At 45.0% G+C, this 144,179-nt stretch overlaps 1 protein-coding gene across 3 annotated transcripts; it reads right to left on the reverse strand.

Annotated features, from left to right (window-relative positions):
• Nucleotides 1-25,479: 25,479 nt before the first annotated feature.
• Nucleotides 25,480-107,811, reverse strand: LOC138258777 (galectin-3-like). Of its 3 annotated transcripts, XM_069206024.1 has the most exons (7): nt 107,668-107,811; nt 93,749-93,803; nt 90,649-90,670; nt 83,797-83,873; nt 79,572-79,743; nt 48,625-48,698; nt 25,480-25,864 (listed from the first exon to the last, which is right to left on the reverse strand). In XM_069206024.1, the coding sequence occupies exons 2-6, from the start codon at nt 93,787-93,789 to the stop codon at nt 48,669-48,671; spliced, it is 342 nt and encodes a 113-aa protein (XP_069062125.1). In that variant the 5' UTR covers nt 93,790-93,803; nt 107,668-107,811; the 3' UTR covers nt 25,480-25,864; nt 48,625-48,668. The 3 variants fall into 3 exon arrangements, with proteins under 3 accessions (XP_069062125.1, XP_069062123.1, XP_069062124.1); XM_069206022.1 differs by lacking the exon at nt 48,625-48,698 and having other exon boundaries at nt 107,668-107,808; XM_069206023.1 differs by lacking the exons at nt 48,625-48,698; nt 90,649-90,670 and having other exon boundaries at nt 107,668-107,809.
• Between the last annotated feature and the right edge of the window lie 36,368 nt (nt 107,812-144,179).

Genomic DNA, 144,179 nt, shown 5'->3' on the forward strand with positions numbered 1-144,179 from the left:
TTGGTTCTGTTCCAAAGAACACTATGGCCCTCATTTAGACCCTAGTGGTCATTTGACCGCCAGGGTTAATGTGGCGGTATCACTGCCAACAGGCTGGCGGTGTATATGGCCACATTATGAGTGGGGTGGGTTGGCCGCTGCCAACCTGCCATATGTCCACTCATACCGCCATGGCGGTATTAACCGCAGGGCCAGAGATGTTTATCTCGGACCTGGTAGTCCACACAAGACCATAGGCAGTACAATGAGCCGGCCTAGCACCATGGTTTCCTCAGCTGTAGCATCCCCACAAAAACCATGGCGGTAGGGCTACCAGCGAGAGAGAATTCCTTCCCTGTCACCGGTAGATGGCTCCCCCACCCTCCCAGCAATCACCTAACACCCCCCAACCCCTGGCCCCACCCCACCTAGAGTCACAGCACCCCTAACCCCCACCCCCTAGAGTCACAGCACCCCCAAACCCCACCCTTCTCCCCGCATACATGCATATACACGCACCACACCTCCACTTCCATACACGCATTCACTCACACTCATCCATACACACATTCACTTACACTCATCCATACAAGTGTTCACTCACACATACTCACACGCATTCAGGGGTGCATTCACACTTACATGCTCACAAGCGTATACACTGACATGCACACATGCACTCACTGTAACATTCATACACACATTCACCCACATGCATACAACCATGCATACACCACAACACTCACAGATGCATTCACACACGTACACACACATTCATACACACACGCAGATACCACACACTCACACACAACACCCCCATCCTCTTCCCTTGTTGGACGCCCAACTTACCTTGTCCAGCAGGGAGGTCATCCGGCAGGAAAAAAACAGGAAGGGGTGTTGCTACCACCTGCACCGCCCAGCCAGCAGGACACCACCAGGCCGTATAATTGGTCATAATATGGCTGGTGGAGTCCTTCTGGCGGGGCGGTGCAGGTGATGCAGGACCGCCAGCATGGCTACTGCCGGATTCCCACCCAAGTTGTGGCTGAAATCCGGCAGTATCCATCATATGGCGGTCGGAAGTCCACCAGCACCCAATTTGGTGCTTCAGCACATTTAACAGCAGTGTTTGCAATGAGGGTCGCCTGGTAGAGGCCATTCCACCTTGCCTCTAGACAAGACTTCCTTACATGCCTTTTAATCAGCACCCAATGCCTGGGGCTGAGGTCATGACACTGATCTCAATGTGAATTTGTAGTGACGTCTTCAACCTGCCGAGAAACAGAATGCACCATATCAGGCAATCCTTTGCAGTCATGAAGTATCACGTAATCTGTGATGTTCACCAGTGCCTTCACAGGCACATCAGGCAATTTCATGGCATGCCCCACCACAAATTCATGTGGTGGCAATCCTTTCTTCCTGTCAGGTGTACTCCACAGACTCACCAAAGGCAAAGCATCAGGCCATTTAGTGAAGTAGATGCACAGATTTTCACCAACCGAGACTTCATAGTTCCAGTCAACTGTTCCACTATTCCAGATGCTTCAGGACAGTAGCTACAATGAAGCCTCTGATCCACATGCAATGCTTCACACAACATCATAAGGACATCATGATTGAAATTATTGCCTTGATCTGACTCTTGAGAAAATGGCATTCCGTACCATGGCACTAATTCTCTCAACAACAATGTCACCACAGTGAGACTAGCATTTCCCTGTGTTGAGTCTGCTTCCACCCATCGAGAGAAAATGCACACTATGACTATGACGTATCTCAGCCCATCACAAACAGGCATCTCAATAAAGTCCATCTGCATCCTGTTAAAGTGACCACCTGAGCTCCCTACAAGGCTTAGTGTAACTGGAGTTCTTCTACTTACATTCATATTACACAGCAGTGGCACAATTCTTCTGTGAGCATCCTGAATCTGAGATTAAACCAATTCTGCATAAAAAGGAAATGTTATGTCATGGGAGGCACTAGACTTTCTAGCAAAACCCAGTTTCCATCTGCTGAAATCCAAATGTAATTTTCAAATTTCTTACAACCCGCTCTGACCCTACCCTGCTTTTCTACTTGTGTAACATCTTCCTGCAATCTTTTGAGCTCCTCCCAAATATCAACTACAGACAACAACACTGAAAAGACAGTGTCCTCTTCAGATTTGTCTATGTCCCATTAATTGTGCACAATAAGGTACAAACTCAACAGATATCTGTTTCCAACGGTTATATATCCATTGTCACTCCTATGAGATGCACATTTAACAACAGCAATTTCAGTTGGCAGATGTCATGCTTCTGGCAATCTCTTCACATGTTTGCTGTTTCTGATAGGTGAGCCAGATGAAGTCATGAAATCTTCTTGTGACCATAACTGCCCAAAGTCATGGACTACACCAAAGCCATACTGACTTTATAGTCACTCTCAAATCAGTTGACAGACTGCAAGCTCTTGTGAGAACAATCAGTTCTGCAACTTTTGCCTAGGCAACAACTCGAAGCCATGAAGCTTCTATATTCTCTTAAAATCGCAGAGATAGCATAAGTTGCTCTCAGAATACCTTCATGGGTTTTCAGACTTGAGCCATCCACAAAGATCGCATAATCAGGCTCAGTCAAAGGTTCCTTTTTAATGTCTGGTTTTGTCTTGGTCATAAATATGTGGCATCATGTTCAAATTCACCAGCATTTCCAGGTGGCTGCATAAAAACCTGACAATGTTTAAAAATTACATTTTCAGAAGCAACAATTTAAAGAGCATATTTTGCAAGCCTGGAATTTGTCATATGCTGCATTTTAATTCTGGTAAGCACAATCTCAACTTGAGTGTGGGACCATAGCAGTTAAAGGATATCCCATCACTATGCTTTCATATCTCTCAGTGCTGAAACCAACGGCCACAACTGATTTAAGACAACCAGGCAGCTACAGCATCAAGGGTAATTCAAAAGTATGCCACACATCTTCTGGAGCCCCTGTGCATTTGAGAGAGCACAGCCCTCCCTCTCACTACAAAATAGCTTAAACATTTTACTGTAATCTGGCATTTCTTGTGCCAGGATATGACAGAGACTTTCTCTCAGCTCTAGGAAGGTTTTCAAACATTTGTTGTCCCATGGAAGTGGATCAGGCACATTTTTTGTCAGCCTCAGTAAAGGTCTAGTCGTTAGTGAAACGTTCAATAGCCACTGTCTACAGTAGGGAACCATTCCCAGAGGAATGGGGAGGCTACCCCTCCAAAGTCTGTAACACCTATTCCCAAAGGGAGAGGGTGTAACACCCCTCTCTCAAAGGAAATCATTTGTTCTGCCTTCCTGGGCTTGAGCTGTTCAAGCAACAGGAGGGCAGAAACCTATCTGAGAGGTGACAGCAACTAGGGTTGCCTGGAAAACCTCAGAAGGCTGGAATGGCAATACTGGGGGTCCTCTAAGTAGCCCCCAGGGTGCACGGAATCATACAACCTATGCGTGCCTATGTTCAGAGTTACCATTATGTAGCTGGACATAGGTAGTGACCTATGTCCAGTACATGCATAAAATGGCATCCCGCACTCACGAAGCCTGGGAAAATGGTTGTGGAGGTCACAGGGTCCTCATACATAGGTACCCTGCACCCTGCCCTCAAGGCTGGAGGGCCTGCTATAGGGGTGACTTATAAGTGACCCGGTGCAGTGTAAATGGCAGTGAAAGGGTGCTTGCACCTTTTCACATAGGCTGCAATGGCAGTCCTGTAGAAGCCTTTGCATGGGCTCCCTATGGGTGGCAAAAGATATGCTGCAGCCCATAGGATTCCCTGGAGCCTCAAAGCCCTGGGTACCTAAGTATCATATACTGGGGACTTATAAGGGGGCACCAGTATGCCAATTGTGGTTGAAATACTGGACTACCAGTATGCAATAACCATAATTTAAGTGGGAGAGCATAACTACAGGTGTCCTGGTTAGCAGGATCCCAGTAGACACAGTCAAACACACTGACAAACAGGCCAAAAGTGGGGGTAACCAAGCTAGAAAGAGGCTACTTCCCTACACTCATTATGGCCAAAGTCCCGCATCGGGATGACCACCTATGCGGCTGTCCCTCAGCAGGCTCTATTATGAGTTTCTACCCGCCGGCCCAGTGGGAAACTCACCACACAATTGACGTTGGCTCGTAATCGACCCCCATGCAATGTTGCGGTGCATCGGGTACTGTCCATGGGGGCCCCTGCACTGCCCATGCCAAAGTGCATGGGCAGTGCAGGGGTCCCCATGGGGACCCCAATGCCCCCTTTCCGCCAGCCTTTGCATGGCATTCCGACTGCCATGCAAAGGCTGGCGGAAAGGAGACTCGTAATCTGAAGGGCAGCACTGCAAAGTGGTGGACTACAACCTTCGAGACCACCAGGCTGTCGATTGGCAGCAACCTGCCCGTACCGGCGACTGGACCATGGCAGCTCCGCCATGTTCGTAATGTGGCGGTCGGACCGCTACTATGGCGGCGGTCCCCCCACCACACTCGCAATGAGGGCATTAATGTCCATTCTCAGCCAAATGATTAGGCAAAGCAATGGTATTCTGTTTACAAGCTTCTTTTGTGCTCAATGTCATAAGTAAGTCATCAATAAACAGCACAAGAAATTAATTACAAGGCATCTGCAGAGATTTATGATTCTTTTTCAGAATTTAATTAAAATGGAAGGACTCTCTATATTCTCTGTGGAACTCAGCATCCTGCCAAAACTCTCCCGCGAAATATGAAAGAGAACAAATATGGGCCATCTTCATGCAATGAGATAGAGGAAAATGCCCGTCAAAGGTCCACAACTGTGAAACATTCTGCTGTGCATGGAATTTGGAAAGTCTGGTGGCTGGATTCGGTACCTCTGAACAACATGGGACAACAATATCATTTGTTTTTTGAAGATCTTGGACAATCCTAAACTTCCCCTTTGGTTTCTGAAACCCCATAATTGGAGAGTTACAAGGACTCCCAATGTTTTCCCACAGGATACCTTTCCACAACATGTCCTTAATCAATGGTCTGAGTCCTGAAACTGTTTCTGGTGTTAAAATATATGTGGTGTTCTCTGAAAAATTGCATTAGGCTTCACTGTGATACGGACTGGTACTACACCTTTGATTAGTCCGATTTCTTTATCTGTGAAGTCCTATACTTCTGGTCTCACAGTTTATCTCAAATCAGGAGGTAATCCCTCCACTGTCTTCACCACATACAATCCTGTAGCTTCTTGTTAAATTAATTTGAAGTCTACATCATCATTATGGGACTGGAATTCGACCCCATCTGGTGTACAATAGATTGTGCAACTTAACTAACACAACAGATCTCTCCCTAACAAGTTTACAGGACTTGAATCACATACCATTAACTAGTGTTTTTTCTTCAAATGAACCTACTTTTACGGGGACTCTTCAGAAACTGTTTATTTGTAACACCTACGACTTGATTTTTTTTTCCTGAGAGGGGTAGGTTAGGGACTTCCTCTGTTCTAACAGTGGAACGGGTAGCCCTAGTGTCAATAGGAAATGACACATGGTGGCCACTTACCTCTCTGTCTACAAATGCTCCACCCTGGCCTACCTCTAGGACTCTGCCAAGTACACAATCTTTCTCCCTCCTCAGGCACCATCATTGTGAATTATCAGAGCCAAAACTGTCACTACCAAACATAGGAAATTGCTGAAACAAGTTTTGATTCTGATTTTGACTCTGAAATTGATTGTGTTTACAGTTAACAGTTAGTTCAAGTTACGTTTGGGATTACCTATATTTAGCCAAGACATTGGGGCTTGCAAGACTTGCATCCTTGGAACCTGCATCTGCATCAGCACTTGCATTTGTTGACCAGGCACATTTTGCATTTGCATCTGATTTTCTCTATGCATTTGATTATTTCCATTTACTCTATCTGGATTCAGCCTACACTCCCTCTTCCAATGCCTAATTGTGTTACAAAAATGACAAGGAGTTGTTATTTTCATTGTTGCAACATCTACACCAGAATTCAGATCAATCAGAACTCCTCAACCTCTACCCTGGGGACCAACCATACCCTCTTTGAACACTTTGTATTCCATCCTAAAATCCAATACCTTGCATTGCACCGTAACTGACTGATTAAAAAAACTCTCTGTGCCAATTTTGTCAAGGCTAACATATATTTCTCCTTGAGCTTCTTTGCCCTATATCCTGTTCATCAATGCAATATTTTACATATTTCAGAACTTCATCCAAAGACTTTGTCTGCCAACAAATCTCTCTGTTGTATACCCTGACTATATTCTGGTCTCAACCCAATTACAAACTGGGAGATAAAGAATCCCATATAATTAGGCTCAAGATGCTGAAACGCCTTCAACAATCACTCATAACTGTCATGCACTGACTCTTTCACTTCTAATGAATTCTATTTAGCCTCACATAATCCAAATCCTTAGGGGGATATCTGCCTTTCAAGAACGTAATCACCTCATTGTATTTCTCCATTACTATAGGATATGGTGCATTAATGTGTGCCTCTGAATTTGGACAGTGTACAGCAATTTTGCATTCAGCCCCCAACCATTTGGAACAACAATATCAAAGAATGTGTTCAAATCAGTCCATAGCACTTTTGAAATTTTAACAAACCTTTCAGCTTGTGTGTACCACTGCACTGGATGTTCTCTCAAATTAGGGAAATTGCTTGTAAATGCTGCAAGATCCCCTTTACTCTATGTTAGGTGCACATACCCTCCACCTCGTCTTTCCCTCAATGGATAAGCTGAAGCTTCTCCATCCCTCGGGAATCTGGCCCCTTCCTTTCTATCTCATCAAATGATTTATTTTTCTTTTCTTTTTTTCTTTAACCATTTGTTTTTGTGTTTCTCAAATTCACTCCATTTGCAAATGCACTTAACTAGTTCTATAATGTGTAATCACATCCCTGAACAACGCATTCTTTCAATGGCTTCATCATCGAACTGTATCTTGAAACTTAGTTGCAATGGAATACTCTGTGAAAGAGCAACTTCACATTTTCTAATCAAATCTTCTAAGTTCTCATAAATGGTGGCTGCTCATCTAGTAATTTATTTGCTATGGTAAATGAGTTATTTTTCTTGAAATTGACTCACATGTTCTAAGTCCAAAAAAAACCTAATTATTTCTTCCAACTCAACTTTAGATCTAAAGACATCTAAAGGCCTTTTATTTCCTGAACGCGGACTGAGATCTTGATTATCTGTGTAGCAGCTTTCTCAAACCATGGGGGAAGTGCCGCGTCTTCTAATATTTTCATCTTGCTTTGCTCTGTTAATGCCACAAATACATCCCTTTACCATTCCCTTAATTATTGTAGAGTGTATAGCAGAGTTCATGCAATACTTTGTGAAAGCTCCTCCAACAGCTCCTTTAATTACACATTTTGGGTGTTATTCATCATAGCAGTTGCTGTACAAACCTCTACTGGCTATACTCTCACTAGTCTAGCAACAGTGGCTGGTACAGTCACAATGAAGGCAGTAACACCTGGAGGCATCACAGCTGGGGCAGTCTCAATCCATGTAGGCAAACGACTAGGCATAACATGTTGTACAGCAGGCTGTGTCATTTCTAATGGTCTCACAATTAGCATTGTATTCAGTTTAATAGGGGCAGTAGGGACAGTAGGTATTGTCACATTATTAGTTATTGTTGCTTCGGTATTTGACACAGGAGTCACATAAGGTGGTGGGCGTGCAACCAAAAATGTGTCCAATATTTAGGGGGTGATTCTGACCCCGGCGGTACAAGACCGCCGGGGCCAGGGTCGGCGGGAGCACCGCTGACAGGCCGGCGGTGCCCCGCAGGGCATTCTGACCGCGGCGGTTCGGCCGCGGTCAGAAGAGGCAAACCGGCGGTCTCCCGCCGGTTTACCGCTGCCCTTAGAATCCCCCATGGCGGCGCAGCTTGCTGCGCCGCCATGGGGGATTCTGACACCCCCTACCGCCATCCTGTTCCTGGCGGTTCGCCCGCCAGGAACAGGATGGCGGTAGGGGGTGCCGCGGGGCCCCTGGGGGCCCCTGCCGTGCCCATGCCAATGGCATGGGCACGGCAGGGGCCCCCGTAAGAGGGCCCCGCAAAGTATTTCAGTGTCTGCTAAGCAGACACTGAAATACGCGACGGGTGCAACTGCACCCGTCGCACCCCTGCAACTCCGCCGGCTCAATTCTGAGCCGGCGTCCTCGTTGCAGGGGCATTTCCTCTGGGCCGGCGGGCGCTCTTTTGGAGAGCGCCCGCCGGCCCAGAGGAAATGTCTAAATGGCTGCCGCGGTCTTTTGACCGCGGTGCGGTCATTCAGCGGCGGTACCTTGGCGGACAGCCTCCGCCGTCCGCCAGGGTCATAATCAGGCCCTTAATCTCCTGAATCACTATCAGTGTCAAATTTCATTTCATCTTTGTCTCCCTTAACTTTTAACTTCTACAGTTTTTCAGGTATCTCAGATTTCTCATAAATAATAGCTGGAAATTATCCAGTTCTTTCCACTATACCTTTCCTCCATTCTGCTGTTGCTCATCCCATAATGCATCTGCATATTTTTCCAAGCTTGTCTCTGGGATTTCTCTCTCTCTCTCTGGTGTGCGCCATCTTTTTCCAAGCACTTAGTGCTTCAAATTGTGTAGGTCTAGTATTTTCTCTTAATCTGTCAATAATCTCAAATTTAAAGTACCCCATCTAGGAAAATCTCAATGGACCCTCTTTTTTAGTGATCTTGCACCATTGATGAAGCCATACATATGTTTGCAACCCATCTTTAATCATCATATGATAAGCAGGCGTACCCTCAGATTGCGCTTCTACACCCTCCTGTGCTGCAATTTTCTCATCACATCTCATCAAATCTCTAATAGCTTTAAAAAATGTCATGTTTTCAAGTTAAATCAATAAATTGCAGACAATGCAAGTCAAATTCTTCAATGTTTTTTTTCTGTTCCATACATGTCAAAATTTTCGTAAGCCTATCTACCAATCTCAGCGCAACTCTTCACACCAACCGACCAAGCACTGCGTGGTGTTTCACTCTAAACACCCAATCCCCGTGCAGTGCAATATGACGCAACAATCTGCTCCTTGCAGCGGGTCACCCTCCTTTGCAATTTCTCCATGTACACACAGAGCTAGAATTCTACTACTCTGTGCAATATGAAATAACAATTTCTGCCTGCTCCTCTAAAGAAAACAAAAGAGCAATTACATAATTGGTTTTTACACCCTCCAACTTTCTCATTCAACAAAGAAGTTCACATATACAAATGAAATCTCGACCAGCAGGAAATCACCCTAAGCAATGAAACGTCACCTTTGTGCATTAGGTTCCACTAATATTAATCAATATTAATACATTCACAACAATTCGTTACAATCCCTATCTCAATTGTGCAGACAAGAAAACCATAAATCAGCTTTATTTATCTATCCCTGGATCTTGGACTACTTCTTAGTCCTATACCCTCTTCAACTTCTTTATGATAAGTGTATAACCAACTCCTATTCATTCAACATTCACATATCAATGCTTAAACAAAACCACAATTTCCAAACAATTGTGATGCATAACCTTATTGATACTTACACCTCCAGTTCTGCAATCTCTTTCAGAACCGCACTCGATCAGTCTATAAATTCAAGCTTTGGGCTATGGGACATGGGCAACTCCCTATCTTGGGGCAATTAATTACAGCTTCTGTTTCCCACACTGTAAACTGACCTTTGCTGCTGTGTTGTTTGCCAGCACAGGGAGACCTTGATTTACATGGGTTTACAAGATATACCTTACACAATCATCAGAGAGGAATCCCTGTATCATTTAGGGTCAATTGTACCTTGGACATTGTTAAGATTAAATAGAAGCCTTACCACAATCAGAGTGATCAATTATTGATTTTCTTTTTTAGACAATGAGAGTTGATGTACGTTTTAAAGCTTTATTTATGAGTTATTTTAACATCCCATCTTTATTGAAAATTAGCATATGTTGTCATTAGTATAGATCATCAATCGGGAGTTCACAAATAACAATCAATAAATCAGCATGAATGCATCAAACATGTTTGATAAAGAAATGGATCACTATTCTATGATTAGGACTAATTGGAAGAGGAAACAAGTAATTAAGGTGTCAGATAGAACTCAGAAAGAATTCTAAATAGAGATGTTAAAACATAAATCTTCAGAGTCAAATATCAAATATCAATTAGCAGAACTTCCAATAAAGAGAGGTTCAAGAAACTCAGTTGAGTCTCAGAGCAGCACAGCTAAGAGCAATGGCAAAGAAGGAATCTTGGGAAAATCTTCTTCTACTCTAGGAACAAGCACTAGTATAAAATAGCAATTTCTAAACTTTGCAACATATATCTTCTACTTTTCTTCAGCCAATCAGCAAGCAGTCTCTTCATGAGAACAGGAACATGTTGTCATCATCTTACTAAGAAAACAATATTCCTCAGACAGCAATGTCTTAGTGAATTATTTTATCAAAATGTAACTACATGGGTGAGAGTTCTCACCATTTACTTTACTTAAAAAAACTGAGTTCATGGTTAGGCTTTTAAATGATTATATTAAAATGACAAGCTACTTATTTATTTTTATTTTTATACGAAGCTATTGTGTTCTTTAAACATTTTGCATAGTTAAACTAAAACATTTTAATACAAATAATGCAGCTATGTCAAATATTGCCTATGAGAAGAAAATTTCTTAAACATTAAGGTGCTCAATAAGTTTTTGGTGGGATGCCCCGCCGCCAACCGTGCCGGCAGTCAATGAAAGACCACCAGTGTTGGCGGACAACATTCCGCCAAATAATGATGCATGGAGGCTCACCGCCATTGAGGGTCGCCATGCGCCATGCTGGTTGTCGGTGGCGGGGGTGGATGCTGTTCCACCCTTACTGCCACGTCATACCATACACCGCCATGCCTATATTGAAGCAGTTATAGGCGTGGCGGTGTATGGAGAGGTGGCAATGGCGGCGGAGCAGCATCCAGGGAGCCTGTTCCCTCCCGGAGCAGTGCGACGGAAGAGGTAAGTGCTGTCTGAGAAGGCAGGGAGTGCGTGTGTGAGTGCATGGGGTGTGCATGAGTGTATGTGAGGGGGATGTGTGTCTGAGTGCATGTATGAGTAAGTGAATGGGTGCATGTGGATTTGGGGGGGTTGGGGTTTGGGGGGCCTGTATGTAGGGCTGGGGGGTGGGGGATATTGAGGGTCGGTATGAGGGGATCTACATGGGGTTTTGGGGTGGAGGGTCAGTTTTAGGGATTCGGGGGGTGGGGGTAGTTCTAGGGGCTTGGGTAGGTGTTGTGAGACGGGGGAGGGGCCTGGCGTGTCACATACAGGTGACAAGAATGATTATTCCTGTCACCCATATGCTTTTCGCCAGGAATTACCTGGCGGGGTAACTCGCCAACGGAAACGGGATCATTCTCCCATCGCCTGTCCAGCCTCCACCACCGGGTTGAATGTGCCCACAGTCGGCCCGGCAGTCGAATCTGGCCTGGCGGTGGGTGGTAGTGAACTGGCTGCTTTGCAGCCAGTTCACTACTGTGTTCAGAATATGGCGGTCTGGACCGCCATGCCATTGCTGGTAATGACCGCCACCGCCGGCGTGGCGGTCCAGGCTGCCATGTTCATAATGACCACTTAAGTCATGGGTTGAGGCCTACAAGTTAATTCTACAATTTACTTGCATTAGTTTTCTCAATATTTTTCAAAGAATGCATCTTTGTGATTCTGAAACAACTTGCAAATATGTGAGGTTATTTCTGAGAATGGTTGGCTTCTGTTGTTAGTAGATTCCAAGCTTTTCCCTGATTGCAAAGTCTTTACAAAGGTTTAGTCACAGTGATGTGAGCTAGATAATACCATGGAACAATACATGTACGAATGACTGCCTAGAACTCAGACATAGAGACTGACTTAGAACTCATTGGACGGGTTACTCTGTCATAAAGATGATGGACATCCCATCTCCCGAAATCTAAATCCCGTAGAATATAATGGGATCTAGATTTTGACAGGCAAGATATCCATCACCATTGTGATGGAGTAATCCGTCCGCCGAGTTCTAAATCAGGCTCATAGACTATGTAATACAGCCACTCTTGGAATACATACTTATGAAAAATATTTGTATTTATTTTGTGATAAGAGAGAAGGGTTCTAACTTTCCATATTCACTCAGCAACACAGAGGAGCAAAGTGACTAACAGCCTACTTTTCAGCTACGTTAGATCCAGCAGCCTTTAAACTTTTGGGTTGCCTGTGGAGCATTGCTGCAACTTGTCTTGCCATTCAGCAAAGTGAAGGGATTGTGATGGGTTATACACATATTGTTTTAGTGCCTCATTAAGTTGAGGTTTTGCAGACTCAACCTCAACTCAGCATCTGACAAGCAGCTGTCTGACTAAGCATCAGCAAGTTATTCTTGCAGCAGAAAATATTTAAAATAAACGTTGCAATATCCTGAATCTGGCCAAAGTTCTGCCAGTGCCTGATGAAGAAGATATTGATGATTGGGACAACAGTTGATATCATGGCTGTATTGATGTGACAGACTTGTGTGCTGAGAGAGATACAACCTAGACTTAGAATTCCGAGAAGAGGTCAGAGATATTTTTTTTAATCTAAAACCAGATTAAGGGGGTCATTACAACATTGGCGGTATAAGGCGCTTACCGCCGTGCAGAAGACCGCCAATACACTGCGGCGGCGAAGGTAGACCGCCACAGCTATTATGACACACATCACTGAATCCGTCGAAATTCAGACACCCACACAATACCGCCACACCAAAGGTCAGCGATAAACATGCGGAAACAAATCCTCCACGCCAACAGAAACATGCCCATGCCATTACGACCCACTAATCCACGCGGCGGTCTTTCAACCGCGGTATACCATTGGCGGTACACACTGCTGCGCTCAAAATACACACACATCTACAAAACACCGCCACATTGGACAATTACAAATACATACACCTGATACACATACACACACCACTCCCACATAACCAACACAATATAAAACACACACCCACATCACCCACAAACCCCTACAACCAAAAATTCTGAGAAGGCCAGAGAGAGAGCACAGAATAGACAACCCCATCACACAGAGGCACACAACACCATCACCCACACAACATCCAAGCACAAAACCCCACATACCACTACACTCACCACACTCATCATCATATACACCACCCCACACATCACCTACATCACCCCATGGCACGCCAAAGACAACCCCGCTTCTCCGAGGAGGAGCTCAGGGTCATGGTGGAGGAAATCCTATGGGTAGAGCCACATCTATTTGGCTCACAGGTACAGCACACATCCATAGCCAGGAAGATGGAGCTATGGCAAAGAATAGTGGACAGGGTCAACGCAGTGGGACAACACCCAAGAAATAGGGAGGACATCAGGAAGAGGTGGAACGACCTACGGGGGAAGGTGCGTTCCACGGTATCCAGGCACCACATTGCGGTACAGCGGACTGGCGGCGGACCCCCACCTCCTCCCCCTCAACTAACAACATGGGAGGAGCAAGTCTTGACCATCTTGCATCCTGAGGGCCTCGGAGGAGTCGTTGGAGGAACGGACACTGGTAAGTCAAATCTTAACTATCACATCCCCCACCCTACCTGCATGCTATCACACACCCCCACCCTCACACCCTCCCCTATCACCCCAAATCCTCAATAATCTACCCATGACACCAACCACCCATCCCAACACCAAGACCTGCATGACACAACTAAGCATGGACACCCATCACTAAAGCATGCCCACTGCACAGACCCAGAACACCCCCCAACCATCACCACACAAGCCCCCACACAGGAATGCTTGCACTGGGGTTCACGCACACCCAACCATTGCACACCATGAAACACACACATGCAATAATCATGTACTTATACCCCCGCAGGAACCCGAAGGAACGTCACCACACCAGAGGGTCCAGACAACACCAGTCCACCCCCAGAAGAGGCCCACAGTGACGAGAGCAGCTCTGCCCTACTGGATCTTGATGACCAGCCCGGACCATCGTGGGCCTCAGGATAGTCGGTTCCCCTTGCCCAGCCACAGCCCAACACCGAACTTCCACCCTCTGGTAACACCAGCACAGCACCCACCCAGCAGGCCCAAACCTCCCTACCCAGGACAGGTCAATCAGCAGTGTGTCCACCACTACAGGGCACCCAGGCTAACCCACCACCCCAACAACAACAGGGACCTGGGGGCAGTGGTAGAGGGCACACGGTCCAGGGGACGGAGGCACAGGAACACCGGGGAACTGGGAGGGCTGCTGTGCGACAGAGGGAGGACAGGCCAAGGGAACCAACTCTCCACGATGCCCTCTCCTCCATCATGGGAGCATACCACCACTCCCAGGAGACGATGGCGACGGTCCGGGACAAGTTGCAGGAGACCCTGCGTCTACAGGAGGAACAATATTTGGGGTTCAGGGAGGAGCTCAGGACCATCGGCTCCGCCCTGGGAACCATCGTAGGGGTGCTGACGGACATTCAAAAGACCTTAAGAGACACCGTGGCACTCCAAGGGGCCCCTGACACTAGCCACGATGATGAACTGCCCACCACCTCCGCCGGCGCTAGTGGACAGGACGCCCCGCCACAGGACCACCACACCAGCACCTCATCCCCTGCAGATGGACAACCACCACACAAGCGGGCCCTGAGATCCAGGAACAGGACAGAGCAAGATGGCAAGTCCCCCGCCAGGAAATAAGACCACCCTGATTGTCCCCCCACTGTCCCACTTTGTTACCCTGTCCAAATCGGAACTGCCCCAGCTCCACTTCCAATGCCCAGATGTGCAATGTACCTGTGAGACTAATAGACTGGACTCTGTCATGGACATTCCTCCAACATCCCCCATCACCATTTTACAACCCCCCTTCATTTTTTAGCACTTAAATAAACACCCTTGAAACACTAAAAAAAACTGGAGTCAGTCTATGATTTGTAATTTTGTATTATCAATTACAGTTTCATAATGGGTTACCCATTGGAAGGCTAACATACCTATGTCACACATCACAAGCCCTTCAAGGATGCAAACAGTTGACACGTAGGTTACCACATTTGTGAAACTGAAATGGAAGGGGACAACTCAGTTAACAAATAGTGAGTGAAATGTCAGTACAGGATAGAGGTAGATGTGTGAAAGTTAATGTAATGGTAAAAATGAAAATGTTCTCACCTGTGTGTCACTGGAAATATTGCTGTATGACTGACTCCCTGTTGTCGTTTTCTTCTTCCTCAGCTTCATCCACATCACTGTCCACAGGCTCCACAGCTGCTACAACACCGTCATCTGGATCATCCTCCTGCAGAAAAGGCAGCTGGCGTCGCAATGCCAAATTATGGAGCATGGAGCAGGCGATGATGATGTCGCACACCTTCTTCGGTGAGTAGAATAGGGACCCACCTGTCATATGTAGGCACCTGAACCTGGCCTTAAGGAGGCTGAAGGTGCGTTCGATAACCCTCCTAGTCCGCCCACGTGCCTCATTGTAGCGTTCCTCTGCCCTGGTCCTGGGATTCCTCACTGGGGTCAATAGCCAGGAAAGGTTGGAGTAAACAGAGTCCCCCAATAGCAATACACGGTGCCTCTGGAGTTGACCCATCATATCAGGGATGCTGCTATTCCGCAGGATGTAGGCGTCATGCACAGAGCCAGGGAACACAGCATTTACCTGCGAGATGTACTGGTCTGCCAAACAGACCATCTGGACATTCATTGAATGATAACTCTTCATGTTCCTGTACACCTGTTCACTCCTGCGGGGGGGACCAGAGCTACATGGGTCCCATCAATGGCACCTATGACGTTGGGGATATGTCCAAGGGCATAGAAGTCACCTTTCACTGTAGGCAAATCCTCCACCTCAGGGAAAATGATGTATCTCCTTACGTGTTTCAGCAGGGCAGACAACACTCTGGACAACACGTTGGAAAACATAGGCTGGGACATCCCTGATGCCATGGCCACTGTTGTCTGAAAAGACCCACTTGCAAGGAAATGAAGCACTGACAGCACCTGCACGTCAGGGGGGATTCCAGTCAGATGGCGGATTGGTGACATCAGGTCTGGCTCCAACTGGGTACATAGTTCCTGGATTGTGGCACGGTCAAACCTGTAGGTGACAATTAAATGTCTCTCTTCCATTGTCAACAGGTCCACCAGCGGTCGGTACACAGGAGGATTCCGCCATCTTCTCACATGTCCCAGCTAACGGTGTCTAAGAAGGACAACAGCGAAGAAACAGTCACTATTCCTCCAGGTATGTACCCACAGTCACACACAAGACTACACCAGACAATAAACCCTTCCTGTATGTGTTTTGAGTGTAGGCCTCAGTATGTGTGACGCAGTTGAAAATGAATCCATGTGGGCCCCTGAAATGGTGGCTGCCTGACCTCTAAACTGGGACAGTGGGATTGTGGGGTAACCGTGCTGGCGTTGCACACCGTCGCGGTAGGCGGTCGCAGAGCGCGGCGCAATGCTGCATTGGTTAACATTGGACCCTATGGGTTCCAGGAGCCAATGAACAGGTGCGCCGGCGGTGATGATGCGCCCCGCCGCAGACGTCACCGCCGCGGACGTCACCGCCATTTTCTATCTGTTGAATCACTAGATACCTGACCTTCGACAGGAGAGGACCTACACTGCTAGTGCTGCTGTGACCTCGGTCTGGAAGCGACGATGGCTGCTGCGTCTGGGGAAAGGGCCCCTGCCTTCACTGCACAGGAGTTGGAGAAACTTGTGGATGGGGTCCTCCCCCAGTACATGCTACTCTACGGTCCTCCAGACCAACAGGTTAGTACACAGGGAGCACGTTGTAGGGGCTAGGCCTGGGTGGAAGAGGGAAGGGGGCAGAGTTCATACTACAGTAAAGCATGGGAATAAATGGGCCACATGGTCAGAGTATGGAGGGGGCCACACACATTGATGGTGCAGTTGGTAATGACTGTTCCTCTTCCCTTGTGCATGTCATGTAGGTCAGCGCCCACCAGAAGAGGGACATTTGGCGAGCCATCGCCAAGGAGGTCCGGACCCTGGGGGCCCACCAGAGACGGGGCACCCACTGCTTTAAGAGATGGGAGGACATTCGCCGCTGCAGCAAGAAGACGGCGGAGGCTCAGCTGGGGATGGCTTCCCAACGTGGGAGGGGTGCCCGTCGCACCATGACCTCCCTGATGTTCCGGATCCTGGCGGTGGCCTACCCGGAGTTGGATGGGCGCTTAAGGACATCACAGCAGACACAAGGGGGTGAGTACAACCTCATTCTGCTGATTTTGCGTGCAGTGGAGGGGTCTGGGTGGGGGAGGTTGGCTGTGTGTGTCCCTAGGCCAGGGCGAGTTAGGTAGGCAAGGCCCCTCCGTAATGTAGGCCATGTGGCACTCTACCCCACCTCAGAAGAGTGGCAAGTTGAGGTATAGTTGCCCCTGTGGCATCCATGTGCGCAGATTTCCACCATTGCCATGTAGGCCATATCCCAGAAATTGCATGTGCAGAGGCCAGGAGCACGGCGTTATGCATGGGGCTGCTGCGTCTGTCTTGTCCGCCAACGGTAGCGGTATGCCATGCACTAAAACTCTCTTTCTTCTGTCTCCCCCCCCCCTTTTCCTGCTCTCCCTGTCCTTTTGTACATCAGCATCATAAGGCGGAGGTACAGTGGCACCAGAGCACGAGGGAGCTGCATCCCACATGGCCATGGAGGGCCACACCACAGACTCTGAATGCACCAGTGGGACAGAGGGCGAGGGGAGCTTCACGTCAGCCACCGGATCACCAACCAGCGACACGGAATCGTCCGCCGATGGGAGCTCCCCTGTGGTGGCGGCACCATCTGTGCGCCCCACTTCTACAGGTACAGCCGCCACCTCCCCTACCAGCACCGCCCTCCCAGCAGCCCCTCAGCGTTCGCCCCGCGCCCGCTCACCCAGGAGGGTGGGCATCACCTTCGCCCCAGGCACCTCAGGCCCCGCCCCAGTCATCCCTGTTGCCCTCAGTGAGGAGGCCATTGACCTCCTCAGGTCACTCACTTTTGGGCAGTCTACCATTGTGAGTGCCATCCAGGGTGTAGAACGAGAGTTGCAACACGGTAATGCATTCCTGGAGGGCATTCATTCTGGTCAGGCTGTCCTTCAGCGAACCCTGCAATCTCTGGCCTCAGCACTGATGGCAGCCATTGTCCCTGTGTCCAGCCTCCCCCCTCCAACTTCCTCCACCCAGACCCAATCCCCTGTACCCCAGCCCATCCCAAGCACACCTACAGACCAGCATGCACACAAGTAGCTCAAGCAAACATAGGCACCACACACACCACAGGCACTCACACAAGCATCACACCCATACAGATACAGGAACATCCACTGTCTCCACTGTGTCCCCCTCCTCCTCTTCTCCCTCCTCCCTCCCAGTCTCGTCTACACACACACCTGCATGCACCACATCTACAGGCACTAGGACTCGCACCAGGACACCCAGCACCACAAGCCGCTTACCTGCACTCACCACATCCACTGCCATTTACACGTCCCCTGTGTCCTCTCCCAGTGTGTCTGTGACGCCCCCTCCCAAAGTACCCAAACACCGGCAATCACTCACCCAACATCCATCCACCTCACGACAGCCTCCAGTACCTGCACCCAAATCACCTAAAGTGACACCTCCTACAACCACCTCCTCTTCCTCCACTCCCAGACCCCTCCAGCTACCCATCCCAGTGTCCGTCAGAAACTGTTCCTATGGCAAATTGACCTTTTTGCCCCCACCCCACCCCTCCAATTCATCAGTCCCGTCGTAGCGCCTCAGCCAAAAAGCCTCTAGTACCAGTGGTGCGTGTTCCAGGTTTTTGGAGTTCACCGTCCACTAGGTCAGGCAGTAGGACCCGGAGCCAAGGCACTGGCAGCCCACCCCCTGTAAAGGCTCCGAAATTGGAGAGTGGACCACTTGACCGTGTCAAGACTCCTGGTGGGTCAACAAGTGAAATGGGATCGAAGACGATTGGTGAGTCAGCTGTAACTCCAAAAACGGTGGGGAAGGTCCAGAGGAAGTCTCCCCAGCCTGTTGTGAGTGTCACGGCGGAGAAGTGCGCCATCATTTCCGGCGCTCCAGACACACCCGCCAGCACCGTCGTCACTGGTCCAGACACCACCGTCAGTGCCCAGGAGTGCCCAATTATTGTCACTGGTCCAGAGACCACCGCCAGAGTCAGTGCCCAGGAGGGCCCAAGTATCGTCACTGGTCCAGAGACCACCGCCAGAGTCACAGCCCAGGAGGGCCCAAGTATCGTTACTGGTCAGGAGACCACCGCCGGAGTCAGTGCCCAGGAGGGCCAAGTATCGTCACTGGTCCAGAGACCACCGCCAGAGTCAGTGCCCAGGAGGGCCCAAGTATCGTTACTGGTCAGGAGACCACCGCCGGAGTCACAGCCCAGGAGGGCCCAAGTATCGCCACTGGTCCAGAGACCACCGCCAGAGTCACAGCCCAGGAGGGCCCAAGTATCGTCACTGGTCCAGAGACCACCGCCAGAGTCAGTGCCCAGGAGGGCCCAAGTATCGTCACTGGTCCAGAGACCACTGCCAGAGTCAGTGCCCAGGAGGGCCCAAGTATCGTCACTGGTCCAGAGACCACCGCCAGAGTCACAGCCCAGGAGGGCCCAAGTATCGTCACTGGTCCAGAGGCCACCGCCAGAGTCACATGCCCAGGAGGGCCCAAGTATCGTTACTGGTCAGGAGACCACCGCCAGAGTCACAGCCCAGGAGGGGCAAGGATGCCACAGCCCCGCTGGCCAATGATGGAACTTCATGCCACACACCAATGTCCAGTGTGGAGATCGTCATGCCACACACCAATGTCCAGTGTGGAGATCGTCATGCCACACACCAATGTCCAGTGTGGAGATCGTCATGCCACACACCAATGTCCAGTGTGGAGATCGTCATGCCACACACCAATGTCCAGTATGGAGATCGTCATGCCACACACCAATGTCCAGTGTGGAGATCGTCATGCCACACACCAATGTCAGTATCAGAACCGCCATGTCAAAGCCCCGCTGAACAGTCCTGAAACGCCATGGCAAAGCACTGCTGACCAGGGCAAAGACCGCCATGGCAAAGCACCGCTGAACAGGGCAAAGACCGCCATGGCAAAGCACCGCTGAACAGTCCTGAACCGCCATGGCAAAGCACCGCTGAACAGGGCAAAGACCGCCATGTCAAAGCACCGCTGAACAGTCCTGAACCGCCATGGCAAAGCACCGCTGAACAGGGCAAAGACCGACATGGCAAAGCACCGCTGAACAGGGCAAAAACCGCCATGGCAAAGCACCGCTGAACAGTCCTGAACCGCCATGGCAAAACACAGCTGAACAGGGCAAAGACCGCAATGGCAAAGCACCGCTGAACAGGGCAAAGACCGCCATGGCAAAGCACCGCTGAACAGTCCTGAACCGCCATGGCAAAGCACCACTGAGCAGGGCAAAGACCCCCATGGCAAAGCACCGCTGAACAGGGCAAAGACCTCCATGGCAAAGCACCGCTGAACAGTCCTGAACCGCCATGGCAAAGCACCGCTGAACAAGGCAAAGACCGCCATGGCAAAGCACCGCTGAACAGGGCAAAGACCGCCATGGCAAAGCACCGCTGAACAGGGGAAAGACCGCCATGGCAAAGCACCGCTGAACAGTCCTGAACTGCCATGGCAAAGCACCGCTGAACAGTCCTGAACCGCCATGGCAAAGCACTGCTGAACAGGGCAAAGACCGCCATGGCAAAGCACCGCTGAACAGGGAAAAGACCACCATGGTAAAGCACCGCTGAACAGTCCTGAACCGCCATGGCAAAGCACCGCTGAACAGGGCAAAGACCGTGTAGGAATGAATGTACCGCCACATCAGGCATCCTTATCCCATGTGCAGCTGGGACAGTGACAGGACAGGAAATTTCACGGGGAGACTCATCCAGTCTGGGCACCAGTTCCCCTCCAGAACCAGTGTAGACCTGCATCTACTTGAGAGACTGTGGCTTTGCACTCCCCAGGATAAAGCATTGGGCAACCCACCCACTGTAGAGACTTGAGAGACTGTGGCTTTGCAGTCCCCAGGATGGCACAGTGGGCAACCCACCCACTGTAGTGACTTGAGAGACTGTGGCTTTGCACTCCCCAGGATACATCAATGGGCAGGGAGCCCCGTCGTGGATCTGGCTTCGCATTCATGTGGCTGAGGTGCCCCCGCTTCCCTTCCCCCTGAGGTGCCTGTAGTGTTTCTATCTGATGCCCTGGCAGTGTTCTCTCTGATTTTGGTCAGGTATCTATTGTGGGCCTCGCCCATGCATTTTTGGACTGTTTGTGCACGGACATTGTTGTGTACATATCTGCACTACTTCTTGTATTGTATATTTAATTATGAGTGATTTAGAGATATATATCTGTATATTTTGTATGACATGTATATTGGCACATTACAATGTTTGACCAAAATTCGCATTGTCTTTGCATTCTTCCGGGGGGATTGTGGGTTGTTAATGTGATATTTTTGACTGCATTGGTGTGTATGTTGTACTATGCGAGGGTGGGGGTGTTTGGTGGGTGTCCCCCTAACTTTTGCCTCCCCTCCTCCCCGTGTATTAGATGCAGTACTCACCGGTATCTTCTGCGCCTACGTCGCTGTTGGTCGTAAAGGAGCAGAAAGACAAGGGCAGGTAGTATTTGGAGTTCCGGGTCCATGGAGTCGTCGTTCCTCGTGGGATGTGTTCAGGTGAGCGTTTTCCCATAGCTAAAGCTGTTTCCGCCGTGTTTTTATCCACGGTGAATCCGCCCCGGAAAAGGTGGCGGATTGGCAGGTTATAATGGTGTGGGCGGTACATTGTCTTCCGCCTGTCTGTTGGCGGTAACCGCTGCGCTGCTTGTCTGTACTGCCGTGGCGGACGGTGTGTTAAAGTGCCTGTCTTTGTTGGCGGTTTCCGCCAGGGTCATAATTCCCTTTTTTTGTCCGTCGGCCTGTTTGCGGTATTAGCGCACCTTTTACACCGTCCGCCAGGGTTGTAATGACCACCTATAATATGGAAGGGAGATCAACATTGGGTAGAACAGTTTTAATTTCATACATAAGCTTTATTCGGCCACAGACCATCAAAGCAATACAATACAATACAGTATAAATATAAAATTTAACTTCATAATATCATATCAAGATTAAAGGAATAAGGTCCATGTTTGCCCGACTTAAAACAATTTCAATCATTTTGAATAAAAAAATACGTATGCGCCATGCCGATACTAAAAACTTGCTTACTGCATAAATTGTCACATTTGAATTATGACTTTTTAAGATCCTCAAAGCTAAAACATATTTCCTTAAGTTCAGTTCCCGACAGATTTTGCGAATCCATTTAAACCTTGGGGTTGAGTAAGCGGGACAAAAAAACATGAAATGTTCTACTGTTTCGGAAGAAGTGCCACATGCAGGACAAATATTGGAGCTTAACTTGGGTCCCCATCTACTCGTCAAAGCCTTCAAAGGTAATGTTCCGAATCGAAATCTGGCATACAGACTTTTACCTAGTAAATCAGGAATTATATCTAGGTATAGTTCGAATTCTGGGTACCATTTAAAATCAATAAATAAATTAGTTAAGTGACCATTCGATTTTTGGGAAATGTAATTATTACGTATGTGGGACCAGTAAGCTCCTTTCAGTGCTTTTACATGGGACTTCACAAGTTGCTGAGGGTTCTCCCAAAAGTTCCTCAATCCCAGCGTACAAAACCAACTGGATACGTGTTTAATCCATGGGATGGACATAGAGTTAGGGCTTTTTAACAATTCTGATAGAGAAGACTTATATATGGCCAGTTCGGGGACTATCCAAAGCCTCACCCAATATAATAGAGGCCGTAAGATAATTAGGTCAGCCATTCGTTTAAGCCCAAGGTCTAAAAATAGGGGGGTTAATGGGGTGCTAATAGGGCAAGCACATAAGGCCTGTGCAAAACTATTCTCAATTTTGGTTATCCTGCTGCTATCTGACATGCCCCAGATCTCTGCGCCGTAAGCTGCAGCACCCTGTGCCCTAGCCACGTAAATCTTTACTGCTGGAGACACAACTTTAGCGACCGTATTCCTGTAAAGGCGCAATATGGATGCTGCCCGATGTTGCAAAAGCCCAGCACTCTTGCCAACTTGTTCCTCCCAGAGGAGTGAATCTGTAAGTCTCACACCCAAGTAGTCAATGGAGCTAACCTGGGCCAAAATAGCTCCCTCTAACCTAATAGTAAATTTCTTGCCAGTGCCAGAGCGAAGCACCATCAGTTTCGTTTTCTTCGAGTTGAGCTCTAGACCAAAATTCCAGCAGAATGAATTAAATCTATCCACGAGAATTTGCAAACCCATTGGGGTTTTTGAAATCAATAAAGAGTCATCCGCAAAAAGGAGAATAGGGATTTTCTGATTGACTAGGGTGGGAGCATCATTCTGGCATGTCATTAGTTCTTTGGACCACCTCGTTGATGAATAAGGAAAACAGAAGTGGTGCAAGCACACATCCCTGACGGACACCTCTTTTAATGGGGAATTTGTTTGTCAATTCACCTTGATTGCCCCATCTAACTTGCGCATATGTGCCTTCATGCATGCGTATCAATAGATGGATAATGTCGGGAGGGGCCCCTATTTTGTGTAACACTCCCCAAAGCTTATCTCTTGGGACCAAATCAAAAGCAGAACGCAGATCGACGAAAGCGACATATAAAGATTGCTTTGCCAAGACTACGTATTTCCAGTGTAGCACGGACAACCTAAAAGCCTGGTCAACCGTGCTAACTCTGGAGCGGAACCCTGCCTGAAGCGGTGAAAGGATCTGCTGCTCCGTCACCCAGTTCGATAATCTAGCTAGCAACTGTTTGGCAAAGATTTTTTGTAAGTTGTCGATTAAACTAACCGGTCTGTAATTGATTGGAAGATTTACATTACCCTTTTTGTAAATTGGGATAATTTCTGCACCCTTCCATGTCTCAGGGACCTGTCCTCCTTTTGTGATTTTATTAGACAGTAGGTTGATATACCAGGTCCATATAGATAACTCTGATTTGTAAAGGTCGCCTGGAATTTTATCGGGACCTGGGGCTTTACCTGACTTCAAAGAGTTGATAGCCTCTGCAGTTTCTTCTAAAGAAAAACAAATGTAACTCTCAGAGTTATAAGAATTCCCATCAGGTGGAGAAATGACAAGGTTAGCATTTGGTAAAATAAGGGGGCCTGATCCCACTTTATCACAATCAACAACCCCAGTGGAGGTAGTTCCTTCATAAAGGAGAGAGAAGTGCTCCACCCATGTTCCGGGTTGGATATGGTTCCTTAAATTAGACCTACCCCCTCTCTCGTGCTTAGTCAGCAGTTCCCAGAAAAGCGTGTTGTTGTCAGTTTTAATTATCTTCAAAGAGCACCTCCCAAAAATATGCAAATAGCCACTCATAAAGAGTCATGTGGACTAGGTAGATAATGTCAACACAAATAAGGTTTTGACACTGTTGGGATTCAATATGCTACCCTTCAGAAGTTGGTTCTTAGTGGGATATTTGATCATCTCAAGGGGCAAAGGTGTCATCTCATTCCCATGTCCATCATGACCACCACAATCCTACTCTAATTTAGGAAGCTAAAGACATATCTCTTAGGAGAATACTACAGCACAAGCAGGTAAGAATACACTTCCACTCTCAGAACCCACCTGCCCCTTAAATTACTAATTGACCATATTTTTGCCTTTAAACGTGTACTGCCCTCCTGTTCCTTTTGGCTTGGTTCACACTACTCATATACACGATACATGCATTAATACCTCTGCTCCTGTAATGGAGTATATGTTAAGATTTGCATGCATTTTGGTTTTTTTTCTGTAGTTTTCCTGTAGTTTCTAATGGTTTTGACTATGTAAGAGTGTACTCTTATACGTAAGCCTGTTCAATGGTGCTAAACCACAGTTTCTGAGTATAAAGTATCAGATCTGTTAGCTACAATGAGATGATTTAAGTAAGATTGAAATGGTAATAATATTAAGTTCTACATTCCATTCTAGTTTTATTTGTGATTTGTTGTTATGAGGAAGTACTTTCCAAATAAATCATTTGTAATTAGTTGATTAAGATGTTCACAGTTTGACAATATTGATTCACTTCAGCACTTTCATTTATTCACCATCGAGGGTTGAAAGACTATAGTGAATATAACTACTACTATTATTTCTGCTACTACTTTCAAGGTTAGTATTAATAATAATAATAATAATTTTAGTATTACTAATATTAGTAGTAGCAACATCAATGTTATTGTTATTATTATTGTTATTATTCTTATTGAATCCCCACTATTGTATGACAAATTAGATATTGAAAACACAACGAAGAAAATAAAAGACAACACACTCTAATGATACAGATACTTTTATTGAAGTCATATCATGTCCTTTTTGAGGCAAATGTTTTATGTTTTCGACATTTTTTGTGTTAACATGGAAAAACGTGTTGTTGTAATAAAGAAAACATCTTTTTATTTTAATATCTTAAAAAAAATAAGATCACAACTATAAAATTAAAGCTAAACAGCCACATGCATCTGCTGCTTTAGCCACCCAGTCACCACTGCTTAAATGTTTAGGATTAAATAGTGCGTATCTGAGCGTAGTCAGTTTGGGCACCCCAAATTTCCATGTATTTGACTCTATCCACAGGTTTCATGGGACTTTTAAACTTCAAGTAATAGTTGCCATCAACATACACTTCATAAGAATCTGGCTGGCATACAATGTCAATCTAAAAACAGAAAAAAGGAGAACAGTATATTACTCAAGTGTTACAATGCAGATATTTGAGTTATTTTCATTACTGGCAAGTAGTCCAGGCATGACCTTCTGATTTATTCATCTTCAACCTAGTCCTCAATAATGGGGATGTAGCAAGCGGATGATAAATGTTCCCTAAAAATCACACAAAGCCAGTCAATAAAGGAAGTGGACAAAAGTTAAGTACAGTTCAGAGAATAAAAGATCTGATTTATATATTTTCTTTCTGAAAATGGAAAAGATAATGCCCTCCCTTGCCATGGGAGTTCTCACCCATGGTGAGGTGGCATTTTTTGTTCTTTACTGCCCGGGTTTCTCTGGTGGTGACCATGGACATCAATTAGGGTTTGCCAGGGGTCGCAGCTATGCTCCTCTGCTTTCCCTTTGTGACCCCTGGGACTGTCCTTGCACCCTCTGGTTCTGAGAGTCCACTGGGCAGCACGAAGATCAGAAAACAATCTTCGCTTTCTAACAGCCATGTTTATATTCTGTAGCTCTTAGGCCCAAATCAGTTCCTTAGGTCTTCAGAAGCTTGCAGTGTGATTTTGTCTGCCTTCTGTCTGAAGCAGGTGAGTCTAATCCTGGAATTGGATAAATGTATCCATGGTTTTTGGGTCTCAACTGGGAATGCAAATACCTTCCTGTCTCAGTGAAAAGTTAGAATCAGACCAGGTATGGTCATGAAGAAAGAGAAATGTCTTTGCTCTGCGGTATGACATCCCCTACCAGACGACTAGAAAGCAGCCCACACACCAGGGTCTAATTCTGATACCCTTGATCTTTCTTGACTCACTGTGGCCCAATGACCTGGATCATCTCTCATTATCAGCACCAGAGTGGTGGCTTAATCATCTCAGTGCCTCTAAGAAGCACTACAACACTAGACCACATACACTGGCAAGGCAGTGTGAGGACAGGAAATAAATGGTACACTTTTTTTTCATTGTTTCTCGAACTCTCATTTTGCCTCACAAGAAGTTTACCTAGTATGAGTTTTAACTTTGCATTCAGGCACGTGTAGTCCTGGAGTTAGACTGGAATAATCAAAACTATAAGCAAAACAATGTGTAGATAAATGCTGGACTGGATGAGTTTCTTCTGCCTGACATTGAGCATCGTGCAATCGCTGGGTTCCCTGAATTTACCTCGGAAAACTGTATCTGCCATATGTATCCCTTCATAGGATGAGATGCATTCCAGTTGAACTAGAAATGTTTAGATTTGACTACTCATGCTAACACAATACTTTACAGCCATAAAGCTACTACAGTACATCTCTATTCTCAATTACACCATGTATCGCTATCCCGATAATAAACCTAGCATGGAGCTCCCACTACATCCCTCTCTTCAGTGAAAACAGTTGTGCTTCAACAGCAGAGTTATGTGTTGTGATCATCATTTATTTGAACCATGCCTCAGATTTTAATATTGCAAGGTCTGACCTTGAAGTTGTCAGAGGTTAAAATCCACTGGCCATGCTTCACAGCTGAGCTCACACTCCTATCAACTAAGTCTCATCTAATGTCCAAAGAGGATTCAATAAATGGAGAAATGGTGAGGCTCACTTTCAGGAAGAACAGGGAGGTGTGAATTCTATAATAAATCTAGTGTATATGTACATGCCAGTTTACTTTAGGTGCTTATTTCTTTCTTAATATGGCTTCACCTTATATGGCCCTGGTATACAGTGGTATTATGCCCACTTTGTGTTTTATTGTGAAATGTTACATAAGATAACATTGCTGCATGCTGGTTGAGTGGAATACTTGTCAGTCCAAGCAAGGTACCTTTAATGTATCCATTCAAGCGGATTAATCATCCTATTTTGGGGGTCATTCTGACCGCGGCGGACGGCGGTCGCCGCCCGCCCACGGTTCCCGCCGAAAGACCGCGGCGGTCATTCTGGCTTTCCCACTGGGCTGGCGGGCGACCGCCGAAAGTCCGCCCGCCAGCCCAGCGGGAAACACCCTTCCCACGAGGACGCCGGCTCAGAATTGAGCCGGCGGTGTGGGAAGGTGCGACGGGTGCAGTTGCACCCGTCGCGAATTTCAGTGTCTGCTAGGCAGACACTGAAATTCTTTTTGGGGCCCCCAGGGGCCCCGCGGCACCCCCTACCGCCATCCTGTTCCCGGCGGGAGAACCGCCAGGAACTGGATGGCGGTAGGGGGTGTCAGAATCCCCATGGCGGCGGAGCGCGCTCCGCCGCCATGGAGGATTCTCAAGGGCAGCGGAAAGTCGGCGGGACACCGCCGACTTTCCGTTTCTGGCCGCGGCTGAACCGCCGCGGTCAGAATGCCCAGCGGTGCACCGCCAGCCTGTTGGCGGTGCTACCGCCGACCTCCGCCATGGCGGTAATTACCGCCAGGGTCAGAATGACCCCCTTTATGTCTTAAGACATACCTACCTGGGCCATTGTGGTACTGGTATCGAAATATATGTCTAAAGGGGTTTATCCAGCATTGGAGTTGGGAACAGATAAACAGACACTTTAAGCTGAACGTCAGTGTTTCAGATCAACCTGTTGGCTGTTCGGTCTGCTGAACATCACACTAATAGCAACCACCTGTAATGTTTCAGCGACACCCTGATATTTTATTTGTGTGTGTGTATGTGAGAGTGTGTGGGTGTTTGTATGTGTGTGTTTGGTGTGTGTACAAATATATGTTTAACATAAGATTTTGACTGTGTTATAGGAATGAAATGAGTTAGCTGTTCTCAAATGGACTCACTTACTTTGATGGGTTTGAGACAGTTTGCTGCTACTGCGACTAGCCCTTAGGACCGTCACATGAAACGTGCCATAGAATACTTTCTACTGCGGGTGGGAATACATCAGTCAACCTTAGTTGCTTAGCCTAAGTGTTTGTGATACTGCTCATTCTTTATCTGTTTTGTGTGGTGGGGGGACTTGCACTTCTGCTGCCTCTGCTGTGCCCATTCTGAGAGTATGATGGAAGCCATCAGTGCTACAGTCCTTGCCTTTCCTAATATGTGTGCCTAATGCACACCTTCAGTTTAATGGTGCCTGAGCATTTGGGGGTTTGTCTAGCATCCTAATGGATATATGTGTTGTAACTGAACTAGGCTTATACCCACTTTGTGATTATTGTTATTTAACTAATTTGAATTAATTGTATTCTTATTTTAGTTTTTATTTTCTGTGACAGCACCTCCAGTGACATCATCAGGGTCTAATCTCGAATGAACCACTTCCTGTAATGCCACCAGCGCCAACATTATGTGATGTCACTTCCTGTGATGACACCAGAGGTCAAAGAGCACATGATGTCACTTCTGCTACCCCTAACATTTTGGTGAATCAACATAAATGTTGATGACAGACAGTAAATAAAACTGCTATATGTTCACCCAACTGGGGTGGACAGACATGCAGCCACTTCTGCTACGGCCCCTATCTCTGTTGGACCATCGGAGAACCTTGGCCACAACAGTGACAGAGTAGTCACGTAATGACCAAATTGCAGGTCCGCCCTCATTTAAATCTGGTGGGCGGACTAAAAAGTTGGGTGGGAAGGAACACTGTCACCATTGCAACAGAGTTCCCTCTCCTCCAAAATATAAATTAAGCCCACTAATCTAATTCAGGCACCCACGAAAATAAACTGGCTAAGCCAATTAATTGGAAGCCACACTAAATACAGCACTCCAAAAGAAGCTGAAAACCCAACAAATATCTAGTCTTAAACAAGCATGGGCACAAGCCAAAGTTGCTACCCTAGATCAGTCAGAGATGGAGAATCTCTTAAATTCCACCTAAGAGCTTGCTATCTCATCCTTGAACATCCCTAAATAAAAAAGAACTATCTCAGAAGTAGCATAGGCTGGGGCCATTTCTGAACAAATCAAACCACTAATCCTTTTACGTTTTCCCCTTTACAAAATGCTGGCAGTAGGGTGTCCTGGGTGGAGGCAAATGTTCAGCCACAAAACCTCCACTCTTTTTTGAACTTCAGAAACGCCTTCAGGCTGAGAGAGAAATCCACTTAGGTTGACACACATGCCTCAGTGTACTGGTCTTCACATCTATGACCCTCAGAGATAAGACGTTTCAAAATGCAAGACCGCTGACGTTAACATGGAATGTACCATAAGAGGGAAGGAAAGAGGCTTGGTACACTCAGACGATTGAAGTATGAATCTGTCACATGGTTGTTCATCAGAACCAGAAGGATTGTCCCGATGATCTAAACAGAAAAGGACGGCTTTTCCCTCCACAGTGTACATGGGTGTTTATTATAGGTGGCATACCAGTCTCCTAGGTGACCATAGACCTTGAGCTGAGGCAATACCTAGTATTACACCTCATCCCTTGCTGCAGGCATCTATTGTCTGGACCAAAGAACATGTTTGGACCCCCACAGGCATGGGCTTTCACCAGCCACTACCAGTGGAGTGAAATTGTCAAGGTGAAGTGACTGTCATGAAGAAGTCTGAGATGCAAGTTCTTAGTTCTCCTTTATGGACTGGACTAGAAGCCTGAAATTGAGTCTGACCAGGTCACCACAAAAGGACAGTCTGCCTTGTCTCCCATAGGATGTAGCCATTGATGGTGCAGAGCTTTCCCCAGCTGCAAAACAACCATCAGGCAAGTTCACATTTTCAGTGCCCTGTGATAGAATTATACATGCTATATTGGTATCAAACGGGGACTGACTGAAATCCTATTGATCACAAGGAAAAACACTGTATTTCTTGGAGTTCACAATCTAAGCAAAGCCCTGGGTAATTCTGAATACAAGACATGTGGGAGAAAGGGAGAGAAATAAACACTAGACTTTACTATTCCAATGAGAATTAAATGATTTCCCACTTGGCCAGAGGGTCTGCCACCCTCTTCTGCGAGGCTGCCTCTTTGACAGGGTCTTCTGGTCAATATTTTAGATTACTCACTCAACCCGGAGTCATAGTCGCCAAGTCCAGGGAGTAACATTATTGGACCATGATAATATCTAAGTATTGGGAGCACTCTAGTCCCAGACTTGAATGAATGCCAAGAGATGAACCTGTACAGGAGTAGAAACTGCTTAGGGACCAGCTTAGGAGGGCTCATGCAGTCATGAATGCTTCTGCTTCAGGTTGACAGTAAACTAACCTCTGAACATATTGAATATTTCCATCCCCTGACCGCTGATGCCAGATGGAATCTGCCCCTTTGGAAAACAGATGAGGAGACTGCCACCTCAAACTAATACCTATATAACCCAGCTAGAGGCTTCAGCCAAAAAAGCACTGATGGCTTGGAACTTTCCACTTCTTGGTAAACCATTTCCCCTACCATCTGACCATAAAGCTTCTGGCCCAAAAAAGGGAGCTTTGGCAAAAAAACTTCTCGAAAATCTCCCCATGCTATGCTTTCATCCAATTATGTCAGCGCCTAGCCACAGCTGCAAATGCTGTAAGCACCACCACTCTCTGACCATCTGATGCCACATCAGAAGCCAGCTCAGTTACTTCTCCACTTATTCTAGAATAGGATCACAATGGGTATCCTAGTACACAGACATTATTAAAGATTAGAAATCCTAAAAAGTAGATTGAGTTATATTAGCAGCATAAATTCCTGCTCTAACAAGACCATCACCAAAGAAAGAACCCACTTCGAAAAATTCCCAACCTTTTGTATCAATTGGATTAGACTCTGTAGTCCCCTTCAGTGCCTGAATGGGAAGGCAGTTCAGTTTTCAGGGTCAGGAAAAGTTTCTGATCACCCAGATTTGTCTTACACCAGTCGAATCACAAACATCTTTTGCTCTGCCCATTCCTTTAAAATCATAAACAAATGTTGGTCAGGAGAGTAAGACCAGGATCATAGACAGGCTAGTAACACCTAAAAGTACTATCCACATTCTGCATGAGATCTGTGTTAGACTGGTTGCCTGCAACCACCCTAAACTATATTTATCAGGTACAACTCAATAAAGACACTCAGTAAAGAGCAGCACACATAACTAATGCAGAATAGCTTTAATGAAAATAATTGCAAAACCGTCACACACATTAGCAATGCTGACTATATGTATAGATATATATATATATATATATATATATATATATATATATATACATACACACACACACACAGTAGTTAGTTATAGAGTTATAGTTAGGACCTAGTTTCAATGGGGTAAGCGTTGTTTTTTGCTTTGCCAATAACTTTGGCACTGGTTAATGAATCTACACCAAATTTTAAAAACTAATATGACAGTCAGTTCAGCTGCTGTGATCTGTCAAACTGGGGTTGAGAAAAAGGTGGCTCCCAAAGCGCGTTTCCCCATGCATTTTCCTATAAAGTTTTAAGACATGCCCACAGTCCGAATCGCTGGACAGAATTACACCAAATTAGGCAGGAAGCTAGATATTGGTGTGCGGAACGTGCTTTCTGTGATCTGATGTAAATCCGTTCAGTAGTTTTAAAGATATTAAAGGAAATAAAATATAGAGATATCTAGGGAAGCGGATCCTCCGCGGGTCCAGCAGTCCCCGAGCTCATACCTGATTGGCTGCCAACACTTCAACCAGGAAGTGTTAGCAGCCATTTTGGGACTCAACTTCAGGTTAGTCCCCCAAAAAATGCACAAAAAAAGAAAAAGGGGCAGGGTACGAATAGGGTACCTCTCTAGCCTTGGTCCTGGGGTCCCCCTGGGACTCTGCCAGGGCTAAAAAGAATATGTTTTAAACATTTACTACGCAATCTGCAGTGGATCAGTGGATTTTGCTAAAAATGAAAAAAAAAAAAGTGTTGTCACCCGTGCTTGTCAGTAATTTTGTCCCTGGGTATGCCAGGTTCCGGGGGCATGCCTCATTAAAAAAAATTAAGAGGGGGTCACGGGCCCCCCCTCTTAGGGCTTTTAAACACCCTGGGGACCACAACCTCCCATGGGCTACATTAAGTAAATTTATGTGGGCTACATAAAAAAAATTGTTAGGGGGCCACACGGACCCCTTCCCCAGGCCCAGGGGACTACCACCTTCCCGGGGCTACAATATACTGAAACAGGGGGTCAGTTGCACCCACCGGCTGCCAGGAACCACTACCTCCCGAGGACAAATGCTGGCAGGGAAAGAGATGAAAGTATTGCTCCCACAAGCAGAGATCTGTATTTTCAGCAGCTCCCTGAATGCCGGACCAGTGTCGCCTCTCGCAGGAGGCGGGGAGCTAACTGGGACCATGGAAGCCTTGACGCTCCCCCGTGGTCCCTGATAAGATTAAAAAACAGCAAAAATACCTACATGTTTTCTCTGCAGTTTGGGCTCGAAAAATTATGTGATGAAAATGGATGAGGAGGAATCACACTGGCAAACTTACTGCCACACAAGGCCACTGTAGACATTTCCTTTGCGCCCTCGGGTAATTATAACTCATACCCTCGCCATGCACTGCTAATTGCCCCAGATGTTACAGTACTCATGACATCTTTTATGACATCAATAAAAATATCAGTGTAACATTAGCAGTCAAATTATTGATGAGAAAACTGTGCACAGCGAGGGCGTGATTTATAGTTACCCTAGGGTGCGAGTTATAGCTACTTGAGTTAACTATAACTGCTGAATTTCTCTGATTTTGTGGGAATAAATTCATAACCTAACTATAACATGTACACACATATATATACACACACACATATATATATATGTATATATATATATATATATATATATATATATATATATATATATATATATATATATATATATATATATATATATTCAGGTCTGCATCTGCTGAATAATTTATATTTTCCACCTCTTCTGGAGTGCCCGCGTTTTCCTGCTGTGACCGTGTTGGAGTGGGCAACACTCATTAACTTAAAAGAAGAATTCATGGGCACTCAAGGGGTCCACAATTCATTGAGTTTATTTAGTCGACCAAACAAACGTGTTTTGGCTTCGCACCTTTCTCAATGTTAGTAAAACAGTCAAACAGACATGATTTCAATATCTAGCTGAAATCTCATTTGAGGCTTGTACGCTCATAACCATATAAATGAAGAGAGGACTGTGGCTATCCCACTTCATCCATGGCGACCATTTCGTAAGACCTCAAATATATTATACAGATATCACATTTCTAAAATTGATGTCATCTTCTTATTAACCTTCTGATATTACACCTTCCATGATAACAATTATAAATGGTAAAGTCACAATTTGTCGTTCAGAAAATTAAAAAAGTTAATTACACATAATCAATCCTTGTCCTCCATTAAATGGCGGCATGTCATAACTACAAATCACTCATAGTAAAATACCGTGTATTACTTCAATGCAGCCATTCACATCAATGCTGAATTAACCTTCCAAAACAAAATGAAAGAGTCATATTCACAAATTTAAACCACTTTTACAATTCCCCAAGAGAATTGGTGAGCTCATCGTGGTTGAGATTGAACCAAATGAATTACTTCCACGCCACATCCATATCCCCTCACCGGCTGCGACGGATGAACCACACGGCTCAGACCGTGTGCACATGCTATCATTGCCCAGATGCAGACTTCTACCATGTAGCCTAGGAGTGCCTGGCTCTGCAGCTCTTTTGTGAAGGGGTGGGTCATGAAATTTCAATGGTGCTCGGCCACCCAATTGATTTCAGCCCACAGATGGCTTTGCTGGGCCTTGTAGAGGAGCTGGGAGGACCACGAGCTGTAAAGATTTTTACAGGAATGGTCTGTCTAGTGACCAAAAGAGATATCACGCACCACTGAAAACAGCCTAAGTCCCATTCGCTGCCGGCCTGGTGGAAAGGAGTTGACTGGTGTGCCAACCAAGACAAAACCAATTTATAAAGCACAAGGTTGCCCCCCAAAATATAATAAAATATGGGGAAAGTGGTGTACTCTTCACGGGCTACCTACTTGATGTAAATGTATTTAATTTGCCTATTAAATCTCAAGACTGTGTTTTGGAACTATGATTGTTTTGGAACAACATCTGTTTCACAATGAATGTTGCTTGCCTTGTTAAACATAATAATCATTAGCCATGTACCTACCTGGAAGACCAGAGCAATGTAGTCAACAAGGTTATTCTGATTGGCATCATTTGAAAATTCACCCTTAATATCATCATCAAGACCTCCTTAAGAATCATCATTTTAGTTATATCGAGCCAAGCACTCCTTTGTAGCGGACAGCTTGAAAAAAGTTCTGGAGGTCCAAGCATCACTCAAATCTTTACATGTATGCAAACAACACACAGTTTATCTTTAACACCTCTTGCAATCAATAAAGCTTTCTAATTAATATTATATAGGATAATTTATAGAAATTCTTGGCTATTACCCGGTAATGGATCCTTCAAAAATAGACATTTTGATATGCCTGGAGCAAATCAATGGGATAACATTTCCTGGTCAGCTAAAATGGATCCTCACCCAAAATTAATAAGCATTAAAAGAAATCTGGAAATTTAACTAGGTGCTGTCCTAAATTAAATTGTCAAGTTACTAAAGTGCCCAGCAGCTGTTTTGCTCAGCTTAGGGGCCCGGAAGAATCTAGCATTTCTTGGATTTTCATAGTTAAATTCCTATGCTAAATGCACTAGCTCAGTCAAAACTCAGTTACAGGAACTCAGTCTACCGGGACTCTCCACTCACATTTATCCTACACAACACCTTGGAGACCCATATACTTTCCGAGTGCCCTAGGCATAATCGTATTATTCCAGTTTTGAGGTCATTTTACTGGTTATCTACGCTTATTGGAGTGACTTTCAGTACTATGGGGGTCATTCTGACCCCGGCGGTCTCAGACCGCCGGGGCCAGGGTCGGCGGGAGCACCGCCGACAGACCGGCGGTGCCCCGCAGGGCATTCTGACCGCGGCGCTTTGGCCGCGGTCAGTGCAGGAAAACCGGCGGTCTCTCGCCGGTTTTCCGCTGCCCGTCAGAATCCTCCAAGGCGGCGCAGCATGCTGCGCCGCCTTGGGGATTCTGACACCCCCTACCGCCATCCTGTTCCTGGCGGTTCGCCCGCCAGGAACAGGATGGCGGTAGGGGGTGTCGCGGGGCCCCTGGGGGCCCCTGCAGTGCCCATGCCAATGGCATGGGCACTGCAGGGGCCCCCGTAAGAGGGCCCCGCTTGTATTTCACTATCTGCATAGCAGACAGTGAAATACGCGACGGGTGCAGTAGCACCTGTCGCACCTTCCCACTCCGCCGGCTCGATTACGAGCCGGCTTCATGGTGGGAAGGTCGTTTTCCCCTGGGCTGGCGGGCGGCCTTTTAAAGGGCGCCCGCCAGCCCAGGGGAAAACTCAAAATACCCGCCGCGGTCTTCCGACCGCGGTACGGTATTTTGGCGGCTCCCGCCGGGCGCGCGGTGACCGCGCCCGGCGGGAGTCAGAATGACCCCCTATGATTTTATAACATTTTCTAACACAAATCTATCCACCAGAGAACTCCTTGCTTTTTCACCTCTCAATTCTACTAGCAGAGTCCTACAACAGCATTGTGTTCTGCTAACCTTTTCCTACTATCCATCAACAAGATCAGTTCAGTTGTGCATTGCAATAGAACTTTTTCTTTCACTGCACCCAGGCTTTGAAACTTCATGCTCCTACACAGTCATTCCAAAACCTCATTATCTGTTTAAAAAAAAAATTCAAAACATGTCTGTACGCATTAGTTTTAATTTTGCATCCATCGCCAATGTAGTTATCAGGTTTTATTAGCTTTACAGTGCCAAAAGCATCAATGTACATGCCATAAATAACGTAACATTAAATTGTCTGTGTAGAATGCAGCTAACAGAGTTGCCTTATACTTCTAAAAAAATCATAATCAATTGCCATAGTTGTTTCCTATGAAAAGCTAGAGCTTCATATGCATTGTTGGAAAATGGGTTATTGGTAGGGCAGGTAGGTACCTACACCTAGCAACAAGCCACAAACCTCCACAAAAGTACAGTTAGGTCTCAGTAAATTAATCCCAGCTCTACCCTTGGTAGCTTGGCATCGAGCGTCAAGGCTTAACTTAGGAGACAAAGTGTAAAGCATTCAAATATCACACAACAGTAATTAAATAAAACACAGGAAACTGTTTAAAAATCCAAAACCAATTTATAAAAATAGCTTATATTTTTATCTTTAAAATGACACAAAAACGATTAAAATCGGTTCAGGGGAACCGGAGATATGAATTTTTAAAGTATTATTATTTTCTAGCGCATAGAAACAAAAAGCGCCAATCGGGTCATCTGGTTGCACCAGGACCGGGGCAAAGTCAAACTTTCAGGCCGACCGCGATGGAGCCCTGCTCGGCTACAAGTCGCGGGAGGCCTCGGTTAAAAAGTTACCTTCTGACTTAGTCTCTTTTTTGATGTTTTTCTTCCCCGGGACGAACCTGCCAGTTGAATCCGACCTTCTGGAGCCCTTGTCCGGATACGCGAAGTCGGTTTCCTCGGTGGTGATTTTTACCTTCGGACTTAGTCGTTTTTTCGAGATGAAAATCCTTCGACCGGGGTAAACCTGGATCTTGATCCGACGTCCGTGGAGCCCTTCTCGGATACGATGGCTGGAAGGTCCCGGTCAACTTTTTACGTTCGGACTTAGTCTTTTTTTCAGATGTTTTTCTTGACCGGGACGAACCACGAAGTCAGGCCGGGTCGCGGTTGAGGCAAGCCGGCTAGAATTTCCGCGTCGAGTCGGTCACTTTATGGAGCTTTTTTCTAAAATTTCTCCAATCTTTTCCAAACTTCTGGGGCTTCACCCAGATGTTCTTTTAAGGTTCTTTTGGGGTCCACAGCTCACCCCAAGGGTCCAGAAGTTCTGTGATGGTCCTTGGGAAGTGCGGACTTCAACTCCCAGAGTGCACCTGGCGCAAACTCCTTTTTGGCCACTGGGCAGTGGTCAGCTGGTCACTTTTTCAGGAGTTGGTGCAGGGGACTCTGGTTAGCAATTTTTCACCTGTAGCAAACAGGGAGTCCCTCCTTGAACCAGTGGAAGCCAGGCAAAGTCCTTCTTGTGGTGAAGCCCAAGTGTGCAGCTGGTGCAGTCTTTCTGAGTGCAGGGTCCAGGTGCAGGCCAGGGGTCCAGCAGGGCAGTCCTTCTTCTCCTTGTAGTTCTTTCTTCTTGAAATTTGGTGGGGATCTGAGGCGTGGGTGCAGGTCTGCCAGTTTTATCCTTGCTCCTGGGTGAAAAGCAGGGGGGCCCTGGTCCTCCAATCAGGGACAGGGTCGTCCCCCTGTGATGACCACTTCCTGGGAAGTGTGGCAAAAATCCATCCCAGAAGGCAACAGTCTCTAAAAATCCAAAATGGATGAATCTGATTTTTGGAGGAGAGATCTGGCTGAGCCCACCCACTGGTGTGGCTAAAAATCATAAACACACCCCTCTCCTGCCCTCTCCTAATCTAATCAAGGGGGCACCTAGCTGTCTGGGGTTGCAGGATGTGGGGGTGTTGCTGGGTGCTCCAGATGTCCTTCTCTGCCTTTGAAGACCAGTTTGGCAGCCCTCCCCCTTCCTGCCTCACCATCTGCTGAGGGGAGATTCTCTCCCCCAAGCACATTCCTTTGTGTGAAGTCAGGCCACTTCACACCTCATTAAAGTAGCCTGGCAGAAGCTGCTGCAGGCTGGCCAATCAGAGCACAGCAGCAAAAACAATGCAGAGCTGAAATTGGCAACTTTTTAGGTAAAGTCTAAACTTTTTACCTGCACTAGTTATATTAAATCCAACAACTGGAAGTTGTGGGATTTATTATAACAATCAATTTGATACCAAATTCTTGGTATGTAACACTTAAGGAGACTTTAAAATTTTAAATAAAGTCTGCCCATTCTAGCCTATGAAGGCCATTTACTTCAATGAGGGAAAAACGAATTTGGCTGTTTTTACCTCACCAGGGCTTATAAATCTATTTTTATAAAATCCCTGCTTATAGTTACATGGCACCCTGCCCTAGGGGCACATAGGGCACACCTTAGGGGTGACTTATATGTAAAAATAAGGTAGTTTAAGACTTTGGAAGTACCTTTAATTCCAAAGTCGAATTTGCATATAACTTTAATTTAAAAGCAGCCAGCAAGGCAGGCTTGCTTTTAAAATGACACTGGGCACCTCAGCAATGCACCTAGGTGTGCACCACCTATGCTGTGGTCCCTAAACCTACATGCCCTACCATATACTAGGGACTTATAGGTAGGTTAACTTAGCCAATTATAATTAGCCTAATTTGCATATCCATTTTACACAGAGCACAGGCCCTGGGACTGGTTAGCAGTACCCAGGGCACCATCAGAGTCAGGAAAACACCAGCATAAAGTGGAAAATGGGGGCAAAAAGTTAGGGGGCCTCTGCAATCAGCCCCAGTTTCTCACATGCATGTTACCCAGGCATGATCAGAATAAAACTGCACTTTATGAAATTAAAAATGGTACGTTGTACCAAGAGGGCATGAAAAGAATCCTGTAGCTTTAGAAGATCCCATTATAGTTGGAATTTCTAGGACCAGCCAAGTGGCTGGTTCATATACGGATATGATGCTAGGTTTTATGAAAAACCTAATTCTCATTCTGAAATGTTGCTGCCAGTAAACTGTCTCATGTTGATGCATGAGACAAAATGGACCTACAACGTGGAACATAGCAACCCTACCCATTACCCACACCATTTGTCCAAAGAGTAACACTAGACGAAAAATGGTGCTCCTTGAAAATAAGTGTCAAAAAGCACTAGTAAGAGAAAATACCATGCCATAAAAATACTTAACTGCAGCTTCTTAAGGTATTGCCACTTCTTGCATTCAAATTATAAGTGTTGATCTAAAGATGCAGTACAGATTTCTTGAGACTTACAAACTGGGTGGAAGATGTGGGATAGAATTTGACAGATATGTGTCCTTGAAATGCTAGGAACCCAGTTAAATTAAATAATGAGAGACTTGTCATAAAATTCAGAACAAGAGCAAATTATGTAAATGCTTTGCAAAGAAGGACACAGGAATTGAAATTTGTTGAGTTAACTAGAGAACTTTACAGGCCGGGCCTGCTCTTAACCTGTTGCAGGCATCCAACCCTGACTACACATAAACCTTTGGCAGCAGCAGCAGATTTGGTCACAGGGCGTGACCTTCAGCTAGGTCACGTGCCCACCATGCCCAGCCACCCAATCACCGCTATACAAGGACTTTTGGCTGTGGATAAACACCCTCCCTCTGTGCCCCTAGGGCTAGGCCAAAGTTCTAGCCACTTTGTTGGTTCTGTTTGCAGGAGTGGATTCGGGTTCACTAAACCAAACTCCACCAAGCCCAGATACGGGCCTACCTAATATAGGCTAAAAGTATTGTTTTTATAATTCAAAGGCCTGGAGTCGATTTGGCCTGTAAGCATTGGATGCTCTCTTTCTGTTTTATTTTCATTTTTATTTTCTTGCTGGACTGGGAGATCGAGTCCCTTAAAATTTTCCTGTTGCAGTCAGTCAATCAGAGAACTTGTTTGTGTGCTCAGGAGCTCCAATACCTGAAGAAAAAAAATCCTGCATCCAATGCGATGCTTGTAGTTTTTTTTCAATAGTTTTTTTAATTTTGGAGGTTATGCAGAAGCAAAAGTGTGTTTGAAAACAAATTAACGATCAAGATATACAATTTCCAACACCTTTTGAAATGTTAATTTTTCAAAAACTAGATTTCCACCAATCCAAAGCCATACTCCTGAGCAAATTTCTAGTTTCATACCATTTTTGGTGTGATATTATTCCGCAGTTTTTGCTGTAGATGTGACCAAAGCAATTTGACTAGAAAATGTCATAGATTTGTCAAAATTGTTCAAATGTAACAAGTAAACCAATAAATGTGTTTCCTCTGGAAGAAAGTCCTGCTCATAGCGATTAGATACGTACATGTTAGTAACAAGAATGGCCAATCCATGTATATGTTTTGCTGTCTTTAGAGAGTAGATCAGCATACTCTTGGTAGATTACTGTACGTAGCAATAATGCTGCAGATTGAGAGGAGGGTGGCTCTGTTAAGTAACAGAACAAGTGGCTTAGGAGTTTACTGGTTTGTAAAAATGATCTGGACTTTTAAATTCTTTTGTAAATGTTGTATTTTGTAGAAGTTAGAAATGGAAGGTGAGGTATTTTTTTAAATATCTATTTATACTTTTTTTCAACATGCAGATGTATTGCATAGGTTCTGGGGTGAAGAGGAATGAACATTGCTGTAGATCAAATGTGAGTATTTCTAGAAAATATTATAAAAAACACTTTACATGTACTTACTTAATTCTCTTTAAACCACTTTTTTTAATCTCAGCTATAAACAAACGTCTTACTTAGAAGAAACAATACATTTTTACAGTGAGAGTTATACTAATGAGATGAAAATACAATTTCCCATTGACAACACTGTGCCATTTTGTACTATGGTCTTAGTGAGTCTGTTTGTTCTAGCATTACTTTTCATGATCATTTACTTTAGCATACTCCTGTGTAGTAAAAAATGCAAGGGCCTAAAAAGACAACACTGTACTATATTTTAACATAGAAAAAACACAAATTACCATGTGCACATGTTACACAGTGCCACTGTGGGAGCCATTGTTCACACCAGGAACCCATTAGGGATATCAGGGGTATCAGTGTTTCAGTGACAGAGTGGGGATACAAGGGTGGGGGTGGAATCACCGAGCAGAGTCACGTTAACCCTCTGGTCTCAGATGAAGCACTTCTGGAAAGGGCCCACCAAGAACCTGGAGGCAAGCCAGGAAGTAATGAAGCAGTGGTATGGCCAGAAGGCCACTCTGGTAGAATATCACCCTGGCCATAAAGTGTGGGTCATGACGCCTCGAGCACTACAGGACCACTGGACTGGGCTCTATAAAATCAAAGAGAAGAGTCGGGTCACTTACGTGGTGAACATCAAGAAATCCAGGAACTCTTCAGGGTACTCCATGTGAATTGTCCCAAAAACAACTTTGAGAGGTGACAGTTGACAGTGCTCATGGTGACAGATGATGGTGAGGGGGAGGAGAGTGAACCACTCTCAGACCTCCTGTTGTCCAAGGAGCAATATGAATAAGTGTAAGGTATTGTCCTCTCCTCTACCCTAACCCCAGAGCTGCAGAGGAACTGGCACTACTTGTTGGGGCAACTCGTCTCTTTCCTTACTTAACTTGGGGTGCACCAACAGGTGCACCAACATCATGCCAGTTAAAAACAAAATTTACAGTCCATCTGACAAAGTGAAGACCAGTTTCAAGGATGAGGTTTCCAGGATACTAAAGTTGGGGGTGATTTAGCACTCCTGTAGTCACTTGTCTAGCCCACTGGTAATTCTAAATGCTGCCCCCGGGCACCACCCACAGAACTCCAGTTCTGTATGGACTTTAGAGGCCTCAATTCAGTTACCAAGGCTGAAACTCACCCCATACTCAGAGCTGATGTGCTCATTGACAGGTTAAGGGCTTCCAGTTTCCTGGGTACCTTAGATTTGACATCAGGGTACTGGCAGATGGCCATTATCGAAGGGGCAAGGAGAGGTGAGTATCCTCTAGAGATGAGCTGTCTCTTTCTCAGAGAGGCACTATTAGTTTAGGGAGATGCCGTTTGGATTAAAGAATACCCCTACCACCTTCCAAAGGTTAGTCAACTGGGTCCTAGCTGGACTGAAAGTATTCAGTACAGCCTTTTTGGATGATATAGCTGTCATCAGCTACAGCTGGGAGGACCACCATAGTCACTGCACTGCAAGCCACTGCTTCAAGCCGTTTATCAAGCAGGCATGACTACCAAAGACAGCAACTGCCAACTAGGGCAAGGCTTGCTGGTGTACATGGGTCACCAATTTGGTGTAGGACATGTACGGTCTCTCCAGCACAAGATTCAAAACATCCTGGCTTGGCAGCCCCCAAGATCCAGACTGACATAAGGGCCTTATTAGGCATCACTGAATGCTCCTGGAGATTTGCCATGCGGGTATGGTAACATTGTTGCCCTCTTGACAAACTTGACTTCCAAGAATGTGATCTGGATGGGGCGTACCAACAAGCTTTTGACAGCTTGAAGGATGCCATGTGTATTACACCCATACTCAAGGCACTGACTTCCCAAAAGATTTCCGTCTGCAGATGTATGCTTCAGAGAATCGAAATGGGACTGTTTTCCTTCAGCCAAATGATGTGGGCCTAGACCAACTTGTAGCCTTCAACAGAAGGAGGTTATTTCCTAGGAGCAAAGGTAAAGGGCAATCGAGATGGAGGCATTTGCAATGATCTGGGCACTGAAAAAACTAGGACCATACATGTCTAGGACTTGTTTCTATTTTTAGACAGACTGCAGGTCCTCTCAGATGGCAGATACAGAATGAGAATCCAAAGATGTTGAGGTGCTCTATTTCCTCAAATGGTATGTACTTTATGGTGGAGCATTGCCCGAGGACTGACCACCCCAATGCTCCAGTTTTTTTTACTGCAGTGATAAACACTCCCATGGGGGTAGGTAGTTCTCCTCGCCTTATGCTGGAGGACCTGTGCTGGAGAGAACCATTTTTAGCAGGGCATTCGCTCAGAATTTCACCTTCTTATGCTGAACCTATTTTTGCTGGCCCTGGGACTATGGGGGTCAGTCTGACCGCCGGCGGCCTGGCGGGAACCGCCAGAAGCTGACCGCGGCGGTCATTCTGAATTTCCCGCTGGGCTGGCAGGCGACCGCCAAAAGGCTGCCCGCCCGCCCAGCGGGAAAGCACCAGCAACGAGGAAGCCGGCTCCGAATGGAGCCGGCGGAGTTGCTGGTGTGCGACGGGTGCAGTTGCACCCGTCGCGATTTTCAGTGTCTGCCACGCAGACACTGAAAATCAATGTGGGGCCCTGTTAGGGGGCCCCTGCAGTGCCCATGCCAGTGGCATGGGCACTGCAGGGGCCCCCAGGGGCCCCCCGGCACCCGTTCCCGCCAGCCAGGTTCTAGCGGTGAGAACCGCCAGAACCAGGCTGGCAGGAAGGGGGTCGGAATCCCCATGGCGGTGCTGCTTGCAGCGCTGCCGTGGAGGATTCCCTGGGGCAGCGGGAAGCCGGCGAGAAACCGCCGGCTTCCCTTTTCTGACCGCGGCGGTCAGAATGCCCCCGGAAGCACCGCCAGCCTGTTGGCGGTGCTTCCGCGGTGCTGGCCCTGGCGGTCCGTGAATTGTGTGTATTTTACTTCTGCCAACCAGAGGTGAAGTGCTTGTGCTCCCCCTTTAAAACTGTTTAAGCTGGCCTACACCTAATTGTCACATGTATTTTACTTATAAGTCCCTCTACATTAAATGCTACTAGTGGGCTGTAGAAATCATTGTGCTACCCACTAAAGTAGCCCTGTAAAACATGTCTCCAGGCCTACCTCCCCAGCCGGCTTGTGTGTTGTTTTAAACTGCCATTTCAACTCGGCAAAATAAACCTTTTCCTTGATCCTCTTAGTGCCTATATGGCACCCGAAGTTAGGCTCTAAATGCCAGTAAGGCAGGGTGCCTGGTATTTAAAAAGTAGGACATTTATATTTAATGGATACTAATGGTATGATCCTCATTCTGCTGACTTCATTTTATTTTCTATGCATTTGTGGTTTGTCAAGAATGTATTTCGTTTATTGAAATTTTCTCCATTTATCTTTATTGGCTCATTTTCTCATCAGATGTCAATTCACTGTTTGTTTAGAGAGCTGCAAATGGAGAGGATGCAGGATCTGGAGTAGTGATGTTTACAGTTTTCCCTGTGACGTTCCTATGTCTATTTTATTCTCCATTGCTGACCATACTTCGGTTCCGTAGGTGGAAAACAAGTTGTTTTTTTTACTAATGCTGAGGTTGGGCATAGGATAGTATTCTGCATTTAAAGCTGCAAGAGGCGTTGGCAATTCCCTTACTTATTGCGTCTGTCTCTTTGGATCACTTCTGTATTTGACATTTCTATAAGCCTGAGACAAAAAAGGTTTGGTCCGGGTACGTGAAAGGTATGTACCCTTATGATTGGTTCTCTCCTGGGGTAGCAAGTACATAGTTTAGGATTCCATTCCTGTTAACTAATCAGGAGTACTACTTAAAGTTAATTTGTAATTACAGTTTTTCACAGTAAGTTTACGATGTAAAAATACTGCAGCAATTCCTGCACACTGTTTATAATATAACAAGACTTCACATCGTTCAGAATGAAGTCATTATAATAGGGTACTACAAAGGAAACACTGCCAATATAAAACTGTACATAAACCTATACATGCCAGAAACAAAACAAATCCATTGCAAAGATACAGTCAACGGCTACAGCACTGTGTGAATACAGGAAAATAAATATTTAAAGTAGCACACACAACAAAACGGAAGAAGGGACATATGCGTCCTTAGAATGCTAAATGTCAAATCCTATACAAACAGTAAAAAGAAACAAGCATTTGCAATGCACTAGGGTCTAGCATTTGTCGGAGTTACAGCTGTTCACAGTTGTAAACTTCCAAGCGGATTTTTCTTGCATTAATTAAAAGAAAAAAACAGCACGATCCCACTGCTACAGTTAACACGTAATAATACCTATCAGCAAAAGTGCAGTTATGAACGTAACCGGCAAAAGTGCAATTAACTGTGTAACAAAGTCGATAGTATGCGAAGCGCTCAACTTCTGCCCAGCGAGACCGCACTGCGAAAATAGAAAAAAAGTAGTCCACAAACCCAGCGAGCCTCGCATGTTTCTGTACTTGGTCGCTGCGCTTGAGGAGGGCTAACCACCGGAAAAGGCATGACGTATGCGTGCCTTCCACTAATCAAAAGAGGATTCTAACAGGCAAGCCAACTTGCCAATGAAAGACACTGACGTGACGTCGACGGGGCTCCGAGCCCTTTTTTAATACCTAAAGCCTCTCGCTAGCGATACGCATGTGCGAGCGCATGGGACGCAGGCTCGACCCTAAAAATTACATCAGCAATGGGACAATACAACTAATTCAATCACAATATAGACCAAAGTGCTCTTCTGGGTGAGAGTAAATCAAGAAAAGGGATGAAATCCATTCCAACAGAAGCACAGAGGCAAATTAGACAAGACAGTCATCAAAACATAAACAAAATGCAAACCAAAAGCCATTGTAAGTAAATGTTAAAGTATTGAAAGCAACATATCTGCAACAAACAGCTGAAGCTGTCTTAAGCAAGATCTCAACAGAAGAGAACTTTGTTTCATTGTGAAAGACAGAAGCTGGGGTTTTAGTAAACCGTGTTATATGTTTTGTTTAGTTAAGAAAAACACTATGGGGGTCATTCTAACCTTGGTGGTCGGCGACCGCCAGGGCTAAAATGACGGAAGCACCGCCAACAGGCTGGCGGTGCTTCCTTGGCCATTCTGACCGCGGCGGTAAAGCCGCGGTCAGAAAAGGGCAAACAGCGGTTTCCCGCCGGTTTACCCCTGGCCCAGGGAATCCTCAGCGCCGCCATGGGGATTCCGACCCCCTTACCGCCATCCTGTTCCTGGCGGTTTTCACCGCCAGGAACAGGATTGCGGTAACGGGTGTCGTGGGGCCCCTGGGGGCCCCTGCAGTGCCCATGCCACTGGCATGGGCACTGCAGGAGCCCCCTAACAGGGCCCCACTAAGATTTTCAGTGTCAGCAAAGCAGACACTGAAAATCGCGACGGGTGCCACTGCACCCGTCGCACCCCTTTGACTCCGCCGGCTCCATTTGGAGCCGGCATCCTCGTAGAAGGGGGTTTCCCGCTGGGCCGGCGGGCAGCCTTCTGGCGGTCGCCCGCCGGCCCAGCGGGAAAGCCAGAATGGCCGCCGTGGTCTTTTGACCGCGGTGCGGTCCTTCGGCGGTTCCCGCTTGGCGGGCGGCAACCGCTGCCCACCAATGTAGGAATGACCCCCTGTGTCTAAAGAAGTTATTATATGTTCTGGTGCTTGCAAGGTTCTGATAGCTATGAATCCGTAGTTCTTTATGTATGAAATTTTATAGTATGCAAACATGGCTACAAAGCATTAGAGTGCTACACAGAGGGGAAGAATAGTGATACATACAAGAACAAATAATCTAATAATGAGAAGTGTAAAAACAGACACAATCCCCAGATGAGTAAGAAGTGCAATGTTTAAGAAAAGAAGGTGTAGATTGACAACAACAGTCCAAAGTTGAGATATGCATTGATGTATATACCCACTTTCTGTGCAAATTAGATGCAGGCTTAAAGAGAAGAGAAAGACATAATTTTTAGGATGCAGGGCATGCAAATTTAGGACAAGACAAACAAGTGTATTGTACGTTACAAAGGTCAATAAAAAACACTAGCAATTGCGGTGGGGCAAGCAAAATGATCAGTTGCTGAGAAAAGGTGCTGAAAATCATGTAACAAACCCATTCCCTATTGGCATACAAATAATTAATGTATAAAGTTGTATCGGTAAAAGCAGTAAAAATTAGATGGTGGCAGCATTAAATATAAAGTAAAAGTATTTGTGTGAGTACTGAATCCGAGACATAGGTTGGGGCTCTTCATTAACAGATGTCAGAGATTCTCTGAAAGGCTTGATCGACATCTAATACTCGTATTCCAATGCGAGCATACCTCATTGGGTGAGGGGAGATACACCTTCCTATTTTCCTTCTCTGAAAATGACATTGGGGCAGATGTTCGAAGCAATGGTTGCAAAATACTGATTGCCCTTTGCAACCAGTGTTGTATTTTGCAAACTGATCTATGTAATAATAGGTCGGTTCACAAAATATATAATTATAGTGCGACGCAATTCAACCTACTTCATGGATATTAATGAGGTAGGTCGCAAAGTGTGCCCCACTATGATTCACAGCCCTCAGAGGGATGGCGACCTTCTTAAGTCAGCAGACCACAATGTCTGTTAGTGGTTTTAAATAAAGCAACCTTTTTTAATGCAGCCCATTTTCCACAAAGGAAAACAGATGCTTTAAAAAAATGAAAAGTTTAAGTAATATTTTTGAAGAGCAGGCAGTGGCCCATGGGATGTTTTTGCAAACATTGACAAAGGGGGAGTAGTTCCTTGGAGACACCTTCCCATTTGCAAAGAGGTTACCACTAAAATTGAATAGTGGTGAGATTTACAACCAGATTCTGATTGTAAAACAAGAATACATCCTGTTCCAAATTGCTATATGCCAGGGATGGCATAAATATGCCACTTCCAAAAGCCAATCTCGTTTTTAGTTGCAAACCCATTCCTGGATTAACAACTCAATGCTCATTTAGTACAGCCTGTTCCTCAGTAATAGTTTTAAATTCATAAATCCCTAGTCCAACAAAATAGTGTCTAGGAATGCCTTATATTTGCCTTTAATATACATTGTTAGCACTCTAGTTCTTCATTAAAACTCTGTGTTGAAGCTGCAGTTGCTTCCTGGGTAGTTAACTGGCAGACTGCTGCTGGTGTTTTAAATACGTTTCACTCCGCATGCCAGAATGTTTTACTGACATGGGTGAGGAAGATATTTGAGAACTGATAGAAAATGTGTCCTCATTTTAGCTTTCAAAAGCACTAACCATAATTTATATGAAAAAATGAATCCCCTCATTTCATTAATTTCTAAAGGCAATGCTATCAGCTTTACAGCTTTGATTATATCAAGGTGGCTTTCAGTTATGCCACACTTTTGTCATAAATATTGGTATTCTAGCTGTATATTAGAACCCTATGGTGAGGCTACAGTACAACACTGGGGAATCAACCGGTAGGCTACTCTTATTGTTGGAAGAACATATTTTAGTAAGAATATCAGGTTTTGTTCTCACATGATTGAAGAAGGTAGTGTGAATCTTCGAAAAATATGCATTCATTATAGTTTCTGGAGCACATTCCGTAACCTCTAGGAGAAACAGATGAGAGAAACAGTTTTTACTCAAACATGATTCATCAAATGTCTGCGTTTTCCAGGATAAAACCTCCCGGAATTCATTAGAACTTCTAAAATAAGTATAAAATCACCAAAGAATAATTTATATTGTGACTACAACCTGGTATCACCCTTAATATGTGCTCCTTTTTTGTGATCCACAAAACCTGGCATTTACTACGTAGAAATTCTAGGAGGACAATGTCTCTGAGTCCTGTCAGGGATACCACAACATGTTGGCAACCTAAGCCCCAGGGCATCATGGCTTGCTCAACCTGTCACCTACGATAGACTATTCCCCTTTAAATTGGCCAACCAGATCATATCTGGGTACCAACAGCCCAGATGTACCTAACTAACACTCATGCCCGACCAAACCCCTTTTAAATACAAATTTCTCAATTTGTGAATTTACACCAAATCACAAAAAGCATACTTTCTGAGTAAAGTTTATATTTTTGCCAAATGTGGTGTAATTCCATTCAGCCATTTTTTCTGTATCGGGGAGCAAAGTTTACTATCGGAATTAACATGGGAAGTCACATTTTTGCCCTCCGCCCCTTTTTACTTAGCCTAGGTGGACAGATTAGTGCACAACCTTCCAGCAGAGAAAGATGAGCTTTTTGTTTGGAAAGTTACAGTGATACAAACAACACTCTTCCTATGGAAATCCTAGCATAACTATAACTACTCATTGGTAACCACCAACGAGTAGTGTATATATGTGAATATGTCACTTAAAATACTATTTTAAACTACAAAATACTGAAATTCACCAGTAGTATTTTACTGAGCTAACTATGACTTGTGCCCCGCCATGCAATGCTTAGGACTTTGCATATTACATCACTCATGCCATGTTCAATGACATCACAGATGACTTAACTGATGACATCTCAGATTACATCATCAATGACATAACTGATGTCATCACTGATGGCAATATCCACCAAAATGGTGTTCAATTTATTCTACAAACCAGAAATATGTAATAAGTGTAATATGTGAAGTCATAAGTAGTTTAACCTTTGGTTATTTCAGTGAGTTTCAACAGTTTGTTTTTTTAATGTAAAGTGATATATTATTTTCAGACCTACCTATATTGTTCCATTAACCTGTGGCCTATTCAATTAATATCTAGGATTTTTGTATTGTAAAGTACAAAATATTAGCACCTTTGTTTTTTCAGTGAATTCCTAGTTTTTTTTTAACGTAAAGAAAAATACGACTAACATACCTAACTGCACCTAGTAAGCTCTTGGCTACATAAAGAGGCTTGAGTTTGTGGAGGGAGTTCGCTCGCTATGAAGGGCTACACAGAGAGTGCAGCCTCTTCATAGCAGTGGCTCACCCAACTAACTGGGTTTGGGTGTCTGAAGCTCTCCAAGATGAACAACTCAGTGAGTGCAGGCTGTTTGTAGTAGGGACAAACCATCTATTGGAGCTTGGATCTCTGGAGAATGAGATCCCCACGCAGTCTGTGCACTGAGCACAGGCTGTGCATAGTAGGGGTTTGTCCACCTAATGGGGCATGGTTTTTTGAGGGGAGTGGGCTGCACGCACTCTGCACACTGAGCATTGACTGTGTGTAATAGTGACTTGCTCGCTTATAGGTCTGCACACTGAGGACTGGCGGTGTGCAATAGGAGCTTGTCCAACTTATGGGACTTATGTCTCTGAAGTGAGTGGGCTATATGCACAGTCTGCATACAGCATGAATTGTGCATAGCAGGGGCTTTCCCACCTAATAGGGCTTGAGTGTCGGAATGGAGTGGGCTATACGCACAGTCTGCACGATGAGCGCAGACTGTGTAGTAGGGGCTTGCCCACCTAATGTGGCTTGTGTGTCTGGACGGAGTGGGCTCTAAACACAGCTTGCACACTGAGTGCACACTATGCATCCTAGGTATTTGTCCACGTAATGGAACTTGGGTCTCTGGAGTGGATGGGCTCTATGCACAGTCTCTGCAGTGAGCGCTGACTGTGTGAAATAGGAGATTCCCAACCTAATGGGAATTGGGTTTCTGAAGGAAGTGTTCAACGCACAGCTTGCACACTGAAGCCCTATTTTATGAGTTTGGTGGGCAGAACAGGACGCCCGCCAAACTCCCGCAGTCAGGTTACCGCCTATGTGGCAGCCCCCCTCCCACAGCCCCTATTATGAGTTTCATGCTCGGTCAGTGGGCGGAAACAGTTTCCGCTCACTGGCCCAGCGGGAAACACACAACATTGACGCCGACTCGTAATACGGCCGGTGACAATGCTGTTGTGCATCAGATGCACCCGAACCCATCATACAAATCACTGTCTGCAAAGCAGACAATGGTTTGCACAACGGGTCTGGCCAGGGGGGCCCCCGTACTGCCCATGCCTTTAAGTGGTGGTGAAACCACCGCGTAAATGCCGGCAGAGAGAGAGGTCATAATCCCCAGCGCAGCGCTGCCCTGGCGGATTGGGACCATCAGCACTGCCAGGCCGTCGGGCGGCAGAAAAGTGGCAGTGCTGGCGGTCAGACCTTGGCCCAATCACCACGGTCATAATGTAGTGGTCTGACTGCCACTTTGGCAGAGGTCAGACCACCACTGCAAGTCTGGCAGTCCTAGGACCGCCAGACTCTTAATTTGGGCCTGAGTGCTGACTGTGCATAGTAGGGACACCCTCACCTAATAGGGCTTAGTTGGCTGGAGAGAGTGGGCTCTCCAAACAGTTTGTGCACTGACTGTGTACAGTAGTATTTTGGCCACCTAAAATGGCGTGAATGTTTAGAGGGAGTGAGCTCTATTCACAGTCTGTGCACTGAACACAGACTGTGCATAGTAGAAGTTTGCCCTCCTGATTGGCTTGTGTCTTTGGAGGGAATGGGATCAACGCAGTTTATATGCATTAAGTGCCTACTGTGTGTAGTAGGGCATTGCCCATTTAATAGGGATTGGGTTCTACACACAGTGTGCGCATTGGGTACTTAGGATCATGTTTTGGTTTATCATTGTTTGCCATATCTTCACAAACTTTGCAAATCTGGTGTAAGTCCATTCAAAGGTTTTTGAAAAATTAAGTTCCAAAATATATAAATATCCAGGCTGTTGGGTACATAAGAGTCTCGCAAGATTCCAGCGGGCAAGCATCATCAAATTATGGAGAAATCTGATTGGCAGTGAAGGCCTTTTTTTCCCATTGGTCAGATATTGCTCTGCTTTAGCGAGAGGTTCCTTCAAGACAGCAAGAGCACTTGCTCTGATTGGCTGGGACACAACAGAAACAGAAATGTTTTACCATCCATTACAGAACTCAAAGACTCAGGCGGTCATTCTGACCCTGGCGGTTGAAAACCGCCAGGGCAGAGTGCCGCGGAAGCACCGCCAACAGGCTGGCGGTGCTTCATGGGCAATTCTGACCGCGGCGGTAAAGCTGCGGTCAGAAAAGGGCAACCAGCGGTTTCCCGCCGGTTTACCCCTGCCCCAAAGAATACTCCATTTACCATTTACCATTTATTTAATTGTTATTAGCCTATCCGGCCTTAACAATAATCACACAATAGATATCAATCCATCAAACTCAATAAAAATCACATTGAATAAAACATCTCAGTAAAAAGGAAACTATGCTTGAATTTTTGATTTAACATGTACCAAAATGTGTCCAATTTACCATGCATTATCGTAAAACCTGATATGACCATAATTTACATAAAAACTTAACTTATTCTAGAAAAACATTATAAATCTAATATTTAAAATGTCTTATTCTGGGACGAATCATTTGGGACCTTGCAGGGCCTTCCAACCATTTAATAAAAGCCCGAGGCCTGACCCAGTTTTACACTACCCTGCACCGATTTCCCAAGCTAGATAGCTACGGGATAACATAGGCTGTTGTGCCTATGCCAACTGTGGGTGCATTGATAGACGTATTTTCCATGCTTCCAAGATATAAGTTGAGACCTTTGTCACAATGTATTTCTCATCTGAACGCATACATAGCGCTTCCGCCTCCTTGCACTTCCTAACTCCGTAAGATCTGAAAAGTGGACGAAGGTACAGTTTACGGAGTTTGAGCGTAAAGTGGCATAATAAGAGAAAGTGGGAAAGTGTTTCCGGACCACCATGAAGGCATGGACAGCGTTCTAATCTACCCGGAGGAGTGGATTGCCATCTGTTGACCACCGCTGTCACTGGTAGTGTGCCCATACGGAATTTAAAGTAGAGAGCCCTTTTTTCCTCCGGATAAATACTGTCTATGAATATTGCTGGTTTAAGCTCTTGGTTAAACAAAATATACCGCTTGAATAAAGGGCTAAATGACTCGCACATAATCTCAGTCTTTCGCTCCCAATATGCCTTTTTTATAACAGCTAGACTAGGCCTTCCGATTTTTTCTGGATGGAGCCAAAAGTCATCCTGGCCGATAGCAGAAAGGATAGTTGAGATATGTTTGAACCAGGGCAGTTTCCGATGGTTTTTCAGCTTCATGATGTCCTTAAGTACGTCTCTAAATGGTTTGAGAGCCTCTTTTGTCCAAATACGGATCCAGTATCTTACTGGAGCCAGAGCAATGTAGTCCTCAACCTTTCTCATCTGTAGATCAATTCTTATTGCATTCATTGGTGTGGCATTACCTAGACAAAGTAATCGGCGTAAAAATTTGTTCTCGGTTACTTGTATTGATGGAATCTTTCTGAATCCCCAGATCTCTGCGCTGTAAAGTGCTGCGGCTCTTGCTTTTGTTTTGTATGCAAGCAGTGCAGAGCTCACGGAGTGATTGCCTGTAGCTTTTGCAAATCTGAGTACTGCTCCAGCTTGTTGGGCCAAGGAAATTCTACTTTTGTAGATTTGTGGTTTCCATGTCTGTTTTTCATCTAGTCTGCAGCCCAGGTAATCATAGGTGGCCACTCGGGCCAAAGGCTTATTATTTGCCCTAAAAGTCGATTGCAACGTCTGTTTTTGGTTGAGAATCATAAACTTTGTTTTCCCCTCATTGATTACCATGCTCCTTGAGGTACAAAAAGATTCGAAGCCCCTAAGTAGTCCATGCATTGCTATCTCTGTTCTTGCCAGTAATACGGCGTCATCAGCAAAGAGCAAGATAGGTATACTTTCATTGGCTAGTTTTGGCACATCCAGATTTAATTCCTTCAAAACTTGACTTACTTTATTTATATAACAATTAAATAAGGTTGGGGCCAAAACGCAGCCTTGTTTTACACCTCGCTCAATTGGAATTTCAGCCGTATAATCATTTCTCGTAGTATATCTGACCCTGGCAGTGTTTCCTGTATGCAATAGAATTAGCAGCCGTAAGATTTTTCCCTGTATGCCCATGTCCGACAATAACTGCCATAATGTTTGGCGATTTACGCTGTCGAAGGCTGTTTGGAGATCCACAAAGACCAGGTATAATGGACAGTTTTTAAGGGTGGCGTATTTAGCGCAGATCATGTTTAGCTTAAAAAGTTGGTCTGTTGTACTTTGGCCTCTCCTAAAACCAGCTTGGTGTGTTGATATTAAATCTCCGTCCTCTAGCCATTGGTCTAGATGCGACTGAATCAATTTGGCAAAAATCTTTCCAACACTATCAAGCAGTGAGATAGGTCTGTAATTGCTCACCATGTCCCGAGGCCCTTTTTTGTGAATTGGAACGATTATTGATTCCTTCCAAGAAGGAGGGATTACCTCGTAATGCCAAACACTGTTGAATAGACGGGCTAGAGCAGGTAACCATAACGTTAGCTGGTTACGGTAAGCATCTGAAGGGATACCATCTGGGCCTGCAGCCTTATGCGGCTTTTGGAGGAGGATGACTTGTTTAATCTCTTTTTCACTGAATTCCGATATTAACTTCATTGCACGTGGAATGACATGGGCTACTTGCGTAGAATTTGTGCTGGAAAATTCGTTGGAGACTAGTACATTCTGGGTTTCGTTTACCAATCTAACAAGCCGATTTGAAGATGCTGCGTGAGTCTTTTGAAGAGGAAATACTTTACTTAATCTTTGATTTCTGCCTGCCAGCCCTTGAGTGAGGATGTTTGGGTTATTGGTCATCCCTGGTGCTGTCTTGGCCACTTCCTGATACAAGGCAGTAAAATGCTTTACCCAAAGTTGAGGGTTGATATTCAGTTCTAGGTTTTTCGGGGGACCTTCGCATCCCCACCTGACTATCTCCCAAAACTTTTTGGAGTTCCCTGCCGTTATTGCTTGCAGTAAAGTTTTCCAAAGTTTATGTGGAAATATCTTCCTTTTGTATCTTAATAATTTTTTGTACTGTTGCCTACATCCATAAAAATGTTGCTCATTGGAATCATTCAAATGCCGGTTCTTCAATGCTTGTGATAAGGTCTTTTTTAGCTTTAAACACTCTTCATCGAACCAGCCCTCCATCATTTTAGGGTTGATTTGAGGATGCTTGATCTTTTCCTTTTTTGTTTGCAATAGCAAATTATTAAAGTTATGCAGGAGGGGTATAGCGTCATTAACTGATGGGTTTAGGAACGTGCTAAGTGATGACAACCAGGTTTGACTGGGTACACTCATATAAGGTTCATCCTCATTTGACCTTAATATGTTTTTCCTGTTTGGTCTCATGGTTATTGTTAGGCTATTTCCGTTGAATGGAGACTCCGCCTTCCCTGGGCTCGTGTCCGGATGGACTATCTCCATTAGCAGTGGGTCGTGATCACTCTCGATTCTGTCCCTTATTTCCATATCGATGACATAATGCCAGTCTTCGATGTTTATTGCCATGTAGTCAATTATGCTTTGCCTTTTTTCAGTTCAAAAGGTAGATTTAAAGGTTTTATCTGACTTTGTTCTCCCATTTAATGTGCGGATTCCTCCTTCTATTAATGCTTCAAAGATTAATTCTCCTTTCTTGGAGTCATTACAACGTTGGATAAGAGGCGTTGGAATATTCCAAGCATAATCTTCCTCTGCTACTTGTTCATCCCAGAGGATAGAATGAGGTTTAGTGTTAAAGTCACCACATATCAAAAAAAAGGTTTTACAAGGTTGGGGAGAGCAATTGTTTGTGTGACCTGGTGCTGGGTTCCTCCGATCCTTAGTTCTTTTATTTAGGATATTTTCTTTAAGGAGCCGCACCCCTGGCATAACTTGAGCCCGGCTGATAGGTGGGAAATACACATTTACTATTTCGAGTGACCATTCCTCGTATTTGACTGCGAGCGTCTGCATTCACTTGCTTTGTACAGTGTGAGTTACTACGGAGTTCCTCAGTAATGAAGTTCTGATCCAAATACTCAGACCTCCCGAAGGTCTTCCTTTTTTTTGCTTAATAGCAGGTAAGTGGAAGGTGGAGAACCCATCTAGGTCAATAGCGTGAATAGACCAAGTTTCGTGGAAGCAGCTGATGTCTTGTTTTTTAATAAATTCGACCCAGTCTTTATCTTCCATTTTGTTTTTTAAACCTGCTATGTTCCAGCTTAGAATTTTTAATATGGGACTGATTTTATTTTTTATGTTCAAGCTATCCATTTTTTGCTACGAGCTTCTAAATGATTGCTCTTTGCAATTCTGTAACTGTGGGGGATTGCCCCTACTGTTTCTAGGGGAATTAGCCAACAGGCAGAACCTCATATTACTCAAGTTTATTCGTTCAGGGAGTTGTTGTTTGGAGCTGATTGCTCCCTGAAGTATCGAACCAAAGTTGCCTTTTGCCTCTTGCCTACCCATCATGTTTCGGTTTGAAGCTTTTTCAAGAAGTATTGTTGGATATGGTTCTTTTTGCGGAGTAGCAATGGATATTCCCCAGGTCTTCATCGTGTTTGAACATTTTAAGATCTGTTCTGCTATCCAAGGTGAGGCCCAGACTGTTTCTGTTAATTCCCCGTTCTCTAATTCTTTTTTTGGTATGAATCTTACTGAAAGGAGATCTTTAGTTGTTACGTTCTGTAAGGCTGGCAGGGAGTTGACAAGAAATAAGATTTTAGACCTGTTCAGGATGTCGTGACTTCCTCTTGAGGAGTACTCAGGCATGAACATGATCGTGGCTTCAGGCTTTTTAGTTGTTTCAGACCGGATCTCAGTGTGCCCGCCACCTTCCTGCGACAGTCTTCCTTGGAGTTGGGTGTTCTCATTTTGTCTGTCTTGAGTGGTAGCTGCCCGACTAGTAAATGTTCGATTTACCTGGCCTTTTTCCCTCCCCAGTTGCAATTCTTTGTTCCTTTGTTCTTCATAGGGTTGCCTTTTTGGAGGCCAATTGTCCCTTTTTCCTTTGATTTCATTGGTTTCCAGGTCCAGTGCTGGGCGCGATGGTGCAGGCGAATCAGTGATCCACCCAGGCTGGTTGCTGAGATTATAATTTCCAGGGCTGACCTGAGAGCAATATTTTGCCTTTGTCCGGGGTGCGGGAACTGGGGCTGTTGTGTTGTCCATGCACATGGTTGTTCTTATACTTTGTTCGCTTCGTATATACTCTGGGGTCTCTGCCCTTCTACTTTCGCCTTTGCTGTTATCTTGTTCTGCCCCCTCACTAATGGAGTTCGGAGGCTGCTGGCATTTTCCGTAGTGGTCTTCTACTGTATTTAAGTGATGTACCTGAACTAAATGTTCAGTTTTTGTAGCTGGGAAGTGCTTATCGATACCGATGCTAGATTTGGATGTTCCTGGGCTCCATTTGGGTTGTTCGTTGGCTGGAGGATCATTTACCTCGTTTGCCTCATTTATCCCATGATTTGTTCCAGGAACTTTTCCAGACCACCTTTCTTTGTCTAAGTCATGCCCAGATGCTTGGTATCCCCTGGGGCCAATGGGTATACGGTTTATATGGGAATGGTGAGTGCAACTTTTGTCGCACAATAATCCAGGATTTTTGTTTATAAAGTTACAAACTTTATCAGTAGGTTTCTCAAAACTCTCCGACTTAATGCTTTTATCTCTATGCTGTTGTTGGGCGATCTCATCACCTGTGTTCCTGATTTCTTCTATTAGGCCTCTCTGTTGTAACATATTTAAAGCCTTTCCTGCTGGTGCTTTTTTTTTCCTCTAGCTTTCTTCCATGTGTTTTTCCATCTGCCTGTTAGTTGAGGCCTTTTACCCGGTGGCCTTTTTTCTACTGAGTTTGGGACTTTGATTCCAAATTCAGGACTTCCGTTGGTTCTCTCCATCTTAGGTGTCTGATTTTTTGCATCTGGATAGTTCTCTCGTCCTGGGCCAGAGTGCCTTTCTCTATTTTCTCTGTCTGTTGGCCTTTCAATTAAACTAGATTCTGTTTTTCCTAGCTCGTAATTGCACCCCTGTGTGCTTTTAAGGCTATATTTGCAGTCTTTGATTATGTCTTTGATTACTTTTGGGACTTCCAATAATTTTTCCAGCAGTGGTCCACAAACTTGTCCGTCCAACTTGTCCATTTTATCGGCCACTGCTTGATGCAACAGGTTTTCCCTAATTACGCCCTCTACTAGGGCCATCCTGTAATCTATAGACTGTATTGAGGATGTAAGTTGTTTGTTCAGCTCGAGTTGATCATCAAATTTTTGAGACTGGGCCATAATCGTTGTTGCAATTGAGCCCAGTGTTGTACATATAACTTTCATGATGCTAAGAATTGGTTGGTCTAATGAGAGGTCATCTCTATTTCCACTTTGCTCGTTGGTTATCTGACCTTCTGGATTCTTACCATCCTTTCCTCTGTGGCCTTTTATTATACTACCTTCCAGGAAGTTTAGATCTTCTGATGTTATGCTGTTTAGTTGAGGGTCTATGTTGCCAATAACGGAGTTGTCGAGCGAGGACAGCTCCAGACTGAAGGAACTACTGTTGAGTCTGCCCAGCATTAAATTAGTTTTAACAATTTGACTTCCGCAGTGAAGCTGTGGCGCTGAGGTTTTATGGGTCTGTTTAGATGGTGAGTAATCTGTTTCCGGACCCATTATATTTTGGAGTGCTATGAATTCTGCTTGGGCACATTGTGGAGAGAATGTTAGTGAGAAATTCACGGAGTTTAATAGTCCCCTTTGGGGGTCAGGATAAAGTAATTCGTTGCTTTTTCTTTGCTCTCTCGAAAAGTTGCTCCACTTTGGGGAGTTTTTTAACTCCACTTCACCATCCCCAAGGGGATTACTCATTGGGCAGAATAATTGCGATAAACCAACCGGTTGCTGTTGCTGCTGAAGTAGGCGAGTGTCCTGGAGCCCGGTCACTGGTAGCTCCAGTTCGCCCCCCCCCACGTTGTAGCCACCCGCTTCCCCCGGTGGCTGTAATCGGAGGCCACTGGCTTTAGGACTTTGCATTTGCGGCTGTTCAGAGTTTAAGTTCACTTGCTTGTAATAGTTAGTAATAGTGTTTATTTTTGATCTAGTTTTCCTTACTCCCGTGGTTCCACCCGAGCCCGGGTGCGTCGGTGTATACTTATGTCTCCTGCACAGAGGACTTACAAGGCCCCCCACAGTTTCGCCTACAGTTTCTCCTGCATTCAGTAGGGCACCCCCTATGTCATCGGAGTCAGTATGGGCTGGCAAACAAGGCACTGTCACCACTTCTAATGTCCCACCTGACACTTCTCCTGGCTCGGAATCGCTTTTGTCGGCGGGAGACCCGAATTGGACACCCTCTGCTGTGTCCTCACCTAGGTTTGCGAATCCCCCCTGGGATTGCTGGATGGTTCTGGGGTCCTGGTCCTGATCCTGGTCCTGGTCTAACCCTAGACCTTGTAAACTTTTGAGCTCCTGCTCTGATCTTTGGAATTCCGCTAGGTGAATGAGTGCCTTATTGGCCTCCCTAGCCTTCTTTGTTTTTCCTCTTGTCCCAACCATCCTCCGTTCACCGTTCACCGCTCCCCTCCCCTTGGCTCCTTGGTTCCTTACTGGGTTCCTTCCTTGCTCAGTCTTTAGGAGAGACCACCAACAACGACGACAGGTCCAAGTCCAACGCCAAAGGCCAAAACTAGGGCTAGCTGTGGCTAGAGCTGTGGCTGGGTGAGGCTGGGAGGGGCTGGGTGAGGCGACGTGACGCGGTTGAGCACCGATACCGATACCGGAGCTGGAGCCGGGGCCGGGGCCGAGGGTAGGAACAGGAGAGGGGTTCAATGGCCAGGAAGGATCCCGTATAACAGTGTATGAACAGGGACCCTCCCCCCCCAGGAAGGCTGCTTACCCGGTCTCTCCCGGTCTGTCCCGGTTACTCCCGGTCTGTCCCGGTCTCTCCCCGGTCTGCTCACCCGCTCAGCGTCTTTTCAGGAGCCACAGGAGGCCACAGGAGGTCCACAGGGGGGATGGCAGGACTCCTTCTGACTCCTTCTGACTCCTTCCGGCTTCTGGCTCCTCTAGCGCCTAGGTCACGCCTGGTCCCGCCGTGCCGTGCCGCACAGAAAACAACAACAGCAACACAGCGGTGGAAAGGTGCAGGGAGGGGGTCGCCCACACTCCCTGCCGGAATGCAAAACTACAGCCGGGGTACACAGAATCCTCCGACTCCAAAAGCCGCGGCAACGTTGCACTCCGCGGTGAGTTCCGAGCTCCGAGCTCCGAGCGTGAGCCACCCGGCAAGAATTCTCCTCGGGCCCCCAAAAGCAGCAGTAGCAGTGGCGGCAATAGCGGCAGCGTTTGCACTCCGCGCTGCACTCCGCGCGACGTGAACCACCCGGCGCCTGCGTCCCAACCGCAATACTCCATGGCGGCGCTGCTCGCAGCACCGCCATGGGGATTTCCGACCCCCTTCCCGCCATCCTGGTCCTGGCGGTAAAAAACGCCAGGAACAGGATGGCGGGAGCGGGTGTCGTGGGGCCCCTGGGGCCCCTTCACTGCCCATGCCTGTCCTGCTATTTGATAAGTTTTGTTTTGACCAATGACTTTGTGTTTCACCACTGCGCATATTAGTTGCTCAATGTTCACCAGTAGCACATGGTATGTTTTGTTCAGTTGAGCCGCCTATTGGCTTTGACATGGCATTAGCCATTACTTTCTGTATTCAGTTTAGCCGCCTATGGGCTTTGACATTGCATTAGCCATTACATTCTGTATTCTGCCTATTGGCTTTGACATGCTGTATCTAGTCTAGCCGCCTATTGGCTTTGACATTGCATGCCTATTGGCTTTGACATGATGTATTCAGTTTAGCTGCCTATTGACTTTGACATGCTATTAGATATTCTGCCTATTGGCTTTGACATGATATCATATATTACATTTTGTATTCAGCTTAACTGCCTATTGGCTTTGACATGATATTATACATTACACTTTGTATTCAGCTCCGCTGCCTATTGGCTTTGACATGATATTATACATTGCATTTTGTATTCAGCTCAGCTGCCTATGGGCTTTGACATGATATAAGACATTGCATTTTGTATTCAGCTTAGATGCCTATTGGCTTTGACATGACACTAGACATTGCATTTGATATTTAGGTTAGCTGCCTATTGCCTTTAACATGACATTGCATTTGATATTTAGGTTAGCTGCCCATTGCCTTTAACGTGGAGTTAGACATTGCAGTTGAGAATCCAAGCTGTATTTTTCCAAGCTGTGTTTTTGCACAAGATGAACCAAGATGTTTTTCTCACAGTAGACTAGACATGATAAGAGAGAGTACATGGGTGTTGTTTTTTCTTCCCTTGAGCTTGGGAACAGGAGTAGTCTTGGAGACCTGGCCAGTCTCCAAAAGGCTTGCTCAGTTTCCCAGGTCTGAGAGGAGGGGGCACACCTTTGTAACGAATGTAACAGGCTGCAGAGAGTGAGATTCGAATCTGCCGGACCTCGTGCTGGAGCTTGGCGCCAGCTGCCAGCATCCCGTGTGGGTAGATGAAACTCTTTCTCGCGGCTGACAGGGGTCATCAGCTTGCAGACCTTAGAAAGATGTAGCTGTAAATAGTTCCTACACGGTGAAGTATTTCTTTTGCTTTGCATTCAATATCTTATAAATATAACCTGCTGTGTATATTGCAAACTGATATATTTTGTTTGATTAACGCGGACTTGAAAGCTACTAATTCGTCATTCATAAATATTAAGAATTAACAACAATAAAAGTCATTCTTTGACCTCAGAAGTGCATTTCTAGTGTGTTATGTTAGTGCTTAGAAACTAAAATAAGAGGAAAGCACTACAATTGGTACCTGGAGTCGTGGGGTCGGTCATTAAGAGGTGATTAAGAAGGGGTTTGACGAGTTAGTAGATTTCTAAGTGCACACTTTAAAAGTGTAATTGTTTTTTTGTTGTTTGGAGAATTACAGAAATTGTTTTCTGTTTGGAGAATCACAGTAGCACGGCAGACCATGTCTGAGAATACATGTGTTGATGAACTGCCTGATGGTGCTAAGAAAAACTGTGAATTGTTTTCTGTTTGGGGAATTACAGAAGAAAATGCATGTGTAGCTAAAATGCCTGATAATGTTTTGAGAAATAATTCCTGTTGTATATATGTAGAAAACGTGTCTTTTGGAAGTAATGATGACAGAAAGGTCTGGATACCTTTATCTGCTTACAGAGAAATGCAGGAGAAATGTAGGAAGTTGGAACATGAAAATAGGAATTTACGTGAGCAAATTAGCCCGACTGAAAGTTATAAAAGGGCTGTTTTTGAAGAATCTTTCTTGTCCCATTCCAGTAATGAGGGGGTTGAGACAGCTCCGAGCTGCACTGAGTTTTCGTGTGAGCCAGGGTTTTTGGCAGACAAAATGCATTCCTTAACTGATAACACGGAGGAGAGAGACCAGAATGTGATTTACGAGTTACCGTTGCAAAATGCCCAAGTAAAACGAAGGATTTTAGAACAAGACACCCCGAGTTTCATTAGCTTGTTTGATTTTTGGAAAAAGAATAGCCCTCATTTGAGAGAAATCCTAACACTTTTGTATATGGTCACTGTGAAAAATAATATGCAGCTGCGCGCTTGTGATTTGGCAAATGAAATAATGCAGACTTTAGGTTTCTGCGCAGTGCAAGAAGGAAATACTTATGTACATGTAACTCAAGAACAAGGAAAGAAAATAGTGCCCCTAGCTAGAATCATACAATGGATCTGGTACTTGCAAGACAGGGCTAGAGTACCACAGGTAAAAGAGTTACCAATGAAGTTGAATGCACCATTTGAATTCGTGTCCACTGAAGATAAAAAGCATGTTTGTTTTACTAATGATTCATTGACTGAAATGTTGCTTTCTGGCACAGTAGAAGGAACAGCGTTGTATAATGTGCGTCAGATTTTAAAGCAAGAGCTACGTGAGATGTGTCATTTTTATGCTGATTTTTGGTTCTTTGATAATGTTTTAGCCACATGGCTTGTACCTAACTGGTTCAATTACCTTGCAGATGTTAATGAGAAAAATTCAGAGAGAGAAGTGTTCACCCAGAATTCTGCCTTAGTGGGGATGGCTAAGTGGGTGCCCCAGAAATGTGAACAGCTGAGAGAAAAAGCCACTTACAGGTGGGCAGAGATGAGAGAGATGCACATTCCCCTAGATTTGATAAAAACTGTGCAGCACGCACAAAAGCAATCTGTCATGCAAGCAGTCACAGAGCAGTTGGGGAGAGGAAAGTTACCAGAACAGAAATGGCAAATTGATCAGGTTTTAGGGAGAGTGATTGCTGCAGATTACCAAGGAAAAATCGAAATTATGCTGATACCTAGAAAAGAATTTGATTCATTGATACAAATTGGAGACAGAATGGCCCAAATTGACAAAAGTGCAGTGAATGGAGGTTTGATAAAGAATGAGTCTGCCCCAGCCCTTCTGACGGTGCAAGAAAAGGGAAGCTGTGGTGCAGCAGATAAAAACCTCAGTGCTGATGTGTGGGCTGAAGCCCCAAGTGACCCTCCAGAACCTGCAGAGAATATAATAAAGGGCCCCAAAAACGTCCTGCTGATTATAAAACAGGGAAAGAAAGAGGAAGGGTGCAGTTTAAATGAAAAATGTTATTTGCAAGAAAAGTCATACTTGTTTCTTTTGCAGATCCTACCACGTTTCGCCACTGTCCCTGAGTGTGCTGTGTGGTCCCCCTTCCGGTGTGTGCGTGTGGGGTCGGGGAAGGGACCGAACCCCCAACCTGAACCTGGCTGAGTAAAGTGCCAGCACCATGGATCCATTTTGCGCAAACTGCGCCTTCAGTTCTGTGATTTTTTTTTTTTCCCTCTCGTATGGAACTCTGACTTTTGCTTACCTTCCAGAAAACCTTTCAGGTGGACCGTGCCCCTTTACATGAGCAGAACTCATGCCACATCAAATTGCTAACACTGTTGAATTAGAGACTCATTCAGAGAAAAAAAAAAAAACAATTGCCCAGTCTTTTCTATGTAGATGTATCTGATGTGAAAGGTTATGAAATCAATGTGTTAATTCACTTCTATTGCTTTACAGGGATTGCTTTGATCTGATGTTTTTTTTGTTTTTGTTTGAAATATGAGATATGTGAAACAAAAATTCATTGGTCAAAGGGCGGAATGTCCTGCTATTTGATAAGTTTTGTTTTGACCAATGACTTTGTGTTTCACCACTGCGCATATTAGTTGCTCAATGTTCACCAGTAGCACATGGTATGTTTTGTTCAGTTGAGCCGCCTATTGGCTTTGACATGGCATTAGCCATTACTTTCTGTATTCAGTTTAGCCGCCTATGGGCTTTGACATTGCATTAGCCATTACATTCTGTATTCTGCCTATTGGCTTTGACATGCTGTATCTAGTCTAGCCGCCTATTGGCTTTGACATTGCATGCCTATTGACTTTGACATGATGTATTCAGTTTAGCTGCCTATTGACTTTGACATGCTATTAGATATTCTGCCTATTGGCTTTGACATGATATCATATATTACATTTTGTATTCAGCTTAACTGCCTATTGGCTTTGACATGATATTATACATTACACTTTGTATTCAGCTCCGCTGCCTATTGGCTTTGACATGATATTATACATTACATTTTGTATTCAGCTCCGCTGCCTATTGGCTTTGACATGATATTATACATTGCATTTTGTATTCAGCTCAGCTGCCTATGGGCTTTGACATGATATAAGACATTGCATTTTGTATTCAGCTTAGATGCCTATTGGCTTTGACATGACACTAGACATTGCATTTGATATTTAGGTTAGCTGCCTATTGCCTTTAACATGACATTGCATTTGATATTTAGGTTAGCTGCCCATTGCCTTTAACGTGGAGTTAGACATTGCAGTTGAGAATCCAAGCTGTATTTTTCCAAGCTGTGTTTTTGCACAAGATGAACCAAGATGTTTTTCTCACAGTAGACTAGACATGATAAGAGAGAGTACATGGGTGTTGTTTTTTCTTCCCTTGAGCTTGGGAACAGGAGTAGTCTTGGAGACCTGGCCAGTCTCCAAAAGGCTTGCTCAGTTTCCCAGGTCTGAGAGGAGGGGGCACACCTTTGTAACGAATGTAACAGGCTGCAGAGAGTGAGATTCGAATCTGCCGGACCTCGTGCTGGAGCTTGGCGCCAGCTGCCAGCATCCCGTGTGGGTAGATGAAACTCTTTCTCGCGGCTGACAGGGGTCATCAGCTTGCAGACCTTAGAAAGATGTAGCTGTAAATAGTTCCTACACGGTGAAGTATTTGTTTTGCTTTGCATTCAATATCTTATAAATATAACCTGCTGTGTATATTGCAAACTGATATATTTTGTTTGATTAACGCGGACTTGAAAGCTACTAATTCGTCATTCATAAATATTAAGAATTAACAACAATAAAAGTCATTCTTTGACCTCAGAAGTGCATTTCTAGTGTGTTATGTTAGTGCTTAGAAACTAAAATAAGAGGAAAGCACTACAACGCCACAGGCATGGGCAGTGCAGGGGCCCCCTAACAGGGCCCCATAATGATTTTCAGTGTCTGCCACTGCACCCGTCGCACACCAGCAACTCCGCCGGCTCCATTCGGATCCGGCTTCATCGTTGCTGGGGCTTTCCCGCTGGGCGGGCGGGCGGCCTTTTGGCGGTCGCCCGCCCGCCCAGCGGGAAAGTCAGAATGACCGCGGTGCGGTCTTCTGGCGGTCTCCGCCCGCCGCCTGCCGGGGTCGGAATGGCCCCCTCAGTCCTTATCCAAAAAAACAGTTATGGTATAAGGGCAATAATACTCTGAAGTCCTTGTATGGGAGGTCCATTTAGGGCACAATGGTCCCACAGCAGTTTCTCGGGAGCCAGCAAAGCCCCCTGTCAGAACCCCTTTTAGAGGGCCACGGGGCAAGCAGGGGCACAACCATGGTGGTTGAGGCCTTTTACTCCTAATGTCCTGGGGCCCATGCCTACTATGAGCCCTGGGCAACTGGGCCAAGTACCCGTTCTCCACTGACTATCAATGGTAGCTTAGGTTGAGCAGTCAAGGGATGAGTTGGTGAATCTAGTTTACCTGAGCGATGTCCTTTTCACCCAGCAATGAGACTAGCATTCTTTGGCCCCCAGTCCAGGTCACAGGCCGAAGTCCTGAAGAGCTTCCCCTTCTCCACTGCCTGCCTGGCTGCTTAGCAGATGGTCAACATTTGAGGACTCAGACTCTCCTGCTTATAGTCCTTTTCCAGACACCAAATGTGACTTAGGGTTCAGGTCTTTGAAGTTTTATGTTGGAGTTCTGCTTCTTTTGAAGTATTCACCTCTCCTTTTCATCTTCCTTCATGAAAGAGGTCGAGTACAGCAGGCACGACTCTGAAAATTTTGTCCACAACACACTTCATGGGAGTTTAGGGCACAATGATCCCACAGCAGTTTCTTGGGAGCCAACATAGTCCCCTGTGAGAGGCCCATTGAGAGAGCCACTGGGCAAGCAGGGGCACAACCGTGGTGGCTGAGGCCTTTTACTCCTAATATCCTGGGGCCCATGTCTACCATGAGCCCTGGGCACCTGGGCCAATAACCCCTTCTGCAATTGACTATCAACCTTAGCTGTGGTTGAGCAGTCAAGGCTTCCCCTGGGGGATGGAGATTCAGGTCAGTTAACATGACTCATAACTCAAAGTGCAAACAGTGTGAACAATAAATCAATGAAAAACCAAATACTTGCTTTTTAACCCCACCTATGCCTGGGACGAGCTGATCTCGTCCAGGCACACGGTTGGCGTGTGCCTGGGATGAGACCATCTCGTCCTGCACCCGGCCCACTGGGGGAGCACTAGCTGATGACGTCGGCGCGCTCACAGCACGCCAACGTCATCAGAAGCTGGGGATTTTGGGGGGAAAACAGACACAGGGGGAAAGGAAAGAGTTTGCCTCCTGTGCCTGTTTTCAATGAATTCCTGGGCCACGATCGCGGGCGGGGCCTACGATCGTGGAGCAGGAATCCCCAGTAGGCAAATTTCATCTGTAGTTTATTTTGGGGAACGACCCCTTGGGCAAGGGTCGCTCCCCTGGGGGCAATGAAAATTCTGTGTTTCGCCCCCCCCCCCCCCCCCCCTTGGGGCAGATCGGCCATTTTTTCAGCCGATCTGCCCCCAGGGAGGGGGTCAAAACCCACTAGGAACCAAGGATTTCATTTTAATTATGTTTTTGGGCAGCAACCCCTTAGGCAAGGGTCACTGCCCCGGGGCAATATTTTTTAATATCTTTCAGCCCCCCTGGTGCTAAATTGGCCATGTTTTTGGCCGATCTCGCCCCCAGGGGGGTCAAAACCCACTAGGCCCCAGGGATTGTGTGGTGTGTGTGTGTGTTTTGTGTCTTGGGGGCACCCGTCGGGCAAGTGTCGCCCCCCAACGGGGGGATATTAGTGTTGGCCATTTCTGCCCCCAAGGAGGGCAGAAACCACCAATACGCCAGGGATTATTTTTTTTTTGTTCCCCTTTGTTTTTTTGTGTGCTGGGGTGCCCCCTTTGACAAGGGTCACCCCTCGAAGGGGGCACAGAGCTGTTGGCCATTTCGGCCTATTTCTTTTAGGCACCAGGGATCTTGTATGTGTGTGTTTTGTGTGGGGGGGGCGGCCCCTTTGGCAAGGGTTGCCCCCCCCAAAGGGGGGCACATTACTGATGGCCATTTCTGCTCCCCTTGGAGGCAGATCGGCCTATTTTTTTAGGCCTTTCTGCCTCCAAAGGGGGCAGAAGCCACCAAGATGTGAGGGAATTTTTTTTTTTTTGTTCCCCTTAGTTTTTGTGTGCTGGGGGTGCCCCCTTTGGCAAGGGCACCCCCCAAAGGGAGTACAGAGCTGTTGGCCATTTCTGCCCCCTTTGGGGGCAGATCGGCCTATTTCTTTTGGGCCCATCTGCCCCCTAAAGGGCAGAATCAACTTAGGCACCAGGGATTTTGTGTGTGTGTGTGTGTTTCGTGTGGGGAGCGGCCCCTTTGGCAAGGGTCATCCCTCAAAGGGGGGCACATTACTGATGGCCATTTCTGTCCCCCTTGGGGGCAGATCGGCCTAATTTCTTTTAGGCCCATCTGCCCATAAGGAGGGCAGAAGCCACTTAGGCAACAGAGACAATTTCAAAGTTCTTGGTGGCGGGGTGTTTGTCAACTGGCGAAGTATTTGTATTTGTGATTACAACAGTTTATTTCTTCTTTTTTTGTTCTAGTTCAAAGCTTTTGCTTCCTTTGCTGTGGATCCTTGTGGTTTTGGCAGTAGTTGTCCTGCGGTTTGCATAGTTGCATGTTTTAGGTAAGTAAAAGCAATTTACTCCAAAGGAGTATTGACATTCATGAATGATATGTTTGTAGGTGGTATACTAAATGCAGAATAGTGTGTGAAATTGTCCTTAGATTTGTGCACAATGATAATTGCGTTGTCATATGTCTAATTTGCTTTTTTCTTTTTTCTTTTTAGTTGGATATCACTGGTGATTACTGTATCTGTGCAGAGTAGTTGCTGGTGAGTTCTTTTTCAGGCAAGTGAGTGGTATAGTTTTGTAGTCCATAACTCTTTGTGATAAAGCTACACTTTGTTTATTACTTATTTTAGACAGTGCTGGTTGTTGTTGGCAATCCACTTGTTGTTAGAAAGGATCATGGTTAGCCGCAGAGGGGCCGCTTAGCAGGTTGTTGGCATGCTTCTTGAGTCGTCTTCCGACCATGATTATGAGACTGACTCTGCATCTGAGGCAGTGGAGGAAGTGAGAGATTCTGGCACTGAGTTTTCTGTCCGAGAAGATTCTTCTGATGAGAAAGCCACTCTCATTGCAGATGAAGGGCCTGTTTTAGAGGAGGACACTGATGTGCCAAGAGTGCAACAGCCTGGGGCTGAAGGGCTTCCCATTAGAAGACCTGACACCTGGATTGCCCCAAACATGGAGCAGCCACAGTTACCTACATTTACTGGTCTCCCAGGGTGTGGAGTCAATACGGAAAACTTTTTGCCTGTCAATTTCTTTCACTTGTTTATGGACAATGCATTTTTGGAAGAGATTGTTGAGCAGACTAATTTGTATGCAGAGCAATATTTTACACTGCCAGACTTAGGCCTCAGTCTAGAGCTACTCAGTGGGTTCCCACATATCTGGAAGAGATGAAAATGTTTTTAGGTTTGACTTTTTTGATGGGGTTGATAAGGAAGCCGTCACTGGCTTCTTATTGGTCTACTAGTCCCTTGATGGAAATGGCTATATTTCCTGCAACTATGACTCGTAATCGCTATTTGCTTCTTCTTCGTATGCTGCATTTTGTAGACAATGCTTTAGCCTTGCCACAAGATCACCCTGATTGTGACCGTCTTTTAAGATTAGGCCTGTCCTTGATCATTTTGTAGATCGGTTTTCAGAGGTGTATGTTCCAGGCAAAGAGATAAGTGTGGACGAGGCTTTGGTCCTGTTCAAGGGGCGTTTGGTTTTTAAGTAGTACATTCCTAGTAAGAGGGCACGGTATGGAATTAAATTGGATATGCTGTCAGAAAGTAGTACAGGATACGTGTATAATCTCCGGGTCTACACCGGTAGGGATTCCAGTACTGACCCCCCTGGTTGTCCGCCCACTTCTGGAGTTAGCGAGAAAATTGTGTGGGAACTTGGTCGACGACTGTTTAACAAAGGTCACCATTTTTATGTAGATAATTTCTACACTGGAGTGCAGTTGTTCAAGTAGTTGTTTAGAGTGGACACTGTTGCTTGTGGCCCAATCCATTCTAATCGGAAAGATTATCCAAGGGAGCTTGTCTAAAAAACATGAGAGGGTGCAGTGCCTTGCGGAATAATGAGCTGCTCGCTCTGAAATTTTCAGACAGGAGGGATGTGTACATGCTATCTACCATCCATGATGAGAGTACTTCCCCGTGACTGTTTGGGGTCAGGCTGCCGAAGTGTGCAAATCTGCGTGCATTTTGGACTACAATAAGCACATGGGTGGTGTTAATGGAGTAGATCAGAGGTTGGAACCTTACACTGCTCTTTGTAAGTCTTATGTGTGGTATAAAAAGTTGGGCCTACATTTATTTCATTTAGCAACTTTTAATGCTTTTATTGTGTTCAAGGATTGTTCACCTGACTCAAGGCTGAAATTTGTTAAATTTCAGGAGTCAGTGATAGAGAGCCTTATTGTGGTGGAACAGGCAAGAGTTCCTAGAGTAGCTCCTGTGCGTGGGGTGGCGCTTGGCTGACGGTGTGCGTAGGGTGGAACTTGGCTGGCAGGTGCTTGTGGAGTGGCTCTTGGCTGGTGGTGTGTGTGGAATGGTGCTTGACTGGTGGTGTGTGTGGAGTGGCGCTTGGCAGGCGGTGCCAGCCAAACGTCAGTCCACACACTCCCATCAGCTAGTTTGATTGCTGTATCAGGCTTGTGGACGTATGTTAGTGATGGGTCCTTGAGTGGCTCTGTCAGTCGATGCAAGTGTTGTAATGTGCTGGGCCAATGGCTGGCGACGTGAATGGTCTTGCGCATGTCACGTATAAAAGGTGTGTGAATGGACTGTAAAACGATTGGTGCCTTGACGCGTCTTTACAGCTCAGTCATTGTTTCAGTTTTTTGGCCTTTCAATTATTAACGGTGCATTTCACTTTTGTGAAATTTCTTGTTAATAAAATTTTATCTACTGAACCATCAATCACCCTCGTGCCAAATCCAACCAGTATGTGTGGTAAAAATAACAAAACCTGCTCTGCTGTAATCAGGCGTCACAGGACACCTGTGACACGCTAGGTGTCTCAGGTGGGACTCCGATGACAAAGCATGCCACCAACTTGGGTGGCGGGTGAGGGGCCTTTTTAACATAACCTAAGTGCGTTTCTTTTCACAATTTTAATGTTTGGAACATCACAGAAGTATGTGGACACATCAAAATGATATATTTCAAAACTACCTGTGTTTGGGGGGAGGGGACACCTATGTTTTTGGTCCCGGGTCCGGCCTTCATCCAGGGAAACCTACCAAACCCAGCATTTTTTAAAACTAGACACCACAAGGAGTCCGGGGAGGTGTGGCTTGTGTGGATCCCCCCCAACATTTACTTACCAAGACTCCTCTGCAAACCTCAAAATTTGCTTTAAAAAAAGCATATTTTCCTGACTTTTCTTTGGAGGATCACCGCTCCGGCACAAAATTCCTACTCCCCAGCAGTCCCCTCAATCTCTCAAGTAAAATGATACCTCACTTGTGTGGGTCCCAAAAGCAGAGTCAGCCTAAAGATGTATAAAAGAAAAATATGTGCTTATCAACTCGCTGTGCTATCCCCTCAATCTGTACAGGGTTTTTGCCTTTTTCTGTTGCAAGCACCTGGGCCCCCATACAAGTGAGGTATAATTTTTATTGGGAGACTTGGGGGAATGCTGGGTGGAAATAAATGTGTTGCTCCTCTCAGATTCCAGAACTTTCTGTCACTGAAATGTGAGGAAAAAGTGTTTTTTTAGCCAAATTTTGAGGTTTGCAAAGAATTCTGGGTAACAGAACCTGGTGAGAGCCCCACAAGTCACCCCATCTTTGATTCCCCTAGGTGCCGGCTGAGCTAGAGGCCAAAATCCACAGCTAGGCTCTGCAAAAAACACCTCTGTTTTCTGTGCGAAAATGTGAATTGTCCACATTGTGTTTTGGGGCATTTCCTGTTTAGCTTTCTGGGATCCAGCTTTGGTTTCACACCCATTTCTGTTGCTAACTGGCTGAAAGCACAAAAAATCGTAAAAAATGGGGTATGTCCCAGTAAAATGATAAAATTGTGTTGAAAAATTGGGTTTTCTGATTCAAGCCTCCCTGTTCCTGAAAGTTGGGAAGATGGTGATTTTTGCACCGCAAACCCTTTGTTGATGCCAGTTTCAGGGGAAAAAACACAAGCCTTCTTCTACAGCCATTTATCCTCTTTTTAAAAAGAAAAAATAAATTTTTCCCTTGGTCTCCTTCAGGGAACCCACACACTCTGGGTACCTCTAGAATCCCTAAGATGTTGGAAAAAAAGGACCCAAATTTGGTGTGGGTAGCTTATGTGGGCACAAAGTTATGAGGGTTTAAATGCGAACTGCCCCAAATAGCCAAAAAAAGGCCTGGCACCTGAGGGGGAAGAGGCCTGGCAGCGAAGGGGTTAAAGAAAGGAAGTACTATTTTATTTCTACCTCTACAAACGCAAAGAGATGCAACATCCATAAGCAATAACACAATCCCCCTTGATGTGAGAACTCTAGTAGTTGTGAAGCGAATTCCACCCTCCTTCGTGTTATGTGTTCTGTGTTAATCCCCATTCACTGGTGGCCACGTCAGGGAACCCAAACTATTAGGTTATACTCAAGAGTTTCCTTTTGACTATTCGGGATTTCAGTCAAAAGTGTCTATGGTGCCAAGACACTATTAGCAGTGAATCTCTGAGGGTCTCAAAGGCTCTAATTCTACTCTTATTCGCTCCTGCAGCACAGAAACATTTGGTGTTAGAGCGGGTGCCCTCAGCACAAGCACTCACAAGATCAGATCCTGCTCAGACAAGTTAAGCTTCTCGCTGTACACGCAGCAGCATTAGGCAGGCTCAGACTCACTCTTTGGAGTGGCACTGATGCTCTCCCAAGCCATCAGAGCAGTTTCTAGCTCACAGTGATGAAGTAAGACAAGGTTCTCGGCAGAGGGAATTCGGTCCTTTGACTCACGACTGGAGTCCCATGAGGGTGCTTCGTCCTCCTCAGCCTCCTCCTAGTCCACAAGGGTCAGTCAGATAGACCTACCGGGCACAGCTACACTTCAGTCCCATGCAAAGGCCTAAAGTTTTTGATGACTTGGTCCTGGCAGCCCCTCTTGACATACAAGTTTGCCATGGTAGCTCCTAGATGCAATGTAGACTCTTCAGGCACAAGTGCCCGCATCCCAAAAAGTCCCTCCTGGCATACGGGGTCACCACACAAGCGTTCACGAGTCCTGCCACACTGATCAGACAACTTCTTTACTGGTGGCCTCCTCTGGCATCAGAGGTCACTGCAACAAGGCTATGTGGGCTTGGTGCCCTCCACACAGGACTCAATACTTGGCACAGTCTATGGCAGCCCTATCCTGGCATTTAGGAGTTAAATTCTCACACCTCACAAAGGGAGTCTTCATGTTAGGAATCCACATTGGACTTCACACCCTCCAACGCCCTCCTCTTTCTCACAGGGCACACTGGTCTTGGCAAGCAGGCATATGCTGATGCTCCAGCAGTTGTGGTCCTAGTTTCCCTGGGCGATGTTCTTTTCACCAAGCAGAGAGACAAGCAGCCTTTGGCCTCCAGTCCTGGTCACAGGCAGAAGTCTTGAAGAGCTTCCCCTTCTCACACAGCCTGCATGGCTGCCTAGCAGATAGTCAACGTTTGAGGACTCAGACTATCTTGTTTATAATCAGGTTCCGCATCTTTGAAGTTTTGTGTTGGGGTTCTGCTACTTTTGTAGTGTTCACTTCTCCTTTTCTTTTTCCTTCATTAAAGAGGTCTGGTACAGCAGGCATGACTCTGAAAATGATTGTTCACAACACAATTTATGGGAGTGACCAGAGTTCATATCAGGGTGTCAGCCACACTATATGTACCTCAAACATTAAATCCCAGACCCCCAGCCATCTCCCTTCCTAGGATGCACCCAGGCCCATTCCTTGTTATCTAATCGGAATCAAACAACAGTCTTTTGGAATGTAAAGGGAGTTTCTTCCTTTCCCCACCAGTGTGCCCCAACCCCGCTCACATGAATGCAGTAATACACAAATCTATCTGGGGGAATTCCTCTCCTCCTCATGTCTTCCGAGGGTCCTCAAAACAAGGCACCCATGCAGGCACATTTACTCAATGTACACTCACAGTACACAACTGTCCAGCACTAATACTTCTATTCATTGTACCCTTACATGCACACATGCATTCAGGACACACACTCAGGGCCTCATTACGAGTCTGGCGGTCTATGGAGGCGCTCAAACTGCCCACTGGCACTGCCAGGTTGTCACCAGCAGATGGCCTAGCGGTGCCGGCGGTCTAAAGCAGCACTGCCCTCCGGATTACGACCTGCGTTCCTGACAACCTTTGCATGGCCTGGGCAGTGCAGGGGCCCCCATGGACAGCCCTGTTGCGCTTTTCTTGCTGCACCCAATGCACCCCAACATTGCCACCAGCTTGATTACGAGTCGGTGTCAGTGCTGTGGTGAGTATTCTGCTGGGCAAGTGGGTGAAAACGCTGTTTCCTCCTGCTGGCCCAGCGGAAAACTAAGAATTAACCGGAGTGACGAAAGAGTTTGGTTGGCGGCCTCCGTCGCCCGCCAAACTCACAATGAGGCCCACAGTCTGCATGCATTGTTCAGCACACGCACTGCCAGCACACACACTCACTAAGTGCGCGCTGTACAACACTTCACCCTTCTTGAATGGTACTACCTGCCCGCACACACATATATGCTCAGCACATGTTTTATCCATACATGCACTTCACCGCACTACATCACTTGTGTAATGTATTCCTTTCCGGCATACATACATTTAATACATGTACTAACCACACATTCAATGCACGGTACTTCTCCATCTTTTTACTGCACCTTTCTGAGGCACAGTACAACCGACGGAGAGTCACTACTCCTGCGCTGCCCAGCACTCCACATTTTACCTGATGTAGGCCAAGGGTGAGTTAAGCACAAAGCAGTGGAACGTTTAAAAAGGTGAGTGAGCCTGTAGGCCTCACTTAATTGACACAGGCTGTTAGACCTGACAGCCTTAGGGTGGTAATCCCCCAACTTTTTGCTTCCTCCCTCCAGTTTTCTGACATTGTTTTTGCTGTTTCTAGGACTCTGCGCACTTTACCACTGCTAACCAGTGCTTAAGTGCATATGCTCTCTCCCTTAAACACGATAACATTGGTTCATTCCCAATTGGCATACTTGATTTACTTGTAAGCCCATACATGTGCCCAGGGCCTGTAAATTGAATGCTACTAGTGGGCCTGCAGCACTGGTTGTGCCAACCACATAAGTAGCCCCTTAACCATGTCTGAGGCCTGCCATTGCAAGGCCTGTGTGTGCAGTTTCACTGCCACTTCGCCTTTGCATTTAAAAGTACTTGTCAAGCTTTAAACTCAATTTTTCTACATATAAGTCACCCCTAAGTGGTCCTAGGTAACCCATAGGGCAGGGTGCTATGTAGATAAAAGGCAGGACATGTACATGTGTGTTTTATATGCCGTTAGTGGAAAAATCCTAAATTCATTTTCCACTCTGTGAGGCCTGCTCCTTTCATAGGATAGCATTAGGATTACCCTCATATACTGTTTGAGTGGTAGATTCTAATCAGAAGGGGTACTAGGTCATATTTGGTATGGCCCGAATGGTAATGAAAATCCTGCATATTGATGAGGTTTTGTTTTATATTAATTGTTTAGCAATGCCAGTTTTAGAAAGTGAGCATTGCTCTGCACTTAAAATCCATCTGTGCCTTACAGCCTGTCTCTAATCAATGTCTGGGCTGGGCTGGATGACAGCTTCCTTGTGCATTTCACCCAGACAACCACAAAAACAGGATACTCATTCACACCTGCACTCATCTGCATACTGAAGGGGTCTTCCTGGGCTGGAAGGGTGGAGTGGCCTGACACTTACATTTCAAAGGCTAGTGGTCTGCCCTCACACCATGGACTGCCAAACCCCCTACTAGGACCCTGGCAGACAGACCTGTACTGAAAGGGGAGCTTGTGGACTTCAAAACCACTTTTTGAAGTCTCCCCCACTTCAAAGGCTTCTTTAGGTATATAAACTGGGTCTCTGACCCCACCAACTCATACACTTCTGGACCTGAACTTGCAACCAGTCAAGAGGAACTGCCTGGCTGCCCCCAAAGGACTCATCTGGAAGTGCAATCCAAGGGCTTGAATTGAGCTTGCCTCCTGTTTTCTGAAGTCTCAGGGCCAAAAAGACATAATCTTTTCAGAAAACTCCTTGGGCACCAAAAATCGACACACAGCCTGCCGGAAATGATGCACATCCGTTATCTTTCTGGTGTTTTCACTGTGTTACTGTATGATTTATTGCACAAATACTTTACACATTGCCTTCTACGTTAAGCCTGACTACTCAGTGCTAAGCTACCAAGGGTGGGCACAGGATAATTTGGATTGTATGTGACCCTGACTAGGACTGTGGGGTCTACTTGGACAATAGTGTATACCTCTGCCAACTAGAGACCCCTTTTCTAACAATTATTAATATAACAACGCCAATGTATATTTTAGATATCACTTATATTAGTGCATAATCTTTGAAAGTAGTGAGACGAAGAACAATGTTTCCCATAAATTGCAGCTAGAGAGTGAAAGGAGTCAGCCAGATCTCCTCAAAAAGGTGGTTCAGGGTGGTTCGCCCCACAAAATTGGAACAAATCATGCATGTTGAAGCCCAATTTTCACATACATTTGCCAAAGCGCCAGGGGCTCTGGAAGGGCCTTTATTAAATATTCAAGTCACTTTACAGTGTCCCAAGTCAATGACACCTGACAATCCGCAGGAGCTGATTCTATTATTTTTCAAAATGTCCTATGGGTGCCCCTATTTTCAAAAATGATCCCCGTTGTGACAGGATCCATATTTTGTCATAGTCACCCCTCCATATGCCATAGGTGCCCTCATGCCAAAAATTACTACAATATTCCAGCACCAGAATTTTGTCAATGATATTTAACATGGGTGTCCCTTATGTCAAAATCTACCTCAACTATGTCTGACCCCCATGTCTGGTTGCTCTCCTTTATGCCAAGAATTATGTACAATATTCTAGTGCCATGTTTTGCCACGGGTGGCTTCATGCCAAGACTTTTTTCAAGTTTACCAGCACCAGTAATTTTCCACAAGTGTCCCATATGCCAAGAATGACCTCTCGTACAGCAGTGCTTTATTGTAGGGATTAATTATGCCATGAATTACTTCCAGTATGCCAGCACCAGCATTTTTCCATGGGTGCCCATACAAATAATTACCTGCAGTATTCCAGTGCCAGCCTCTTGTCAGGGGTGTCCCATATGCCAAGGATTACCTCTAATAAGCCAGTGTCATTATTTTGTCACATGGGCCTGCCATGTTAAGAATTGCCCGAAGTATGCCAGTGTCAATATTTTGCCATGGGAGGCTCTGTAAGCTAAGAATTACCTCCAGCATGCCATAGCCAAATGCAGACTCACAATCTCACTTACTTAATAATTCTCAATGACTTGCATTCACTCATTCATTCTCACTCTGAATCTTATTCTCAGTCATACATTAACTCTCACCCACCCTCACATTTACTCTTACTCATATTTTCACTCTTACTTTTACTATCTCAATCTCAGTTATTATGACTCACTGGTTCTCACTCATGATTGTACTTACTCACTGACACTCACTCTCATGCTTTCTCCATCAAATCCTCAAACACTCCATCACCCTCATTCTAATTCTCAGTTACGCACTCTTGCTCACCTGCAGCCACTCTTACTCTCATTTGCTAAATCACAGTCATTCTGACTCTTTCAGGCTCACTTACTGACATTGAGGCCCTCATTTTAACTTCAGTGCTAAAAACCACCTACCGCTGCGGCAACAGCTGCCAAAAGACCACCGTCGCGGCTACCAGCTGTCCGCCATATTATGACCACAGCCGGACTTCCGCCACAACAATGGTGGAAATCCGGCTGTGGCGGCAGATGGCGGTAAGGTGGCGCTGGTGCCACCAGCAGCGGCACGCCAGTAGACGGCTGCCAGCCGTATTATGGCCAATAATACGGTCTGGGGGTGTTCTGCTGGCGGTAGCAGCGTCCCGTCCCATCTCCTGCCGGAGGACCCTCTGGATCCAGGTAAGTCAGGTCTCCCACAAGAGGTGAGGGTAGGGGGTATTGTATGTGGGGGTGCGTGGATGCAGGTGTGTGTTGCGTGTTGAACGCGTGTGTGCATGTAAGGAGGTGTGAGTGCGTGTATGTTGTGTTATGTGAATGCGAGTCTGCATGTATGTTTTTAAGTGTGTGCGGATGTGCGTGTGAATGGATGTATGCATGCATGTAAGCATGTGGGAATGGGTGTGTGTGTGTGTGTGTGAAGGGGGGTGTGAATGTAGGGGAGTTGGAGGGGGTTTGGAGAGGTTAACTGGAAGGGGGGAGACCCCTATCAGTGACAGGGAAGATGGAAACCATGGCGGTAGGCGGGGTCATAATCCTGCAGGCAGAACAATGGAGGCCGCCAGGCTGGAGATGGATACCTCCAGCCCAACGGCTGTTACCACCATGGTGGTCGAAGCCGTACATTGGCGGGTTGGCTTAAGCCAACTTGGCAATGTCATAATATGGCGGTAAGCACCGCCAGCCTGTTGGCGGTACTTACTGCAACATTAACACCGACCACTGGGGTCGTAATGACCCCCTCAATCTCACACATTTTCAACCACTACCTGTCACTGACTGTCACTTGCTTATTTTACCTTACACACACACACACATACATATACAAACTGTCTCTCACACAATACTACTCGCAAGCATACATTTAAAAGTGTATTTATACATATCTCAGGGGCAGCGAATGTGGTGCTCCCTTTCTTATGACACTAATATTGAATAACAGACTATTATTCATTATTAGTATAATAAAAATGGAAAGAAAACAAGGAAGGCAGAGCCCTGACGCCATTAACGGTAAGTCATCCCTCTGTCCGTGGTCCTGATTTTGCCAACTCTGAAGCCCACAATAGCAAAGGCAGTGCCAGGGTCACAACGGGCAGGCCAGGAGTCACAGCTAAAACACGTGCTGTTCCCTAAATCATGTTCATGAAAATAATACACAATACCTAGAATTAACAAGTCAGTGGCAATTGCGTCTCCTAAATACCCAAGTCACATTTAAGAAATGCATGGTACATCAGAATAGGAATCACAAATAGGAAATCCCTATTTGCAATTTTCTATTTTGGGAATCACAAATTGTGATTTATACAGGGTAGAAATTGCAATTTGCGATTCCTTAAAGGGCTTTGTACATAAGAAAAGCCTATTTTGCATTTCTTAACGGCCCGAAATAGCAAATCAGACCATAAAGTAATGCAAAGTGGCTTCGTACATCTAGCCCTATATGAACAATACATATGGAGTAGTTATTAACTCAATTACCCAGAACGTCATTTGGACCTCTTGAGATGGATGGGAGTGTGGACGCACTATATGAATGCCAATACATTACAATCGTTTTTTCGCCTGTCAAATCTATGACCTCGGTCTGGCAGTATTGCGTGCCTGTTCCACAATGCCGTACTTTGTTAAGGGGCTTCATATATATTGTTAAGGATTCAATTACAATTTTCTGACCTTTTCAGACTGTAACTTTGGTTATCAGGCTCAAGTTCTTGTTGATTATACTCCACTCAAATTCAGAGTGATTTTCCCATTCATCAATAAACATCTGTGAATAATCCACAGTCAGTGTTCCCCTTAAAAAAACATCAATTTTTATTTAATTGTAAAATAACAATGTTTGCATTACATGTCTAGATTCAATAATCTAATCAATGTTCTATTCAATAAACATAATGCACATTAATTTACCTGATATTTCTTTCCAGTTTTAAATGGAAAATCATCAACATATTCTATCTCATGTCCCCAGTTGTTATTTTCCATCGAGTTGCAAATTGTATATAGTTTCTTGTTATAATCGAATCGTGGGTCAAACTGAAACACAATATTTGCCTCATCTTGCTTTAAATCAATTCCAAACCTAAGAAAGAGAAGTATAATTATATTTTTATTAAGTTACCTAATTGAAAATACTATTGGTAATTAAATATTAGAACATAACGTTTGCATTTACATTTTCCTCGAGCAAAATAAAAAATCAAACACTAAATAGCAGTTCCACCAATTTTAATTTTTATATGTTTATTTTTTTAAGAAAATCCTTTATTTGTGGAGTTTACTCAATCAACATGTAATACAGCGTGGTAATCAATGCTACATTCGTAGGCACATTGTAATGGACTGAGGCAAAGGAGGAGTCTAAAGTAAACGTTAGATTTTCTAAGGAGATATGATTGTATATAAATACCTAGTAGGAGCCAGCAACATATATTCCTTCAAGCTCCATGCACACAATATTACCCTCATAAGGGTTTGCCTACTGTAGAAACGCAGCTTTGAAGGTGGTTCCATATATCCCTCTGTTGCAAGTGGCAGGTATAAGCTTCTGAAACCCTTCCATCGTGTCACCTCAATATATCAAAAAAATCATTAGGTCAGCCACCCACTGTTTGTAGTGGTTCCCCCAGCAAACAGTCACTCTACCCTGACCTACCAGCAGGGTAATAGCTGCATATTTCCTTGCAGGGGCTGGGAGCTCCTTAAAAACACAGTTGTGCCTCCAGGGGGGTATAGGTAATAGGCACCTCAAAATGCTAAGTAGCAGGTGAATTTCACAAAAACAATATGCCGTCAACCAAAGTACATGTCTTTCCCCCATATTTGAAATCTGCCTCCAGTTAATGACACTGCTCGAATCTGCCTCAAATCAAAATGAACTTAAGCAGGGAGGGGTGCAATTGTTTGTAAATATTTACAATGCAGGAGGTAATGTGTACTGTTGTTGCTCATCTATCAAGGTAATTCCACATCAATGCCCAAATGGTTTCCTTCTGCCCCGCCTTAGTTTGTCTGGTATTTGTCTGGTATTTGAAACCGCATTGTAGAGCTGGGTAATGCACACCTCAAAAAGCTTGCCATAAACAAATGCATAAGAGTAATCGAGGGCTACAGCTCTCTCAGGAAAGAGGAGAGCATGTCTGAACAGGGGTGGCTGCAAAACCTTTTAAAGAAAAGGATAATAAACTGTGATACAAAACAAAATATTTTCTGCTATAAAATCCTAGAGAACACTAACCAGTAAATTTTGGTCACAAAGTTGGAGCAGTTTAGTTGTTTCTTGAATGATTTTCTTATTTGTTTTATTCTTTATATTTGTGTTTCTTTCACCTGCTTGCACTGATGGTAGGGGGCTGAGGTTCAGTCGCATGGAGTAATTTTGGTTTATCTAATTGCCATTTGTCGAGTATGAGCCGCCAGTATTGACTGACATCAGAGATAAATTTGGAGCTGGGATATGTGACGCTATCGAGGGCCATATTTACAAACACCTGCCACTTAGCACTGCCGTAGCATAATTGTTCTTACACTACGACGGCACTAAACAGGCCCTCACCCTGCACTATAATTACAAAGTGGTACAACGCTAGCATTGTGCTGCTTTGTAAACCCTTGTGCCACATTATACCTGCACCAGGTATAATGTATGCAAGGGGGCGTTCCCCCACATGGGGGTCCAAAAAAATGGCACAGTGAAATTTACAAGATTTCACTGTGCCATTCTAGTGTTATTTTTTAACGCCTGCACAGGGCAGGCGTTAAAGTGACGCTAGGCTACTTCCTATGGGCCTACCCAAGCTTTGCCTGACTAGCGTCAACATTTGTGGTGCTAGTCCAGCAAAGCATCACAATAGCATTCAAAATGTTGACGCTGTTTTGCTAACATGTGCCATGGTGCACTGTATTGTAAATATAGCACTACCATGGGGTCCTGATTTAGTGGCACTGTGCCCTTCAGGTTTCACTTGAATATATTGGCCACACCTTATTCGACGCAAGGGTGGGATTTCAAAAACTGTCAAGGGTAAATATTCAGGCCAAAAACTGGATATTCCCTATGCTGATATTTTGGGTTTTGTCATCGTATCAACAATCTCAGCATTGGTATATGGGGTAGTTTGTTGCAGGCCACCGGGCCAATTTGATTTCTTTACTGAACCTTTGATTTATCCGATATTCTCACTTTTCTTGAAATATGCTAATTTTGTACTTTGTAGGGTGATTTGCCCATATATTAGAGAACGTTGTGCATAGACGTCAATTCACCGAAATGCTAGCGGAAGTGACATCACACGTCCTTTGACCTTTACTTTCACTCACCCACAATTAAACATACACACAAATTCACACTTACACACACACTACACTCTCTCACATAAATACACTCTCACCCACAAGCACGCACACAACATATATTTAAATGCATGTTTTACTTACCTCAGCTGCCATGGAAGGCCGTATTCCAGCTAACTGTACTCCATTTTAATACACTTATTGTGAATAATATTTGATTATTCACTATCAGTGTAATAGAAATTTGACAGAAAACAAAGAGGCTGGAGCCCCAACTGGCCTCTGCCATGCCACTGTGTTCCCTGGCAGTGAATTTGCCACTTCTAAGCAGGGATCGCAAAGGCAGTGCCAAGGGTAGTAAAGGACAGCTGCGACCCCTAAATGACTTTCCCAATCCTTACTGAAGGCGGGTTGTGCCCCTGCCTAGGAAAACTAAGGCTGATCATTACCATATTCTCGCTACCTACAGCTCCAGCAAACTGAGAGACAGCATCGTATACCTACTCCGCTGACCCAATCCACGTTTCGGATGCCTCGCTTCTATTTGCAGCTTTCCTCCTTTACTGCTTTTCACCTGGCTGGAGCTTTTTGGTTTCCCCATCTGTGCATTCTCCATTCGTCCTCCTTCGAAAGCGGAACTACTAACAAGCCTCGTTTAAATACCAGTTTGCTGCCTTTCAGTGTCACCTAGAGGTCAGTAGAATAATTGCAGCAGAAACGTGGTGGCTACAATGACATCGACCTTGACAAAGCTTAAAGACCACCTGAAACAAGCTTTGCAGTGCCAATTGGTCTCGCTTACATGTAAAGGTAAGTAGGACCGGTTGGCTTAGTCAATGCTTGTTTAGATTTTCTTTAAGTATCTGTACAAGTTGCACATGCGATTGGAAGCCAGCAATGTTTTGTTACCTCTCCATTTCTCTGTGAACAGTCAGCTCAGATCAAAGAATACGGTGTGATGTTGAGTCTGGGGTACACTACCACACAGCTATAACAGTTGCAGTACTGATGTTCACCACACGAGTTGTACCACACTTTAATATTTTCAAATCCTGTACCATTGAAAATTAGTATATCTTACTTCAGCAAAAAAGGTAAGGCTTAGCTGTAATCTTGCATCGAGACGTTGATGCAGCTTTAAAGGTATGAGCTCACAGAATTCTAATAATGGTTTAAGCATCTTTGCTTCACTAGAACCAGTGCAAAATCTGAACTGGCCCACATCATTAGCCTGATATGCCACGCATCCCAGTGGTACAAGCCAGTTGAGAATTCCTACACCATTGCGGGGTGTTTTAGTCTGATCTTATATATGTAGTATTGTAACAATGATTAAAAGTGCCCGAAGGCCACTCGCTGTGCACCTACATACAGAATCAAGAATGAATGAACTCTGTAAGGCAGAAGGAAAAAGCAGGCCTCTGTACAGCACATCATCTCTACCAGTGAAAGAAATACAGTAAGTACTGGGGAAGGGGAATACACTAATAGCCTACTCCGGGGAGCACAGATGAACGTTTTAGGGACAAGTTAGATCTTGGGTAATGTAAATCCAGACTGAATCTCTGTTGCTCCTTGTAGTAACCGAACTGTTTCTTCCAAACCAAAGTGAGAAAGCAATTATTGCGATGAAGAGGGCAGTGCTCCTCGAGGTACCTGATGAGACGTCTTCTACATTCATTATCATAAGTATTTCAGAAGAAATTGACTTCGATGCGAGTGGCTGACTGGTTTCCAGGGCAGAGAACACCGTAGGCAAGGAAATGAGAGACTATGCACATTTATTTCCTGCTACAAAATATGACTCCCATAAAATACACCTTTTAGATATATGTTTGCTTACCTGGGTGTGTTTTCCGGTATATCAATGAACATAGTCAATAGTGTATTCGGTTTTAATCCTCCTTTGAAATCCATGTGCTATGAATGGAAAACATATAATTAATACACGTGTATGTACACAAACAACAAAAAACACCAAAATCAATTTCCTAAAGTATGTACGTTGATTATATTTTTGTGATTGATGCTGTCAATACATTTTCACTAACAGATGATCCCACAGCTGAGCCCAAAGGAAACTCACACAAGTTCCAACCTACTCGAACACAGACAAAAGACAATCAGGGAGAGACATAATCACAAATACTAATATATGACTAGTGCTCTTACTGCCTTGAAATACTGTTTGACCTCGTACAATCTCCTGAGTTACAAAACACACCACTTACTAGAGTATAACCAGTGAGGACCCTCCACTAATGTTACTCTATGAATATTCGTTTTTGTGACATGTACATAATATCGTATGTAACCTTCCAGGCCATGTAACAGCCAATTTATTGGAAGAAACCTTTTTGTAAACCGTACAATACTGGGATACCCTGGGGTCATCTACACACAATAAAAAACTCGCAAATAAATAAATTTAACAAATGGGCCATGTCTTTTGACTGTGTATTATATTTGTGCTAGTGTAAGGTTCTGCAATGGGGGGCAAAGACAGCGGGAATGTCCTATAAGCTATCCTAGGTGATCACATCTACTGATGTCTGTGGTGTTGAGATGTATATGTATACAGATTCTTGGGAACAAATCCTGCTCAGTAGCTAATGCTTAGTCACACTGGTCACATGATGAAAACTGAAACTGGTACTGGCACTAACATTCTATGAGTGACACAATATTGAAATGTTATATTGCACTTCATGATATTCAGCCTTCACTGGAGATTGACTTGCGTCTGTGCCCTTGGTGCAGCAGTGAATAGATGCATGACCTGAAAAGGTCACCAGAATATTCTATTAAACTTGGTATAAGGTGCAGTATTAGAGAGGGGCTTGGTTCAGAGTCAGCTAAGCTGTAGATGTGTTGTGCTAGCACATGTTGCGATGGGGAATGAGGCAATGTGCCATCGTAGTAAAACAAATTACTACTGTCTGTGATGGACTGTAATTGCACTGAGTTATTGACACCTTTAACATCACTAAACACAAGCATTGCCAGTATTCTGGGTGATCACTTACCAGTTTCATAGTAAAGAGGTTATGTTGTGCATGAGCCAATGTACTATTTGTATGCAAGAATGTGTGAATATCTGGAACATCTGTGCAGATAAGGTAGTAAAAGTGGAGCATCTGAGGCCATAATATGTAACATGCCAGAGGGGCACAAAGGAGGGCCTGTCTACTTACTGTGCTACAGGGTACTTTGATATTACAGAAGGGGCCATCGACATGTGCACTGTGTCCTTTCTATAATACAGATAAGGCTGGCGCAGATGCACCACCATCAATATCCTCCAGGAGTGTTCCCTTATTTGCACTGGAGTGTAACCTCATGCAAAAAAGAGAAGCACCTTGCCTCAGCACATCACCATATTATGGATGAGGGCAAAGAAGGTGTCAGGAGGCCCAGAGTCAGTGTGCCCCAGAGGGCACCATCTGGAGGGGATCAAATGTATCCCATGGACACCCCATGCATCCCCCTGCAAGAAGGTGTAGTTACTCACATCACTTGTCTGAAGGGGGAATCTGTACACCTTGAAAGTGTAGGCTGGGTGTTGCTTTGCACTATGAAAGGGGACTAGCTGCTTTAATTACCTATTCCAACTTTCACTAATGTACAGCCCCCAAGGAAGCGTGAGTTTTCAGCTGCCCTGACACTACATTACCTATAACTCACCACTCTAACTTGCACTGCGCTCTGAGAAATTATATTATATCATTTCATGTAACATGTCTTATAATGACTGCTATAATTTCAGATGATATAAGTTTCTAACATATGTAAGGGTATAACCAGTGCATAGAGAAATGACAAGTTATAGTGAATGTAGTGTGGCAATTGATGCAACAAGAATGTGCATGGAGGTGCGCGATTTATAGTAAACTGAAGGTGGTGTGTAAATTATAAATGTAAGTGCTAACTAGTGATTCGAAAAGTAGAAATTTAAATTATACCTATAACTTTATCATTTCTCCAGTTTGAATAGTTGGTGTTTTTCAAATCATAGTGTCAAGTGTCATTTTATTTGGTGTAGTTCAATGCAGTATTGTAAAGTGTATAGTGAAAGACAGTGTCATACAGCGTTGTTTCATAGAGTCTAGTGGCATGCAATACAGTAGGATGTGGTGGCATTGTGTTTAGTAGAGGAAAGTGTTATGTAGTGGAGTGCCATATAGTGGAATGGAGTATTGTAGAGTGTAGTGGCGTAGTGCCATCCAACTCTAAGCTTTATATAGGAGCTGTTCTTCACCTAAACTTTGAAACTGCCCAGGGTTCTCTGCTTCATTTTTGCATAATCTATGTGACACTCTAAGACTGAAAGGTTATTGTTTTGACTTATTCTGGGTGCTCCCTTGTGTCTGGACAAAGCAAATCCTCTCTGAAGCGCTGTAATGACAGTGAAGCATGTGTCAGGGGTTGCTTTTATGTATTCCAGGTTGACTTGAATGGTATGTTATCAATCCAAAGTTGTAATATTGTGCCTGAAGTGATAAAAGGCTTTTGTCATTTTACAGCTCTGCATGCATGTCACTAGTTAATCATATACTTAAAGATTTTGCTGTGCAAAGGGCACAAGACTTTGGGCCAGGTGTATGAAGAAACCACTTTGCGATTCTCTAATAGCGATTTTTAAGAAATCGCTATTTCTGATTCGCAAAAAGGTATGTATCATATTTGTGATTTGGTAATAGCGATTTCTTTAAAATCTCAAATGCTATTACCGAATCGCAAATAGCTAATCTGAGCCCATTCGCAACTTGTGAATTGTTTGCATTTCACAAATTGCGAATTCCTAACTGGAATTCATAATTTAAGAAATGCAAAACCCCAGGGTGCTGGGGGCCTAACGTGCCCTCTGCTGCACCCCAAAAAGAAATTCAGGACATGTTAGGCGCACACATGCCGAAAGGGCATGTGTGCGTTACATGTCAATTTTAAAAATGCATTTTTAAAATTTGCACATTGTTACCACCAAGTTTTACTTGGTGGTAATTGTGATTCCTTAATGCCCAATTCGCATTAAGGAAAAGCTTGATACATGTGCTTAAGAAATCGCAAATAAGGATTCCTTATTTGCGATCTCTTATTCAGAGAATCACAATTTGTGATTCTCTAAACGGGCTGGCAATTTTAACTAATCGCTATTTTAGCGATTCCTTAAAATTGCATAGTGAATGCCTTTCATACATAATGAAAGGTATTTTTACATACGCAAACAGCCATTCGCACTGTTTGCAAATGCAAAAACGCTTGATACATGTGGCCCTTTTTCCCATTCTAGCTCTGTGTGGATGGCACTTGCTAATACTATGCTTAAAAACTTTGCTGGAAAAAAGACATTTGAGGAGAGTAGATTTTATAATGTTGTAGGGTGCTCTATATAGCAGCTGTGTTCCACCTAAACTTGGTAACTACCCAGAGTTCTCTGCTTAATTTTTGTATAATCTATGCAACATTCTAAGCCTGGAAGGGTGCTTATGGTTAAGATCATGTTGCCACAGGAACTTAATTGTTTGATTTTCCTACAACTTTGGCAATCTTTGCTGAATCTTAACAACATTTTTCCAAAAAGTCTCATTCACCTCAGCTTCTTTCTGAAAAATTTTGGGGTAATTGGTCAAGCGGGGCTGATAAAAAGGTGGCTCATGGCAAAATTGCAATTAGACACAGCAAAGGAACTATACCACAGATGGCAGAAAGCTAGATCTTGACAGAGAAAGGGTTTGTTCCGGGATTTGGTGCAAATACATTCAGTAGTTTTGGAGAAATGAAGGTTCAAAATGTATGTATGTTTCAAGCAGCAACTGATCTGTAGGTCTAACAGATTAATAGATATAAATAGCCATTTTAGAACTTGGCGACTCAGTCCCCTGCCCTGAATAAAAAATAATAATAATAAAAAAACAATTAAAAAAAATAAAATATATATATATATATATATATATATATATATATATATATATATGTGTATATATATATATATATATATGGGGCAGGGGAGAGATGCCATGCCCTCCAAGTGGTGGCAGGGGAGGGGGGGGAGTGTGCCGGGGTACTCTTCCTGTGGCCAAATACTTAGGGGGTCATTACGACACTGGCGGGCAGCGGTGCAGCCGCATTCCCGTGGCCCCCATTACGACATTCCCGCTGGGCCGGTGGGCGCAAACCAAGTTTGCGCCCGCCGTCCCAGCGGGGATGAGGCCGCAACATAGGAGCCGGCTCCTAATGGAGCCGGCGGTGTTGCGGCCGTGCGACGGGTGCAGTAGCACCCGTTGCGCTTTTCACTGTCTGCTATGCAGCGCTGCCCTGGCGGATTATCACCGCCAGGGCTAAAACGTCGGGAAACCGCCGGCCTCGGCGGTGCGACCGTGGCACTACCGCCGCGGTCGTAATAAGGGCCTCCGGACTGCCAGCCTGTTGGCGGTACGGACGCTACATTACCCCTGGCGAATGACCCCCATAATATCTCTGTACTGAGAAAAACAACACAGCCTCCTTGTGTTTCTTAATATGATCCCTCCTGTGTGACTCTGGGCCCAGGGAGGTAGCTTTTAATAATGTTTAGGGGAGGGGGCGTATACCCCCGTCCCCATGCCTCATTAATGCCCTGGTGACCCCATACCCTGGGGATGCATATAACATTTACGGGAGGGGTATGAGGCCCCTACTGTTGAGGCATTAAGGCCCCAGGAACCCCAGCTCGTGGGACAAAGTACAACATTTAGATGAGGGGGCATGTGGCCCACTCCCAGTGCCTTAGTGAGGGCACAGGGACCCCATCTCCTGGAGCCAATCTTGTTAATTAGGAGAGGGGGGACATGACCCCACCCATATCTCTTAAAGGACCAGCAGACCCCATCCCTGGGGCCATGACATAGGTTTTTGAGAAGGAGGCAAGGCAACCTTCCTCCCCAAGCCACACAAAGATCCAAAGGCCAAACAGGAGAGTGACTTAGGGACCCCATATCCTGGGACACTGCAGTTGCCTGCCTGGGAGAGTGTGGGCATACCCTGCAGGCACTCTCCTGGGCAGGGAACACAACTTTCATGTGAGAGAAAATGTACTCAGCCAGATTCCACCAGTAGCACAATGTGTGCTTGCTTGTGAGCTGGCTGGGGCCATGCGGCCCCTGGGCCTCTTCCACTAGCCCCCAACAATTAGGCTGTACGTGGGTCCCCCGGGTACACACTGGACCACCTACTTTTAAAACATTTTTTTAAATGTGCAGATCACACCACAGTGTTGGCTGGGGATCCTGCAGGGGCTGCGGAGGCCCTGGGGCTTTCTCCCTGCAGCCTCCAATTTTTGGAAATGTTGTGGGTGCACAGGAGCACCAACATTAAAAATAACAGTGCCTGAACCAAGTAATAGTGCCAGCTGGGGAGCGGCACAGGCTGCTGGAGCCTTGGGGATCCCCCTCCAAGCACCCACCTTTTGAAAAAAAGGTGTAAAGGAAGACTGGGTGCCCAAAGTGGGCACCAGGATGAGCAAGAATTTTTTTTACAAACCAGAAAAAAATAGAAAAAAATAATAAATGAGCAGCAGGAACCGTTTATTTATTATTGACTGCTCCACCAAGGAATGCCCTATAATGCCCTGCAAAGACTTTTTAGTCTTATTTTTAAGATTCTGATGGTGCCCCCAGGGGCAGGAGCACTAAAAAGAAAGTTTTTTAAATGTTCTGGAGGGCTCCTGGGAGCTCGTCAGCCCCCAAGCTACATCAAAAAAGCACAGTAAGTCCCCTGAGCCATTTATTCCATGACCCCAGGAGAGCTTACTATATTTTCCAAAGCAATCCAAGCTGCAGCTGGATTGCAGAACATCTTGTGGTTGGTTTTATGGTTGCTTTTTGTGGCCTGAAAAATGTCAAAAAAGATTCAAGGACATGTTTAATGTTATAGTTTCATAATGCCTTACTGGAAATATAATCACTGTTAAACATTGCAATGTAGGTTTTGGTGACTTTTTGACAAAGCAAATAGTGCTGTTTTATATATATTGCTTTGCTGGCCCCTTGATAGAACAAATAGGCCCACTGACCATTTGCAAAGTCAATAGATCTGCCTTACTTAAAATGACCCCACACGCAATATAGTCAGCTGTGTGCGACGGGGGATGAGCACCCACAAGATTTGGCTGCCCAAGTAACTATAACTGATGCCCTAAAGTAAAAATGTGCATCGTGGGGGCATGACTTCTAGTTCCTTTAGGGCGTGGGTTATAGGTACTTTAGACAAATATAACTGGTGAATTCCAGTGGTTTTGTTTGTTTAAAAGGCATTCTTTTTCTGACATTTTCACTTAACTATGACACCCCTCTAACCTTTGTTTTTTCAGTGAGTATATACATGCATACATACATACATGGACATAGCTTTCCATGTGTCAGTGGTAGTGCACCATTGGGCCAGTAGTTGGTAGGAGCCCTACTGTTATTCAATGTTTTCCATAAATTGTAAGCAAAGATAGGCATGGGAAACTTGAAACTAGCAATTCCACTTATATAAACATATATACAGGTTCCTGAAACATCAGCTCTAATTAAGCACCTCCTTTGTTAAAGTACACTTCAGCTCATAAGAAACAAACAACTCAAAATACACCCAGACATCCACTGGATAATGTTATAAGTCATGAAAGTCGTAAGGGGTCACTTGCATAACTTGAAATAAATATAGAACTTACAAAATTTGCTGCAGTCGATCCACTAAAATTAAAATAGGATATTATTAGTGGATGATTTCTACTTGATATTTTAAAACAGTGCCTTACAATGAAAACATAGTAGCGAAATTACATCAGCCAACATTATGAATGTGGGAAATATAAGCTAGGTCTAAGCTAGTATGTGGATTCCGGGCCATAGAACTCACAGTGCTAGAGCCACATGCAAAATACTGAAAATATTGTTTGGGGCATAGGTATTCCTTTTGTACCTCACCTCCTGCCAGCCATCCCCACCACCATCTGTTCCTTCCTTTCCCCTCTTCCTCTCTTGATCTGCTCTGCTACTGCGTCAGTGACAGGCTGTCAAACAGGCCTGCTGTAGAAGGCTGGACCTTATTTTTGATGTTGCAAGAGTAGGTAACCGCGTTTGTTAACCACTGTTGCTATGTATCACAGTAGTGAATCACCAAATTTCAAATCTGGTATTCATGCTAGCGGTACTCAATGAAAGTCATACATGACAAGCACTGACAAACCCAATAGGTCTCACCTATTTAAGAGCTATTGGTTTTATCAAACGCGATATGATGCAGCAAGCACCGACTTCGAGAGGCAGTGATCTTTGTTCTTAATTTAGGTTTATTTTCTGCTTTTGCACAAACAAACTTTTAATTATCTTACGTCTGAGCTAGGTTCCCCGTTTTAGCTTCCACACCCTTTCCTACTTTCGGGGCTCCGGGACAGTAGATTTGTCTTGCTAGCCTCCCGATCCAAATTCCCCACACTTCTTCTAATGAGTTTTTTAACGTTAGTGTGCAAAGGTTGCAATGATCAAATGCAGTAATAAGTAAAAAGAATAAACTAGTGTGGTTCAGTCAGTATAGTTACTGGAACTAAATCCCGGCTTTTTTACATAAACTATTAAAGTATCTGCTCTTCAGTAAAAATTAAAAGCCCTAGTTGTTTGCCCACTAAATAACAAATGATTGGTCAAATTAATTTGGCTTTCATATCCATAGATTTTGTAGCTCACCTATCATTCCTGATGTTGTACCCTAGCTAGGCTTTTTCCATTGTTCAGAGCAGAAACTAAGGATTGTATTGTATTAGTGTGTGGTGACTGAAATATGAAGACATATGTCCCTATTTTCAGCTAAACGTAGAATTGAAAGAAAACCTTCCAGTCTAAAGCTTTCAGTGTTACACCTGAGTATGCTCAGTCTATATATGTTTTAATATCAAAACCACTCATATTTATTAAATAACCTCATATGCCTAGATTTGAACTTCCCTCTCCATCAACCCTCATACTATCCTATTTTCCAGACCTACACCTGGGGTCCCCTTCTTTTGAACTCTCTTTGATTCAACATTTTTTCCTCTATTGTCTTTAACCAAGTCCTTTGAAAGTTAACTTTGGTAGATTCTGGCCATCAATCAAAACACTGAAACAGGTTGGTCAGACCAATTGTTTGCCAATGTTTTATACTAAACATGAATAGTTGATGTTTTCTGGTTTAAACACAGATAATGGTGATGGTTTCTTGTTTTCATGTTTGCACTTCAAATCATTGGAGGTTTTCTTACTCTTTAAAAAAAATTCTGTTACTTTAATAATGGTATAGCTGAGACAAAGTGTAAATAATTTCTCTAATGGGGCTCACTTGAACATGCTACCTCCAATGTCGTACTTTTGAAGTGTGTGTAATACATTTGGGAGGCATTCTAAGTTGTTTTACTGTTTGGATTTTAGGTGTGACAGAACCCTGCAAATTCTTTATGCAAGGACTCTACACGTTTCATTCAATCCACTCAACAGTGACATCCCTTTCCAGTCAGCAAGATGCTACAGTGAAAAAGGACCAAATTGACAGATGTCCACTGGCGGACATTTACAGGAACCTCCATTCCAGCATCAAATGAATTGAAAGTGTGCAGTGGGGATCCCTCAACATGATGTGTTGCACGGTAAACTTTCCAATTCATTTTTTAACTTTCAAAACCAAAATCCAAACTAAAACGTCTATTTTAAACATAAGAAAAAACACAATGACCCAATCGCCATGGGAGATTTCTCCCATGGTGTGAGCGTCATTTAAACGTTTTTACTTTCACTTACTACCACACTTTGGATGGTAGTAAGTGAAAGCAAAAGCTTGCCATTAGTCTGTCCACTCCATATCGAGTGGGTGGACCTATGGCAAAACCTCTAATGGGCCTTACTCTGTTAGGCCGTTGGAGGTATAAGTAGGCAGCAGAGACTGGGTAGCCTCAACCGTTTACATACTGAAGGTCCAACTGACTCTAAATGAGGTGGGCAGACCTTCTGTTTGACAGAAAGGGTACTCCATTGCCTCTGAGACAGAGTACCCGCTCCCCCAATCTCTAAATTGGGCCCATAGTATAACCTACCATTGATGTGATTTACAGGTGTTTGAATCCTAGCAGGTCCCATTTAGCCCTTCATCCTTTTGATATTGATCTATTACCTTAATTTTGTAAAACCTAATAACCTTTATTTATGTATTTTAGAATGGGAAACTGTGTATTTTCAGGACCATATAAAAAGCAAGGTATCAGTGCTTATAAAAAGAGTATGATTTTCAAATAGGGTTTTGAAACAATTGGATTCACTCAATCAATCTTCTAGGAATCTAATTTCTGTACTGTTCAATTCAGACAGCTTTCCACAGAGTTTTACAAATTGAAGGGGTTTAATGCACCACTTTGTTGAATGATGGATGGCTCTGTACACCATTGAGGAATGCCATTGAGTATCTGCAGAATGCTAAGTAATGAGAAGGATCTGACAATATTTGTTTGTCATACGTAGTTCTGGATGCTGAAGAGCATGGGGCCTCCTTCACATTTTCTAACCTACAAATGTTTTGCTGCTATACAAAATCTTATTAATGTGCTCCCTGTTTTGCAATTGTTCACTAATGTAACACAGTGTTTGACTTAGCACCTAGTATTCTAGGCATCTACTTTCTACGTATTTAGATGCATACTTCTAAACAACATGTCTAAAATGGAAATAATATTGTTTGCCTCAAATGGTAAATTCCACAAAAACGTCTGGTTACATAATATTTGCAGAGTTCAAAGATCCACTTACAGGTTAAGAAGGAGCAAACATATGGTAATGAATGCCAGCATGATTGCAGCAGAACCTAGAAGATAAAAACATTTTTATGCTTGATTCTTCAGAGAGCAACATTGATATCTGTGATGTTTTATACATCTATAGTATACATCTGATTTGGTGTTTTACACATAACCTTGGAAACCAAACAATCTAAAAAATGACCCTCCTTGTGACAGTGACCTTTGTGTTTACTCAAATGAGCATGCTTGAGTATTCATTGGCAATAACAGAATAGTGTAGATGTGAATAAACAAATCCAAAGCAATGTCAAATTAAATAATGGCTGGTGAGTTATCTTTATGAGATGTCACAATCTGCACAAACGGAGCTTTTACATTTTAGAGTATATTTCACATAACAGCCAACCAACAAAAGAAATCCCCTTGTAGAAGAAGAGGCTTAATGGATCAGCAAGTTCATTACTATTGACCTAAAGGCACAGGTGAGCAGTAAGATTTTTCTGTGTTTCTGTAGTTTGCATTAAGTGAAACAATAAATGAGGTTGAAGAAAGACTTAAATAGGAAAATAACTAGTGTGTGTTTTTTTGGACACTCACTTACTGATTGTCAACAGTTTGGACTGAGAAATCAGAGTTCTCTTCTTCATTTATTTCACAATTTGTTATGTCGACCATGAAATAACTTAACAATAATAATTTATTCTACAGTTGCTATCTTTATTTCAAACACATAAATTATTGAATGATTTACACACATTTTGTTTCTCTGTAATCATTGTGTTAACTTACCCCTGAAGAAGTTACTGCCTTTTGATGTTAGCAACAATGAATACACATATACAAAACTTGCTTAAATAAATTATTGGATTATCACATGAGAATGTAGGTTGTTTAGTTTGATTCATCATTGAACTGTATATCCGGGTGTGCCAATTTTTAAAAATCTTTTTTCAGTCTATCTTTGTAAAACATCCATACAAGCCAATTGTTCACTTGCTGCACTAACAGTGATTCTAAGAGGGAAAAATAGTATATTTTCTCTATTTAGACAGTGGACAGAGTCTTTCTCATATATAACAGTTCTAAAGAATAGCCTCATGAGTAATTAGTGCACTATACACATTGACATCACATAAAATAACATAAAGATGTTTCTACTATTTCAAAACCAATCAAAATACAGTAGAACTTCAAAAGAATACATATTTACTATCTTTTCAAAGCTATATTGTGAGTCAAATATATTGTGAACCTGCAAACAACAGACTTATTTCATTATTTTTTCAGCACTGAGGACAAAGGCACAACCCTCAGAAAGCACTGTATGTTTTTTTTAAATAAATCTTTCCCCTTATAGTGCTATGTCAACTGATTCACATAATACATCTATTTTGCTTCTCTCTGCTGGGAGATTAGCCCCACATGCTTTTTCATGTTCAGAATTTCCTACATATATCTGTGGAGCTAGACCACTGGACACAGCACAAAAGAAGTTCAGACATCTTCCAAAGCTCTTCTCTCTGACCCATTTTATTTCTGCACAAAATCAAAATAAGGGCAGCCAGACGTTTTTATAAGTGGATTGTCTCCACTTATAAATCAATAACCAAAAACATGTTCAAGAAAGAACCCACTTGTCAACTTGTAAATTGTCTCTCAGTCCTGCCACATGAAGGCGGTAAAATTGCCCTTTGTTTAAAAGGACGCTCACCTACTAGGATTTATAGCGCCACGCTTCATCATTGAGTCTTCACCCATATATTGAGTGTATCTAAATGGGCTCTAGCTTGAACTCAAGGGAGGTCTTTTGATTTCTCTGGAGGGAGGAACCTATATATAAAGTTGCTTACATCTATATAGGCAGGCCATTTAAAAAACACAGGGTGATGTCATAGGAGCAATTGTTAAGACTCTAACATCTGTTAGTTCTACATGCTACAGCCAAATTCCTGCCCCTCAATGGATATTACTTAAGGCACCCTTAGGCAAATTATTCAGAGGTTCCTGAGTAGCAGGCCCTTGCAGTGAGGTCTCTAACAAACATGGTAACCATATATAAAACATATAGGCTGCTGAACAACAACCAGAAGTATCCTAGACTACAAACAGCTATTTCTTTTTTCAAACATTCTCAATGCACAAAAATTAACATATCAAAATTGTTCATTTTCAAAAGCAGTTTCTCTTGTTTCAATTAATCAACATCATTCTCCAAGTTTTATTTTCATGTCACATATTCTGGGGGGCCAAGTTCATTCCCATTTATGTAGTAGGAATGCCATAGTCCCTAAAGCAAGCATAAATATGCATCACCTCCACTGGGTTGGCAGCCACCAACAGCTACAATTTGGTGCAGTCGGCCCCTTAGACCTCTGGTCCCTGGTTCTACTGCACCTGCTGCACTATCGATATGCATACCCCAGACTATATGTATACCCCAGACTTCCATCATGTAATTTGATGGTTAGTGATTCTATGATATACTCCTTATACTATCATGTAACACATTATGGCCCACATGTACGAACACATTTTCCCATAGACACAGAATGGATAAAACCCTTTGGTACATCTGGCCCTATGTCCTTATAGTTTGACCAGCCTTACTAGAGATTCACTTTTTAATTTTTTAACATTTATTTAACACACATAGGGGGTCATTCTGAGTTTGGCTGGCGGCGGGTGCCGCCAGCCAAACGGGAACCGCCAGAATACCGCTGCGCGGTCAAAAGACCGCTGCGGTTATTCTGAGTTTCCCGCTGGGCGGGCGGGCGACCGCCAGAAGGCCGCCCGCCCGCCCAGCGGGAAACCCCTTCCCACGAGGAAGCCGGCTCTGAATGGAGCCGGCGGAGTGGGAAGGGTGCGACGGGTGCAGTTGCACCCATTGCGATTTTCAGTTTCTGCTATGCAGACACTGAAAATCTTAGTGGGGCCCTGTTAGGGGGCCCCTGCAGTGCCCATGCCATTGGCATGGGCACTGCAGGGGCCCCCAGGGGCCCCACGACACCCGTTACCGCCAGCCAGGTTCTGGCGGTCAAAACCGCCAGAGCCAGGCTGGCGGTAAGGGGGTCGGAATCCCCATGGCGGCGCTGCCTGCAGCGCCGCCATGGAGGATTCCCCAGGGCAGCGGAAAACCGGCGGGACACCGCCGGTTTTCCGTTTCTGACCGCGGCTGTACCGCCACGGTCAGAATGCCCATGGGAGCACCGCCAGCCTGTTGGCGGTGCTCCCGCGGTCGTTGGCCCTGGCGGTCCATGACCACCAGGGTCAGAATGACCCCCATAGTTCTTAATTCACTTTGGATGTTCACCCGCCTCAAAAAATGATTCAACCAGTGGAAACTGCACCTACCCTAGAGTTAGCAGAGTTTCATGGTGATATGACATCCTCTGACATCCCCATATATTTTATCTACAGAAAAACATTTCAAACGTTTAACCCATCATTATAGTGATTAGCAAAAGGTATTGTAAAAGCATAAGAGAGATTATATTTTTTTACAGCTCCTATATGTTCTAAAATCCACTTTCAGCTTCCAAATGCTACTGCTATTGGATAAGTTATGGCTGTCACAACACAGCACATAAAATGTACGTCAATAGGCAACTATCAAAGCTCTTATTTATGTGGAACTCTCAAAGATTTGACCAGGTTCCAATCTGAGCTGTTTGTTCACTGATTTCTTTCACTGTTCAACATGGGAGGAGTAGTGTCTCATTCTGATTTCAGAAACAGTGTGGTGTGAAAGTGAGGCCCCACATTCATGTCCATATGTATGGATAGGCTTTCCATTTGGAGAAGCACACCCTTTATTCAGAATTTAAAAGGGGGTGCAACATAGGTAAGTGGGATGTTGTGCTCCTGGTGGTTTTGCAGTAACAATCATCTGAAACATTAAAAAAGAGGTACAGTGTGGAAGACTCTTCATCCTGAAGAGCCAGATCATAAGGAGGATAAGGGTATGTGATGAAGATTATTTTGAAGACATGGTCAGGCAGATTATATGGGAAACTGTGTGCTCACAAACAAAAGTTAATTGGCCAGGTGCAGGATCTGGGAATGAATTCTTATTCAGAGGAGATGGCACCTATGTCTGCAGATAAAATTGGAAAAAATAGACATAAGGAGATGCAACTTATAACCCTTGGGAATATTTGGCAGAACATCTATTTCTCCATTTCTCCTGTACTTCATTAGAAATAGTATTGAAAGGGCCCAAACAAAAATAATGTTCCCAGATCATTGTCCAGACTCCCTCCTATTGAGGATATACCAGAGTCAGGATCAGTTCACCCTTGGAGGCTAGTTTGATGGGGAGGACATCAGTGGTAAAGAATTTGGTAAAGGATATAATGCATAAGAAGATTGAATCTGCACTGAAGAACCTATATGCTGGAGCTGAGCTTTTCCATGAGAGCAGGAATATATGGAATTTATACTAGCCAGTCATGGATTTCTAGTCTTGAAGACATTTCTTTCAAAGCCACTGTTCAAGGTAAGTGTGTAGAGCTTTTGGAAGCAACAGAATGACAGCTGGTATTCTTATCAGGCATTTCTTTCCATGTTGTGAGAGCCTCGGCAGTGGCTGAAGGGGCAACAACTGTGGATAGAAGGAGTGTTTACCTAAGAGACTGCCATACAAATACATCACAGAAATCTGCTGCCATTTGTTTATTCTCTGAGAGGGTAAAACTGATTGGACCAAAGCTAGAGGAAAATCATCATTGTCAGTTATCAGGATCATCAATAGGATCAAGTAAGGATCAAGTAGGCCATCCTTTTCGTAATCTTCCAAGAGACCAACAGCACAAGTTTAAAGTCAGAAGTGGAGAAGAACTTCAAAAGTCAGTTTGAGCATAAGGGAAGGTCTTCTCCAACCAGTAAGACACAGCTTTGCCAGATATGGCAAAAAGTGGCCAGTTGGAAGCTCAATAGGACACTACAGAGCAACATTTAGACAATACACCTCAGAAGCTTGGGTTCTTAAGACTGTCTTAGACAGCTATCAAGTTAAGATTGCTTCTTGCCTTCGAAGATGGTAATCATTCATACACTTTTACCCTTTAATCCAATCAAGACTGAAGCAATCCCATGAGCGATGTTGTGCTGCCTTGACAGTCTGCTCCCCAGTGACGCTGACGCTTGGCTGGAGAAGTCAAATAGTACTGAGATTGTAGACTATAAGGATCTGGATTGGAGTTTCCTGGCTAAGGGGGAACTTCTAAAAGTATAACTGGGCATTAGAGTTGCCATAAGGCCACAATGGGTACAATGTGAGCAGAAGCGGTGTAAGCCCTATGTGACAGGGTGCAGAGAGGCACACTACACCCCTCATCTCTCCACTTGGGGGTCAACTGTGAGTGTGATGGCACTGGTCTGGAAGTGCCTTGATGGGGTGGCAAGGGTGGGTGCCCATGCCCACACTTTGACTTTACTTCTATCAACCTTTTTTGGTGTTCTACTGCCCTAGTGATCTGGCTTGGAGTCAGGGGGGGCTATTTAGTCAAGTGAGGGAAGAGACTCATGCACGGGGGTCCTAGAGTTGATGCCTTGATCTCACACCCTGGCAAGGCCCAAGTTGGGGATAGGGAATCATCTGCCCAGAGGGTGGGGAGTGGATTGGTGCTAGTTGAAGGGATGGGATGGGGACCATTTTGCAGTTTGCTGACAAAGGCTGACAGGAGGCAGGTAGAGAGTCTGAAGAGATACACCAGGTATAGGAAATGCAATGGCACATGCAGCCTCCTAGCGGTGAGCAAATGGATGGGGATGCACGTCCTTAGCAACCACAGCACAGGATAAACAGGACTTTAGTCTCATTGAATGTCTGGGGGCTAAATAACTGTACTAAAAGACAAAGGCCCTCATTCTGACCTTGGCGGGCGGCGGAGGCCGCCCGCCAAAGTCCCGCCGTCAAAATTACCGTTCCGCGGTCGAAAGACCGCGGCGGTCATTCTGACTTTCCCGCTGGGCTGGCGGGCGGTCGCCTTCAGACCGCCCGCCAGCCCAGCGGGAAAGAGGCTTCCACGATGAAGCCGGCTCGGAATCGAGCCGGCGGAGTGGAAGCTGTGCGACGGGTGCAGTTGCACCCGTCGCGTATTTCACTGTCTGCGCAGCAGACAGTGAAATACATGTAGGGGCCCTCTTACGGGGGCCCCTGCAATGCCCATGCCAGTGGCATGGGCACTGCAGGGGCCCCCAGGGGCCCCGCGACCCCCCCTACCGCCATCCGGATCCCGGCGGTCCGACCGCCGGGATCTGGATGGCGGTAGGGGGGGTCGGAATCCCCGCGGCGGTGCAGCAAGCTGCGCCGCCGTGGAGGATTCAATGGGGCGGCGGTACACTGGCGGGAGCCCGCCAGTGGTGCCGGTCCGACCGCGGCTTTACCGCCGCGGTCGGAATCCCCATTGGAGCACCGCCGGCCTGTCGGCGGTGCTCCCGCGGTCCTCCGCCCTGGCGGTCAAAGACCGCCAGGGTCAGAATGACCACCAAAGTGTGTAGTCCTACCTGCTGAAGTACAGGGTGCAAGAGGCACTCCTACAAAACCCACTTGTTGAGGGTGGAGGTAGGATGCCTGGGAAAATGGTGGTGAGGACACATCTTTGCAGCTACATATTCTAGCTATGCCTGTGAGGTGGTGCCATGTGACAGGAGTCCCCTTTCTGCAAAACAAGGTACTGTCAGACGCCAGGGGCATTATGTCACAGTAGTGGAAGGGTATGATACCTTCATTGAAAACACATATGCACCCAATGTCAATGATAGGGAGTTCTAGCCAGAGATGCGGAAATGGACTGCTCCATATCTCCATATGCGTTTTATTTGTGGGTGGGAGATTTTAATTGTGTTCTTAGTTTGCATCTGCACAGAGCCCACCTAGGCAGAGCCATAAACCTCAAATGGAAGCCCCACTGGGGGAGGTGGTAGAGAAGCTTAATCATCTAGGGATTTGGCGGCACTACCACAGTGAAATTTCTTTTTATTCCCTTGTATATGGGGTGCACAGCAGACATCGATATGGTGCTTGGAGGGTAGAGGATTTGGACTTGTTTAAAAGTTCTGGGTAGCTTAACTGTTATTTATCTGATCACTTCCCGTTATTGATTATACTGCTATCCTGTTGTGGGGACTCTTCAAAGAGGTGCTTGAGGGAGTAGTGTCCCAAAAGCATGTAAAGGAGTTCTGTTTCACTTCTTTCATGAGGACTCGCACACCACGAGCAACGGGATGACTGAATTGGAGGCTTACAAGGTTGCACTGAGGGGGAATGTATGGGATATATACATTGGGTGTTGGCACAACTGAAGTGTGAGCTCGATGACTTGGAGCACAGGTAGGCAACTTTGGACGGCCCCATCGAGCGAGCCATTGAAGCCTGTAGCCAGAAAACGCAGGCTGGGTGACAAATGGGGGACACTTGGGCTCGTCTTGAGAAATAAACTCATACCCAATACTGACAACGACTGCTCAGGGAAGGTGATAAGATAGGTGAAATGTTGGTGTGGTGCTAAACAGAGAACGGCCTTAGTCGCATACCCTGTGCGGGGGAATGATGCAACTGTGGTAGCATGTGATCAAATGAACAGTGCTTGTGCAGGGTACACGCGGGAGCTGTACAAGTGATGGAGGTGTACCTCAGAGTAGGGGCACTGCCCAGGGTAAGCCTAGAACTTCAAATGCTCCTGGAAGCCCCCTTAATGTTGGAGGAGTTATGGGAAGTTCTGGTGGACTTGAAGCGGGCATACTAAACAAGGAAAAGATGGTGGGGGGCTGACTCAATCCACTGAATTCTAGAAGATACTTCCGCTGTCAATGATGGGGTGAATATCAGTGGCGAAGATGGGCTTCCTGCCGTGATGCCTCTATAAATTGCAGAATGCAATGTGCCTGATTTCCCCCTCACGCAGCTAGATAAACAACTGGAAGACCTGGTATAGGCAGAGGGTTGGAGACGTGTTAAGCTTGACACGCTTATGTTCCCATGGGGGAGTGGAGCCCTCGGGTTAACTGATCTCTTTCTGTATTATGTGGCAGCGCTGCTCTAGCATGTGATACAGTGGCTTGATGAAGACTCGATCTGAGAAAATGCCTTGCTAGCAGAATACATGAACCATTTACCCTTCCGGAAGTCCTCATGATGAGGAAAAACTGTTCCAAACTCCAACAAATTAGTCGAGTTTGGTACAGGGTGGTGACAGTGGTCCCGAGCAGGGCGTCATACGCAAAAGATCTGCCCCTCAGGGCAGTCAGACTGCTCCTGGCTCTTTTAAAAGACATGTCCTTCGCGAGGTGGAGGGAGGGTGGCAATCTCTATCTCACAGTTTATCACCTTTGTCCAGGAGCAGTTTGGGGTCAGCCCGGAGGAGTTATTACAGTATGCTAGATTTCCATTCACAGCTGGAGGGGTCTGAACTACGTTCCGGGATGAACTGCAGAAGCTGGCAGGTTGCAGACGGCTCATTACACACCTACAGGTATCCCACACCGTACAGATGTGAGGACATAGCGTGAGCTAGGGAGAGTGGGAGCACAAACTGGGGAGATGAACTGTCAGAGGCAGAATGGCAGAAAGCTTGCATGCAGGTTTAGTTTGGTTTAAATTTCTCCATCACATTTACTTGACCCTCCTGTAAATCGGGCAGTGACAAGCGCGACAGGGCTGTGCAGGGGGGCCCCGGAGCACCCCTTCTGCCATCTTTTCCCTGGCGGGGGAAACTGCCAGGGAAAGGCTGGAGGAACACGGGTTCTTTATCGAGAGGGCATCACTGCTTGCAGCACTGCCCCGTCGGATATAGAAATAGCCATTGTCAGGCTGCCTGGCGGCGGTAGCCTGGCGGTGGCAGAGGGCCGTCTGTGGTGGTCTTCCTGTGTTAGTAATATGGTGATCCAGACCGCCATGCCGGTGGGGGTAATTTCTGCCACTGCCGGCATGGCGGTCTGGACCGCCATGTTCATAATGAGCCCCTTAATCTGAGTCATCCTCCAGAAGATGGCGAAATTGTGTTTGCTAGGGGTGCTCCTACGGGATATGTAAAATGCCTGCCTGTATACTGGTGTGGGGAGGGTCTTAGCAAGAGGCCAGATTGACATTGGCAGGTGGGCACCCCAAGCGCTAGAAATCTCAGCTTGGAGACAGGACCCGGAGGAGTGGACACAGGCAGATGAGCAGAACATTAAACACACCTGAAGAGACAAAAAAGCAGCAGACAATCTGGCAAACTGTGGGGGAAATAATATAGAACATTGTTGATCTTCCAGATGATAGGCCGAAACCCAAGCATCAGGGTAGCGCATACTGGTATTGGCTGAATAAATGGTCAAACAAAGGGTGAGATGGCCAGGGGGAGAGGTGAGTCAGGATGAACCTACAGATGTAATAATTGTGAAGTGTCTGCACTAGATATTGTCTTGTTGTGTTATGTGTTTGTATTGAAAAATGCTAATAAACACACTTTAAAAAAAAAGACCGGAGTAACGAGAGCAGGTCTTCATTCACTGACAGTGAAGAACGCAATCAGAGCGATCCCTGCACTGTAAAGGGAGAAAGGCATAAATATTCAATCATATTGGTGCCAAATATGACAAGAAGCTATAAACTTGTAATACATTTACAGAATTACATTCAAAGGTCCTCAAGGGTGATCACAAAAATGATGGCTCCATTGATATTCCTTCTGTATCTTCAAGAGTATATATCTGAACAATCTCCGGTTTCATGCTCCATCCAGAGAGGTAGTCTTGAAGGATCTGAGTTCTGTCCAGAAAAGACTAACTCAACATTGGTTGATTATCAGTTATTCAAAATGTCTTTACAGGTACTCATTTCAGAATAGATTGGAAAATAATATTTCTACATACAGAAAGAGAGAAGATATCCAGGCAGAATCTCTCTACCTTTTCATTACAATATCAGGCTCAAGCACATCATTGGCTGTAAGTGCCAGGACAAATAGCATACTGTGTGTTTTTGATGCCCTAGGCAAGGCTTAATTTTCAACCTCTTCAGGTACATCTGTTGAAGTTATGGGGCCTAGCTTTTAGGGTATATAAAAGGAACATTCAAATTACCCTTCAGATTGCCATGAATTTCCAGTTGTGACTGAGGTGGAGTTGTTACCCAGGGGGTTTTCTTTCAGAAAACTCTTCCTTCAGAACCCCCTCTGATAGTGACAACATGCACATGTGCAACAGTATGAGTAACCCTTTCGAGCCTAGAATTTCAGACAGAGAACTAGAGAATCATCAATCCTCATAATCACAAGAGCTATTAGCAATTCAAAGAGCATTGTCTCATTTCCAGATATATCTGCCTATTCTTGTCTTGAACAATCTGGTGGCCATGGGATATATAAATTGTCAAGAGGGAACCAGATAATCCACCCTCAATATGGTAGCTAGGAAGATATCCTCTTTTATCCCTGGCAGCAGTGCATATCGGGCATAGGAAAATCTGCAAGTGGAGAGGTTGAGCAGAATTTTCATGGCCTATCAGAATCTATCTCTGTCTGCTGAAATCGTCATGGAGATATGCTAGAGGTTTGGAGACATATTCTGTTTGCTTTTCCTGAGAACATTCACCTTCAAATTTTGTGTTCTCGGTTTCTAGCACTAGAGGCATGGACAGTAGGTATAGTGCCTATTTCTTGTTCATATCTTCCACTTTACATGTTTCCTCCTTTTTCACTCATACCTCATCTGCTTCTGAAAAGGGACGATGAAGCAGTGGAGATAACATTGATAATTACATTCTGGCCATAAAGAACTTGTTTTCCTCTACTGCCATCCATGTCTCTCTTCCCCATGTAGAATTCCACACTGTAATTTCCTCTTTGAGAACAAAGTTGTCTCTCTCTTCAATGGATGGCTCTTGCGCTTTAGAGGTGGAAAGGATTGGGCTTCAAAATAAGGGAATCCCACTCCACTGAACTGAAGTTCTGGGTGGTATTCCACACTCAAAGCCACTTGAAGAACCTTCGGTTGTGGTAATGTAAGAACTTGTCCGTTCCATTGATTGCAAAGTACCTATGATTCTTCAAATTACATATGGGGGTCTTAAGAAGAATTTGGTGGTGTCATCCTTGAGAGCTCAGCTGGAAGCAATAGGAGCCTTTTGTGAGCTTTGGGGTGTTTTGGGAATAGAGGATGGCCTGGGGTTTAGAATGCTGAAATGTTTGTTTATTGCTAGATCCCTAGGTAGAGCCACTGTTCCTCCCTGGGATTCAACATTGTTTTTTAAGTCCTAGAGGGATGTCCTGTAACCTCCTAATATTGTGGCACTGAGGATTTTGACTGGGTAGGTGCTATTGCATCGACCAGAAGGACTGAGGAGCTAAGTACTTTTATATGCAAATCGCCTTATTTGAGAATTCTTGATGACGGGATAATTTTGAAATGGGCAAGGTGGCATCCATTGTTCACAGAGATCAGGAATTCCTGTTGCCACTCGTTTTTCCCATCTTCTCAGGAAGAAATTTTGTTACATTTGTTGATGTGAAAATGTCAGACTCTCTTTTACCCAGGCTAATTCTTTGTGCAACAGCTTCAGATTCTGGCAGATATTCCTCCTAAATATTTAGTAAAAAATACTGGGTTCTATTTACAATCTACCTTTTATAGTATATCTTGTAGTACAATATCAGTATCACTTACATAATACAAATTCTTTTCACAAACCTACAATTTGAGTTTTCCACCTTACCTACCTTTTATGTCTGAAGGTTACTATAACTATTACAGAGATCTCCTCACACGTACGGCTACAGTTTAGTAGTAAATTTGACGGTATGGAAAGTGGCTGGAAAATGAGGAATAATTACTACTAAATGAGAGAAGTTTAGGGATGATTAAGGAGGGCTTAAGTTGGGGATGGGGTTGATTTAGGAATGGACATTTACCCACCCACCAAAGAGTAAAGTCATTCCTATTCACAAACTCCACTTTTAAAGTTACTACAAGGAAAGAGGACCCAAAGCAGTAGTTTAATGTACTCCAGCCTAGAGCTGGAGTAACTCCAACACAACACAGAACCAACCACAGTATTGCACCATACTCTCCTATAGAAAATAATAAAAGGGAGGTGCATAAATCAATACCCCCGGGGAAATAACGTTAAAATCAAATAATTTATTTTTACTTCTTAGAAATATATGAATGTGAATAATGTTAACAAAATTAAATATATAAACTATTATCTGATATAACATTTTATTAGTTTTTAAGTTAAATATAAATGTGACTTTAATTTTTAAAATTATAAATTAATTCTATACATTTGTTTAAGTTATTTTTACTACATATTATTTAAAAATGTACATTAGGCGTGTTTGATACATCTTTAAAACATAATTTCAATTTAATTTAATATATTTAAATGTATTTATTAAATAGTTAGTAGAAGGTGCTCTAGACTTTTTATTGTGTTCTACATTTAAAATAATGATACATCAGGATTTAAAATGTATAAGGAGCATCTACTTGGAGTTAAGTATAATAAACCTATAATTATCTATAAGTACTTACTTTGGCGACATTTCAATAGTCAATATTTTGGATATAATATTTTTGCACAACCATATTAAATCCAGAATATTTTGATACCATATCCTGAATTATACACAGCTTTATGTGTTATGCTTTAGTTTTATGTGGCTCAACATAGCAAGCTAACAGTTTTGCAACATAGCAGGGTAGTAGTTTTGAGTCTTTGGCATTAAAATGTTCACTCCTTACAGTTCAAATTCTTTTCATTCTGGTTCCATGCTTACAATACTATAAGCTTTCACCCTGTGCACTTTCGCTGTAATGCATATCTATAAAAACAAACCAAGGCTGGGCAAGGATGTTTTGCTGTTTTAGGAAAAAGTAAATGGTACCAACACTAAGCACATCTTCATCCTCTTGTTACCCTGAATTTGTTTGGTAGTTCCAGTGGCGGTCTGGCACCCCTGTGCTGGTGTTGACATAGTGAGACGTCTACTCTCACCTAGTTCAACAACTATAAATGAGGCTTAATGGCAGATGACACAGATTGCACTAATGCCCATGTAACTCCTTTCGTCCCATATTTAGCAGGCCGGACTGGCCATACAGGAGACTGGGCTTATTCCTGTTGGGCTGGCAGGGTGCTGATCAGTTTTACTGCTGGTGGAGGCTGGAATTGTTGCTGGGGAACGGGCCAGCTGCTCTTCCTGACTGCAACGGTTCCTCACTTTAAAAACAATGCATTACAAATCATTTTAAAGTGTACCAGTCAAACCATGCTCACTTCAATACTACTTTTTGGATTTGGTTACTGCGTTTTCTTTCAGGGACTCATGGAGAAAGGGGAGGCGGCTGTTGTTTTACTCAAAGTCCAGTACATATATAAGGACTCTTCAACATTCAGAACAGTGTGTTTCTTTAAATTGTGACCACTGCAAGGTATTTCAGTTTAGTATATTAAATTATACTGATACATTGAATGACAGTTGTTAAAAGTGATTCTAATCTTTAACTTAGAAAAATTCATTCCCTTTCGCCAGCGGCCTGAAGACAATGCAATTAGTAAACCAAGGCGGGAAGTCAGCCTGGCCACAGTTTTAGCAAATAACTAACAGATGCAAAATGTCACATTTTAAAGGTAAATCTGTGTACATGTGGTTTTAACACTTATCAGGCTGTGCAAATGAGTACACCAGCATCAGTGTAATCTATAAAATCCAGTCCTTATCATATAATCTTCTGTCACAAACATTATTACATCAAAATGAGGGATAAAATCACACCCAAAAAAATTTGAAGGGCTATTTAGACATTGTATAAAGATACCTTTCACTTTATAACGTTAGGTTTTTAAAGAAAATGTTTGAGTACAAAAGACATTCACACTAAGACTGGTATCATATTTGCTAATAATACTTATTGGTGAGCTATCTGAAAGAAAAGCATTACCTGAGCAAGGCCTTCAATGTCTCCTGATGTCCAATTACTGTCTGTTGCTGTGCTCTGAACAGAAGGTTCCAAGAGTCTACCTTTTAATGTCTGGTCAACCATTGATGCACACCTACTTTAGCTTGCCAAACACTTTGCTCTACAGCTCCAGATTATTATTTACATATATATTTTAAAATTGATAAATGATGATCTAAAGCTAATGAATGTATGCCTCAGGGAATGTGATCCACGCCTAGTTCAATATGCTAAATTCTTTGCTCTATGATATTCAGATTACCATTTGCATTAATATTTTTCGAGGAATTGATAAATGGTAAGTTAAAGCTAATATAGTTATGCCGCAGGGATTGTGACCCATGCCTAGTTTCAAATGCTTTGCTTTGCTCTACCACATGTAGATTATTATTTGCTAGGAATTGATAAACTTTGATCTGCAGCCCATAAATGTATACCTCAGGGATTGTGATCCATGCCTTGTTGAATGTGCCACATGCTTTGCTCTACAGTATTCAGAATAGTGTTTGCATTTATATTTTTTGAGGATTTGATAAATGTTGATCTAAAGCTAATAAATGTATGTTTTAGGGAGTGATTTTTTTATTGTCACTTTAACTGCATTATTCGTGTGACAGAAATAAATTCACACCAAAATCACAACATAATCCAACACTACTGATAAGAGACCCCCATGCAAAAGTGTCATAAGACTGTTCAAGGATGTGTGTATTTAAACAACATCCTGCTATTTACACAGTGGACTATGACATTTTGGCTGCGGATTCTGGATTCATACTGGAATAGAGATGCTTCCTCCTATACAAACAGAACCATCTTCATATAAGGGCTTTCACAGTGTACCCCAAGAATCATCCTAATCCTGACTAATCTTCTTTAAATATCTGCACAACATGGAACTGTTCCAAGAGCTTTATCTTGAAGGACTTCAAATGTATGGCAAGGATACCAAAAGCCATCTACAGATAAGTAGCACGACAGCAAACCAAGTTACCATCAGAGTTGGGCAGCCTTTTTAGCAGTGTGGCACTGCCAGATATGCCATTTTGAAAGGGCCAGGGTGTGTAATGTCCTATAAGCCGTGACTAGACCAAAAACACCAGCCTACATACTGGCCCATCCAAGCTGGTCCGTCTGGCATGGAGAGACTGCAAGAAAAGCTAGTCCAACATTTGTAACCATCAACACTTGCCTGGGTCACATACTGCTTTGCCTCAATAGGAGCTTCCTAATCTTTAGTTTGAGCCACGTTGAGATGCTAGGGCTTGGAGCCTTACATTCAAATAGTTCCAGCAACCACCAGAATGAAAGTAAGGGATCAGTTTTCTTTCATTCTCCAAATCGAAGTGGAGGTCTAGTGCACTCCTGTTACTACAAATTAGCTAATGGTTGTCATATTATGGATCCGATACACTACACCACTCTGTGCTATGGGTCACAAATAAAGGGTCATTACAACCCTGGCAGTTTTCAGATCACAAGGGTTGCGGTGGCGGTCTGACAGCTTCCAAAGCGGTTGTCTGACCTGTTGGCGACAGTCTGACCTCCACATTACAACAGTGGTGGTTGCGCCACGGTGGGATGGCCAGCACTGCCAGTTTCCCTCCACAGGGGGGGCTGGTGGTCCTAATCCGCCAGTTTTTACATGATGGTAGCACCGCCATGTAAAGGGTGGCAGAGACGGGGTGCCCTGCACTGCCCATGCACTTGGCATGGGCAGTACAGGGGCCGCCATGGCCAGCCCCGTTGCACAATTCACTGTCTGCATTGCAGACAGTCAACTGTGCAACGGGTGCTGGTGCACCCTACGCACTGCAACATTGCCGCTGGCTCAATTATGAGCTAGCAGCAATGTTGTAGGCTGTTCCCTGTTTGGCAGTGTTTCCCCCCGCAGACCCAGCAGGGGACTCCTAATGGGGCCTGGGGGAAGGCGGACGCACTGGTGGCAACCTAACCGCAGGAGTTTGGCAGACAGCCTTTTCCGTCGGCCAAACTCAAAATGACCCCCTCAGTCTGTGTGCCAGGTGCAGACTATCACAGTGTGCCTTTTCACAACAAATGTGACTTTTCCAAGGGAACAGTGCATTAGTTAAAGAACAGCACAGAAAACATTGGCTGCTTGAAGCCATTAGAAGCCATTAGTCTCCCATTCACTGTGCCGGTGGAACTGTGGCTTGCATTTGAAAGGGCAGCATAGATCCCCTTGCAGGCTGGTGCACTGACTGACTGACTGCACCCATCTGAAGACGAATATTAAGGGGTCAGGCCCATGAATACCCATTATCCCCTTTCAAAGAGTGCTTCCAGGATGGAGTGCACTGACTGTGTGCCACCTCTATGCGGCACATTGTGAGTGCTCCCACTGATAACTCCTTTGCCTCTGCGTCTATACCTGTAATAAAATGTGGGCATAAAGGCAAAGTGTTTTCTCATTTGCATAGAAGGCATTCATTCTTTAAAATGAAGGAAAGTCCCCTTGAGATCACAACAGTGCACATGTAGTGCCTGTGTGATCAGTATTACAGAATGGGCTACCAATGTATCTTCATCACCTTCTATAATACCAAAGTGCCCAAGGCACAAAACGCTGTGGCACATGGATGTTGGCCGGCGGGCACTTAGTACATTAAATTCTTGGGTGGAGTTGACAAAAATCTTGGCAATGCGCGATTAGTCCATTGAACCAGTTTACAATGGATTTCAAAATAACATTATTCACACTCAATCTGCAAAAACTAGCACCTATCTTACCAAAATGATCCTGTTCCCTAGGACTGTGTCACATAACAAGCCTTTAAATGGTTATAACAAAGAAACAGACTCTATGGAGGTCACATTACCAGTTTGTGGAATACCATAAATCCAAGTTTAAGGTCAGATCTTAATTACAAGCATTTCAGAAAAGGATGAATGAACTATGACACTCTGCTCTCTGAGACTGGTGTGCGTCCATGAACTGCCAGATTGCCATGAATAAAGATACCTACTAAACACAGGCAGTGTCTCTTTCTACAGTATTCATATAGCTACTAGTGAAGAGGAGCAGGTCACACAGTGGTTGAATTCAGATGGCTTCATAGACTTTCGTTTTTGGGAGCACAATAGCGTAAACCAGCATGCAAAACAGAAGCCTGTGCCTTTGAAATATCAGCATCTAACAGTTCAAACTCTCTGAATTCTGGTTGCATGCTTGAAAAGTTGCAAGGCTTCTGCACTTTTTACGTGATGCTTAATAATAGAAGGGAAATGATCAACGAGGAATGGTAGAAAGATATTTTAATTTTGAAAGAAAAAAAACATTTTGCCACTCACCACTAAGCACATCCATCAAGTCGCCATCTTAAAGTGCAACTTCCTTATAATAGCAGCACTCTTTTGTGGTTCCAGTGTCAGTATGTCACTCCACTGCTGTCTGTGCCCTGGACAGAGGTTTAGTCTCACCTTGTCTACTAACGGGCCCTAAATGAGACTTATATTGCACTGCACAAGTTGCACTGAATTCCTTGCAGTGTTTCACCCATATACAGAATTGCATTTTTTACCCGTCATTCACTGCAAATGTAACTTTTGCACGTCAGTCCAGGAAAATGTTACTGAGTGACTGCGTATACATCATTTCAATCACTGTCAACCGGTGCCTACTGTATCCTTTCCTTTCACAAATATTATTACACTATGATGAATGTACGATCAACAACTCACCAAGTATTGTAACGTATGAAGATCAGTAATAGTGATTACCAAATAGCGATCTTTTGCGAATCGCTATTACCAATATGCAAAAGTAATATCTGGCCCATTAGCGATTTGCAGTGGACTGCAAATAGGCCTTCCTCATGAATATTACTGAGGTAGGTTGCAATTTGTGACACACTAGAATTCGCTACCATCGCAGGGATGGTGACCTGCTGGGGTCAGCAGACCACTATGTCTGTGATTGCTTTTAAATATAACAATCATTTTTTGAATGCAGCCCATTTTCCTAAAAGGAAAATGGGATGTGTTTAACCCCTTCCTCGCCATGGATGTAACAGTTACGACCTTGGCTGCAGCGCTGAGGTGCCAAGGACGTAACTGTTACATCCATGGACTGGCTCTTGGGGGAGCGATAGTGCTCCCCCCATTAGTCTCCCAACCCCTCCCAGGGGCAGGGATGGAAAGTGAATTGCTTCCCCTTTCAACCCCATCCCCCCTGCCGACCGTGACGTCTGAAGACGTCAGTGCGCAATTGCACACTGACCTCATCAGAGGCCGCCCCCATCACGCTGGACGCTCAGCTTCCAGTGTGATCGGAGGAGAAATGCTTGCATTTCTCTTCCGATCCTGGGGCTGGGAGCGGCACAGAGACATGAAAGGAAAGGAAAGGTGTTGTGATGTGAGAAAGAATGCTAATGCGTAGTATGGAATCCACTGACATAGCTTAGCTTCGTGCAGCGGATTCCATACTACGCCAACGGGTGTTTGTGCTGATGGCTTTCTCTGTGCCCCGTTTTTAACGTGTAACATGTTTTTCACTATGAATAAATCTTACCTAATAAGAAGTAGGCTGGTTTGTCTTTACGTTCCCCACATTTTTAGCGACAAGGATGAACAGTTGATCAAACACAAGGAGCCTTTTGTTTCCTTCTTCGCTTCAGTGGCTGTGAGTTGTAACGGCCGAAGGCTTTGTCGGCTCCTGTCAGGAGGCACCGAAGCTTCGTTGGTTCATTTTCAGGAGGCAGCGATTTGGGGCACAGAGTAAGTCCTATCTTTTTCATTTTTTTCCTTTTCCGCATTTTTTCTTTTTTTCCTTTTCATTTTTGCTTTGCCGACAGTCACGAGTGCGTTTAACTGCAAACGCTCGTGCCGCACTGCTCTCTCCTTGCGCGTGTCCGCGTGCTTTCATTCCAAGACTGTGTGCCGCTCTGGACTCGGCTTCTGCATCTTCTTGTGTCAACATTGTGGAAACTGGACACGTGTTTGTAGGAGGCACTTTTGAATTACTGGATTTCTTTGCATCTGAAGACCTAAGAAACAAAGGAAGGACACAACATATTTTTTTTTGTTTTCTTCTTCCTCTTGAAGTAAAAGAAGGACTCATTTTTTTAATATATTGGTTCGGCCATCTTTCATTGGGACACTGTGTAAACTCAATGTTTTTTTTCTTTGTTTGTTTTTTATTTCTTTTTTTTCATTTTCTTCACTTAAAGAAGAACTTTTTTTTTTTTTAAAGGAAATGCAGAATGTTATGCCACCTGCTCCTTTTTTAAAGGACCCTGGCGAACCCCCTTTGGAATGGAAATTGTGGTTTCGTGCTATTGACGGCCATAAATTCAGGCCAGAAAGGAAAAAGAGTTTAATGTATTATTATCTGGTGGTGGAAGGTCAAAAATAAAAAATTTCACACACACAATAACGATAAAACAGGCTGCGGTACCTATAAAACATAAATTAAGAAATGTTCCATTTACTGTGAGATCAGATTTATCCAAGTTGCTGAAAGATATGTGTGAACAGGGCATCATAGAGAAAGTGGAAGCTACGCTATGGTTGTCTCTCATAGTTCTGGCAAAGAAGAGTTCGGGGGAATTGAGAATGTGTGTGGACTTGAGGAGTTTGAATCAAGTGATCTGGGTGGATAGTTTTCCGTTACCTTGTATTGACAACCTCATTACGAAAGTAGGTTCTTCCAGTTGGTTCACAAAATTAGACCTGAGATCGGCCTATTATCAAGTTGAATTAGATGTTAATTTGAGACATCTCATGGCCTTTGTGACTCCTGATGGGACTTTCCAATTTTGCAGATTACCATTTGGCCTGGCATCGGCTGCTGCCGTATTTCAAAGATTGATGACTGATATGTTTTCCAACAATTCTAATGTGGTGGTGTTCCAAGATGACATATTGGTTTTTGCTGACACAGTTAGTGCACATGACAGAGTTTTGGAAGAGGTCCTGAAGACTTTGGAGGATAGGGGGGTAACCCTAAGGAAGGACAAGTGTATTTTTAGGACTATGGAAATAGAGTACCTGGGTCATGTTCTTTCTGATAAGGGTGTCAAACCCAAGCCAGGCTTAGTGAAAAGTATTCTTGAAGCCCCTGCACCAGAGACCAAAGAGCAATTACTATCATTTCTAGGGCTGTGTGAATTTTACGCGAAATTTTTGAAGGATTTTTCCAAGACCACAGATTGCCTCAGATTGTTACTCAGGAATAAACAAGCTTTTGTTTGGTCTAAAGAATGTAATGAAGCATTTGAGCAGATTAAGCAAAGCATTGTTAAATCTCCAGCATTACAATCTTTTTCAGAAAAGTGTAAAACCATAGTTACAGTAGATGCGTGTGAGTATGGTTTGGGAGCAGTTTTAACGCAAGTTTCTGGTAATGACATTGGCAAGGAAAATACTGTCGGCTTTGCTTCAAGAACTTTGCGAGTGGTGGAACATAAATATTCTGTAATTGAAAAAGAACTTTTAGCTTGCGTTTGGAATGTAGAAAAGTTTAGACAGTATCTCTGAGGTAGACATTTTATCCTAAGAACGGAAAGTGTCAGACGAATTATCTATTGAAGGGGACAAACTTATTAGAGGTGATAAACTTGTTCCTCCTGAATGTTTTAGGAGAGATTTGATAATCAAAGCACATTCTGGTCATTTAGGTTCAACAATCACCAAAAGGAAATTAAGATCAAGCTTTTGGTGGCCTAAGATGGACAGAGAAATTGAGGAATTTGTGAGAAATTGTACTAGGTGCTACTCAAGTGACAAGGTACTCATCACTCAGGAGGCTGGGGATTCTTTCATTCCATCTCCAGCAAGAGCTTGGCAGAAAGTAGGGTTGGTTTTTCTAGGGCCCAACTACACAAAGTGTTATCAGATGCTTGAGAGATGTTTTTGGTCGTGAGGGCTTCCCAGAACAGATATTAACGGACAATGGTGTTCAAATTGGTTCCGGGGAAATGTGTGAATTTTTAGGCAAATGTGGAATTAAACACATAAGGACCCATTTTATCATCCTCAAAGCAATGGCATTGTGGAACGTTTTAATCGTGTGCTTGTGGAGTGTATTCAGGCTGCTCTCAGGAGCAACTTGTCGGTGGATCAGGCAATTAAGGAATTAATTTGGTCTCATCGCACAACACCTCATGTTGCCACCGGTAGAAGTCCCTTTGAATTATTGAGAGGCAGAGTTGCTACAACAGAATGATGTCCTTTTTGGATGATTGAGTTGTTTCATGATGGTAGAAACTTGACAGAAATTTGGGATACCGCAAGACATAATTCAGATTTTATTGGCAGGAAAAGACTGACTGGATCCCAGGCTAGCAATACTTTGTAGGTGGGTGACTGGGTGAGAGTGAAGGATCCCTTAGCGGTCGAGAAAGGCATGTCAAAGTTCAGAGAATCTCAACAAATTCTTGAGGTACGCAAGAACGCTGCCAAGCTAACTGATGGTAGTTGGTGGGGCATCACGAGACTAGCGTTGGAGCCCAGTGTTCGACGAAGTGTTGCGGAGAGTAAGGAGCTTGGGAACAAATCTTTGGTTCGAGCTAAACAAGTAAGGAATAAAGTATTTGCTGAACAATTAAATATGGGGATTAGAAGGAGTGTGAGAAAATGTCACAGGCCTGCAAAATTTCAGGACTATGTTTTGCCCTAAAAAAATTAAATATGTATAGTATATTGTTAAGACATTAACTGTTACTCTTAGATATGTTTCTCTCTTAGATATATTTCTCTTTATTATTTAAATTGTGCATTCCCTTTGTATTTGTAAAAGGGGGAGAAGTGTTGTGATGTGAGAAAGAATGCTAATGCGTAGTATGTAATCCACAGACATAGCTTAGCTTCGTGCCGCGGATTCCATACTACGCCAACAGGCGTTTGTGCTGATGGCTTTCTCTGTGCCCCGTTTTTAACGTGTAACTTTGTTTACATGTTTTTCACTACAAATAAATCTTACCTAATAAGAAGAAGGCTGGTTTATCTTTACGTTCCCCACAAAAGGCCCTTCCTTTCTTTTCATGTCTCTGTGAGCATTTCTGCAGCCAGATTGTGAAGCGAACAGGCAGCAGAAATGCCCACTAGACACCAGGGATTTTGTGTTTGTTTTTATTTTTAAATTTTTTATGCATAAAGGGAGCGGCCCCTTTGGCAAGAGCAACTCCCCAGGGGGCAATATATTACTAGGCCTTTTCTTCCCTCCCCTGAGGGCAGATCGGCCTATTTTAATCAGAGGGGTGCAGAAGCCACTAGACGCCAGGGAGTTTTTAAATGTTTTTTTATGTTAAGAATGAGTTGCTCCCCGGGGGGCAATATATTATTAGGCCTTTTCTGCCCTCCCCTGGGGCAGATCGGACTATTTTAATTAGGGGGGGCAGAAACCACTAGGCACCAGTTTTTTTTTATTTTTTACAGTTGGGGAGCGACCCCTTAGGCAAGGGTCGCTCCCCTGGGGGGCAAATTTATTTTAGGACATTTCGGCCTATTTCTATTAGGCCTGAAACCACCTAGGCAACAGGGATTGGTGTGTGTGTGTTTATTTTGGGGGGCAGCCCCTTGGGCAAGGGTCGCTCCCCATGGGGGGCACATTACTGTTGGCATTTCTGCCTATTTTTTGAAGGCCCACCTGCCCCCCAGGGGGCAGAATGCCCACCAGAGACCAGGGAGGATTTGTTTTTTTTTAAAAAGAGGGTAGGGGTATGGCCATACCATGACCCCAAATAAATGGAGACAAAGTTGTTCTGCCCACCAGTAGGCAGATGGGGCAAATACCCCTGATCCACTCCCTTGGGGGCAGAGAGCCTACTAGATGCCAGAGAATTAAAAAAATTGTAGGGTGGTATTACCAACCAATATGGGTATGGTTATGCCCCCACCCCAACTGAAGGGGTTAACAGTCTTTCAGCTCTCCCTCCACACCGCAAGCAAGAGGACATTTGATTATTTTAGGTTTTGGTTTTAAATTTGGGCCATGAGAGCTTGTCTAAATCTCAAAATCGTCTCACTTGGAATGGTGAGGGTTGCACTTTTTGGACTTTGGGACACTGCCATGTAGAAAAATCTACAAGACCTAGACACATCTGAAAACTAAGCATCTGGGTGAGTCCGAGGTGGTGTGCTTCATATGCACCCGGCACCATTTTCCTACCCACAATGCCCTGCAAACCTCCAACCTTCCTTCAAATCAAACATTTTCCCTACATTTTTGTGATCGAAGCTTCTGGAATCTGCAGGAATCCACAAAATTCCTACCACCCAGCATTGTTGCATCTATACCAATAAAAATACTGCCCCACTTCTCAGCCTAAATTTTTTTTTTTTCAAACTGCCCTTTTGGACCCACTTTGGTTCCCCCTCAATTTCAACCTGTTTTTGGCTCTTCCCTGTCACAGGCACTTGGCCCATCTAAACAAGAGAGGTATCATATATATCGGGAGACTGAGGGGAACGTTGGGTGGTAGAAAATTTGTGCTGGTGCAGTGATCCCACACAGAAATGTGGGAAAAGTGTGATTTTGTAGCTAAATATGAGGTTTGCTGAGGATTCTGGGTAGGAAAACACTGGGAATCCACCCATGTCACACCTCCCTGGACTCCCTCGGGTGTCTAGTTTTCAGAAATGTCTGGGTTTGGTATGTTTCCCTAGTTGGCTGCTGAGCCCAGGACCAAAAACACAGATGCACCCCAGCAAAAACAGGTAGTTTTGTATTTGATAATTTTGATGTGTCCACGTGGTGTTTTGGGGCATTTTCTTCTGCGGGTACTAGGCCTACCCACACAAGTGAGGTACCATTTTTATCGGGACACCTGGGGGAATGCTTGGTGGAAGGAAATTTGTGGCTCCTCTCAGATTCCAGAACCTTCTATCACCAAAATGTAAGGAAAAAGTGTTTTTTGCCAAATTTGGAGGCTTGCTAAGGATTCTGGGTAACAGAACCTGGTGAGAGCCCCACAGGGCACCCAATTCTGAATTCCCCTAGGTGTCTAGTTTTAAAAAATGTTTTGGTTTGCTAGGTTTCCCTAGGTGCCGGCTAATTTTTGGCTAATTTCTTGGTCTCCTCCGGGGGAACCCACAATCATTGAGTACCTTTAGAATCCCTAGGATGTTGGAAAAAAAGGCTGTAAATTTGGCGTTGGGTGTTTATGTGGACAAAAAGTTATGAGGACCTAAGGGCGAACTGCCCCAAATAGCCAAAAAAAGGCCTGAAACCTGAGGGGGAAAGGGCCTGACAGCGAAGGGGTTTAAAATAAAAAATGAAAAGTTTTAATTTTTGTTTGTTAAGAGTAGGCAAAGATCCGTGAACCACTGCCAGCTCTTAAAAATATGTTTAGACATTTTCAAAGGGGAATTGTCTGATTCAATATTTGGAAGGGACGCCCTAAACATGCTCCTTCAAAAAATGAATCCTTTTGTATTCCCAATTCCAAATTGCAATTCAGTAGCATATTATCAAATTGCTATTTGGGATTAATACATACCAAAATGCATTCTTGCAGTCAGACTGCAAAAGTGCAACTGTAAAAATGCTTTGTACAACTAGTCCCAAGACTAGTAGATTCTGTTCCTTCAAGCACCTGATTCACAGTCATATCAAGCTGCTCTTCAGGCAATGCAGCATGTGGCCCACTGGGCTCTAAAGTAGTCTAAGTCGGTGGCTATGGACAAAAGGCTGCACTCTAATACGTGGCCAAAATGGTGATAGTGCACTGGATTACATAACAAATCTCCAAGTGGTGAAAACAAGTAGACATGACTTTTGAAAGTGCCATTATGTTGACTGCACCAAATCTAAGCTTGAAGACGGAAAATAACTACAAGGATTTCAGAAAGGCCAAACAGCCATGCCCAGGCAAAATTTCTGTTATAATGGCATAGGGGGTCATTCTGACCCTGGCGGCCGGTGACCGTCAGGGTCACCGACCACGGGAGCACCGCCAACAGGCTGGCGGTGCTCCCTCGAGCATTCTGACCGCGGCGGTTCAGCCGCGGTCAGAAACGGAAAGTCGTCGGTCTCCCGCCGACTTTCCGCTGCTCGGGGGAATCCTCCATGGCGGCGGAGCGGGGGATTCTGACACCCCCTACCGCCATCCTGTTCCTGGCGGGTCTCCCGCCAGGAACAGGATGGCGGTAGGGGGTGCCGCGGGGCCCCTGGGGGCCCCTGCAGTGCCCATGCCAATGGCATGGGCACTGCAGGGGGCCCCGTAAGAGGGCCCCGCAAAGTATTTCAGTGTCTGCAAAGCAGACACTGAAATACGCGACGGGTGCAACTGCACCCGTCGCACCTTCCCACTACGCCGGCTCCATTCCGAGCCGGCGTCCTCGTGGGAAGGTAGATTTGCCCTGGGCTGGCGGGCGGCCTTTTGGCGGCCGCCCGCCAGCCCAGGGCAAATCTCAAAATACCCTCAGCGGTCTTGTGACCGCGGAGCGGTATTTTGTCGGGGGAACATTGGCAGGCGGCCTCCGCCTCCCGCCAATGTTAGAATCACCCCCATAATCTTGAGTAATGTTAGGTGTTATTCAAAACTTCTGAAATCATGTTATTACACCATGTAGTGTAATTACATGCTGTTCTTGGGAAAAATGAAGCTCGTGCCCAAAGGAACAATCATCTGCAGCCCTGTGGATTTTGCACTGTTAACACAAAATGCATCCTTGTGTCCAGAATGGACACAGGGATACGTTGTACCAAAATACATCACCACATGCCAGTTTTGTGTTTCATGTAATAGGTTGTATTTTCACACAATTTCCCCACGATTTTGCATATTTACGGTAATGGCTATTACGTAACTTTTGCACAGCCCCTCAGGCCAACTGCACCTTTATGGCTCACCTGTAACTGAGAGGACACTGAACAACATTATATTGGGGCTTGTCCTTCACTGTCTCTTACACTTCCTTTGTCACATCATATTTTGGCACAGCCACTCAACCCAAGTGTGATGTTGAGGTCGGGAACTAATATTAAGTGCAAGACTCATCATTTTCTCCATTACTTCTGTTCGAGCTGTGGCCTAAATGATGGAACACTACGCAGGTAATTGTCCTTAGCAGAAATCCAAACTAATTGTCCAACTTGATTCCTTAAAACAAAATCTGCTACCCGTCTCTTTAAGGAGAGTGGATTGTCGAATACTCAATATTTTGTATGTAGATTTATTTCATGATGCTAAACACAGTGTGCAGTACCTGCTTGGCTTTGTCTCAGGTCTGGGTGGCATACAACTCAGTAGACTGCAGAGGCATCTCCAGATATTGGCTGTGCAATAATGAGATGTAGAACCAAGTCTAGTACAGCTCCTCAGATGGAATTCAATGGACAACTAGTTGAGCTGTCCTCAGGGATCAACTAGGCTGCTCAGGATGAGAGCTCTGCACCCTCTCCTTATTCAGGGCTCACTGTAAGCCAGATGGTCTGCCAATAAGAAGGAAGTATGAAAGCTGGGGTCATGCATGGGCTTGTCCTAGCCTTCAAACATCTGATCTTATAGACCTTCAAATATCGGATGTGGTATATCAAGTATGGAGGGCCTGCATGGGAGACCTTGCATCACCCCTGGATTGGCAGATTGAGGTTAGGTTCTTATTTTTCATTAGCCTCTTTCTGTATTCTCTTGATGAGAGCTCTGTATAACATATGGCTGTGGTATCCAGACTGCTGGGCGAGTTCCAGTATGATGATTAGTGGTGAGTGCATGAATATATACCATGTCCTTGCTTGCTGTTTATTTGTTACTGTCTCATTGCTCCTATTTCCTATTTACAATATCCTCGTCATTCTGTAGACAAGCACCTTTTACCATTTCATTTTCACCATCTCATTGTTTATTAATTTATCTTGTGACTTTCAACCTATCCTGTTTTCAAGAATAATGAAACCAATAAAACCCATAACCATCCTTACCTGTAACTCTCTGCCTATGGACACTTACTCTTACACCATTACCCTTAAACCATAACCTTCTACCCATATCATGATACCCATAACCCCTTACCCATACACTTACCCCTTGCCTGCTCATTTAATCTATTACCTGTTACCCCTTTTAACCTTAATTCATAGCCACTATCCCTTATCATTACCCTTAAACCCTTATCCTTAACTTCACCCTTAATCCATTAACTTTACATGCTTAACCTATTACTTTTACCTCTTGCCATTAACCACTTGCCCCTTACTACTAAGCTTTACTGCAATCTTCTTACCTTATCCAGATCTCATACCATTATAACCTAATCCTCTTGTCCCATTCCCCCTTATCTCTTATCCTCAACCTCAATCCTAATCCTTAAACCCTCCTTTTAACCCGAAGCCCCTGACCCATAACCTTACCTGTATTTAAACCCTCCTTTTAACCCAGGCCCCTGACCCATAACCTTACCTGTATCTTTAACGTCTTACCTTTACACTTTTAACCGCTTACCTTCTTACCCATTAACCTAAACCCCTTACTATCTTATCTTTATAGCCTACCCCACTACGCCATACGTTTTCACCATACACCCTGAACCTTTACCCTTACTTTCTTATACCTTAACCACTGACTTTCTAACCTTCCCCCAAATCCCCTTGGTCTGCTTCCGAAACCCCAAACCCTTAACTTAATCTCAATAACCTAGCCCCTTACACTAACCTCTTTAGGCTTATGCTTCACCTTAAACCTACACCTTTACATTTACACCATTATTCCCTTACACTTACTACCTTACCCCATTCTCGTAACACCCTTACCCATTCCTCTTTATGCCCTGCCAGTTACTCATAGCCCCTTACGTTTACATTAAACAGTTAGGTCCTCATTACGAGTTTGGCGGTCTGTCAACGGCCAGACTATTGCGGTCACAAGGCTGCACAAACAGGCTGGCAAAGACAGTGTTTCCACCAGACACATCATGAAGTTGCACACTGCCAATGTGATCATGGCAGTTCAAACACCACGTCTCAGAAGGCGGAAAAGGACAGTATAAAGGGAGACAATCATCTGCAGGCAGCTTCACACGTCCGGAGCCACAATGGAACCCATCACACACATACTGCTGTTGTTGTTGATCATAGATGGAGCACAAACTCAATGCCACCTTGGGGGCAACCAACAGTAAGTACGCACACTTTCCCGTGTAATTTCCTGTAACAACATCTCATCGTGTACACAGTCCTATCATACATAAAGATGGACCCATTCACTGTCACAATATGCCCCCTTTGGGCAGCTCACTTAAACTGCGCTGCAACACTACACAAAAACACACGTCCACGCATCTCAGCCACAGGGATAGTGAAGGCTACACAACATTGTCTCACACATCACCAACAACACACAAACATCACATATAGAAATACAACTCACACACACCACACAGGCTATGGACTGCTGTCACATAAAACACACATATTTATCAATGTGGCATGGAACACAAACAACACTTGCAGTTAACAGCCCTGGAATGGACACACACATCACCCACATCACACTACAATGGAAGGACAATGGCATGCACAATAGACAAGGAGACAAATAGACAAAGAGCACTATGCTAACAAATCACTTTGCACACGCCCCTCAAACAACATGTGCACAGGAAATGGCCCTACATGTGTCACAGGGACAAACTGTACTAGACCCAAATGACATGCCCATCTGCACATTCAACTTCAACTCCATGTGACATACCTGTACAGGAACTAGCTGAAAGGAACACACAGCTAAATGAACGCATGCACAGGCAAATACAAACAAAGATAGCACAATGAACCACACTCCATGTCTGCACAAACAAAACTCAAGCTGACACAAGTCAGATGAATACATAATCCATATCAAGGGGGACAAGTCTAACACCATACATGCTCACATTGGACAACACAAGATGAAATACTTACCACATGAAACACAACACAATGCCATGACACCACCTCTTCATTTGCACCCACATATCCATACGCTCAACATACACCCTTGTCTTGGGGGACACCAGCACTGCCCACAAAGTCAGATACTACGAACAACAGCAAATAGATTAGCAAGCAGGCTGAAACACACAACTGAGACACAAAACACAAGTCACTCAGGAACAACATAAAGGTAGAAAAGGAATTGCAGGACTAACATGTGCCCAGAAACAACAATTGTTTGGGTTTATTAACTTGGAAAATGTTAAAGTCCAAAGGCCATTGCCTAGTCCACATATATAGTCCAATAATAGCACAGTGTTGTGCCTAAACCTCACTCCCAACTGCCAAGGAACTGCCACAGGAAGGGGTATCAAGTGGGCAGCAGGCTGGCACCTCAGGGTTTATCTGAGGGAGTGTAAGGGTGGGTGTAGGTCGGATTTGAGAGGGGGAGTTTGGCTTGGGAGGGGTGGCCTTCTTTTTTGGGAGGGGTGGGCTTCTTCTTGGAGGGGGAGAGGTACGGGTGCTTGCAGGGGGGCAGTGGAGGTCTGGGAGGTGGAAGGGAGTGACTGGGAGGTGGGTGGGGGCTTCTTGGGTTTGGGATAGGGTCAGAGGGAACGGAGGAAAGGTCAGGGTCAAACAAAAAACCTTGTTAGGGACATGGGGACGGTCAACAGAAAGGGGTTGGGATTTGGAGGTAGAGGGAGTGGTTGTCTGCTGTGTTGGTATGGATGTCGTGGGTGCGTAATTGTGGGAGGTATGCTTGTGTTAGTATGTGTCTGTTGGGTGGGTGAGTAAGTGCGTTTGTGTGTTACGGGGGACTGGGAGGAAGAGGTGCTGGGGATGGAGTGGTGGATGTGTGTATGGCTGTTGTGGTGACTGCAGGTATGGTTGTACTGGTGGATGTCTGCATGTCTGTAATTGTGGTGACTGCGGGTGTGATGCTTGTGGTGGATGTCTAGGGGTCTGCTGGGGTGGTGTCTGTGGGTATGATGGGTGCGGTGGGTGTGTCACGGACTGTTGGTGTGGTGCCTGTGGGTATGCTGGATGTGGTGAGTATAATACTGGGGGGGGGTGTCTAGGAAGTTGTAACTGTTGTTGTGTCTGTGGGTAGCTGCTGTTTGCTTGCATGCTGGTTTGTTTTGTGGTGCTTATGTGTGGTCCTCGTGTGTTGATGTGGATGTGTGTGGATCTGTCTGTGTGCTTTGGGTAGGTAGGGGAAGGGGGGATTTAGATTGGGAAGGGGGAGATGGAGTGAGGATGGAAGGTGGGAGGTGACTGGCTGCCGTCAATATGAAGGCCAGAGCTTGAAAAGATCTCTGTAGTCCAGACATTGCACCATGAATGCCTTCCAGGCATGTATTAGTCTGTTGTAGCTGACTTGCCAATCCCTGGATGGCATTTACAATGGTTGTCTGACCCACAGAGATACTTCTCAGGAGGTCAATAGCCTCCTCACTGAGGGCAACAGGAGTAACAGGATCTGAGGAAGAGGTGCCTGCGGTGAAGGAGACGGCCACCCTCTTGGGTGAGCGGGCATGGCCAACTTGGTGGGGAGCAATGGGGAGGACGGTGGTAGAACGGAGGTGGCGGACAAGGATGATACTGGAGGATGCCACGATGGGTCCGCCACTGTTAGGGAGTGTCCAAAGGAGGAATAGTCCAACGATGATGATGATGTTGTAGTCTTCTCCGTAGCACTTCCCTCACCCCACGGGCCGCTGGATCCCTCTGTGTCAGTGGTGTCTTGACCTGAGGTCCCATGGCCAGATGCTTCCCCACTAGTCTGTGTCCCATCTCCTTTGCTTGTCAGTTCTGATACTGGAAATACAAAGAGAAATAGGGTCATAACATGTCTGTGGTCACACTTGATCAACAGCTCTGATTGGTATACATGTCCATGATGTCAATTAGGCTCGAGCAACAAACTCCACCTATGTGGCCCATACATGTGCCATACCATATGAATGCATGCCAACTGAACTGTCAACAGTTGCCCACATGAAATTCAGGATCTCACACAACTAAAATTGCAAGGCTGAAGTTGCGCAATCACAATGACCGTTCAACCATTAGGAGATACCATCATCCTCAATGCTTTGTCCCATGGAGCAGCCCACAGTCACCTGTTGGCATACAATAGTAGGGCAATACAAAACGAATTTCCACAGATCCCACACAAGGTCATGCATACATCTCTTTGTCACATACATGAATACCCAATAATAACTGATGATGCAAAATCATGCCATGTTGATGACAACAGTACAATATTCTGATGAAGGTGACATGGAAATACCCATGTCACTATGGAAACATATCAACAATGTACACTTCATCAAGTGAAATTAGTCCAACAGTCAGGGCACATACTTGACACATTATACAATTGCAGTGTACTTTCCCACATGATGCCAAATCAAGGGCATAGATATTCACATTGTGGCTCTAAACTCTAGGCCTCCCTGTCATGTCCCCCATTGCTATTGCAGTTGTACATGCCAAATGACATGCTATGACAGCTTAGGGTATGTCAGCCAATAAACAATGGTGACACACTCCTGTCTGTCGCACAACATGAAATGTACACCCATTGTAAATGCCCTATACCGTGCGAAGGTTGGCATGCACACACATGTGAAGGAATACCAACATCATCCCATCAAAATAGGTAGACCATGCATGAAACTGCAGCTCACAAAGTTTTATATACAGAAAGGGACACATGCTGGCAAGTAGGCATAAGTATGTTGGCAACACTGATGGAACATAATCAATGGACATTCCCCACTTAACAAGGGAAAATAGTGATCCATAGCTGCATCCAAAGACCAATGTAATCTCTGTCACATGTATGTTGGACATCTTCACATTACAGACTGTAATCTGGCACTACCATCCATCACACGCTGAAGACAAATACTCCTGGGTGGTAGATGCCTATCTACACATTTGCCCAGACACATGGCAGAGGACAGCGACCCTTCACCTACTTACCTTTGGTCTAGGACATTTAGGAGTAGGGGTCTGTTGCATATAAATTACACCCACTACAACAACAAACAGTACTTGATTGATCAATGTACACAGCCATGTGTGGTCCCTGCAGAGCAAGTAATTTGTGTATTCTACCCAGTTGTGTCCTAGATCCATGGGATAATAGGCAAGGCACATCAGGATACAACCCATGACATGTAAACACAAACAATCACTCATCTACTGTGTGACACATGGCTCATCCCTAATTCTCAGGGGGAGCTGCCAGAGCCTCACTCAATAACTTGGCAATGCGATAGGCTGGAATATGCCCTGTACTCACTGCCTTGTGGCTGCTGTGCTGCCCTTAAACTCCAATCAAGCTCCAGGAAGGCCAACGCCAGGATGCCTACCATTAGGCGGGTCACGCTCAAATGGGCACCCGCCCAGGTTGAGAGGACAGCCTGAGCTGGACCTCTGCAATCTTCCGGGCCCAGCGTCTCAGGTCCTCCCACTTTTTTCTGCAGTGGGCACTCCGAAAGCTGTGAATCCCCAGGGTTCGTACCTTCTTGGAGATGACTCACCATATTCCCTTTTTTTGATGTAGGTTGAACCCCATGCATGCAAAAGACAAATCAAGAGATCATGTTCACAAGTCTCATCACAAATGGTTGAGTCAAAGACATGTCAGTAACATCAAGCTAGATCTTTCCTATTTGTCAATACTCCCCATTTTTCCCAATTTGTAGACCAACCCACCACCCTATTCAGGCCCTACAATGACTAAGCAAGCTTACTGGCATCATGTGGGACATGCTTTAGCGACCTGATTGAGATGTGAGCCACTGTGAGACACATCACACCTCTGTGGCTTCTGAAGGGTAAACTCCATAGGTATGAATAGACCAACACATTCACACTCTGTGAGAATGACTCTCTGCACACAGTCACTACAGGCTACTGCCAGACTATAAACGCAAATATCACACATGGTTAACATTGAAGGGACTGGCATGTTGGGTTCGGAAAGTGTCTACCATGTCCATGTGTGGACACGTGCAAAAACAAATGCAGACTCATGCCACTCAGTGGGTGGGGTTCAGTGTTATGTACCTGCACCACAGAACACATTTTTGGACATATTTGCCCATCCTACAGAGGTGGCATCCAACATACTAAGGCATGCATTGTACAGTTTCTGCTATGTGACCAAGCTACAGACTCACATATAATGGCCTCCCAGGAATCAAAATACTGCCTGCACTGTGAGAAAGTCATATATGCAATAAGCCTGCATAGGACAAATGTGACCTGTGTGAAGATGAAAACTGGGCTGTGGGAGTAAGGGACCTGTCATGAGTAAGGAACACACATTGACAATGATGCTAAGTGCACATGTGTAATAAATCAGTAACTCACCTCCAGACGCATTCCTATTCTGATCAAAGGATTGAGCCATTCTGGGCAGGATATTACACCAGAGCTTCATATTGCCCACATGACAGGATCAGCTGGGATACAGGGAGTGGGCACAGTGCCACAGTATAGCCACAGTGACTCCACCCCAGCCTATACTAGGACCCATACTGGGAGATAAGTGTGACAGGCCCTGGTCCTTCCAGGCGGAGCACACAGAACCTACGTGATACTACATTCCCATCACTTGCATGCATGACAGTATATAATGTTGCCAACGGCTAATTGGCATGTGGTGTGTGTGGCAGCTTGAAGGACACAGATGGTGATAATATGCTTTTCCAAACAACAGTCCAGCAAGGGCAGATGTGGAGAGAAATCTCTGTGGCAACATACACATTGCTCACATTACTCACAACTGATTTATACAACATGCATACTCAGCTTATGCTGTCATGCACATACATGTTGTCAGACATATTCAACAATCAAGACGAAAGGGAGGTCAGTGGATGGCAGTAATGGCTCATCACCTAGCTATGTGCATCCAACACAAGGAGGAGTTAGGCACCCCAAAATCACACACAACGCAATGTGGATGAACTCAACATGCGTGCACATTGACCCTCCCATTGATGCTACACAGACTGCACCTACAGGCACATAAGCAGCCAACCTGGCACACATGGCCACATTCTAGCCTGTGAGGAGGGAAATGATAATGAAGTACAGAGAAAACATTATGTACTTACCTCCTCCTCTGGTGCACCATAGAGCTGTTCATACAGGGGTAGGACATCATCAACCAGCCTCTCCAGCTCCTCTGGATCAAAGGCTGGGGCCGTATCACCTGCTGGACGGGGCATGATTGCTCCCAGAAGCAGTACACAGCTCCTCAGTAGTGGATGTCTTGCTGGCTGCAGCGTCAGGAGTCAAGTAAGTGATTCTGCAGAACATGGTTCTGACATCTGCCATGTACGCGGTCGTCACAGCCGGTGGACACCTCCATCGGCCACGACCACCACTGGCGACAACGGTTACCTATGGCTGCGTCCGCCGCAGTTGCAACTGCCTACCGCAATGACGAGTTCTGCCGGCGACGGTTCCTAATGTCCAGTGGAGTATGTCAGGCAACCACACTTTTAGAGGCCTGAAATGCGGTATTGGACTTCAAAAACTGCGTCTCACCTCAGAAATTGTTGTTTTGAGCACACAAACATGCTTATCCTGTCGTGTCATGTAGGTCCTACTATGTAGACACCATTGTAGTATGTTGCAGGGCACAGAGGGCATTTTACAGTGGGGCACAGTCCACCCCCATCAAAGGTCATTTCTGCGGCTGGAATAACAAGGCGCATACAAGGGGCATTTGAGAGGGACTTATTGGAGTATGGTCCAGATACATGGTGTGGACACGTGTAGCAAACCATGGGGGTCACATGTGATCCATGTGTTACTAGCAGCTGTGATATATACTGGTTGCCGTGTCTTGCCCTTCTAAAATGACTTTTCATATGTTATCATTGACATGCGTTATGTATGTAGCTGGGGACACAATGACTAATTTTAGAACTCATTCCTTGTCATATATAGGTACCCAGGGAGAGGGAGGATGTGTCAACCACATGTCCACCGTCCACTGCCAGACCTTCAGATCATGGAGAAACACCATGTAATCATGTACTACCACCTGAGTAGGCAAAAAATTGTGGACTTCTGTCATCAGTTGGAGCCAGCTCTGATGCTAGCTATAAGTTTTCCAACCAGCATACCACCCATTGTACAAGTCATGTCAGTATTGCACTTCCTAGCCACAGGGTTCTTCCAACATACAGTGGCTCTGTCAGCTGGCATGTCCCAACCTATGTTCAGTCTGGTGTTGAAGAATGTCCTCTCAGCAATGTTGAAATACCTGGACAGCTACATCCAGCTTCCCCAACATCAGAATTTAGCCCGTGTGAAGGCTACCTTTTATGGTTTTGCACGTATCCCACATGCGGTGGGGGCTTTTGAAGGCACATATGTTGGCTTGGTCCTAAGACATGCCAATGAACAAGTCTATTGCAACAGAGAGAACTTCCATTCCATCAAAGTGCAAGTTGTTTGGCAGATCTCTACATTTCAAAGGTCTGTGCCCGTTATTCGAGTTCAGTCAATGATTCATTCATTATGAGAAACAGCACTATCCCTCAGCTGATGTCACAATTCCTCCCAGAGAGGGCCTGTCTGGTTGGCGAGTCACATTTGTCCTGATTATGTGTGTGCAATGTCTGGTGCCACAATTCTGATAAGAGGGGTTGACTGTTGCACAATATGTCCCATTTATTAACAGAAGACTCCGCATATCCAAACTGTCCTTGATTGTTAGCGCCACTAAGTAATCCAACTATGGCAGGGAAAGTCCACTTCAATAGGGGTTTGGGCTCCTGAAGGCCTGATTTAGGTGCCTGGACAGGACAGGTGGAGCCCTGCTCTACTCAAGTGTGTCAGATCACTGTGGCATGCTGCATGCTCCACCACATTGCCCTGTGGAGGAATATCCTGTACATCCTAGAGGGAGAGGAGCCTGCTGTGCCACCGGATGAGCCTCCTGAAATGCCAAGTGAGGATGACAGTGGTGAAGAGGAAGGAGCTGACTTGTGGGATGATCTCATCAAGACCTACTTGGCTTTAAATTTGGCTGGGTCAAGGGAACGTTTTAGAATTTCGAGTCATTTAGGTTAGGAATTTGGATATAAACTTGATCTTATATTCCTTTTTACTCTCCTTGAAAGAACAAACTGGTTCTAACTCATGTGTGTGATTAGTGTAGGTTCTAACTCATGTATGATTATTATTTTGTTGATTGTCTATATGTTTTTTATGTAGTCTAATGTTGTTTGTGTTGAATGGTGGTGAAGCCTTTTTCTTAGTTCGGTTATAAAAATGTAGTTTCTCTGAAGTGTATGACATGCTTTTAATTGTATATTAATTGTGTTGATTTTTACAGTCAGTTAATAAATAATCGAGTGGCCGCAATAACTTAACTCTGAGACCAATCTTAATTAAAATTAAAAATTGTGTGTATTAGTGTCATTGATGGTGCCTTTATTTTCTTAACCTGTTTAGTGGCCCAGCCTCACTTACTTTAATATAGACCCAAACATCTGTCGTGGACTTTTAGAACGTTGACATTTTCCTGCCCTTTGCCCTTTTGTGCCTACAGCCTATCTTGGGCCACATGACCGGGCGAAAATGGCAGTTAGGCTTTTTGAATTTCTCCCAGACAGTCACACAACAGAGGCATTAGGTGGGCCTAAATTGTCCATCTGCTGGCAGAATGGGGGCAGAGCTGGTCACAGCCCCACTTGCAACTGAATAGTATGTGCTCTGCCGTCACACAAAGGACTTATTACTTCCACATTGTCACTGCAGCCAGCTTAAAGCCAGGGAAGGGGAGTTAGGAAATTCCATGCACTTCAAAGAGACTTTCTAGTCACTTCTCCCACATTCCAGAGGAAGGGCACCAGGTATAAAAATAGGACCCTTAGACCCACTCTTCACTTCACTTTCTGGATCTGCAGAAGGACCCTCAGAGGACTGTCTGCTGCTGTAACCTGCTGAACATTCTGAAAAAAATGCTTTGCTGTACCTGGAAGGATTGATTTGCTTATTGCAACCCACACTTTGACCCAGCCTGAATGACTCCTGAAAACCCAAGTGGTGACCCACCAGTCCTGAAGCTTTGGTTGGTATGCTAAAGGTGACCAGATAATAAAAATCCAAAACTGAGGACTTAGAACATTTTTGACCTAAAACTTCTCTGAGAACCGATACCTGGACAAATCTCCTCGTCTATAAACCCAAGGTCAGCCTGATTTTGCGGATGCTCCTACTACCACAGCAGCAAATCCTGATCGGTGCTCCTTTGCCAAAGGGATATCCAAGCACCTGGAACGGTCGTCGGCTACAGCCTTCTGCCTCACTTCGCTGGGGATTTTTGATATTCAAAAAAGATTCTAAGTCTGAATGTAGAAATCTTCGCAGCGGCTCTGTCCTAACGCTCACCAACAATGATTCTCCCTCCTCAAACCCCGCCTGAAAACTTGCCGTGCTAAACTTTACCTGCTAGAAATATTTTTCTCAAAATTTGTTCTAAGTCTGAAGGTAAGCGCTTATCAGGCCCATTCCAATTCTTTTATCTAAACTGTGCTCCATCACAGTCAATTCCGACCTGGTCTTGCTACAACTAGATGTCCAGGGTTGGTGCTTTGATCGTTTAGGTGCTAGTGTCATGAGGTTATTATAGCTTTTTACACAGGCTCAATATTAAGCTCTGGGCCTGAGGCCTGTGCCCTTTTACCTAATTACATTTCACTTTTATTCCTTTTATTATTTTAGCAAAGCTTCAGTTTAGTGGCAATATGTTGTATTCATTTTATCAGTTATCCTTGCTTGCAGAATCTGTTATTCATTTCTGTGCACAACATTTTCATTCTGTGCTCAACCCAAGGCTGTACATGATGTTTACCGGGTATTGCCTACCCAAAGGGTACATTATCTACCCTACACAGAAAAATATGTATTGTCACAACATGGCAGTTCTTAGAACATCATGTATGTTATTATAAAACATCACACTGACCACACCATCTTAGTGGGGACATTCTGGCCAGTTTGCCTTCTTGTGTTGTACATCATCGCAGTTTCTGCCGAAATGTTTTGGTTCCTCCTCGTGTACCTGGGAGGACTCTCAGCAGACTAACAGACCTCTTATTTACCTCTGCACAGGTATGGGGGTTGGGCTTCCTTTTAGGGACCAGAAGGGTGGATCAGGGCTACCACTGCTACTTGCTCCCATGTAGAAACTTAGTAGTGTAGGTAGGAATGTTAGGCACACTATTGTGATAATATGGTGGGACTCTTCTTGTGTTTCACTCTTTTGGGCTGTAATAACGATGTGTTTCAATATCCTCATAATCACAATTCATGCCTTATTAAAGGAACGCAGTTACTTCAATAAAACCTATTAAACCATGATTCTGCTTCTGCATTGTATGTATGAGACTTATATAACTGAGAGAAAGAGGTACGATCTGTTCCACCATGGCTTCCCTGAGTAGTGTCATGGGCTAGGCTGCCACAAATCACTTCTACCTCTGGTACTTGTGAGGTGCTGAAAACTAGCCAGAAAGGGTTAGGTAGACAGCTGACACATGGCATGGGATCAGACTCAGTCCCCACGCTTAGTGGTGCTGCCGCCCAAAATCCAGCAGTCTTGTTACCATAAAGGGAGTCTACAACACTAGTTTTACTAAAAACTCTGAAAATTCATAACTCTGGTTCTACTGATGGTATCTTTGTTTTAGGGTGTCATATTTTATTAAAATGTACTCTTTTTTTCTAAATTGGTGTGGGATTATTCATATGTTGTAATTACACTCTATTGTTGTTTGTGTGCTGCATATATACTTTACCATCGCCTCTAAGTTAAGCCTGATAGTTTAGCCCAGCCACTCTTTGTGGTTCATTCTGCAGGGGATTGTGGCTTTGATTGACTAGGGGCCATACCCCAGTCAAACAACAACCCAATTTTTCACAGCAGGGAATGGCACACTTGAAAATACACAGAGGCGGTGAGTGCCTGTCTCTATGATGAGAGCATCTGAGCAAGGCTTCTTGGCCATGGAAAACTATATGGCAGAGTCCTCATGCTTGGAATGCACTATGGGACAGCAATGAGATCGGGCTCCAAGTGGCTACTCCACAGGGGGTTAATTTGACCCTGCGGTAGTAAACCTTGCAGGTGATCAAAGGTGGCAGGTCAGGGTTTGGTCTGGGTCATGGAGAAGAGTGTGATAAGGTTCGGCCCACATGGTTTGTGCAGTGTTGAGCAGACTGCTGGTGTTCGCAGAGGCCAGGGAACTGGAAAAAGATGTATGTCAGGGTTAGAGAATTTGGCCCCACCCTAACTGCGGTTGTGGCTGGGTCTCCAGGCTGTCCGATCTGCATGTGCACTGACTGTTGCCTGTCACACTCTGCCAGAGTCCCTAAAGCAGTCTCTATGGCATGACAGACATACTTAAAAAACATGGGTAAGGGAGACCACAAGCAAGTGAAGCTTACATCTGACCAAGATGACGCAGAATGAGTAGGCTGACATCCTGGGGGCTGTGTCCGCAGACCCAGAGGTCAAGATACTACTGCTAGAGATGCAGAAAAGTTTGCTATCTACAATTAACAATTGTTGCGTGATCCTTGTAAAAACTATGGTAGATAAACCACAAGAATGCACAGAGGCAAATGAAAAGAGAACCTCTGATGCCCAAGACTCTGCCAACAAAGGCAACCATAAGTTGCTCAAAATGGAAAAAATTGTGTTATCAAGATTATGACTGAGGACCCAAAGACTATGTCCCAAGGAAAAACCTGAGAATTGTGGGTGTGATGGAATCCACAAACACAGGCAAGTTTGAGGATTACATTGAGAAGATGCTCATCAGCTTTTTGATACAGACAGCTTCTCACGCCTCCTTATTGTCAAAAGGGCACATCGATCAGTGGCAACCTCTCCACCTCCTGCAGCTCCTGTCTGCCCCATCATTGCCTGCTTCCCCAATTTCAGGGACCGAGACACATCTCTCCAGCTAGCCAGGGAAAGTGGGTCTCTGGTGCATGAAGGCAATTCCGCTGTCTTCTTCCAGGATTTTACCATAATAGTTCAGGAATCCTTATGAATTTTTGCAAGCCATAAATACTGCAACATGCTTGTCAACAAAATGCAACGTTCTGCCCATCCTGTCTGATGATTACAGTGAAGGGCAAAGTCCAGGTCTTCAATCACCCTAAGCAGGCAATGAAGTTTCTATATAAGTTGGAATCACTGGGGCATGTGCACACAAGACACCATCGACCTGCTCATCTCTGAAATGAAGATGATGACTAACATTGGTTCATCTCAATCAAAACATTCTGGTATGCTCAGTGATCATGTGCCCTATCCCCTCACTGCCTACCATCCTTTTCCTTGATATAAAAATTTGCCTGAATACTGCACTGGTTGAGGACTGATCAGATTGAGGTGGCCTGACCGCACTTTGACTGCAATTGCACATTGCGATGGTGAGTTTCTGTTCCTGAATTTCATCTTCTCCACTGTTTCAGTATGCTGGGGTTTCATGGTTGAGTACGGATATCAACAAGACCTTCTATCATCTCCGTACCATTAACTACACTCCCCCAGCCACATTTGCACTAGTAAAATGTTTTGGCCATCACTCATGGTTGCCCACATGGTTTATTTCTGCTTCACGCTCAGCATATTTCTTGTTGAGATGTTGCGCTAATTGTTTGTAAGGGTTGGGAGAGAGGTGGGACTTAAATGGTCACTGGCTGAATTGGGGGAGGGCCACTGTGGATGGGTGGTGTATGTCTCAGGAAATGTTTATGTCAAACAAATTTAGAGATACCACCTTTGTGTCATTGACACAATGCATAGAGGTATATTGCCCACTCACTTATCACAGTCATTGCAATGGTTGCTAGACTGTACTCTATGTCAGAGCCTCAACTGTAGAGAACATGCATGGAGTCTGAATGATCACATTTATCACATGGAATAAGAAAGGTTTGAACACCTCAACTGGCAACACTCTTTTGTGTGCCTAAATATACCACAGAATATGCATCTTATGCATGAATATTGCCTATTCTTATTAGGAGGAAGTGTGCAGTTTCGACTGCTCCATTCAAAACTGGATGACCATTGTTGATACCTCATTATTCAGAACATACTAAAAGGAAAATTCACTACTATTTCAAGAGATGAGAAACAGCTGCCTGCTTTGTACCTGATAACATATATGATAGAGTATGCTTCTAGTCCTGCCACTCTCTGACAACAATGAGATGATAATCTGAGATTATTAGCATCCACAAACTGGCAGATATTTAGCACATTAAAAAGCTGAGTCAGTAGTGATTTGCATAATGTGGGCCTTTGTCTAGAGTGGTCCCGTTGGTGAAAATGATGGGTTAGTATGCTACTGTGAGCAACTGCCTGTGGTTAAACTATTTGTAGGTATTCCTCCTACCATCCTTTGTGTGGTTGATGTAACACCCCAAGTGGCTAAGGGTAAACCTAGAAGTGGGTCCTTCACTATCTGTACCATAGAATCCAAGCTATACCTCACTGATGAGGCCTAACAAAGCTGAAACTCAATCTTGGGTTGCTTGTAGTCCATTCTGAAGGGGGTCTCCCCTGGCAGTTTGGGATGGTCTGTTCCTGTGAGGAGCAGGGCCAATCCTTATTTCCACTAGAGTGGAATAGTGGGTGGAAAACAATGGGTTGAAATGCTACCCCAAGTGGTTAGACTAATTGCAAGCATTTCTCCTATCACCTTTTGTGTGATTAATTGATAGTGTACATTACCAGATGGATGTGAACATTATCAGCCACTGTCTTTGATGACACAGACACTAAAACGTTTGCCCAGCTACTGGCAAACAGGCTGCTCCGTAAACTTGCTAAAATGGGTCTGTCAGATCAATAAGGTTTCACCACTGGCAGATCAAAAGCACAAAATCTACGTACCATTTCTGTGTTGCTGCACCAGCTGATCCCTGAGTTACATGTTGCAGCTTTTTACTAGAATAGAAATATTATTCACTGACATAGCACTAGGTCTCCCCCAGTTTATTTTTGAACTGGATCAAACCACTATACACCAGCCCCACAGCACAGATCCCCTTGAATGGTCAGCTCTCTGACCCCATGACTATTTCTAGAGGTACAAAACAGTAGCTGTCCACCTTAACCTATTCTATTTGCCCTAGCAACTGAGCCAGTAACGTTCAAGCTGTGGCAGCACCTTTCAAACAGAGAGCTGTTTTTCTGGGAGAGGAAGCTTTTGGTATCACTGTCTGCTGATGATGTGGTTTTATTCAGAAGACAGCTCTGATATAAAGTAGCACTTCTGTTTCTGGAAATCTTTCTGTTTGGGTACATTTCAGGGCCTCAGATAAATTATAATATCCTCTCTGCTGGTGTGGCACTTCTATTAAATACTTACATGTGTCGATAAGTCATGATGTATTATCTATCATTAATGACAACTATGGGCCTGATTTAAGAAAAGTGGCACTGCACCAAGTGCAGTGCCACTTTTCTTGCGCCCTCCAGCGCCCCCCTAATGCCACCATGTGTGCTGCATCTAAGATACGGCACACCATGGCAATAGTTAGGGAACTAGTGATAAATATTTTTATGGTATTTCGGAGCTTTGCAGGATTAGTGTCAAAACTTTTAATGCACATCCTGCAAAGCCCATTGAGGCCTATTGTAAACAATGGTGTGCCTCTTTTTAATGCCTGCTCAGAACAGGCGTTAAAAGTAATGAAAAAAATGAGGAAAAGAAATCTCCTAGATTTCTTTGCTCCATTTTTTGGCCCCCCCAATGGTGGAACGCCCTCTCTGCACACATTATGCCTGGTGCAGCGCGTAGGGTTACAAAGTGACACAATGCATGCATTGCACAACTTTGTAAACTTGGTGCAGCGATTTTGGCCTCGATGAGCAACATTAGTATAAAAAAAAATGATGCTAATATGGCACAAGGAGGCGCTAGGGGCTCTTAAATCAGCCCCTATGGGTTTGACATAGCGCAAATAAAGGAAAAGGTGAACCGGGGGTGGAGATGGTCCTTACGCTTACTGGTCACATCACCCTTATGAACGTGGCAATGTTCCTTAGTTACCTCTTCCTCAATATACCTTTCGTCCGATCACAATTTTGGTTTACGAATAGTGAGGTCTTATAACATTATTGTGGGCCTACAAGGTACCCAGGGGCATATTTAAGGAAAGTGGCACTACATTGTGGCCCCTTAGCACCCCCCTAACGCCACCATGTGTGTGCTGTATTTCAATACGGCACACCATGGCAGTAGTTAGGGGACTAATGTCTTTTTTTGACCCCCTGCAGGATTAGCGTCAAAAATTCTGAAGCCTCCTTTTAATGCCTGCTCTGAGCAGGTGCTAAACGTGCCAAAAAATGGCACAAGGAAATCTAAGAGATTTCCTAACGGGGGAACGCCCCGTTGCATACTTTATGCCTGGCGCAAGGTTACAAATGCAGGGTTACAAATGCATGCACTTTGCCACTTTGTAAATATGGGGTCGCGTTTTTGCCATTCTGACGCCACATTAACGCAAAAAAATTACTCTAATGTGGCGTTGGAATGCCACTAGGGCCTCTTAAATATGCCCCTTAGAGTTAAGTGGAAAATACTGGCCCTCCCATACGATCAGGGTGCCTTCAAGGCACCCAATATAGAATTATACATGCAGCTAGTAAACGTGAGTCTTCAATGTTCCCAAAGCATTTTCAATTCTAATTTCCTCACCAAGTAGGAGGTGCATTGTCTCCAGTGTTTATAATTCTATACCTAAAGAGGACCGGCTTTTGAAACCAGTCTAAAAAGTTAAACAGTGTGCAAAGCAGGGGGAGCAGATCACTGATGAGGGCTGAGCTCACTGCGCACAGACTGGGACCCTATCAGCTAATAGTGGATAAGAAATTATTCATTTCAAATACTTGCATAGACTCTGTCATACTCAATTAAGTCTGCAGTGGTGTGACCTGAAACTGTAAATGTATACAATGTTGTGTTACAGAAGAAGGCTTTTTGCACCTGGCATGGCTATGTCCATTGATGAGTAAATAATGGACCACGTAGTTTGCATCTCTCAATACTATGGTTGGAGTCCTACTCCTGGTTTAAAACAGATTGCCCTAGTGGACCTCATCAGAAGAATGCCTGGAGGATGCATAGGTTCACAGCAATAGGGTGAACCACAAAAGTCACTAAATTAACCTGTGCTTAACCCTCTGGTAGCTTGGCACGAAAGCAGTCGGGTTAACTTAGAATTAATGTGTAAGGTACTTATGCAGCACACAAATGATAATAGAGTGAAAACACAACACAAGACAAATCCTGCACCAATTTGCAACAAGGTTGTTCCAGCCTGTCAGGATGCTCTGCTCCATTTCCACAGAATTAGCTAAACACAGTTTCCTAACTTCTCCTACTGGGGAAAACTTTTGTCAGCTTTTTGTCAAGGTGCTGACTGGGTTGGCAGTACCAGTATAGAACAGAGTTTTCTCATCGACAGTGGCCTGGCTGCAGTGCAGGCCCTTGGTGGGTGCCTCGGTGTTGGCAAGACGTTTGAGACTCTCGATGTCAAAGGTGGGAAAACTTCAAGCGGGCAAAATCCGAAGATGAGGCCTAGGATGATGGGGTGCTATTCGGCACAGCTCCAGGTGAAGTTCTGTACTTTCGTACTAAAAGGTTTTTGGGGAAATCAGGATTCTTTCAGTGGGGTAGACCAGCAAGTTAAGGCCGAATGGCAGCTCAATGACGGTCCAGTGGCAGGCTCTGTTTCTTCTGCCAGAAATCCTTGAAAAACTCTGAAGAATACTCTGACATTCGTCTAAGGGCCCCAGGAACTTAGGGACACCATTTGGGGATCAGGACTCACTCCAGGGGAACCCACCAGCAGGGTCCAGGGCAGGTCTAGTTGGAATTGGTCAGCTGGGCTCTTCGTGAAGGGAGGCTTTTGGCAGCTTTTGTGCCCTAGGAACCTAAAGGGAGGCTAGCTACCTAGCCCACTGAGTCTACTATATAGTCCAGTGTTCAAGTAAAAGCAGGTTCAGCCCTTGTCTCTTCTCTCCACAGACACTGTAGGTCACAAGAGGTGCAGTGCTCTTCTACATTCAATAGGGTTTAGGTGCAGTCCTTCTTCTGTCTTCCTCAGGTCTACCACTGGTCTGAAGAAGGTACTTAGGGATGCCACTGTAACTAGCTTTTGGGTGGGGGAAACTCCCTAACCAATATGGACAAAGTTCCCATGGTCCACCCTATCCACATTGACATCATTCCCTGGGGGTTGGCCCTAAGAAATCCCACAGTACCCTGCTTTGCCAGAATCTAACATGGCAGAACCTTTCTTCTCCTGGTCGGAGCTCTTGGCACGCCTCTGAGGTGGGTCTATGAAAATAAGAACCCCCCCTTGCAAACCAGCCCCTCCACTGGGATTGGTGACACTCTGGCTACTTGAACAATGGCAGGGGCAGAATTTACATCTGTCTGTGACAGGGGATACTCCTTTGGAAGCTTGTGCAATTGGTGGGCACATCTCCAGTGAATCTTGTCAGCCAAGTCCCTTTTGTTACCTTTACTTATAGCCATTCACCCCTCTAAGCAGGCTGCCAGGTGACAGTTGAGCATTAATTCTGAAAGGGCTACAAAACGCTTTAGGCAGCAATATGTCAATTCTCTAAAAGTGGCATTTTTCTATATTTTTTTTAATTTTTACGCAACAAGATTGCCACTCCACGAGTGTAACTTGAGTATGTCGAGCAGTGGGTCTCGCCAGCCCACCCAGCTCTCAGTCTGCCCAGCGCAGACGCCGCCAAATGGGTCTCCTGCAGCATACAGATATCAATTTCATGCCGTTTAACATACGCTGCCACCAACCGCACCTTCCACCTGTCATTGAGCCCACGCACATTCCACGTCAAGCACCGAACCGCAGTCACACTATCAGCCCCCATCTCTCCCCCACATGCATACTTCACTTCGCCAGAAAGCGCGTCCCCACCTGCCAAGGACTTTTAAAAAAAAACAGCCATAACAACATAGAAAACAGACGTCCCGCATCCCAACAAAGCCCGCTCCCACCCCCTCCCACTCAGGCCCCCCAATTGGACCATTTCAAAAACCCACCCACTCAACCCCAAAACCCAACCCCTTAAATCAAAGGCACAACTATCAGGACTCATCCTAGGGGCGATAGCCGGCCTATCAGCTCTCCACCCAGTATGCACTAGGGAAGAGGGGCACATGGGCCGAACAGCAAAGCTGAACTCCGGGCGATCCCATGCACAGAGGGGGATCTGTGCACCTCAGCAGTTTCAGCCAGTACCACCAGCCCAGCAGCGAGCCGACTAGTCATTTTCACTCAAGGCAGCACTCTCCGCTCCCGACTCCCCCGGCTCCGCAGCCCCCGGCCGCCTAGGCAACCACTGAGCAAAATTGGCTGCCTGCTTTGGGTCCGTGAAGTACAATACCTTCCCTTCATGCCACACCCTCAAATTAGCAGGATACAGCAAGGCAAACCTGACTCCAGCCTGGTTCAACAATCAACTGGTCGGTAAAAAAGCACGTCTCAGCGTCTGCACGCCCGGGGTATAATCAGGGAAGAAACTGAGTTCCGAGTTTTTATATACCAGTGGCTTCCTCTCCCTCGCCAGACGAAGAACAGTATCCTGATCCCGGTAATTCAATAGGCGCGCTATAATTGGGCGCAGAGGAGTTCCCGGCGGAGCCCGAGGCCCCAAGGATCTGTGCGCCCTCTCAACCACCAGCATCTGGGAGAGCTCGCCCGCAAACAGATCCGACAGCATGCTCTCCACAAAGTCCTCCATGCGGCCCATATCGGTAGCCTCCGGCAGGCCCACAATGCAAATATTGTTGCGGCGCGACGTCACCTCCAAGTCCTCATTTTTATTCCGTATCACCTCCAAAAGCGATCCATTTGTGCAATCTGGTCTCTATCCCCCCGACGTGCATCCTCCATTTCCGATGTACGCGACTCCAGAACCTCAAATCTGGAATCGTGGTCATCCACCCGGGCTTTAATGCGGTCAAGTTGTTCAGTCACATGGTCCAGTTTCGCATCAATGCCGGCCAGGCTATTCTTGAGCTCTAAAAACATGGACCGCACAGACTCCTCCGGGCTTCCCTCTCCGACTTCATCACCACAGGGCTGAGAGGCAGAGGCCGCGTTTCTCTTTTTCCCACCCTCAAAGGTGAGCTTTGCTTGACGCAGATCAGCCATGCCCATGATTCCAGCTCAGTCCGTAACTGACTACTGCCTGCGCAAGAAGGATAAGTAATATCCAGATCTAAGGACGTCCGCAATCAGGCAACCCCTTCACAGCCACCCAGATCTCGCCTCTGGCCTACCAGCCGGCAAACAAGACAGCAGACCAGCGCCAAGACTCTCCACACAGCAGGCCAATCGGTGCCAGCTCTACTTTAAGCCTCCGCCAGCACCAACCCCAGCACAGTGAATCTTCGGTGCACAGGACAGCGTCTGGGCCCCAGCCAAAACCAGCACTACGGCGCGGGGGACCCCCTCTAACTCCAGGCCCCTAAACGATCACCGCTGGCCCAGCCGCAACCCACCAGGATCAGTCCACCTCCACCTGCTCTCCAGCGCCCGGCCGCCACATCCGGCTAGTCCTTCTCAGGCAGCTCAATACATGTCCGCCGACCCAGACCTGCCAAGAGATTCAGAGATGTAGCTCCCACAAGGCGCTCTTCAGCGACACTCCTCTGGCACCTCCATCCGTCCACACGCCAGCAGCAGACCTCCACGTCCAGCAGACATCCACCAGACCACCAAGCCGGTCCCACCTCCTCTCCGAGGTAATCTGTTGCCAGCTCTAACTCAGCTCCTCTCGCTCCCGCCTGCACCCCCAGGCCGCCAGGGCGCGAAGATCACCAGAAGCACCAGAGCCGCAGGGTCCGCAAGGCCGCGGAGTCCACGAGGGCCGCGGAGTCCACAAGGGCCGCGGCTCGATCCAGCCACTGAGTAGGCCACCAAAACGTTCTCTCGCTCCCAGCACAGTATGTTCGCTGGGAGCGCCACTCCACAAGCGCCCCGACCACCGGAGCGTGTGCGCGGACAGCGGCACGCAGCTAGGCCTCCACCCGCGAGTCAGGTGCTACAACACCAGCCCCGATCGTGGGCCGCCGCCGCGCCCAAAGTGACTGCGAGACCCACCCGGGACCGCGCCTCAATCCGCCTCCGTCAGCACCGCCCCGTTAACCCAGTGCTTTTCAACAGGAGAGCCAGCCTTGCCAAAGTGAACAAATACTTCAGAGACTCTTTACTGCCAAGACGTACCCCTAACTTAGGGGTGACTTTTGGTATTAAAAAGAGAGGTTTAGGCCTGGCAAAAGGTTTATTTTGTTAGATCGAATTTGCAGTTTTAAAATTGCACACCCAGGCTGCAGGGGCAGGCCTGAAGAAATGCTTTGCATTGGCATTTTAGTGGTGACACAATATGTGCTGCCGTCCACTAATGATATTTTACTTACAGGCCAGGGTTACACAGAGTGCCATATATGCTGGACTTGTGGGTGAATTAAATATACCAACCAGGGATTAGCCAATTCTACATGTGTTAGGGGTTAGAGCACATACACTGGTTGTTACTCTCATCCTAATCTTAGAATTTTATTGTGGAAGACATCACCACTCAGAATTTTATCACTTTGGCCTTCATTCTCCTTCTACATTGTGTGCCAACTACAGTAAATCCGACACCTCCATTAGTTTCACTTAACTCAACACCTTTGATGAAGTTAAAAAATGTATAGTGCTGAAAATCTAAAATATATGACTATTCTTGCTCTACTTTCTTAAAATAGTACTAAGGGCTCTTCTTCAAAACACTTTCTGCAATCTTCTTGTGAACTCTGTCAATTGTGAGGAGGTTGAACCTCAATTCCCAGTTGCATTCTTAATGATATCCTAATACACAATGGGAGATGATTAAGAAATGATGAGGGAAGACTAGGAATGATCACAGCTTTGGATCTCTCATTAATTGTGACTTTCCTGCTAAAACACTTACCAGAGAGGGCAATTGATTTAAATACATTAATGCTCTTGTATACAGCATTAGAACAGAGCCTTCAGGCTATTACCCAAACAAATTACTGCAATAGTTTAGATTTTTTTGTCCATGGTTCACATCAGAATCGAAGAGTATCGCTCTACAGAAAGGCTGTGTCTGGAGAGCAGCCTGAGACAGACAGTTGAAAATAGAGCAGAATGTTTATGTCCTAAGATTTTACACAGTGGATCCTTATCTCCTCCCTAATCGCTGTGTATGAAAGTCAGATCCAAACCACCAATTTTTTTCTAATTCCACATCTTGCAAGACCAAGGTAGTGAGTGTTCCCCAGTGCACTCAAAGGACTACTGAGTAGCCACAGCTAGTGTCTTCCTAACAGCCAGCCTCAAATGGGTGAGGGAACATCGCCTGAAGTCTGCACTTTCTGCTGAAGTAGCTGAGGGCCTGCCTCAGCCTCTATATGCCTGACTACCTGATAAAAGAGGGAAGGAGTCTGCTTAACACTGCAAGAGAAGAAACTGTCCAGTAGTATAAACTCACTGTATCTTAGGTGTAATGGGAAATCCTGCGGAACCTGACAGTGAGCTATGGGTCACCTGTGCTGCAGTGGATCCATGTGGTTTCTCGTGCCCAGTTCTTGGCGGGAACAACTTAACGTAACTGCCTGTTTTGGACGAGTTTGGGGCTGCATTTGTCTAGTCTACAACATAAGCTTGATCACAGATACAACTGAATGAATCAGACTGGCTGGTGTTGCACCTATTGTGTCAATGACATTGGCCTGATCGGGTTTGCACATGCTTGTATCAGCCTGGTTGAGGCTGCACCTGTCATGTAGATGAAGCCAGTCCAACCAGAGCTGAATCTGCCATAATGACTGTGACTGTCATGCCCTGTTGAGGCTGCCGCATGGTTGACAGGAGCCACAGCAGCTCGGGCCATATGTAACGTCCATGCACCAGTGCTGCTGCATTAGAAAGTTAGGACACGCAGCAGCAGACACAGAAATGCACCCATGCATGGTCTATACAGCTGCAACTGAGGCTGTCTTCACTTGTCATAGCATCGTCTGTGGGAAGGAATACAAGGCTGCTGGACATGCTCCAGTTGGGGGCGAGGGCTACAGCATTACTCACTAGGCCTAGACTTGAAACGAAGTGAACTGAATTCCCCTTTTTGCCTTCGTCTTCTGAGGGACATGTGAGACTGAACCTATGTCTGATTGATGCTCTTTCCATTATTACTGAGGGGACTAGCCATCAAAGGGTCACCTGTTTTGGATTTAGTGTGAAGGTGCTCAAAAACTGTACCACAAACAAGAAAAATTACCAGATTCACAAAGTTCCAGTAGTCCAGTTTCCTATATGTTCTGTTTTGTTCAGTTTATCAATAACAAATATATTTTATCTGACTTTTTGTGCGGCTTTTAAAATACTTATTTAACCTCTAATAATATCTGAGGTCTGGTGGTGCGTACTGAGATATTAATGTCTATGATAGTCAATGTCTAAATTTGTTACAAAGTTATGAGAGGCTAAATAT

This window comes from Pleurodeles waltl, chromosome 9 (assembly GCF_031143425.1).
Source record: "Pleurodeles waltl isolate 20211129_DDA chromosome 9, aPleWal1.hap1.20221129, whole genome shotgun sequence".
NCBI classification, from domain to species: Eukaryota; Metazoa; Chordata; class Amphibia; order Caudata; family Salamandridae; genus Pleurodeles; species Pleurodeles waltl.

Excerpts from the sequence above, each read along its gene's own strand:
- LOC138258777 (XM_069206022.1), bottom strand. The coding sequence starts at position 93,789 with ATGCTGGCATTCATTACCATATGTTTGCTCCTTCTTAACCT. Across the intron at positions 83,874-90,648 it reads GATCGACTGCAGCAAATTTT|CACATGGATTTCAAAGGAGG; the intron begins GTAAGTTCTATA and ends TTCCATTCATAG. Across the intron at positions 25,865-79,571 it reads AAACTGGAAAGAAATATCAG|ATTGACATTGTATGCCAGCC; the intron begins GTAAATTAATGT and ends TTCTGTTTTTAG.